This window comes from Neoarius graeffei, chromosome 12, assembly GCF_027579695.1.
Source record: "Neoarius graeffei isolate fNeoGra1 chromosome 12, fNeoGra1.pri, whole genome shotgun sequence".
In the NCBI taxonomy this organism is placed as follows: Eukaryota; Metazoa; Chordata; class Actinopteri; order Siluriformes; family Ariidae; genus Neoarius; species Neoarius graeffei.
In genome coordinates, this window is record NC_083580.1 from 9,435,793 (window position 1) to 9,557,688 (window position 121,896).

Sequence of the window (121,896 nt, forward strand, 5' to 3'; positions counted from 1 at the left end):
CAGCTATTCAATTTTATTCAAATTACATTAAGTGAAATTGTCTGTCATTTCAATTTGCCCTGTTTTATATCTCCTTTTCTTTCTTTAATTATTTTATGTTATTTTATTTACTTATTTATCTTATCACCCCTATTTTTTTCTATATTACTTATTTTTTGATTTATGCCTTTGTCATGTCTTGGAATGTCTGTCACTTTGTCTTTCACTTGTTCTTACTGTTTTGTTGTTGTATTGTCTAATCTTAAATTAAAATAAAAAAAAACTAGACTACACGCCTTATTAAGTTGTGATTTGGGGATGGACATTTGACCTCACAGTAATCTTGACCTGTGACCTTTTAACCTCAAAATCTAATCAGTTAATGTTTGTCCCCAAATGCACAAATGGTGAAAGTTTGGTGAAATTCCTTTCATTTGCCTTGGAGATATTGTGTTCACAAGATTTGCGGACAGACATTTGACCTCACAGTGACCTTGACCTTAGACCTTTTGATCTCAAAATCTAATCATTTCATCTTTGTCCCAAAGTGCACAAATGGTGAAAGTTTGGTGAAATTCCTTTCATTAGTCTTTGAGATATGGCGTTCACAAGGTTTGGGGATGGACATTTGACCTCACAGTAATCTTGACCTGTGACCTTTTATCCTCAAAATCTAATCAGTTTATGTTTGTCCCAAAGCGCACAAATGGTGAAAGTTTGGTAAAATTCCTTTCATTAGCCTTTGAGATATCGTGTTCACAAGGTTTCGGGACGGACGCACGCACGGATGCACGCACGGACAGACGGACAACCCGAAAACATAATGTCTCCTGCACCTTAAGGTGGCAGAAGCATTAAAAAAAAGGATCAAACTGGCTTGACTTGAGCTTCTTTTAGTGACGCTCCCACTCAAAGTGATTTGGCGTCCTATAAGTATTGGAACTGCTAGTTCTCGTATTGTGCCCAAGCACACACATTAAATACAAGTTTCTTTTTTCCAAAATTTAATTTTTATTTCTTTTCCAATAATAAACCTATAAATGTCATCGTAAAATTATTTATGTAGCAGTCTTCCTCTTCTTTTGGCTGCTTCTGAGCAGAGATGTCGCCACAGCGGATCTTTTGTCTCCATTGCTCCCTGTCTTCCACATCCTTCTCTACCACACCTGCCACTTTCATGTCCTCTCTTACTACATCCATGTATCTCCTCTTTGGCCTTCCTCATTTTCATTTGCCTGGCAGCTCCATCCTCAACATTCTCCTTCCAACATGCTCTGCATCTCTTCTCAGGATGTGCCCATACCATCTCAGTCTCTCCATATGTGCTGTCTCTCTGATGTGCTCATTCCTTATCCTGTCCAACCTTGTCACTCCCATCGCAAACCTTAATGTCCTCAACTCCGCCACCTCCAACTTTGCCTCCTGTCTCTTCGTTAAGGGTACGGTCTCCAGTCCATACATCACAGCTGGTCTCACTACTGTTTTATACATCTTACCTTTCACTTTTGCTGGGACTTTCCTCTCACAAATGACTCCCGAAATCCTTCTCCAACTGCTTCACCCTGCCTGCACTCTCTTTCTCACCTCACTATAGCAGCCCCCATGTTCCTGCACAGTTGACCCCAGGTACTTGAATTCATCAACTTTCTTTACATCTACTCCTTGCATCTTCACTACACTCTCATCCCCATTTTCATTGATGCACGTGTATTCTGTTTTGCTACTGCTCACCTTCATTCCCCTTTGTTCCAGTGCATACCTCCATCTCTCCAAACCCAACTCAACCTCCTTTCTACTTTTACCACATATCACAATATCATCCGCAAACATCATGTTCCATGGTGACTCTTGCCTCACTTCATCCGTCAAGCTATCCATCACTATGGCAAACAAAAAAGGACTCAAAGCAGATCCTTGATGAAGTCCCGCCTTCACCTTGAACCATTCAGTTGTTCCAACTGCACACCTCACTGCTGTTTCACTGTTCTCATACATGTCTTGCACCACTCTAATATACTTCTCATTCACTCCACTCTTTCTCATACAATACCATAACTCATCTCTTGGCACTCTACTTTATGTAGCAGTACATTTTTTAATATTAATTTCTAATTGTTTATTTCTAATTTTTTGATTAGATTAGATTAGATTAGATTAGATTAGATTAGATTAGATTAGATTAGATTAGATTAGATTAGATAGAACTTTATTGATCCCTTTGGGCGGGTTCCCTCAGGGAAATTAAAATTCCAGTAGCATCATTACAGGATAAACAGAGAATAGAAATAGAGAAAAAACGTCTAGATAAATTAAATTAAATTAGGTATTTGCATATACAAATATAAAAAAGAATAAGATGGGGGGGAAGGGCCAATGGAAGAGGTATTGCACATTATATTGCACATTATATTGTACATTGTCCTAGGGTATTAGGCAGAAAAAGAAAATTACCAGTCAAAAATAATATTTTATATAATCCTGATGCGCCGCAGGCGCGAAGACGAGCGCCGCAGGCGCGAAGTCCCTCTAGGGGGGTCTGGGGGCATGCCCCCCCCCCCTCCCCCCCCGAAAATTTTTGAAATTTAGACTTCATTTCCTGCATTCTAGGACATTTTCAGGGTGAAATGGCGTGTAATTTTTGATCAGAAATATATTTTTACTTTGTATTTTTTTCAGTTTCACTCCTGAATGTATCAGATGTATGTATGGTGTTTGATTTGGTAACAAAAGTGAAAAGAAAATAAACAACAATGAATTGTATATAATCTTTTGATCTAGTTACAGTATTGAATAAAAAAAAAACCCAACAGTATTCTATTTTACGTGGCACAAATTAAATCGCAGAATGTCTGTCACTGACTGTCATCCATAATATTTTGACCAAACTACTCAAAAATTAAAATTAACTTTGAGAGAACGGGAACTGAGTTTCTTTGGTTTACACAAAGATTACAGACGTCTAGGGGCCTGCAAGAATCGGTCTGCTGCTGCATCAAAGTCAAATTCCTGACGATCTAACTTTTCGTAGCTCTGTCTGATAAGCTGCTCCAGCCTAACTATACTTAATTTTGTTCTCAACTTGGTTTTGATCCTGTTCTGAACAGAAAAGACTCGCTCAGCCTCTGCATTGCCAACAAGCACACATATTGCCATTGACATGAGGTGAAACATGCTTGGATAGAGCCGCTGATTTGGCATGTTTGGACCTCCAAATATCTTCATCATGAGCTGAGTTGGTCTTGTAAAATGACCCTCTTCCTGCCATTCATCATCACCATCTGTTGAGAACCTGTTATGGTATACTAGTCGCTTGAAGACAAGAAATTCTCCTCTTGCCTGTCTGAGGGTCGCTATCCCAATCGATCGGACGGCGACCCCCCCCCACGTGTGTGTGTGGGGGGGGGGCGCCTCCGCGGCTGGAGGCTCGCAGGCGCCCGCTAGGCGCCTCCGTCCTCCTAAACCCAGATGCGCCTCGCGCCTCTCAAGGCTCTCTCCCCCGACCTCCCGACACGCGCCTCCCGCGTCACGCCGTGCGAACACCTCGGCCCACCCCCCGCGGACGCGCGCAGCTGCCGGTGGATCCTTCCACTCTGGCTGCCCGCGCGCGCCCCGGACCGGGACGAGACGGGGTCGCGGCCACGGGCGCGAGAGGCTCAGGCTGAGGCCGGGGGTCGGAACGACGAGAGGCGAGGGGCCGCCTGAAGGGGAGGGCCCCCTCTCCCTTTTTCGAAAACCCCATCCGAACGCGACCTCAGATCAGACGAGACGACCCGCTGAATTTAAGCATATTACTAAGCGGAGGAAAAGAAACTAACCAGGATTCCCTCAGTAGCGGCGAGCGAAGAGGGAAGCGATGAAATATTCTGATTTTTCATTTCAAGTTTTCAGTATTTTTCGTATTAAACTGTGTTTCTTACGATTTGTAAATGATGGCGGAACATAACTGGATTTATCGGATGACATGTGGGAGTATTCATGTGCGAAAATTTTCGGCATTATCGTCCGTTTCATTATCCGTCTGTGTACTTGCCCGTTGAAATCGGCAATCGCCCGTCAAATTTACGGGTGGACGGGTCTCTGCCTAATACCTTACATTGTCCAGTATTGTTTATTGTCAGGCTAGGCTACTGCTCCTTCCCGTCCTCTGTCCTCCTGTTACCCCTCCTCCCCCCCATACGAGAAAGAACAGTAAAGAACTTATAAGAATTTACCACTGTCTTAGTAGTAAATCCTTATAAATGTAAGGATAAATCCTTATAAGGATTTATAAATAAATATATATGCCATGTATGATTTACTCCTGAAAGTGGCCCATTTTGCATTTTCCTCATACAAATTTTTTATGAAAATCTAGTATGTATGAAGTGAACATTGTGCATGGTTTTTACAGATAATGTGTATGATGAATTACACCGTCTTTGTATGCTTCATGTAATGTTTGTAGTTTTAAATTATATTTTACAGTTTAAAATGTGGGGCGGCACGGTGGTGTAGTGGTTAGCGCTGTCGCCTCACAGCAAGAAGGTCCTGGGTTCGAGCCCCGGGGCCGGCGAGGGCCTTTCTGTGTGGAGTTTGCATGTTCTCCCCGTGTCCGCGTGGGTTTCCTCCGGGTGCTCCGGTTTCCCCCACAGTCCAAAGACATGCAGGTTAGGTTAACTGGTGACTCTAAATTGACTGTAGGTGTGAATGTGAGTGTGAATGGTTGTCTGTGTCTATGTGTCAGCCCTGTGATGACCTGGCGACTTGTCCAGGGTGTACCCCGCCTTTCGCCCGTAGTCAGCTGGGATGGGCTCCAGCTTGCCTGCGACCCTGTAGAAGGATAAAGCGGCTAGAGATAATGAGATGAGATGAGATGAGTTTAAAATGTGGGGCGGCACGGTGGTGTAGTGGTTAGCGCTGTCGCCTCACAGCAAGAAGGTCCTGGGTTTGAGCCCCGGGGCCGGCGAGGGCCCTTCTGTGCAGAGTTTGCATGTTCTCCCCGTGTCCGCGTGGGTTTCCTCCGGGTGCTCCGGTTTCCCCCACAGTCCAAAGACATGCAGGTTAGGTTAACTGGTGACTCTAAATTGACCGTAGGTGTGAATGTGAGTGTGAATGGTTGTCTGTGTCTATGTGTCAGCCCTGTGATGACCTGGCGACTTGTCCAGGGTGTACCCCGCCTTTCGCCCGTAGTCAGCTGGGATAGGCTCCAGCTTGCCTGCGACCCTGTAGAAGGATAAAGCGGCTAGAGATAATGAGATGAGATGAGATGAGTTTAAAATGTACATGGGGCGGCACGGTGGTGTAGTGGTTAGCGCTGTCGCCTCACAGCAAGAAGGTCCTGGGTTCGAGCCCCGTGGCCGGCGAGGGCCTTTCTGTGCGGAGTTTGCATGTTCTCCCTGTGTCCGCGTGGGTTTCCTCCGGGTGCTCCGGTTTCCCCCACAGTCCAAAGACATGCAGGTTAGGTTAACTGGTGACTCTAAATTGACCGTAGGTGTGAATGTGAGTGTGAATGGTTGTCTGTGTCTATGTGTCAGCCCTGTGATGACCTGGCGACTTGTCCAGGGTGTACCCCGCCTTTCGCCCGTAGTCAGCTGGGATAGGCTCCAGCTTGCCTGCGACCCTGTAGAAGGATAAAGCGGCTAGAGATAATGAGATGAGATGAGAAAATGTACATGCCTTTTATATGTAAATCCAACACAAACATATGTGGATTTACATATAAAAGGCATATACATTTTAAACTGTAAAATATAATTTAAAACTACAAACATTACATGAAGCATACAAAGACGATGTAATTCATCATACACATTATCTGTAAAAACCATGCACAATGTTCACTTCATACATACTAGATTTTCATAAAAAATTTGTATGAGGAAAATGCAAAATGGGCCACTTTCAGGAGTAAATCATACATGGCATATATATTTATTTATAAATCCTTATAAGGATTTATCCTTACATTTATAAGGATTTACTACTAAGACAGTGGTAAATTCTTATAAGTTCTTTACTGTTCTTTTTCGTATGGGCCCCCAGAGAGGAGTTGTACAGTCTGATGGCGTGAGGGACAAAGGAGTTTTTAAGTCTGTTAGTCCTGCACTTGGGAAGGAGCATTCTATCACTGAACAGGCTCCTCTGGTTGCTGATGACGGTGTGCAGAGGGTGACTGGCATCGTCCATGATGTTCGGTAGTTTGTCCATAGTCTTCTTCTCTGCCACCGTCACCAGAGAGTCCAGCTTCATGCCGACCACAGAGCCGGCCCGCCTGATCAGTTTGTCCAGCCTGGATGTGTCCTTCTTGGATGTGCCGCCCCCCCAGCACACCACGGTGTAAAACAGGACGCTGGCGACCACGGACTGATAGAACATCCACAGGAGTTTCCTGCAGATGTTAAAGGACCACAGCCTCCTCAGGAAGTACAGCCTGCTCTGTCCCTTCCTGTACAGGTGGTTGGTGTTGTAAGTCCAGTCCAGCTTGCTGTCCAGCCACAGCCCGAGGTACTTGTAGGAATCCACAGCCTCCACCTCGACTCCCTCGATCAATAATTTTATCATGAAAGTTTGGATATTTGATAAGCAAGTGTTTGACATTTTCTTTTACACCACAAGTTGTACATTGATTGGAGGGCTTTGGTTTAAAAAAAAAAAAGAAATTCATGTAAAAAAAAATGTATCATTAAGTAGACATTTTCCAAATCTAAGTCTTGTAATTATCCTTTGTTTGTTTCTGTTTTTGTCAGAATATGTGGTATGTGTTGTAATATTTGGTTCTAGTTGGTAGAAGAATCTACCAGTTTAAGAGTTATCCCATCTGTCTTGCCATATTGTAAAAATAACATCTTTGATATGTTTTGTGATATCAGCAGTGGTAAAAGGGTAATGAATGTCATAACAGGTTTTATTTACTGATCTTTTGGCCAATTTATCAGCCATTTCATTTCCTATAATACCCACATGAGCTGGAATCCAACAAAAAACAACCTTACCACCCATATGTTTAAACTGATACATAAGATATCGGAAATCTAATAACTCTATATCATTATCGTCCTTTTGAATTTTTTGAAGGACAGACAAGGAGTCAGAAAATATCACACTTTGAGGGAGAGATTTATCAATGAGAAGTTCCAAAGCCTTTGTAATTGCTATTAACTCAGCTCTAAAGATATTACCTTTTGAGATTTTATAATCTTTTTGAATGTTTAGACTTGGAATTACAATGCCAGATGCACAATCGAGATCTTTTTTTGAACCATCAGTAAATATATGTAAGTGTTGATTGTATTGGAGTTGAATGTGTTCTAATGCTATTGTAGCATGTAGCAACTATTATCCTCTTGTTTGGATATTTTAGGGACTAAATCTAAGTCAACTTTTGGAGCTTGAGATTCCCAGAATGGAAAAGGATCAACCAAAGGATAACAAGCTGGAACTGGGACACTGTTAACCAAATGTACAACTTTAGAGAATATAGGACGAAAGTGATCAAACTGGAAAATTTGGAAACTCTTTTCATTTATTCTGGCACTGTGAACCAGAGCTGGACAAAGTACCCAACTTCATTACTTAAGTCAAAGTTCAGATCCCACTGGTCAAATGTTACTCCGATACAAGTGAAAATTGTCCAGTCAAATTTTTACTTAAGTTAAAGTATTTGCTTTTAAAAATACTTAAGTATTAATAATACAACGCATCATTGTATTATTGCCACAATGCTTACAGAAATGTGAATTCACAAAATGAACACATGCTGTGCCATCATGGTGGTTTAACGTTAAGTTAGCTAGTCAATGAAACTCCACCTGACATGCTAGCAAACTCTTTTCAAGCTTGAAATCATCAATCAATCAAAGTCCTTCCCACGCCATGTGGTGCATAGGGTGGCACCAATCTCCGTTTCCGTAGCCCTCGGCCTCTCACATAGCTAGGGTTACAGTAGGGGGCTAGTCCTCTGGTAACTGCAAGAGTTTGACTCCCCACTGGCATCTGTATTGCAGCGTGCCTTGCCAGACGGCAGTAGGTACCATTTTTATGATGGTCTTTGGTATGACCCGACTGTGAGTAGAACTCCCAATCAAGAAACGGACACGCTAACCACTAGGCCAACTCACGGTTAGCTCAAAATCATATTGGGTAGCTAATGCTACAAGAAAAGAAAGATTTCTACATTCTGTTTATTTGGCAAAGATTATGCTAAAACATATTTCTCAAAGCACTTTAGATAAGTTAACGTTATTCATCTTAGCGTAACAACGTTTTTCTATGCTAACTAACAGTGTCCAAGTTAACTAGCTATGTGTAAATGTTAGCCGTGGACAAGACGATGGCAACTTGGCAGGCAAATCCATAGAAAGTCATTTGACTAACCAGACTGCATAGCTATTGCAACGTTATCGCTAGCTCTAAAAGCACAGACAACTTCGTTGCAAGCTTTCTCTTGGAATAAAACCTTTATATACCTCAATATGCTTCGGCAGGTTGGATGGCGAGTTTTTGTAGGCCGTGATGTGGTTCGTTTTCGGCAAACAAAGCAAACTTTTTAAACGAAATGAATCTTTATCCCTTTCAGAAAACTGAAACATGGGTTCTAGGTATGGCCATGAGTGTGTGTATTCCTCAGAAGAACCACCTCCTTCAATTTTGCCATCAACTGATTGTGTTAAAATAATGCTGCGGAGAAATAATTGAACTTGATTTTATACAGTCTATGGACATGACGTGAGCCAAGTGATTACTAACAGGCTGTCTCAGTGTCACCTGTGAAAAAAACAATCACATTTTAGAAAAGAAAAGAAAAAAGCATCCACTTTCAAAGCTACTTCATAGTAACAAGTCATAAGTTTAAAAAAAAATACTCAAGTAAAGTACAGCTACTCAAAAGTGTACTTAAGTACAGTACTCAAGTAAATGTACTTCATTACTGCCCACCTCTGCTGTGAACACACTAGGAGGACAATGACAAATTGGCTTTATTTTGGAGTCTTTTCAAGGCAGAGCTAAACTATATTTGGAAAATGTATTATCCCAAACTAACAATTATTGTTTCCCAGAATGTTCTGGAAACTTTTTTTCTGGTTCCTGAAACGTGATGAGAAATGATAAAAAATAAATCAAAGTCTGAAAGACCTAAACATGAAAGATCTAAACTTAAAAGAGCTAAACCTGAAAAATATAAATCTAAAAAGGTATAAACTTGTAAGATCCAGACTTAAAAGCTCTACATTACAGGCATTTTGCAAATGAGTGACAGACAACATACCCAGAGCATCCTGGGGAGCAATTGGGAGTTAGGTACCTTGCTCAAGGGCACTTCAGCTATTCCTGCTCGTCCAGAGAATCAAACTAGCAACCTTTTGGTCCCAAATCCTCATCTCTAACCCTTAGGCTGTGGCTTCCAAAGCCTCTGCTCTAACCATTCGGCCCAGTTCTAAACCTGAAATCTCAACCTAAGCTAGAAGGGCACTTGGTAGAGTACATATCGCCTTCATGCCACATTCTTCATCATCCTATAGTTGGCAAGGGCCATAGGTGCACCACTGATTACATTTTAACAGTCCATCACTGATGTGTTGAGGGCATTTAAACATGGTGGACCCCATCCCTCTCCAAGCTTAATCAATGGACAATTTAGAGTAGCCAGTTAACCTAACTGCATGTCTTTGGGGGAAACCAGAGCACCCAGAGGAAACCCACACAGACACAGGGAGAACATGCAAACTCCACACAGAAAGGCCCCCATCAGCTACTGGGCTTGAACCCAGAACCTTCTTGCTGTGAGGCGACAGTGCTAACCACTACACCACCATCCTGCCCCATGCCACATATTATCAACATCAAAATCAAATTATTTGAACCTAGGGCAATACTAAAGCTGTCCACCAAATTTCATCCAAATCCGTTCTTTACTGTTTGAGTTACATTGGGAACAAACAAGCAAAAAAAATCCTGGATCCACATACATATCCAGATTTGCATCAAAATCTAATCAACTGTTCCTTGGTCCATGGTTCACCTTTCCACCAAATTTCATCAAAATCTGTTCACTACTTTTTGAGTTATGTTGGGAACAAACAAACAAACAAACAGATGCAAAAACATGATGTCCTCCAACACATTTAGTGGAAGTAAAGATCTAAATTTGAAAAATCTAAACCTAAATGATATCAATGCAGCGTCCTATCTTTCAAAAATGTTACAAAAATGTTCCTGGAACGTTAATCTGTATTTTCAAAAGTAAAACGTAAAAGTTACCATTCTTTATCAGTTCATTGTCATATAATATAAAACAAAGTTGTCTTAAAGCTTCTGGAACATTTCAGGAATATGACTAAATTTGTTCACCAAAATGGTTCTCAAAAAGTGTTCTGGAATAAAACACTTGGGGCCATGTTGTTGTAGGAATATTATCAACAATAGGATGATGTGATGTGTCCTGATATGAAGTGACGGTACCGTTACCACCCCAAATAGGATTTTTTTCCCATAACAACAAGACCCAAAGTATTTTACTCTTCTTATACCACAGCAATTTGTGAACACTTTTTAATTTTGAATTGATTAAAGGTCGACAGGTTGTACATTTATCTGATACGTTTAATGTTGTGGGACATTCATAAAACAAGTTAGTTCCTGCTGTCACGTACTTTATAGCAGCTATAAACAATCACCATCACATCAGCTTCCCTTTTTCCTTGCTCTTAAAGTTAAGCCATGGAAAAAAAATTGTCATGTTCGTTAAAAAGTCCTCTGAAAACTTTCTGACTGTTGCACAGCACTGAGCACTGATACTGAAGACTCCTTCCATAAATGTTATGGAAAACATCATCATATCAACAATTATTCTTTGTTTTTTTAAATCCATGTATTATTAGCATCCGTCATACAAGTCCATGTGAATGTGATGCTGCTGAAGAATTGAACAAAACTACTGTCAGAAGTGCTGTTATAGAAAATTAATCAACAGTTCTTGACCAGTCTGAGTCTAGAATTCAAATATATGTAGTATAATGTATATTATAATATATACTTGTGTTTATTAATTAGGGAAAACACTTGAAAGCTGTTTATGAAATCCAGTTTATTGGTAAATTATTAGCTCAATAAGTGCAAGGTACTGAAAATCAAATCATTGTTTTGTGGAGTAGTATATGAAAGTATTAATGCTTGCAGCAAGAAGGTTGTTAACACACGACAGTTATACAAGGTTTCGGTATAAATATAATTTAAAAAAATAATTTTATGTGTGGGGCGGCACGGTGGTGTAGTGGTTAGCGCTGTCGCCTCACAGCAAGAAGGTCCTGGGTTTGAGCCCCGGGGCCGGCGAGGGCCTTTCTGTGTGGAGTTTGCATGTTCTCCCCGTGTCCGCGTGGGTTTCCTCCGGGTGCTCCGGTTTCCCCCACAGTCCAAAGACATGCAGGTTAGGTTAACTGGTGACTCTAAATTGACCGTAGGTGTGAATGTGAGTGTGAATGGTTGTCTGTGTCTATGTGTCAGCCCTGTGATGACCTGGCGACTTGTCCAGGGTGTACCCCGCCTTTCGCCCGTAGTCAGCTGGGATAGGCTCCAGCTTGCCTGCGACCCTGTAGAAGGATAAAGCGGCTAGAGATAATGAGATGAGATGAGAATTTTATGTGTTTACATTCTTCTCAGTCTGTGTATAGTTCCCCCCTGCTGTTGGCTCATAAACGTCACAGTGTTGTAAATGTCTCCCTTTGTTTGTTGTACTTAACAATTAAAAATATCATTATTTAATAAAGCTAGACATGTTAAACATATTGTAGTAGGTACTCACGTCACCTGTTTGGGGACTGTCATGATGTGATGTCATGGAAGAATTTAAGATTTGCAAGTCATTCATAGCCTTTCTCTGTTCAGTTTTACTCAGTTGAGATATGATTATGATATTGCTCATATTAATATCGAATTAAGAAAAGCAGAATTGTATAATTAGCCTAATTATAATAATTAGAGTATCAGCTAAATTGAATTGGTGTAAATGGAAAAAATATTACCAGGTATTCGTTTATGGTTGTTAAGCAGGAGATTGTATTGTAATTGTAATCTACTGTAAACTCGAACAATTTGTGTAATGTAACCCCCCCAACTCTGTTTGTTCTGTACAGTTATAGTACAAAAAATATATAATGCATGTTTGTAATAGGGCGGCACGGTGGTGTAGTGGTTCGCACTGTCGCCTCACAGCAAGAAGGTCCTGGGTTTGAGCCCAGCGGCCGGCGAGGGCCTTTCTGTGTGGAGTTTGCATGCCCTCTGTTTGGTTTGGGAATTTAACTGTAAAACTAAAGTCCCAAATTAATAGACTGACTCGCTCAGCACTCAAGGTGGTGGGGGTGAGGGAGCACCCCACCACTCAAGAAATATATGAGGAGTCTGTACTCAAATTGGCAGGAAAAATAATTGAAGATCCCTCTCACGTATTACACTCAGAGTTTGAGCTGTTGCCCTCTGGCAGACGATACAGAGTCCCAGTTAAAAGTAGAAAAAGGTTTTTGAATAGGTACAAATTTTCTTTCATTCCAATATCGGTGAATCTTCTGAACTCAGGCCGTTAACTGGTGTTGCTGTCCTGTAATTGGTGTGTGTGTGTGTGTGTGTGTGTGTGTGTGTGTGTGTGCATGTGTGTGTGCATGTGTATGCATGTGTGTGTGCATGTGTGTATGTAAGTTTGGAGAGGCACGTTGGATGCACCTTGGGTTTGCACTTTAGGTAGTGCACTTTATGTATTTTATGTATCTTTATGTGTTTTGTCATCATTCGTATGAAATTGTCAATGTCGTGTTGGATGTTCTGTGGCAGCTATGTGTTTGTCCAAGACAAATTTCCTTCGGGACAAATAAATATATCTTGATCTTGATCTCCCTGTGTCCACGTGGGTTTCCTCCGGGTGCTCCGGTTTCCCCCACAGTCCAAAGACATGCAGGTTAGGCTAATTGGTGGCTCTAAATTGACCATAGGTGTGAATGGTTGTCTGTGTCTATGTGTCAGCCCTGTGATGACCTGGCGACTTGTCCAGGATGTACCCCGCCTCTCGCCCATAGTCAGCTGGGATAGGCTCCAGCTTGCCTGCGACCCTGTAGAACAGGATAAAGTGGCTAGAGATAATGGATGGATGTTTGTAATAATATATAATCAAATATACTATACAATATAATTGTGCAATGCGTATACAACATAAATTCCTGCCTTTCAAAGAATCCCATTTTGCAGTGTTTGTCAGATTTATGTTACAAATGTGTTATTAGTTTTGCCCAACATGGGTGTATCAAGATGCACACAAAATTACAGATAAATAAATTACATCCTTGATAATGACTTATTAAATACGCAAAGGGGTAACACAGTGGTGTAGTGGTTCGCACTGTCGCCTCACAGCAAGAAGGTTCTGGGTTCGAGCCCAGTGGCTGACAGAGGCCTTTCTGTGTGGAGTTTTCATGTTCTCTCAGTGTCTGTGTGGCTTTCTTCCAGGTGCTCTGGTTTCCCCCACAGTCCAAAGACATGCAGGTTAGGCTAATTGGTGGCTCTAATTGACCATAGGTGTGAATGGTTGTTTGTCTCTGTGTGTCAGCCCTGTGATGATCTGGTGACTTGTCCAGGGTGTACCCCGCCTCTCACCCATAGTCAGCTAGGATAGGCTCCAGCTTGCCCACGACCCTGTACAGGATACACACACAGAGTTGCAACCAGAAGTTTACATACAATTTAGAAAAAGACACATAATTTTTTTCCCCCATGTCTCACAGTAAAATTGAGGAAACTTTTCCTGTTTTAGGTCAGTTCGGATCTCCCTTTTTTTCTTATTTGTAAAATGTCAGAATAATCAGAGAGAGACTTTCTCAGAGAATTTTTAATTACTTTCGTCAAAGTCAGAAGTTTACATACACTAAGTTGATTCTGACTTTAAACAGCTTGGAGCATTCCACATGATGTTTTGGCATTAGAAGCTTCTGATAGGCTAATTGACATCATCTGAGTTAACTGGAGGCACACCTGAGGATGTATTTTAAGTCACACCTTCAAACACAAGAGCCTGTTTGCATGATATCATGGGAAAATCAAAAGAAATCAACCAAGACATCAGGAAAAGAAATGTGGATCTTCACAAGTCTGGTTCATCCTTAGGTACAATTTCCAGATGCCTGAAGGTCCCATGTTCATCTGTTCAAACAATAATATGCAAGTGTAAACACCATGGGAGCACACAGCCATCGTATTGCTCAGAAAGGAGACGGCTTCTGTGTCCCAGAGATGAAGTGTTTTGGTGTGAAATGTGCAAATGAGCCCCAGAACAACAGCAAAATGCCTTGTAAAGATGCTGGCTGAAACCGGTAAAAGAGTATCATTATCCACGGTAAAACAAGTTCTGGACTGGCATGAGCTGAAAGGCCACTCAGTGAGGAGAAAGCCACTGCTCCAAAACTACCATAAAAAAAAGCCAGATTACAGTTTGCAGCTGCACATGGGGACAAAGGTCTTCATTTTTGGAGACATGTCTTATGGTCTGGTGAAACAAAAATTGAACTGTTTGGTCATAATGATCATCGTTATGTTTGGAGGAGAAAGGGGGAAGCTTGCAAGCCTCAGAACACCAAACTGTGAAGTATGGGGCTGGCAGCATCATGTTTTGGGGCTGCTTTGCTGCAGGAGGGACTGGTGCACTTCACAAAGCAACATCTCAAGACATCAGCCAAAAAGTTAAAGTGCATATTCTGGACCAAATTCAGGTTGTTGTTTTTTATATGAAAGTATGTCCCTTTACACACTCATCCAGAAGGGTAATTTTGCACAAGGCCATCTGTCTACAGCAGAAAAAAAAAATTAAATAACAAAACACGTCTGGAAAAATCCCAAGGGAGTCTGGAGCCAGATTCGTGATGTCACCTGCGGAAGCACCAGCAGGCTGCGAGAGCTTGCACGGTTTCAGTGCACAGCCTGTGTAGACCAAGCGATTTTGCACTGAAATATGGAATTATCACCTGAGCGCAATGTGGGAAACGATGAGTACTAATCCCATCAAGATTGGTGTTGCTACACCCTCCTATGATACATCTGTTAACCATTTTAATAATTACGTGATAACGTTGAAGAAATTTGCAGAAAACCACCAGGTCGTTTTCTCATAAACAAACCAATGCTGACGTAGGATTCAGAAGGAGGCGTCCCGCATGTGACGTCACGAAAATCAATGTTTCCTGGGAAATCCAAATGCCAAGTTTTTTCAGAGGCAGACAAATTCACCTCAAATGGCTTGATTTCAACCGAATTTTTCTGGTATTGCGCAAGGTAAAAAAAATTGCACAAAATGCAAAATGTGACAGATATTTGACCAAAGTTTAATATAAAATAGGATCTTACGCCTAAATTTACCCGTGATATGCACTTTAAAGCTTGGGCATAGATGGGTCTTCCAAATGGACAATGACCCCAAGCATACCTCTATTAGTTGCAAAGTGGCTTAAGGACAACAAAGTGAAGGTATTGGAGTGGCCATCACAAAGCTCTGACCTCAATCGTATGGAAAATTTGTGGGTGGCACTGAAAGGGCGTGTGCGAGCAAGAAGGCCCACAAATTTGACTCAGTTCCACCAGTTCTGTCAGGAGGAACGGGACAAAATTCCAGCAAGATATTGTGAGAAACTTGTGGAAGGCGACCCAAAACGCTTGATCCAACTTAAACAGTTCAAAGACAATTGTACCAAATACTAACCAAGTGCATGTAAACTTCTGACTTTGATGAAAGTAATTTAAAATTCTCCAAAAAAATTCTCTCTGATTATTCTGACATTTTACAATTTTTTTTTTTTTTTTTTTTGGGGGGGGGGGGGGAATCCTAACTGACCTAAAACAGGAAAGATTTCCTCAAGTTTACTGTCAGACATAAAGGAGGGGGGGATTTTTTAAAAAAAATCTTTTTCTAAACTGTATGTAAACTGGTTGCAACTCATATTTTGCACTTGTCTGGGGTGCAGTATGCCTCTTGTTGATTTCTAGGTCCCAGTGGTGCCACCTAGTGGTGAATCCAAACAATAGCTTCTTTCACTTATTAGAAATAATGAGGGCCATAGCTATTTTTGTATCATTCTCGTTAATGTCGACGGCAATGAACAAAAAAGTGGATTAAGGATTGTACATTATTTATGTATTTATTTAAAAAAAATTTTTTACTGTGAATTTATTATAAGTAAGTGTTTCACATATGCATGGAAATAGGATGATAATGCTGTGTAGGCTATAGAAGAGATTAATTGTCTTGTAAATAAACTACGTTTGCTTAAATTCAATTTACCAAAGCATCTAATATTTGGCTCAGTATTTAAATTTTTCTTAAAATAGTTTGTTTATTTATTTTACGATGAAATGGCTCCACCTAGTGGTAAATCCGCATAATGACTTTCAGTTCAATAAAAACATTTTTATTTATAGAAATAATCAGGTCTTTTTTTTTTTAGAAATAATTAAGTCTGCTTTTTTATTTTCATTTAATACTGAAAACTTCGCATTTCAGGCTATAAATACAACCTGATTCTGATTTATAATGATTCACCCAGGCTCGTGTTTCACCAATGAGCCACAGAAGGTTCTGAATAATCCTCCGCTGATTGGTCGAAAATCTCACAGGAGGCGTGTCCTCTAATAGGAACCAGAAAAGGGGAGGTACCCAAACCCAAGATGGCGTCCCGCGATGAAGCAGGAAATATATTTCGCTTTCAGTAATATTCACGAGTGGACAGGTTTGCCTGGAAGTTGTATGTTTGAAGAAGGCTGAAACGGATTTATTAACCACTAAAGACAAAGCAGGTACTGAAAACAAACTTGTAATGGTGTGCTGGGAGTTTGAGTCAGGGGCGGTGGCGGAGGAAGTGAAGGTGCTGCTGTAGGGTTAGTTAGCAAACCTTCTATGTAGGCCTGCACTGGGTTGTTTTTTTTTTTTTTAAGTCTACCTGTTTTGAGGTCATTTCCGCAATCTGTGCGTGGCAAGGTCTATCGAGCTGTGATTGGTCAGTAGTTCGTACTCGGGAAGGAAATGATTTTGGTTCAACCAATCCGGATGCAAGAATCGGGATTGGTCGGAATATGGGTAGTAAAATAGAACTCATAGGCCTGGACGCTAGCTAGCGAGTTTGGACTTCGGTTTTGAGTCAAAAGGCAGAAAGTCAGCTGTTGTCTCTTTTGGTCTTTGACACGGTTTTCACATTAAAAGCGACATTTTTTTGTTTACACACTTTAGTAGTTTTGTGTTAACGTTTATTTAGAGCTCAGAGTAATTGTTTACCTAAATATGTATAAAGGAACAAGTGGAACTAGCTTGGTGAGCTAACCTGTGGTGATTTTCTTTGGTCTCTTATGTCACGTAAACAAGCTGAATAATCCTAATGACTCGCTGGGTTTCCTTATCACTTTGGTTAAAGGAGAAGCTTCCTAGTAGACTGGGTGTCAATAGATGAGCATTAAAAAATTTAAATGTTGATTAACACACACCTTGAGCTTCAATTGAGTGGAATTTATAGACATTATCTACATTAGGGCTTTTTCTTTTTCAAGTTTCTACTTAACATCTGATTTCTTAAGGTGTTTAAAAAAAAAAGACTGATCCCCTTGTGATCACAGCACAGAAATGTTTCATGGATGTGACCCAATTATTCAAATATCAAACACATGAGAGAAATGTGATCCATTGTGTTTTGTTTTTTTTTTCTCCACAGACCCAAACCAGTTACTGTCTTAAAAGTTTCGAAATGTTTTGTACCATATTACCATCACAGGTTCTCATTATTCATACTAGCTTTTAAATTATTTAGTTATCATAATTAAACTTTAAAAAAAAAAAAGTGAGTAGTCTGTTAGGTGTGAAACTGTAATGGCTGTAAGTAGGGAGTTCAGACAGAAATTTGATGTATGGCCAAGAGATGTAAAAGTGAAATTAATAATCTTTGAAAAATGTTGTTGTTTTTAATTTTTTTTTTTTTTAAATCAGGCAAATCGGTCCAGTGGTTGACTTTTTTTTTTTTTTTTTTTGGACGTTTTGTGGGCAATTCCATGTAAATGTCAACCTCACCATGCAAAAATAAAGCAACATGTAATACATCAAAACCACTCCCAGAGATCACCTAGGCCTGTATTTTACAGATGTGAATAAGTTGAACCAATTTGTCACAAGAATTGTTCCCTTCGCCTTTATATGTCAGTCTTTCTTTCTTATAATGTAAAACCCAAGCTAAAATCAACTTTGATCATGTACAATTCTATATTATTGCCACAAGCCACAGAAATGTATGCTAAAATCCGCAAAACAATAGCCATCCTAAATATTATTTAAGAACTTTGATAGTTTTAGCTGATATTTAGAGAGTTTTTCAAAGGGTTATGGTGGTTAAATTGCTGATTTTCTAAACATATGCCATGTCTATTTCAGACGCGTCACATCCATAACGCTGACTTTTCCTTCCGAAACTCTGCATGAAATACAAAATATTTTAAACAAATATTTTTTAATATTCACCTTGGACCCCTCTATCAAATGGATATCTCCATTTCGACATTAGGTTTACAATTTCACAGAGTTTGATAAAAACGTACAGTCACCCAAGAAAAGTGATACTTTTTCTGTCACATCCATAACGCATCTTTTATTGGCATTTTCTGGCATGTCCTAGATGTACTATGGGAATTGTTCTTGTTCTATCACTTCTCCAGTATGGTACAGCTTTAAAATATGCAACACCTGTTTAAATACTGGGAGACAGTAAAACATGCACTGGGTCATTTGTTGCCATTTTGAGTTCAAGTGTCGCGTCCATAACGCTGGAATTGCTCAGGTTTCGGATATTGCTCTTTTCAGAGAAATGGGCCTATATGAAACAGTAGGCACTTAGCAAGGAATAATGGTGTGTTTTAAGGGGGGAAAAAGTGCTAATCTTGGGAATAAAACTATATTTTTGTTACTAAATTGCCAGATTCGACAATCTTCTGTGCCACGTTGTTTTTCCTGGCAGAATCTAGGTTTTTCTATTTATTCATTTATTTATTTTTTAATTTCTGTGCATGACCTAATGTGGCTAATTAGCATAAAATGATCTAATTTACATACATTTTGAGGATAAATGGTAATATTGATGGGTTTTCTTTTTATTTTATTGCTTGAATAATATCTGGAAGTTTGTGTGGGCCATTTGTGGGAACGTCTTTAAAGCTCATAGGTAACGGTTTTAATTTTATGCACATTTGAAACTGTTATAATTTAATTTTGGTCCCAAGAAGTAATGTTAATAAGTAATAATTAAAATAAGTTAGTGCGGATCGCGTCAAATTTCTGTTCGGCTATTTTAGTGACCACTCGGTGCGTGACATCATTTAAACCAAACAAACCACTTGAGTTGAGTCCACTTCCGTTTACTTGCATTGCTGTTCGGCTTGAGTGCAGACGTGCGTTCAGGAATTTCCAAAGAAAAAGCCCATGCCTTATTGTTGTGCAGTGAACTGTAACAATGGGACCGGTTCAGGAAGAAGTTTTTACCTTTTTCCGAGAGAGAAGAGGCAGAGAGAGTGGATTGGCTTTTTCCGGAAGAGGAGAAGAGGTAGAGCGAGTGTGTTGGCTTTTTCTGAAAAAGGAGAAGAGGCGGGGAGAGTGGATTGTGCGCTTGAAGCCAGAGGGTTTTTTTCCGGAAGAGGAGACGAGGCGGAGAGAGTAGATTGTACGCGTGAAACAAAATCAAGCAGTCAAAGAAGAAACAGAGCAGCAACGCTCAAGCAAAAAGGAGAAGATTGGAGGTAAACATTTTTGCTTGCAATTGACAAGTCAAGAATCCTGAGGGATCCTGTACAATCATTGTGGAAATGAGACAAAGGGATATTTCCTCGCTTAGAGTCGGCTATAAATAATATAATGCCGCGGATGGCAGGCTAATGTGGCCTACCGGCGCACTGTCAAGTAATCGCTACCTATATCTACTAGGGAGAGTGGTTTAATTATTCTTCAAAAGGGCTCTTATTTATTATTATGACGAAAGTAGGAATTTATCATAACTACCAGGATAAATCTTTTGGGCGCGAGTCTTGTTGAGGTCGGGGTCACCGCGATCAGAGTCGGCCGAGTTGCTGTCTGAGTCCGAGGCTGCACGGTCAAACCAGTGAACCACATTCACTGATTGCTTCGCAATGGCCATAGGTTCATACATGTATGGTTTCACTTCTCGATATTTCATTTGGAGAGTTCCTACTTCTTCAAAATCGCTATCGCTTTCAGATATTTTACACAGCCTTTCACGACCAAAGTCCATACACGTGTGCTCGGTTTGCAGGTAAACGCAGAGCTGCTCCCAGTCTGTTTGGCTTAAATGACGTCACGATGACGGGCCCCTGGTGGTGACAGTGTGCATAAGTGAGGTGTAAACAACCCTTCGGAAATTGGGCAAAACAGTATATTTTAACCATTTTATTCAATTTTAGGGTGCAAATTAAACACTAGGAAAATTGAATTCGCTTTCTGGGTCGTTCTTCTAGACAATAAAGTTGATATTCTATGTTTCACCTCCGACTGTCGCCTATGACCTTTTAAATAATCAAAATAAAAGCACCATGTTGGGCACAAGAGCTCAATCTGTCTCACCACATATGCTTGTTTTGTTCAGATCATACAACTTGCCTGGAAAATTTGTGATAAGTTCTTGGGACTTGCTGTTGGTTCATCTGTCTGGTTTGAGTATTGAACAAGCACTCGTGTGTGTGTGGTTTGAAATCTGCATACACACACATCCCCCAATGCGCTAGGGTATACCCAGTCACGTACAGAAATTTTATTATTAAATTTGGTGCAGTCGTCGATTTTAAAATTACGCAACCGCCATGTTGACTGCTGTCTGAACTCACCACTATAAGAGCACTTTTCTGTAGCTGGTGATCCCCACCACTATAGTGTAATGCCATTAAAACAATAGTATTATGATAAAAATGCCTCATATGGTTATACACCATAGGCATCTGGAGGTCTCCAAAGGACACTTTTTTTTTTTTTTTTAAATTAAATTCCACGTATAAAATTCCTCTTACAAAATTTCTGCATACAGCAACATGTAAGGCTATAACCTTGTGAGAGTGTTTACGTAAGAGGAGGAAAGTATTGTACAAGTGGACATTGCGTATACATAGGACAGCGCGAATTGTGTAACATCCAAACAAACAAAAATTTGGGGTTAGATTAAATACTAGGCTCATTCAGAATAATCAGCTTATTCTTATTAAGCCACTGAAAGGTTCACAAGATAAAAATTCATTTGTTTGATAGTACAGTAGTGCTTAAGTGATGGAGATTTTTGCCTGGAAAAATGAGGCCTAGTGAGAATTTATCAACCTTGTAGTAAAGTGGTGTGCCAATGTTTTAATTGGCCAAGCAGAAGTAAACACTCCTACCAGATAGACAAAAGTTTAATTAGCTTTGTCTTTCATTATATTTACGTGTGTATATTGATGAGTGCCATTCAGGTGTACATTTCCAAGCATGTTAACAGCACAGCTGATTTATGTTTAATGAAAAACTCACAAAGCTCTGTAAAAGGCTTTTTTTTTTTTTTTTTTCTCTCTCCATACAAAATTTTTGTGCTAATCAAATGGCGAGTCATATTTGTCTTAGTTTGTGGGTGCGTTGTGGAGCGCTTTCCTTCAAGTCATTAATAAGGTTCACAAAATTTTCATTCGGTCTGTGTATGCAGTTGAAATGAGCAATTTGTACTCGGCATTGTAGCTTGTGTATAAGTTGCAGTGACTCGGTCATGTATACGATTTGAAGCTGGTGATTCATATTAGTGAGTCTCTGTTTATGTAAGTTAACATAAACTGAGTGAAAGTATGAGGGGTTTTTAAATTTATTTATTTTTGACCAAGTAGTAGTCCTGGCGAATGATTTTTCAAGTAAATTAATTTCTCTCCAGTTTGATAAATGAGGCCCGTTGGTGACTTTTATGGTCATTTGGAGGCATGTAATGATTCAATTCACGGTATTTGGTTCATGGTTCAATTTTCCCGAGAGGGGGAAGAGTGGGTAGTTTTTTGTGTTTTTTTTTTTTTTTTTTTTTTAATTAAATGAATTTTATTACCAAATAATGCGAAATGTATTTTCCTGTTCTTTATTAACTTAAACATCCTTTTGTTAAAAAAACCCTTTTATTTCATTTTCTTAATAAGCAGCAGTAATTATTTACCCACATTTGTAAAGATTGGAGTAAAATATAATGGCATATTAACTATCAGTATCATGACTTTTTTTCATTAAAATGAAAAAAGGTAATAATAAAAAAAAGTTAAGTCTTAATGAACCTTTATGAACATTTGTACTGCCTGCATTTTCTTCTCTTTTCACATGACAGCTCTCCCATTTTAGATGTTATTAATTTCCCGGCATTTGAGCTGTATTACTTCCGCCTAGAGTGAAGTCACGTGCATCCCCACTATTGTCTGTTATTGCGCCCTCTGCTGTCTAAACAATGCAGTTATAGCTCTGGAAAGCTAGGATTATGCAGCCTGATAAGAATGGTGATTCATTAATTTGAGTCAACCTAAGTTTGTGTCATGACTTATCACATGCTGTATTGTTACATGCCAAGTCATTTGATCTGCGGTTGTGGTCTCCCCCCGATTAAATCTTGGGTTAAATCTCTGAAACTTGATTTTCATTCTGATTTTTAGGTACTCTAAATGGCTACGAGGAAGTCTGGGTCAGATCTCCACAACAATGGTGAGTTACCTAGCTCTCATTCTGTCTAATTCACTGTGAGGTTTTTCGTCCCCTACATTCTCCCCTTATGTCTTCATATCCAGGACCAGTCAGCTACCTTGATGATGTTCCTTTCAAACTCAATGAGAAGTTCCGTTGCCCAGCAAAAGTGGGTCTGCCCATTGGCTTCTGTCTGCCCGATTGTAATGCTTTGCTATCCGAGACGCAGGTTAGTTTGGCTACTACTTCTGTTACAAAATAAACGGTTGGGTATTTCACAAAACCACTGCAGTGTATTCCATTAGAGTTGATGGATAACTTGGGTCAAGTAAGTGGTTACATAATTTCCAGTGTTATTTTAGTTGTGTTGAGGTTTTTTTTTGTTTTTGTTTTGTTTTTTTAAATCAGAAACTTAACGTATCTGAGAGAAATGTTGATCTTCCTGATGGGTTTGTTTTGTTTGGACTGTCTGTGCCTTTACATCATCCCATAATTAAAAACTTAATGGTCTGTAAGCTCAGCAATGGAGTGGTGAGAAGGCAGCGTGATGGTTGATTCTTTTCCAAGAGCCTTGTATTCTGAAGTGTTTTATTCCTCTTGTACCACAGCAGTTTCTCAATGATTTACATTTTAAAATTTGTACACATTTTTATCTATTTAAACTTGTTTTGAAGTTATAACATGCAACAAAACACTTTTTTTTTTCTTTAAAGTTAATGACAAAAAAGCAAAATTCAAATTACAGCTTTACAACTGACTTATTCTTAATCTTTCGATTACGTTCATTGTCATATATTAAATATGGTTAGTTTTTTCTTTTTTTTTATCAGACATCTAGTGTTTATCAGACTAGATGTCTGATAAAAAAAAAGAAAAAACTAACCATTTACAACTGACTGTTACAAAGTGCTGACACTGGAGACTCCTTCCAGAAACATGAAATAAATGACTCCTCATTTAAAAAAAAAAAAATCTTCATAATCAACTCGTTGTGCATGATTTAGTTATTTTAAAAAGTGTTTTTACAATTAAAGCTAGACGGTCTTTCGATTTCATAAAATTGGTGAAATTTAGTTCCCTCTGAAATGTTTTTTGTGATGCATGTTTATTTCTGTAGTATCTTAAAAACAGGTGATTCTGTGGCTGGGAGGTTATTTAATTTGAGGGGATTCCTTAGCAAATGTGCATGAAATCGCTCGCTTCATGCAGTTAAGCAGACAGGAAGTCTGGTGTGCACATGCACAAGATTACCTTTTTCTTCAGCTTTTGGGTTTAACGGCAGCTGGCATTTACAATGTTGCATTACTGCCATCTACGGTATAGGTTTACCTTTGGCCAGTTACATCATTGTCACTAAACGAACAGCTGATCACACAGAGGTGCTCGCTGACCGCTGATATTTTTATTAGTTTGGTCCTGCGTTTCCTTTCCTTCGCAACATAATGTCTTCTTGCTTTCCATTACTGTAGTTGGTCTTTTACGTGCGAATGAAACACTTGTGTCCTCTGTTTTTCTCTTTGGTTTCAAATTTGTATCCCACAATGCCTTGCGCGAACAGGAAAAGCCCACCACGTGATGCATGACGTAGTATCTTGATGCAAGATACTACATCCTGCTGAAGCAAGAAAAAATAGTGGAGAATTTAGAGCCACATGGGCCTAAATTCATTAATTGTTCTAGTAAAAAAAAAAAACCAAATAAAATTGGAAGTCTGTGATTCGAATTCAGTAACTTTCAGTCCATTAGACAAAAATAATTGGGTGTCAGGGAAAATTCTTTTTATGACCTAAACTTGAAAAATCTGAAAGGCAGTCTACCTTTTAAACAAGTGTATGCTGTATTTCCCTTCCTTTATGGAAAATAGAATTCCTACAATAGCTGGATAACATTACTGTCGCTGATCATGTCCCATTGCTTCTCCAACAGTATGACTTCAGTCTAGAGAAGCGGAGTGTGCGCTGGGGGGATGACCTGGCCAAGGCACGAGCTGCTGAGACTCGGGAAGCTGAATCCCAGCAGGCGGAATCAGAAAAAGACACACAGGCTGCCTTACAGGACAGTGATGCTGGATTGGCAGGTGGAAAGAAAGCCCGTCCCGCTGAGGAGCAGGACCTCCTCCCACCGGCACTGAACCCGGTCCTGGCAGGTCTACGGCACAATGCTATCCTGACACCACTCCCGGCCCCGAGCTTCGGTCCAGCACGTCCAGCAGCCAGCAACCCTGCACCTCAGAGCCTCAATCTTGCAGACTTCGAACGGGAGGAGGATCCCTTCGACAAGCTGGAGCTGAAAACCCTGGATGACAAAGAGGAGCTCCGGAGCATCCTCCAGAGCCAGCCGCAGGCTTCAGTGTCCGTCTCGACTCCTGAAAGCACTGGTGGGGAAGACGGTACTGTACCACCTCAGCAGGCCAAAGTGGGTATCTTTCATAAACCCAACGGCCTGGTGGGACTCCTGGACTTGGAGCAGGCAGGTGTTGGTGGTGTGGCAACCTCTAGGGGACAGATTGATGCCGAACGCCCCTGTAACATTCGCTCACTGACTTTCCCCAAGCTGTCGGACCCAGGAGATTCCCCCTCAGACCCTCCCTTCGCTATATATCCAGCAGCCCCACAGCGAAGCTTACCCAATGGTACGCCACTGTCCCTGATTAGATCCACACCACAGACTAGTTCTACACTACCTGGAGAGTTACCAGGCCATGCACCAAATGGCACACCAAAGCAGGTATTGGGCAAGAATGGTCATTTCTTCTCCATATCTCTGGTATAGTTTGACTACAATCTTCAAAACTTCAGACTAGCAAATGACAAGGTGACGGGCAAGCTTTCGTTTTCGATCTATGTGCTGGGTTGTTTTACAATCAGGGTGCGCAAGCTAAAAATCACATTTAACACTTATTATCTTCAATATCAAAAGGCTTGACTAAATAAACTTGGTTGTTTATTGTAGCCCTGTGATAACTCTATTTACCATGCAAAAAAAAAATTTGGTGATAACGTTATTTTTGGTGAATGTATGGCAATATGTCATATTTAGCAAAATTACTTGTGTCATTTAGAAAAAGTGCTTTTTTGACCACAGGTAGCTCCAAAAGGGATGCACTTAAATCATTCTTTATACCATAAAACAAATATTTGGTTCCATATCATTGGAAACATAGTTAAGTTTTAAAGGATAAGGCAACTTTTGTACAAAATCACCACAAATGGATAGATAAATATATAAAGTAATCGATCATGGAATTTATAGAGAAAGAACAGACCGCATAACAGTATCTTTTAACTTTTAATAATATGGGCTTGCGCTGAGCTCAGCGAAGATGCGTTCCGCCATATTGATCTACTGCGTGACATCATGCGGCCCACCGCTGAAAAGAACTCTTCAGTGCTTCATGGTAATAAGGTAAAAAACCAGTACAATCGCTTCTTCAAAGTTTCACCAAATGGTTTTATTTATGCAACTTAAAGCTCATAATACTGTATAACTTTGGTCGAGTAAAAACACGGAGCAAAAACATGGCTGAATCCTGAATGACTCCTATTTGGATTTGTCCTACCAAGCCTACTGCGCATGCGCGAAGCGGCTCGGCTCGGTTTTCCCTTTCGGGCGCTCTCGTTTTCTGTTAGAATTTGGTAAAGAAAAAAAAAAATTATTTACCAGCTTACCGGGTCCATGAACATAAATCTGACAGCTGACAAGGTCGGGATATAAACGAATCGAATACAAGCCACCCGCCAGGACTGCTACTGTTATCACAGTGATCTGTTTGTAAACACTGTTTTCATGGGCTCAGTGACGTCACAGATCAGAGGGAGGCACATTAACGAAAGATTCTGATTGGTTTATAGTTGCCCACAATCTCAAAATGGCTGACTCCTCCAACTTTGACTCCTCTGTGTCAATTCGTGATTTCAAAGTTAAAAATATTTTTTCATGTTCGATATATAATGGAAATAATTAACGGAATTGATTACGTATATGTTTTTCTCCTATTACACACCTGGTTTTGTGGAAAAACGGCGTTACCATTTAATGTTGAATGCCAGTAAGTTTTCAGACTATTTTGATCAAATTAGTATGTAATTGTGTCAAAAAAATGTCCTCTCCGAGACAGCTAATTTTTCAATGTAAAATAACATATCTAAAATGATTATTTTCATCCTAAAATGTGGTCAAGATATTGGGACATAAATATTAGAGACAACTAACACAAAGCTTACAGCCTTGTATTTAAAAGCACTATGGAAGTAGTGGATTCTGAATTGTCAAAAATGTCCTCTCTGAGAATCACTTCATTTTGTTTCTCCCAGCCCTGCTTAAAGCTACACTTATTCTTTATCTTATAGCAGATTACACAAAACTACCATACACATGTCAAAAAATTACCTGAAATCTGTTCTTTAACTTGTCCTTCACTTAAACTGGTACAAGAACCAGTTTGAATCAATTTGAATTTTGGACCCCTGTGACACAAACTTTGTATCCTGATTGTAAAACAACCCTGCTTGAAATGGAGCAAAAAGCAACGTTTGAGTTGAAATCTTCTCGATTCTGTGCAAATTTGGTCTGGCTTACTATAATGACAAATCCAAGCACTGACTCAAACAATTCCTTGGACCAGTCCAATGTATGTGGTCCAACGTTTCTTCAGTACCCCAGTCAAGATTTTAGTTCCTACCTGCAATCCTTTTCTATTTACTGTTTGTTGGGGGGGAATTAAAGGTTCTGACTGCAAAGTTGAATTCTGGGCAAAATGTTCTATTCCTGTTGGAGTTTTGAGATGTTTCGCTACTACACACACTGCCTATCCTGTGTGTGAATGTTTTGCTGAGACTAAACGCATCCTGCATTTTACGATTCCAGAGCTCGCTGAAGCAAGTGAGCAACAATATCGCATAACCACCGCGGGGCATGTTTGACCTACTTTTAACCAAAACAAGTCAGCATAGGCAAACATGGCAGACTTGGTTGTCCCACCAGCAGAAAAGAAAAGGAAAACCTTCCTAGTGAATGCAGCTGCAAGGTTAGATAGATGTCGTTTTTCTGGACAGATAACTAAATCATTCTAGCTAGTGCTTAGCTATCTTGGCCTTAGAATGCATGGGCTCGACTCCATGGTATTGAGTATGGAGTTTTACACTTGAATGTTTTGATCTTACAGAGAAAGAAACGAAAACAGTAACAGAACATGTATTCATCTTTTGTTTCATGGATCTATTCACAAATATCGACCACAAGTTACATCCCTGCAACTCAAAACTCTCCAAGGTTGATGCGGAGTCATGATGTTTTCCGTGCGTCACCATCTTGGTGTGACCCAGTTCTATAGTTATGCTAAGCTCCTTGCGTTCAGCTGTTTCTGTAGGGCCATACTGTTTACCTCGAGGTAGGGAAACGGTCCCAAAATGGAGAAAAGCGATCCTCGGCGCATCAAAATGATCACATCTCGTCCACATGATGTTCTTGCAGGACGTAGGAAAATGCCATGTACAAGAGGAAAAAATTTCAGATGACCCTGTAGTCGGTACCTTTTTAAAAATTTAACCATGGTTTTATTTCATCATGTTCTATACATCCATGGTAAATTTGTATAGGGACATGGCAAGGAAAAAATAAAGCTTGGAAGGAAGTAGGTGTGTTCCTTGGTGCTTCTGGTGGTTAGGAGAGTTGGCTTGTTTTAGTAAGTGAATATGAAGTTGACCTTGTAAGTCAATCAGTACACTACTTAATTGGTGTGTAACTTGTTAGCTTTAGAAGCTGCTACCGTACCATGACCATTTGTAGCACCTCGAATGATTTGCCACCTGATAGCGTGAACATATTGGTTAAAGTTAATCTGTTTGCCTCTGTGTCCTCTCAGTTGAACCCTGTCCCTGCAGCTGGTCCTCCATCATACTCGGCACCTGTGGATGGAGCTCTGCTCAGTCTCTCTCCCAGCGAGCGTCAGTGTGTGGAGACTGTCGTAGGCATGGGCTACTCTTACGAAGGTGTCCTCAAAGCCATGCAGAGACAAGGGCAGAACGTCGAACAGGTCGGCTTGCGTTCAGCTTTTCCAAAGCTCCAGTAAACGCAGGAACTGATTTCATGAATGGGATTCTATTTCTGGTCTAGCATAATAAGTCAGTAGAACAAAACCTTTTTTGTTTTGCTATTGTGGCTGATTTCTAAAGGAATTATCCTCTGTTCTCAGGTGCTGGAGTATCTTTTTGTCCACAGTCGACTGTGTGAACGAGGCTTTGATGCCACAGCAGTGGAAGAGTGTTTGGAAATGTACCAGTGCTCCGAGGAAAAGGTTTGCCAGTTGTCACGCTTGTGTATAAAAGATTTAATGCTGGGGAGGGGGGAACGGTTTATTGATGTACTTGCAGTCATTTCATAGTGAGTATGTCTCATCTCATTATCTCTAGCCGCTTTATCCTGTTCTACAGGGTCGCAGGCAAGTTGGAGCCTATCCCAGCTGACTACGGGTGAAAGGCGGGGTACACCCTGGACAGGTCGCCAGGTCATCACAGGGCTGACACATAGACACAGACAACCATTCACACCTACGATCAATTTAGAGTCACCAGTTAACCTAACCTGCATGTCTTTGGACTGTGGGGGAAACCCACGCGGACACGGGGAGAACATGCAAACTCCGCACAGAAAGACCCTCGCCGGCCACGGGGCTCGAACCTGGACCTTCTTGCTGTGAGGCGACAGCGCTAACCACTACACCACCGTGCCGCCCCAGAATGTAAACTGCTCTGTGAAAAATATCAAGTGAAGGAACTACTGCTTTTTTTTTGGGGGGGGGGTGTCCAATACAAGGAACCTGAACATCTGATGAGTATCCTGATCTAACAGGTTTTGCAGACATTAAATGGATAAAGTGTGACAGGGTTTTCTTCAACTAGACCGTCAATGACTGCGTAGCTCACTCCAGTTGTGTCTAGTCCAGAAGGAACAATCTAAAGTGGGCCACTTTGCGCAATAAATGTTGCAAACTATATATAGAAGCGATATACATCCTCGGAATACCGACCTATTTGCCAGAAAGAATCCAAAACGGCGAAGAATTGACCGAGAAGAAACGATTTTTGTTGAACTGCTCACTTAAGCTAGCCGCACACTACACCGATTTTCAGTGTACCGAGCCAACTGAAGTCGCCAGTCAGTCGTAAAGACTAGTTTTCGATGGTACCGACTCATCTCACAGCTGATTCGAAAAACTAATCGGGAGCCAGACTGATCGACGAGAGTCGCTAGCAATAGCCAATCATATCTTTCGCATATAACACGTGATATTTCATGATCATGTGACTTCTATCTTTGAAAAATGGCGGAACTTTGGACTGAGCGGGAAGAGGATCAACTTGTGGAAATGTGGAGGGCCAGGCCATGCCTGTACGACGTTACGTTGCGTAGTTACAAGAATGGGGGAGAAAGCTAAGGCTCTGAATGAGAGAGCCTTGAAACTTTCTCGAGATTGTAAGTACTTCAAAGTTTGCCGTAATTACAGTCAGCTGAAAAATTACGATAAAGATTGTGACGATTGTCATGGAAACGATGTTATTACATATCATAACGATGAAGCCTAATTAAAACCACGCGCGCGCGCACATGTACGTGTGTGTGTATATATATATATATATATATATATATATATATATATATATATATATATATATATATACACACACACACACACACAATACACTGCACTCGTCAACAGTCGTGAGTTAGTCGGGGATATGTGCATGCCCTGTCATGAGTCGGCTCTGAATTGGGTCGGTTCGGTACTGCGTGGATCGGCGTAGTGTGCGGCTAGCTTAAAGTGCTGATGACACGTTTTTGACATCTTTGGCGATGTTTTATAACAAAGTAATTCCAGATTATCCATATATTAATTCACGAAGGTGCCTATTTTACAAGTTATGATAAAAAACGCGGCTATTTGGGCAAATTTGATGGGGCTGCAGCACCCAGGAGATGGAGGAGGAGCTATATGACGTCAGCGAAAGAACCTTCCTCCTATCTTACCAGTTTGTTGTTGATGCGACAGGTGTTCAGTTTATCATTATTAGTATTTTTATTAGACATATATATTAGTTATTATGCCTTCGCGTTGTGTTGCCGGCTTTTGCTCCAAACACAAAGATGGGGTAAGTTTATTCAAGTTTCCCAGAGATCCCGAGCTGCATGCGAAGTGGGTGAAGCAAGTCAGGCGCACTCGTGACAAGTGGGAGCCCTCACCAACATCCGTCCTGTGCTCTGAACACTTCGATTTGGATTGTTTTGACACCCTTCCCAGCTTAAAAGAATCTCTTGGGTGTTCAGTTCAGCACAAACGTGTGTTACTACCATCAGCAGTGCCTACACAGTGTTGCCAGATTGGGAGGTTTCCCGCCCAGTTGGGCGGTTTCAAGTGCATTTTGGTGGGTTTTGAACATATTTTGGGCTGGAAAACGTCAGCAGTATCTGTTGTCAGATACTGCTGAAGTTTTCCAGCCCAAAATATGTTCAAAATGCACTTGAAACTGCCCAACTGGGCGGGAAACCTCCCAATCTGGCAACACTGCCAGTATTCCGGAGGGGGTCTACTAGTAGCTATGCCAGATCCAAAGACAGTCCTCCTGTCAGAACATGTGTTGTGAAACGACATAAGATAAAGGTACGTAGAGCTATAGATTCTACATGATAATCATAAATGTAATCATAAAGTCGGTGTGATATCAGTCATGTATTTGCTTGTGAAAGCTTGCGGCTTTCATGTAACTGCCGCCTAGCAACGAGAGGCAAAGGGTTAAGAGGGTAGGCTATCATAGATTCTATTCGGAAGAGATCAACACAATTCTAGACTCCCAGAAGAGGAAGAGCTAGCACTAGAGAGTTCACCGGCGTTTTCATGCGCCATTTCCATTGAGTAGAACCAGAGTAGAACAGCCAGTGAACCGCAGCGTGTTCTTCCGCTGACGTCACAACATGGCCGCGAGCCACGGACCCAGTTTTCTTGCGCTGTGCAATTAAAAGTTGGATATTCGCGTAACAACAGCTTCTTTTCATGTAATTATAACAGAAATCTAACATGTTTACCATGTTGTATAGTTTATTTAAGAAATTTCATAGTCATGTTCGTGTCATCAGCCCTTTAAGGCTTAATTAGTCCATAACGTCATTGATAATTGTCTCGTCTCGTCTTCTTCCGCTTATCCAGGACCGGGTCGCGGAGGCAGCAGTCTAAGCATGGAAGCCCAAACTTCCCTTTCCCCAGACACCTTGGCCAGCTCCTCAGGAAGAACACCGAGGCGTTCCCAGGCCAGCCGAGAGACATAGTCCCTCCAGCGTGTCCTGGGTCTTCCCCGGGGCCTCCTCCCGGGGGGACATGCCTGGAACACCTCCCCAGGGAGGCGTCCAGGAGGCATCCGAAAAAGATGCCCGAGCCACCTCAGCTGGTTCCTCTCGATGTGGAGGAGCAGCGGCTCTACTCCGAGCTCCTCCCGAGTGACTGTGCTTCTCACCCTATCTCTAAGGGAGCGCCCAGCCACCCTGCGATTGATAATTGTAATTAAGCAAATCTGGGTAGAAGTTATACGCATCCGAGGTACCCCTACTTTCATGCCAGAAAGACTCAAAATCGGTGAAGTATTGAGGGAGAAGCAGCAATTACCTCATATCTTAATTATTAATTGCAGTTATGCAAATTTGGGTCAAAGCTATATGCATCCCAGGCAGACCTACCTTCCTGCCAAAAAAAGTGTAAAAATTGGTGAATTGAGAGAGAGAGAGAAGTGATTTTCGTGAAATGTGGATGATGACGGACAGCACGTGATTGCGTGAGCTCATCGCCTGTCGGCCGGATGAGCTGCTGATTAAGAAGTTGTTGGGAAATTGCTGTTGTATAAGAGGAATAAAACACTTCAGAATAAGAAAATGATACTCTTCAGGGGGGCAATAGTAGCTCTACTTTGCATCAGACCACATCACATGGCTGATTTTATGTTTCCCAAACTGTTATTCTGTTTGTTTGTTTGTTGTTTGTTTGTTTGTTTTAAAACCCAAGTGACGCTTTTCTGCGTACAGAGAGATTTGTCACAGAGTGGTACACTTGATGCTTTTGTCTTTTTGTAATTTTATGTATCTGGTAAAGTGGATGTAATGTAGCTCTTTTAAGGCCTCTGCATGCTCGTGCGACAAGGCTTTCGCAGATAGCTTTTCGCAGACACTTGTAATTTATCGCTGAGTGGGGAGTAATAAGCATGCGTGATGTTATTCACCGGCACAACGCAAAGGGGCGCGAAGTCGCTAGGAGTAGTTGGTGGGTGTGGTTAGTGGAGTGTTTATCCTCCGGTTACTTATAATGACTAGAACTGGAGTCGTATAGATGTACGTACTTCCTCAATCAACCGCTCTTCATGCTGCTCCATCTTCGCTCGTGTTTTTAAAAATGCCGGTCGTGAAAACAAAAACCGGGAAAGTAGGGAAGCGGAAGTGCGTGTACAGCGGGTAGAGTGGACCAATCAGAGTCCTCTTGTCTGCGGCGCTGTCTGCGAGGCTTCTGCGGTGGTCGCAATTTTTGGGAGGTGCGCGCAGAGCGTCTGCGAAGGTGGGGGGGGGCTACGCAGACACTGTCTGCGACACCGTCTGCAAGGACTGGGTTGTCAGCATAAATTGGCCTTTAGGGTGTTTGAGCATTTTAATTGCGTGGACTCGATATTAATCATGGTGTTTCTTTTCTCTTTCAGGCTTTGCAGTTTCTGCAGTTGATGTCTCGGTTTGGTGAGATGGGCTTTGAGAGAGATACCATTAAAGAGGTCCTTTTAGTGCACAATAATGACCAGGACAAAGCTCTGGAGGACTTAATGGCTCGTGCGGCTGCAAGCTGAACCAGAGTGGTGTCTCCTCCTTGATCTGCCCCTCCTTTACTCCTCAACACTGCGTCCACTGAGCGAGAGAGAGGGAGGGGGGGAGCAAGTGAGAGAGTAAGAGCAGCAGAGGTAGGGGTGTCGAGAGGGTGCCTGAGACTGGACAAGTGAACACGGATCCCTTAAAAAATAAAACACACACACAAAAAAACCCCATGCCCTTCAAGGCAGGGTTTGATCGGCCCATTCATCCGACCTCAGCTATGACCTTGTTCAGTGATCTTTGTGTGATTGTGGGCGAGAGGACACTGAACCGTCCTCCTTTCTCCATTGCCATAGAAACAAGCGGACGAGGGGTGGTGTCTGAGACACGGGCCTGAGAGGAGCGCAATGCGAGCGCGATTCCACAGGAAACGGACTCACCGCTACAGCGCTGCTACGTCTTTCATAAGTGATGAGAACTTAATACTCATTCATACACATGCCATGTTTGAACAGAGACCTTGAAGTGCCCTTTCTGTTCTTGCTACCGCCTGGCTTTTTTTTTTGTTGTTGTTTCTTTTTCCACCTGTCTCTGCTGTATATCATTTTAAACATGTGTTCATCTGTTGAGCTGTTTTTAACAAACAAAAACGGCTGTTTTTTTTGTTGGAGATCTGGTTTATTTGCCCTCTGCTATAGGAACTGCATTAACGCAACTAATGACCACAGTGCATTGAGAGGAAAACTGCAGCCGAACAGCTTTTACACTGGAACGGAAAGAGAAACTGGTGTGTTAATGGAAATGCAATATGTGTGTCTCAATGCTTCTTCATACAAATGACATGCAATGGCTGAAAAGGCACAAAGAAACAGATATTAATATAAATGTATTTAAATTTGTTCAAGATACACTGACACCGTCAATCTGTAATAAAGACTTGGGAATTCTTTACCAGTAGCTTGAGGATGTAACATACACTGCTGTGCTCGATCATACTGACTCATTTTTCCTTTTTTTTTTTTTGGATTGTGTTGTGTAGTTGCTTTCATGGAAAATTCCACCCTGACTGACTTTTGAATTCAGTGACATCTAAGATTTTGTTTTGTAACGAATTTCTGAATTTGATGGTCTATTTTCGCATTAGTTAATGGTTTCTTGAATAAGAATAAGGTTTAACTTCTATAGTGCCTTTCTCACACACAAAAAAAGTTCACTGCCAAAGGTCAGAATGTAACTCCAGTGGTGTCGCTGCTCCCAGTTCCACTAAAAGGCACGTGAGGGTAAATCCCACACCGCCTGCGCTGTCACCATGAACACTGCACCATGCATCCAGAAAGCGAGCACAGAAGCACAGCCGCACGGAGTGCTGGGCGTCTTTGATGTTAAAGAGAACAACGAGCTCACTGTGCTCCACAGTGAGCAGAACCCATATCACCCATAGCGAGCCCAGGCCTGAGGAAACTGACACCCAAAACTGGAGCTACACCACAACCAGTGGACAAAATATTCAAACAAACATCAAACCATACAGTTGTGCTCATAAGTTTACATACCCTGGCAGAATCTATGATTCTTTGACCATTTTTCAGAGAATATGAATGATAACACAAAAACATCTTTTCCATTCATGCTTAGTGGTTGGGTGAAACCATTTATTGTCAAACGACTTTTTTTTTCCCATCCATCCATTATCTCTAGCTGCTTTATCCTGTTCTACAGGGTCGCAGGCAAGCTGGAGCCTATCCCAGCTGACTACGGGCGAAAGGCGGGGTACACCCTGGACAAGTCGCCAGGTCATCACAGGGCTGACACATAGACACAGACAACCATTCACACTCACATTCACACCTACGCTCAATTTAGAGTCAGCAGTTAACCTAACCTGCATGTCTTTGGGCTGTGGGGGAAACCCACGCGGACACGGGGAGAACATGCAAACTCCACACAGAAAGGCCCTCGCCGGCCACGGGACTCGAACCCAGGACCTTCTTGCTGTGAGGCAACAGCGCTAACCACTACACCACCGTACCGCCCACTGTTTTTTTTTTTTCTCTTTTTAAATCATAATGACAACAGGAACTACCCAAATGACCCTGATCAAAAGTTCACATACCCTGGTGATTTTGGCCTGATAACATGCACAGAAGTTGACACAAATGGGGTTGAATGGCTACTAAAGGTAACATCCTCACCTGTGATCTGTTTGCTTGTAATCAGTGTGTGTGCATAAAAGCTGAGTGAGTTTCTGGGAGCCAGACAGACTCTCGCATCTTTCATCCAGCCACTGACGGTTCTGGATTCTGAGTCATGGGGAAAGCAAAAGAATTGTCAATGGATCTATGGGAAAAGGTAGTTGAACTGTATAAAACAGGAAAGGGATACAAAAAGATATCCAAGGAATTGATAATGCCAGTCAGCAGTGTTCAAACTGTGATTAACAAATGGAAAATCAGGGGCTCCATTAAAACCAAACCACAGTCAGGTAGACCAACAAAAATTTACGCCAAACAGCACAGAGACAAGCCTCAAAACTTCTGGAACAAGGTAATTTGGAGTGATGAGACCAAAATTGAACTTTTTGGCCACAACCATAAACGTTACATTTGGAGAGGTGTCAACAAGGCCTATGATGAAAGGAACACCATTCCTACTGTCAAGCATGGAGGTGGATCGCTGATGTTTTGGGGATGTGTGAGCTACAAAGGCACAGGAAACTTGGTCAAAGTTGAAGGAAAGATGAATGCAGCACGTTATCAGCAAATACTGGAGGCAAATTTGCACTCATCAGCCCGGAAGCTGCGCATAGGACGTACTTGGACGTTCCAACATGATAACGATCCAAAACACAAGGCCAAGTCGACCTGTCATTGGCTACAGCAGAACAAAGTGAAGGTTCTGGAGTGTCCATCTCAGTCTCCTGACCTCAATATCATTGAGCCACTCTGGGGAGATCTCAAGCGTGCAGTTCATGCAAGACAGCCCAGGAATTTACAGGAACTGGAGGCTTTTTGCCAAGAAGAATGGGCAGCTTTACCATCTGAGAAAATAAAGAGCCTCATCCACAACTACCACAAAAGACTTCAGGCTGTCATTGATGTTCGAGGGGGCAATACACGATATTAAGAACTGGGATATGTAAACTTTTGATCAGGGTCATTTGGATGTTTTTTGTCGTCGTTATGATTTAAAAATAGAAAACACAGTTGTTTATCAATAAATGGCTTCACCCAACCACTAACCATGAGTGGGGAAAAAAGTTTTTGTGTTATCATTCATATTCTCTGAAAAAAGGCCAAGAAAGCAAAAATTCTGCCAGGGTATGTAAACTTATGCGCCCAACTGTATAAACATGGAAAGAAAGAAATTACCCATAATACTTCGCGCATCAGTTTGTCCAGCGCTCTCTCATATCCTTCTCGCTACACTTGCTCAAACTTCCACTGCTTTAATTTTCACAGTAATATGACTGTTAAGCATCAAACAAACCGAGCCAAGTCTCTGCCAAAACTCAAAACAATGGTCCTATAGATAGATGGATAGATTGTATAGCATTGCATTTTAAGACTTTATTTCCAGATGTTTGCTGTCTCCATTACTACTTCACTGCAAGAAAAGAAGCTCTTTTGTTTCAGTGAACTAATAGCCGAACCTCCCCTTTATCACATGGGGTTGAGAGTGTGGTTCTCGGTGCTGTAAATGGAGATCATGTTCAAATACACAGGAGTATTATTTTAATGTTTTGTCATAATGCTTATTCATTGTTACAGCCAGTGTTTTTCGAGTATTGCTCAGCAGCTCAATGACTCCAAAACGTAGAAATAAGATTTATTGGTTGGAGTACTACGTCTTGGCATAGTGGAAGCTGATGTACTCTTAAAAACTATATTAAATCTAAGCTTGCAAATTGGCCATATAAAAAACTGAGATTTCACAGAACAACCCATTCTACTTTATATCCATTTGTAGTTACATTTAATCAAATCTAGTTAGCTGCTGTCACTAATAAATAGTCGTTCCCTCATCAGCCTCCTTTTTTTTCTCTTTTGAAGCGAAAAAATGCAGGTTATGGAGAAACCAAGAAAGTCCAAAGTCCTCTATTCTGAAGACTTTCCTGTGACAGAAAACTTCTGACTGTTACAAAGCACAGACACTGGAGACTCCTTCCATAAATGTCAAATAAATATCTCCTAACTTAAAGTTCACAATATCAAGAACAGCTGTCCAGTTGTGGTGAGCCTTAGCCCACTGTAACCTCAGCTTCCTGTTAATGACTATGAATAAAATTAATGTCTTCTGCTGTTGTAGCCCATCCTCCACAATAGGGTGCATCAGTTGCCCTCACTTTCATAAAATCTGATGCATTTTTGTTCGGGTGTTCCTTTTCACCAATAAAGACATCCTGTAAATTTTTTGACCATATTCAAAAGTTTAATGGTGGCACCATGAGGTTCATTTTTTGCCAAAAAACGCTTATTTTATGTTTTCGCGTAAGGTTTGAATCACAATGTTGGACTCCATTTATTGATTTCTTGTGACCCAGAGATCATGTTAAGAACCTTTGCAAGGGATTGAGAAGCATTAATGTGATTCATAATACATTTGTATTGTTTAAAAGTACTTGAACAATGATTCGATGAACGGCTAAAACTCAAACTGTGCTTGATAATATATTTAGAATATGTACTAAAAATGTGTATCTAAGATATTTGGTATACTCTATAAGGTGCCATAATGTTTCATGAAAAGTGATGGAAATTTTGTCATAAAAGTCATAAAATAGCAGCTTTTTCCATAACTTTGAGCTCCTGGTGCCACCATTAAACTTTTGAATTTTGTCAAAATATTTCACCCAGTGTGTTTTCTTACCAAAAGGAACATAAAAACAAAAATGCATCATGATCGGAGGAACTTTTCATTTTTAGGGGGCAACTGATGCACCCTACTCCACAAGGTTCGATGTATTGTGTGTGCCGAGATGCTTTTCTGCTCAGCATGGTTGAAAAGAGTAATTGAGTTATCACAGCCTTCCTGTCAGCTTGAAAAAAGGCTGGTTATTCTCCAATGACCTGTCTCATCAACAAAGTGTTTCTGCTCATAGAACAAAAACATCCATGGTGGATATTTGTTTGTTTGGACCATTCTGTGTAAATTTTAGAGACTGTCTTATGTGGAAGTCCCAGGAGATCATCAGTTTCTGAAATACTCAAACCAGTCCATTTGGCACCAAAAACCATGCTGCGGAGATCGCAAATTTTCCCCGTTCTGAATTTCTGATGTGAATGTTAAGTGAAACTTTTGACGTGTATCTGCATCCCCCTTCTGTTCTATAGAAATGAAGCCAAAATTCCCCTGCTATGTCAAATTTGCAGCCAGAGTTTGCGCAGTAGGGACTTTCTGCTGCTATCTGGAGCCAGAGTCTGTGCAGTAGAGAGAAGCGGCGAAGTCAGGTAGGCCCTTTTCCCAATACCAAGGTACAGCGCGTCACCAAGGCTGTCAATCACTTCATTTCCAAGTGTATCCATGCCTTCTTACGATATAGTGAAACCTTTTTTCGGCTGCTCCCATAAGGGGTCGCCACAGCAGATCTCTTCCACATATTTGATTTGGCATAGGTTTTACACCAGATGCCCTTCCTGACGCAGCCCTCCACAATCTACAACCCTGATTCCAAAAAAGTTGGGACAAAGTACAAATTGTAAATAAAAACGGAATGCAATAATTTACAAATCTCAAAAACTGATATTGTATTCACAGTAGAACATAGACAACATATCAAATGTCAAAAGTGAGACATTTTGAAATTTCATGACAGCAACACATCTCAAAAAAGTTGGGACGGGGCAATAAGAGGCTGGAAAAGTTAAAGGTACAAAAAAGGAACAGCTGGAGGACCAAATTGCAACTCATTAGGTCAATTGGCAATAGGTCATTAACATGACTGGGTATAAAAAGAGCATCTTGGAGTGGCAGCAGCTCTCAGAAGTAAAGATGGGAAGAGGATCACCAATCCCCCTAATTCTGCACCGACAAATAGTGGAGCAATATCAGAAAGAAGTTTGACAGTGTAAAATTGCAAAGAGTTTGAACATATCATCATCTAGAGTGCATAATATCATTAAAAGATTCAGAGAATCTGGAAGAATCTCTGTGCGTAAGGGTCAAGGCCGGAAAACCATACTGGGTGCCCGTGATCTTCGGGCCCTTAGACGGCACTGCATCACATACAGGCATGCTTCTGTATTGGAAATCACAAAATGGGCTCAGGAATATTTCCAGAGAACATTATCTGTGAACACAATTCACCGTGCCATCCGCCGTTGCCAGCTAAAACTCTATAGTTCAAAGAAGAAGCCGCATCTAAACACGATCCAGAAGCGCGGACGTCTTCTCTGGGCCAAGGCTCATTTAAAATGGACTGTGGCAAAGTGGAAAACTGTTCTGTGGTCAGGTGAATCAAAATTTGAAGTTCTTTATGGAAATCAGGGACGCCGTGTCATTTGGACTAAAGAAGAGAAGGACGACCCAAGTTGTTATCAGCGCTCAGTTCAGAAGCCTGCATCTCTGATGGTATGGGGTTGCATTAGTGCGTGTGGCATGGGCAGCTTACACATCTGGAAAGACATCATCAATGCTGAAAGGTATATCCAGGTTGTAGAGCAACATATGCTCCCATCCAGACGACGTCTCTTTCAGGGAAGACCTTGCATTTTCCAACATGACAATGCCAAACCACATACTGCATCAATTACAGCATCATGGCTGCGTAGAAGAAGGGTCCGGGTACTGAACTGGCCAGCCTGCAGTCCAGATCTTTCACCCATAGAAAACATTTGGCGCATCATAAAATGGAAGATACGACAAAAGAGACCTAAGACAGTTGAGCAACTAGAATCCTACATTAGACAAGAATGGGTTAACATTCCTATCCCTAAACTTGAGCAACTTGTCTCCTCAGTCCCCAGACGTTTACAGACTGTTGTAAAGAGAAAAGGGGATGTCTCACAGTGGTAAACATGGCCTTGTCCCAACTTTTTTGAGATGTGTTGTTGTCATGAAATTTAAAATCACCTAATTTTTCTCTTTAAATGATACATTTTCTCAGTTTAAGCATTTGATATGTCATCTATGTTCTATTCTGAATAAAATATGGAATTTTGAAACTTCCACATCATTGCATTCCATTTTTATTTACAATTTGTACTTTGTCCCAACTTTTTTGGAATCGGGGTTGTATCTGGGTTTGGGACTGGCATTAAGTATGCACTGTCTTGTACAGTCCCAGTGGCTGATTCTTTTACCAAATCTGCATGTCTTTGAACTGTGGGCGAAACTGGAGCACCCGGAGGAAACCCATACAGACAAAGGGAGAACATGCAAACTCCACACAGAAAGGCCCCGGAGCCTTCTTGCTGTGAGGCAACAGTGCTAACCACTACACCACCATGATCTTATGATATACAATGGAAGAAGAAGTATTTGTCACCTGCACACTCAAACACAGTGAAATTCGTCCTCTGCATTTAACCCATCTGAAGCAGTGAACACACACATGCACACACACATACCCAGAGCAGTGGGCAGCTATGCTACAGTACCTGGGGAGCAGTTGGGGCACTTCAGCCCAAGGCCGCCCCATGTTAGCCTAACCACATGTCTTTGAACTGTGGGGGAAACCGGAGCACCCAGAGGAAACCCGTACAGACACAGGGAGAACATGCAAACTCCACACAGAAAGACCCCTGTCAGCAGCCAGTGGGCTCGAACCCAGAACCTTCTTCCTGTGAGGCGACAGTGCTAACTGCCACACCACTATGCCGCACCATGCGATATAGTGAAACAGCATTAAAAAAAATAAATAAATTGCAGATATCAGTGTCATGAAAAGTAACTACTCGAATTAGACACTGTAGATGGAAAGACAGTGACTTAATCTTCAGCTCCACTATTTCATGCTTCCTCTTTTTCACTTTCAAGCTCATCCTGCACACGACCACTCGATGTTGTCTAGCTACACTCTCCCCTGCCATCACTTTACAGTCTCCAGTCTCCTTCAGGTTACCCCTTCTGCAGAGTATGTAGTCCACCTGTGTAGATCTTCCTCCACTCTTAAACGTCACTCTGCGCTGCTCTTTCTTCTCAAAGTATGTATTGACTATTGCCAAATTCATGTCGAGAGATGAGTTATGGTATTGTATGAGAAAGTGTGGAGTGAATGAGAAGTATATCAGAGTGGTGCAAGACATGTATGAGAACAGTGAAACAGCAGTGAGGTGTGCAGTTGGAACAACTGAATGGTTCAAGGTGAAGGTGGGACTTCATCAAGGATCTGCTTTGAGTCCTTTCTTGTTTGCCATAGTGATGGATAGCTTGACGGACGAAGTGAGGCAAGAGTCACCATGGAACATGATGTTTGCGGATGATATTGTGATATGTGGTGAAAGTAGAAAGGAGGCTGAACTGGGTTTGGAGAGATGGAGGGATGCATTGGAATGAAGGTGAGCAGTAGCAAAACAGAATACATGTGCATCGATGAGAATGAGGATGAGAGTGTAGTGAAGATGCAAGGAGTAGACGTAAAGAAAGTTGGTGAATTCAGGTACCTGGGGTCAACTGTGGAGGAAAATGGGGGCTGCAATGGTGAGGTGAGAAAGAAAGTGCAGGCAGGGTGGAGCAGTTGGAGAAGGATTTTGGGAGTCATTTGTGAGAGGAAAGTCCCAGCAAAAGTGAAAGGTAAGATGTATAAGACAGTAGTGAGACCAGCTGTGATGTATAGATTGAAGACCGTACCCTTAAGGAAGAGACAGGAGGCAAAGTTGGAGGTGGCGGAGTTGAGGATGTTAAGGTTTGCGATGGGAGTGACGAGGTTGGACAGGATAAGGAACGAGCACATCAGAGGGACAGCACATGTGGAGAGCTTGGGAATTAAGCTAAGAGAGATGAGACTGAGATGCAGAGCATGTTGGAAGGAGAATGTTGAGGATGGAACTGCCAGGCACACAAAAACGAGGAAGGCCAAAGAGGAGATACATGGATGTGGTGAGAGAGGACATGAAAGTGGCAGGTGTGGTAGAGAAGGATGCGGAAGACAGGGAGCAATAGAGACCCCTAATTGGGAGCAGCCAAAAGAAGAAGAAGAAGATGGAAAGACAGTAAAGATGAGAAAAGTAATGTGTACAATAGGCGATTTTGTTATTGAAGCACATGGGAGTGGGCGGTGCCACATATTATACTGTAGCCAGCCAGCAGGGGCGCTAGACCTGCCCACGTTCTACACTACAGCATAGAAGAGTCTCTCTTTCTATTATAGTCATTGTAAACACTATTTATCCAGATGTTTCTGGACAATCATCAAACCTGAATGCGCTTTTTTTTTGAACATCTCATTTCTTTCCTTTTCCTTGAGTGTTAATTTAAATGAATAAGACATGAAGCGGTTTAAAAAGATGTACAAAAGTTTGATTTTCACAAGGTATAAGGATGAAGGGGATTAATCATAACTGGCTGTTTACTGTGTATTTTTTATTTTGTTCTTTTTTGAGTCATCGTCTATTTGTTTTGTTTTTATCTTGCTCTCCATTGTGAACTTATGTGTAGACATATGGATATACATATATAATTAATTATATGATATAGTCATAGAGAATTGATATCCGAATAGTTGAAGTAATAAGTAATATACAGTGTGTGTATGTATGTATGTGCATATATTTATAAGGAAGCTAGATAATCAATTTATACTGACTAAAGAAGACTGCTTCAGCCCACTCTTTTTCGGACATGTAAACTCAAAACTGCTTAGTGCGTCCTTGTTTGTAGTTTTGATTTTGATATTATATTATTATTACCTATGGCTTATTTTCTAATTTAGTGGCTTTTTACGTGTTATTGTTGCAAATGCTGTTTTGCTTTTCTTGTTTTCTGCTTATTTATTCATTGTTTGTTTACATGTTCGAAATAAACTATCATCATCATCATACATCTACCACACTGATTAACACTGGAAATAGAGGTACGGTGTTTCTTTCCCACCCGTATTGAAAGAAATGACCCGCCTTCAACGTTTTGATTGGTTAACACATCGGCCCTTCTAGATAAACTGTCCAATCAATGCAGAGCTTATTTAAGCTCCGTGCACGTGGTTAGCCAATAGGCGGAATTTATCTGAATACGGTTGGGGGAAAAATTATTTTTATTATTATTAATATTATTATACAATAAAGACAGACAAAAATATAAGTCATTAATACAGTCGAAAGAAAAACAAAAAACGTTATCGTGAACATTTCAACCAGGGGGATTTCTAACTGAACACATTATTATTATTTTATTTTATTTTGTCGTTGGTATTTGATACGGCGCTATTGCCGCTAATAACGTTTGAATTAGAAATAAAACAATGCTGGATGTTTATGACGTAACAACGAAGGGCGGTGCGAGGAAGGAAGCACAGACAGTTCAGCCATAGCAACTCGGCTAGCTGGGGAGGCCTCGGAAGACATTAAGGTCTCCAGCAGTTGAAGAAACCTCCACGCTTTCAGCGCCGTTATATGCTCCACTTCCCGGTGTCTCCCTCCATGTGGGTGAGGGACCTGTGTGGTGTCGGACTATGGCGAGAAAAACAGTCAGCAGGAAAAGGAAGGCAGGGGAGCTCAAGGAACAACAGGTAGGTCTCGGCTAAACCGAGATGCTGGATGCAACTAGCATTAGTGTTGTTTTTATGAACTCTAACCTGGTCTAATATTAATTCACAGCTTTCTAGAGATATTTACTAGCTAAAAACACACTGCTAATACTGACCAGACCATAATAACAACAACAACGAGTTTCCTTGTACTGTTGCTAACAGCGACCGGCTAGCTGGCTAATTAGCGCTGTAGCCTTATTCAGGTTTTCTCCTTATAATTAAATAAAATGAATTCTTCTGAAGAAGTTGAAAATAAGTACATTTCAACGTAAATGACTCTGTGTAAAGCCAACAGTTTGAGTGACCCTAACGCTTATTAACCTACCTAAACTGCCGGTTATATAACCAGGCTAACACCTCTGACCCTGATTAGCTAGGCTAACGTGCTAGCATACCTGATAAGGTAGTTAATAAATAAAAGCTGCTGAGTTAACTGTAACTAGTAACCTCTAACTAGAGGTTAAAACCGCTGAGTTAGGAATAATATCTGGGTTTTATGTTGTTTGTGATGACTAACAAGGTTAGCTGTGTTTTGTGTGGATTACAGTACAGTATAAATTCAGGTGTGATGTTTTATGAATGATTTTTTTTTTTTGTGAAATGTTTTGTAAATCAGCCATCTTGACATTATCTCCCCTCATATTTAATCTGTTTATGTTAAAATATTTGTGAAGTACTTGGTGATGCTCCATTTTCCACTGGCAATCACTGTTCAGTAATACATTTAATACAAAATAAAGACCTCTGGTTGTTATGGTGAAGCTTTTCTGTAAGGAGACGTTTGTGTGACGTTTTCTGATGGTCAGTGCTTTTGTAATGGTCAGGAAGGTTTCTTCAGAATTAAAGCTGAATCGATTTGATTCATGATACTGCTAGGTTCAAAAGTGGCTTCAATTTGACGACTTCTTTCTTAACTTCTGAATCATTCTATTACGGGAATCAGAAGGAGAAAAAGAAACCTTTGTCACATGCACACTTCAAGCACAGTGAAATTCATCCTCTGCGTTTAACCCATCTGAAGCAGTGAACGCACGCACACACCCAGAGCAGCGGGCAGCCACACCAGAGGGCCCGGGGAGCTGTCAGGGGTCAGGTATCTTGCTCACGGGCTCCTCAGCCCAAGGCCACCCCACATCAACCTTACTGCATGTCTTTGGATTGTGGGGGAAACCCACGCAGACACGGGGAGAACATGCAAACTCCACACAGAAAGGCCCTTGCCAGCCGCTGGGTTCAAACCCAGAACCTTCTTGCTGTGAGGCAACCGTGCTATCAAACTGGTGACCTTTTGGTCCTAAAGCTGCTTCTTTAACCATTAGGAAATGGCTTCCCATGTCAAAAATCATTAATGATGCAAAACATTGCGCATTTTTGATATGGGAAGCCATGGCTGAATGGTTAGAGAAGCAGCTCTGGGGCCAAAAGGTTGCCAGTTCAAATCCATGGACCAGCAGGAATGGCTGAAGTGCCCTTGAGCAAGACACCTAACCCCCAACTGTAATGTCAACAGAGGTTTAATATTGTAAACAAAATGTACTACAAGTTCACTATATCTTAACTTAAAACGTTCTTCCAAAATATTTTGACTGAATAAACAAGGTGTCTGATATGGGGACTTGAAATATGAGCTCCAAAGTCGACTCAAATGGCAGATTTCTGTGGATTCTTTTTTAGGTAATGTAGATCACAGTGGTGTGGAGATAGTGGTGTTTGAAAGCCAATGATGAGCTCTGTGTAACCATTATAGCATGGTCATGTGTCCGTATAAAGTATAGATAGTTTTCACTGACGTCACGGCATTCCGGGGAACGCCCTCCAGCCACCATCTTGTGGGGCAAACAAAACGGACCATCGCCATTACCGGCTACGTTATCTTGGACGAATTTATGAAGTTATATAGTCAGTTTTCTAAAATAAAGCTCAATGTCGGCAAAATCGAGCAAACAGAAGTATATAGATACATTAGACGACATCTCACGACAACGGTATGCAGCCAAACTGGCCTTGATTGGGGGAATTGACCCCTATGAAGTGGACAAAGATGCATTTTCAAGTGACTATGCAGGGCTGCCAAAGCCTGCTCCAAAGCCTGAAACTGACTTCATCAAACTTTTTAAAGGCTGTCCGATATATACAACTTTATATATTCACAGTGCGCCTTTTGGCGGATGCCGCCTTTTTCACGGCTGAATCGCGCAGATCCGATTTTTTTTTTTTTTTTTTTTTTTAGGGGGGCGTTGGAGTATCTGATTATAATTTCAAAGTAAATTCTGTATTAAAATTTACTACATAAGCAAATCCGTTACAGTCCATGAAACAGGAAGTATAAGGATGAGAAAAAAACAGTTTAAATCGGAAAGCTGCGCACATTTGCGCAGTCCTGCACACCGCTTGGGCTGCGCAAATGTGCGCAGCTTTCCGATTTAAACTGTTTTTTTCTCATCCTTATACTTCCTGTTTCATGGACTGTAACAGATTTGCTTATTTAGTAATTTTAATACAGAATTTACTTTGAAATTATAATCAGACACTCCAACGCCCCCCCCCCCCCCCCCAAAAAAAAAAATCGGATCTGCGCGATTCAGGCGGCATCCGCCAAAAGGCACGCTGTTTGCATCCCAAACACAAATTAAATCATACAGAATAGACCTAAAATGTTTTTCAAAAATGACCCTTGCGTGAGTGAAGTGACAAGTTTCAAATAGAAACGTGACAAACGAACGATATTAAGTGTACATTACAATGTAAACGTACACTTGTGGTTCCAGTTAGGCATTCTCCAGAGATTGTTCACGTGATGTTTTGGTTTCCAAAAACAAACTTAAACACAATTGATTGTTTATTTAAACAACTTACCACTTATAAAATGATTGGAGCAGACTTTGCTGTGTTTGGAAGGCTGATAATCCTTGCGGTTGATTCTCGCAAGCCATAGATTTCTCTTTTGTATGCTGCGTTTCTTTGTTTGCTCGCCTTCGTGCTCTCGTACAGTGGGAATTCCATAAAAGCTCCGCTTGACTTCATCATCTGACCTATTACGACAGCCGTGAATACAACAGGTGTGCACCATTGCTAGCTTTAAATGGCCTGCTTGGGTTCTTTTGAAGACTTTGTACTCGCGCGTTACAATGTGTGCTCAGTCACCCGTATGGTAAGCTTGACCCGCAAGATGGCCGCCACTAGGGAATCCCCGACTCTGTGACGTCATGTGAAAACTATCTATAAGGCGTGTTAGTTGTTGCAATTCGAAGCTATCAGCTATTGATCACTTCAGAAGTGCAGGTGATTCTCACATGGAAGAACGTGATCATGTGACCAGCGTGTTCTGTACCTATATGTTAGCTTTGAGTTGTGCCGAGTTGGACCCTTATACTAAATCCAGAATTAATAGAATATCACACTTTTTTCCATGACGCACATTGTCACTTTTTTGCATCATGATGCATCAGTACACCCCTGCGATTAACTTTACAAGAGGGGCAAGTGACAATTATTTATTTATTTTTTTTAATAGCTGTAAAGCCTGGTTGGTTTATACTTCCAAGTATAAATACTGGATAAACGTGGCACACAGAGATGTTGCTACACAATTCTCTCATGAGCTTTCTGTGCCATATAACTCTGTTAGTTTCTCAGACTCGTGTCATCACTAAAGAAAATTCTTTATGATAAAACTCACATTGAACAGCGAGTATAAATGAACACAAACGAATTTTCCCCCTGTTTCGTGTTTGCTTCACACAAGATGGTATGACCATGTTGCTGGAAAATGGATTGTTTTATAGAAAACTGCAGTCATGATATGTAGTGTGTTAATTAGGCATGTAATGATACAATTAATTGATAATTCGATTCATGCTATCAGGTTCACAATTAGATTTTCCTGTGATATTCTGGAAAAAAAAATTTTTTTTTTCTCCAAAAAAATGCAACATTTATTTTCCTATTCATCAACTTAAATGTTCCTTTTGGGGCGGCACGGTGGTGTAGTGGTTAGCACTGTCGCCTCACAGCAAGAAGGTTCTGGGTTCGAGCCCAGTGGCTGACGGGGGCCATTCTGTGTGGAGGTTGCATATTCTCCCTGTGTCTGCGTGGGTTTCCTCCGGGTGCTCCGGGTTCCCCCACAGTACAGAGACTTGCAGGATAGGCTAATTGGTGGCTCTAAATTGACCACGAAAGAGTGTGAATGGTTGTTTGTCTCTGTGTCAGCCCTGCGATGATCTGGTGACTTGTCCAGGGTGTACCCCACCTCTTGCCCATAATCAGCTGGGATAGGCTCCAGCTTTCCTGTGACCCTGTAGAACAGGATAAGCGATTATGGATAATGGATGGCTGTTCCTTTTGTTAAGTTAAAAAAAAAAAAAGTTTTAATTTTCTTAAACAATATTCATCCCCATTTGTAAAGGTTGGACTAAAGTATAATTAATACCTATTAACTAATATTCGTTTTATTAAAAATGAAGATGTTAAATAGGCTTTTTATTTTAATGCTACCTGCACCTTTTATCTTCCCAGCTTGATTGGTGCCAGTCTGTGTATAAGCGTGCCCGTGTATCCTCTTCATCACGTCATGCCCAGCAGTGGTGGCAAGGCCGTCAGTCAATGGTGTCCGCCATTCGTGGACGGGAGTTTCGTCCACAGAAGCAGCACGAATGGCAGTTCCAGCGCAGCTTGCGTGGCTTCGCAGCAGGACGCATCCCCGGAATCCTCAGAGAGCGCGAGTTCTCCCTGGGCTGCCTCAACAAGGTGTTTGCCTCTCAGTGGCTCAATCAGCGTCAGGTGGTGTGCGGGACCAAGTGCAACACGGTGAGATTTGAACGTTACGATTTGCAGCACTGTGCTAATCTGGGAATGTAGTCGGTGAAACATTGAGAGTGATTTTCATTTCTGTTACTGCACTGCCTTTTTTTTTTTTTTTTTTGTCGTCTTACTTCCTGTCCTCACTTTTTAGCTCCTCCTTTTTTTTTCACATGTAGTTTCCTAAAAGTCCATATAGAATGTACAGTATATTGAAAAAGCTTCGTCCTAAATTAGTTTTTTACTACCGTTTGAAAAAAATGCTTTTCTTTCACTGCCAGAAAACGACTAGTACTGAGCACTTTCCTTTCAGTATTAGATTATGGTGATATACATGCATGCATCTTCATCCTATCTGAAAAAGCTGGATGTTGTTTATCATTCTGCTTTGAGGTTTGTAACTGGTGCTGCAGCAAGAACACATCACTGTAGTCTATATGACATGGTGCAATGGACATCACTACAGCTAAGAAGGAAATCTCACAGCCTAGTATTTATTGCAACGGCTTTAATGGGTAAACTACCTCAGTACATATACAATCTACTGACACTCTGCACTAACACTTACAGTACACGTTCATCAGTAAAACTCCTCCTTCAGTCTCCACCTACACGGACAGAACTGGGCAAATCTGCCTTTAGTTCATATGCAGCACACGAGTGGAGTACCTTACAAAATGCTTTAAATTTGGACTCCCTACCCTCCCTAAATGTCTTTAAAAATCTTTTAAACTCAGTTCTCACACAAGTGCCATTGTTTTTCATAATTTTTAACCCTTATCTTCATTTTTTATTTTTTCTTGTCCATAACATCTGGAATGTTGACATCTGGAATGTCTATGTGCTTAGTCTGTGTTTATTTTATTTTAATTTTTTGGAATGCCTGTGTGCTTGTATGTTAAAGTGCCATTCCACCATTGGATGTATTCTTTGGCATAAAATACAATATATTTTGACAACATGTATAAATGGTATCACTAGATAGAGAAATCTTTTAGCTTCAAAATGATATATCAAACATAATATACTTGTCGTTGTCAAAAAATTAATTTTGCGACCAAAGTCACCTACCCTTTTAATTTCCGCGCATGATGTCATCGACAGGTTCCCCTTCTTGTGTACCGTGTGACGTGGCACATATTATCAGCAATGGCGGATAGAACGCGATAAAAATAATACCAATAAATCTAGCTAAAACCAATAAATCTAGCTAACTGAAAGATTAACTCAAAATTTTTCGCAATTTTTTTGGCCCCCATATACGAGGAGAAATGACTCTCTCACTTTGGGGGTTTCCTGGTCTAAAAATAGACCGACACGTGGTACACAAGAAGGGGAACCTGCCGATGACATCACGTTTCACTACCGCGCGGAAATTAAAAGGGTAGGTGACTTTGGTCGCAAAATTAATATACTTGTCAAAAAATTATGTTTGATATATCATTTTGAAGCTAAAAGATTTCTCTGTCTAGTCATGTTGTCATAAAATATATATTGTATTTTATGCCAAAGAATACATCCAGTGGTGGAATGGCACTTTAATATGTGTATGCTGTCTGTGTATTGAAACTTTTTATTTGTTGCCACCTTGGCCAGGACTCCCTGGAAGAAGAGATAATGTATCTCAATGGGACATTCCTGGTAAAATAAAGGATTTTTAAAAAAAGTCACTATAAATCCCCCCCCCATTGTTCTGTTTGTTCAGTTGTTTGTGGTCGACGTGCTCACGGGCCAGATTACTAGGATCCCGATGCTGAAGGACAGAGAGGGACCGAATGGAGGCTCCCAGGGCGTGGGTGCGATGGGCAACCCAGTCTTTCAAAACCCGGGATTAGCTGGAGGACTGGATGCCCAGCAGGGCTGTGGCATCCATGCCATCGAGCTCAACCCATCACGCACCCTGCTGGCCACAGGAGGAGATAACCCGAACAGCTTGGCTGTCTATCGACTGCCCACACTCGACCCCGTCTGTGTCGGTGATGTGAGTCTGCCTTCAGTTGACCTTTTTAGTTTTACTTAAAAAAAAAAAAAATTAGCATTGTATGTTTTGTCTTTTTGATATAACCTTCACTAGAATGAGAATTATTTTTTTCTTTATTATTATTATTATTATTTTTTAGGATGGTCACAATGACTGGATATTTTCCATTGCCTGGATCAGTGACACCATGGCTGTATCAGGTAACAGGCTTTCATTCAGACTGATTATATCTGCTGAGCAGGCAGCCATTAATCCTTCATACAACAAATCTGTGAACCATGGAAAAGGAAAAACAGCAGCTATAAGCTGACCTTGGCCTTTTTTGAGTAGGAAAAAATGCTGACGTGAACTAAACAGCTCAAAAATCATCAGCTTATGGTTTTGTATCTGGTCATGATGGCTAGTCAGCTGAAACCAGTTTTTCCTCAGTGTTTAACTGTCATGTTTACGATAACTTCACTAATCTTTACTACAGCAAAAAAACAAACCCTTCTGTAATAATAAATAGAGCGCTAACTCTTCTATCAGCTGGGGCATTTGTTTACAGTTCTGGGCAGACATATTGTTTATACAACGCTGTTTCTTTTCTTGTAATTAAATGATTCGTTTGATTTTGTCTTAATTTATGGGTTGGTGATGGCTCACTTTTTTTTCTCCTTTTTACATATTACTGGCATTAATTAAAGAATTATCGAACAAAATGTTCCTGATGATATCCTTAGTCCCTGATCTAGTGAACGAGCATGAGGTGTGCTTGTTTGAGACGCCAAAGCTTCCAAACTTCTATAAAATGCTGTGGATATGGATGTCTGCTAAATGCTGTAAACATAATAAAAACAAGCAATTTATACTTGCCAGTATGTTCCATATAGAAAAGTACAGTAATCCATGCAAATTATGATTAAGTCCATCAAGTCAAAGGTTGCACACTCTGAGGTGCACAAGTAGGGCATGGAACCCCTCCCCCCTCTGAATTTACAGGATTGTGGTTGGGTTTTTTTTCCCTATGAATACCAGTTTTTTTTTTTTTTTTTTTTTGTGTAAGCGCTCTGATTTATGCATATTAATAAGTTACATGAAATCTGTTCATATCCAGCTTGATAAATTAGACCCATTGTTCAGTGTTTCAACAGGATATTAAATCCAAGTCAGGAAATTGTAACGCTTGCTCAGGATTTAACTGTTAATTGTGACTGTGTGTTAGGATGTTTTTATTTGCCTAAATACAGTGGGGCAAAAAAGTATTTAGTCAGTCACCAATTGTGCAAGTTCTCCCACTTAAGATGAGAGAGGCCTGTAATTTATGAGAGACAAAATGAGAAAAAAAAAATCCAGAAAATCACATTGTCTGATTTTTAAAGAATTTATTTGCAAATTATGGTGGAAAATAAGTATTTGGTCAATAACAAAAGTTCATCTCAATACTTTGTTATATACCCTTTGTTGGCAATGACAGAGGTCAAACGTTTTCTGTAAGTCTTCACAAGGGTTTCACACACTGTTGCTGGTATTTTGGCCCATTCCTCCATGCAGATCTCCTCTAGAGCAGTGATGTTTTGGGGCTGTCGCTGGGCAACACGGACTTTCAACTCCCTCCAAAGATTTTCTATGGGGTTGAGATCTGGAGACTGGCTAGGCCACTCCAGAACCTTGAAAGGCTTCTTACGAAGCCACTCCTTCGTTGCCCGGGCGGTGTGTTTGGGATCATTGTCATGCTGAAAGACCCAGCCACGTTTCATCTTCAATGCCCTTGCTGATGGAAGGAGGTTTTCACTCAAAATCTCACGATACATGGCCCCATTCATTCTTTCCTTTACACGGATCAGTCGTCCTGGTCCCTTTGCAGAAAAACAGCCCCAAAGCATGATGTTTCCACCCCCATGCTTCACAGTAGGTATGGTGTTCTTTGGATGCAACTCAGCATTCTTTCTCCTCCAAACACGACAAATTGAGTTTTTACCAAAAAGTTCTATTTTGGTTTCATCTGACCATATGACATTCTCCCAATCCTCTTCTGGATCATCCAAATGCTCTCTAGCAAACTTTAGATAGGCCTGGACATGTACTGGCTTAAGCAGGGGGACACATCTGGCACTGCAGGATTTGAGTCCCTGGCGGCGTAGTGTGTTACTGATGGTAGCCTTTGTTACTTTGGTCCCAGCTCTCTGCAGGTCATTCACTAGGTCCCCCCGTGTGGTTCTGGGATTTTTGCTCACTGTTCTTGTGATCATTTTGACCCCACGGGGTGAGATCTTGCATGGAGCCCCAGATCGAGGGAGATTATCAGTGGTCTTGTATGTCTTCCATTTTCAAATAATTGCTCCCACAGTTGATTTCTTCACACCAAGCTGCTTACCTATTGCAGATTCAGTCTTCCCAGCCTGGTGCAGGTCTACAATTTTGTTTCTGGTGTCCTTTGACAGCTCTTTGGTCTTGGCCATAGTGGAGTTTGGAGTGTGACTGTTTGAGGTTGTGGACAAGTGTCTTTTATACTGATAACGAGTTCAAACAGGTGCCATTAATACAGGTAACGAGTGGAGGACAGAGTAGCCTCTTAAAGAAGTTGTTACAGGTCTGTGAGAGCCAGAAATCTTGCTTGTTTGTAGGTGACCAAATACTTATTTTACTGAGGAATTTACCAATTAATTCATTAAAAATCCTACAATGTGATTTCCTGGATTCTTTCCCCCCATTCTGTCTCTCATAGTTGAAGTGTACCTATGATGAAAATTACAGGCCTCTCTCATCTTTTTAAGTGGGAGAACTTGCACAATTGGTGGCTGACTGAATGCTTTTTTTGCCCCACTGTATATGCTATTTAAAAAAAAAAATACGGTCTGTTTTCTAACTGATTTTCCTCACAGTGAATGATTATACACCTGAACTGATTTATGCTTGACGGAGAGAGACTCTCTGCCGCAGTTAGAAACAAAGCTTTAAATGCAGTTTTGTCCCTTTTGATTCTTCAGGGATTAGAATATTTAAAAATGCAGCGACTCGTGATTCGTTTACATATAAAAGAGAAGCATTTCAGTTAAGGAAAATCTGAAGTGGGTTTTTCTTAAACCACATGAAGCATTTTCTCAGGCAACAACACGTTCTTCTTTGACGTTCCGTGACGCACTCCGTGTTGTCGATTTACCGCATAAAGCTTTTCTCGTTGGTGTATTTTGTGTTAGGTTCCCGGGATGGCTCCATGGGTCTTTGGGAGGTCTCTGAAGAGGTGCTAAGTCTGGCAGAGAAACAGCAGGCTGAGGAAGGGGTCCCCAGCTATGCCCACATCTCCCACCGTGCCCTTAAAGACATCCCTAAGGAGTACACGCACCCGCATAACTGCAAAGTGCGTGCCCTAGCCTTCAACAACAGCCATAAGGTCAGTCTCTGTCCTCATCGCTTCTACTTGATGGAAAAATTGTGCAAATTTTATGTATTAACCATTTTTCTTTCAGGAGCTGGGTGCTGTTTCTCTAGATGGCTATTTTCATCTATGGAAGGCGGAGGACAACCTGTGTAAGGTAGAGAGTTCTTCCTTCTGCAGCACAGCCCTCTTCTACATTTATTCCTGTAAATCTTATCTCTCCTGTTCTTGGTTCTCAGGAGCTCTCCACAAAGCTTCCTTACTGCAAGGAGAACGTGTGCCTGGCATATGGACTGGACTGGTCTGTGTATGCGGTCGGCTCCCAGGCTCACGTGTCCTTCCTTGATCCTCGTCAGTCTTCCCAGAACATAAAGTCTGTGAGCTCCAGAGAACGTGGCAGTGGTATGTCCCACAATCGTACTTTGTTATTCACGTTTTTTTTTTTTTTAAATAAACGTTTTTGTAGTCACTAAATCCTGTGTCTATATATATTACGTGAACAGGAATTCGCTCTGTCAGCTTCTATGAGCACATTGTGACAGTCGGCACAGGCCAAGGCTCCCTGCTCTTCTATGACATCAGGGCTCAACGCTTCCTTGAGGGTCCATCCAGTTCACCCGGCGGGTACCGGAAGACCCCTGCAGATGGCATCCTCAAGCTCACCACAGGGAGAGGCTGGCTGGTACAGAGCTCATTGTATTATAATCTTGTATGTATGTTTGTAGACACAGGTTTACATTCATTCTATCATGGGCACAAATCTGGGTATGGTGACATGCCATGGCTGTTCTTGCCTTCTAGGAGGATCTTCTCAGCATTACATGACTCAGAGCAGAGAGCATGTTTTCCAAGACTAATTAGATCACGGAAAATTTTATATTCATTTTATAGCTTTTTATATTTCAGTTTTTCATATTACCCTAAGTAGTGATTAAATAATATTGGCTGGCATTGTGTGGGATATCAATATATTCCATTCAGCAAGTATAATATTGAACTCTTCTTCGACTCACTCATGCTAGCTGAATGGAATCTATCTGATATGCCACAAAAAAAGCCTATTATTATTATAATACATTCCTTTCGGGTGTTCAGCGCATCTTTCTCTTTCAAAATTCTCTCAGCGTCTTCTGTATTTAATGAAGCGAACCTGGCGGCCATGTTTGTTCACAAATTGTCCCAGTCGCTCGCTAGCACGGAAGTTTTACGTCTCCGACATGTAACGTCATGTCTTGACAACCATGCAATATCATAAACTATATTCAACGCTCATTCTTCATTGGGTAGAGTGACGTAATACACGTAGGATAAGCGATACGCTAACAATATTGCATGTTATCAAACCAAATGAATGAAGCTTGTGAGAAGGGAATAGAACATGTTTTTATTCCATTGAAAGTGTCCTGTATGTATAATAATTAACAATATTAGACCAACAATTAGTATTTAGAACATAATTTAAAATGCTAAAATGCATGTCTGAAGTTTTGCAGAAGGAAAAAAAAAATCATATCTTACCCTGTCCATCTCTTTCCGTGTTTCTGTCTCTTTCTGTCTCGAGGCTGATTTATACTTGTCGTATCTACGCTGACACTCGCTCAAGGTGAAGCGTTTATGCTTGCACATACAGTAAGATGTGCGTCTCTTCTAGGAGGTGCTATCACATAAAACAAACAGGAATTTACTGCTTTTACGCATAGAAAAGCGGAACATGAGTTCTCTTTCACCGTGATGCATGGTTGGATTTCTGGACAGATGCACATCGGGCTACAGTATAGGGTACACGGCTACACTGTACCCTCTAGCGTAGATTTGATGCAGAAATGTACACTGGTCTTACTTGTCTGTGTCTTCTTTTTTTTTTCCTCACAGTCTGTCAGTTTGTCTTGTTTTTGTTTCCTAATTTGCCTTTTTTCCTCTTTGGCCTCGTTCACACCTAGTATTAATATGTGCCTTGGGTGATCGGATCACAAGCAGACAGCCGAGACCCATGGCCATTCACACCTGGCATTACAAACAAATCTCCAGTGATCACTTGTGATCAGATTTCATACACCGTTTCCAGTGGAGAAAGGCTGAAACGTGTGTTTGTTTTCAGGCAGAAATGTCCCATGAATCATCTCGTGTACCTTTTTTATGGACTGTTTCAAACATCTTAAATGTGTGGTCTGCTAAGGAAGCTCATAAATGAATGTGAGATGAAACCAGGAAAAGTAGCTGCCTTTGTCTGTGCTGTTATAGTGTTGGCTTTATTCATTAGTCTAACAGCAGAAAGCTCTACCATTTGAGATTTTTTTTTTTTTGTTCCCCCCCCCCCGAAGTCTCGCAATGGTTGCGTATTTGCCGTCTAGTCAATTAGTTGGGCGTCTTGCTGTCCAGGAAGCATCAAGATGTGTTCGTGTTCAGGCTCTAAATGTAATGTGGTCATATGCATCCTCAGACCATCTCCAAATTATTTTTTTATTTTTATTTTTTGAGGGATCAGAATCACAATGCATTTTCAAGGCTTGCAATGTAGTCACCGAGGACACATGTTAATGCCAGGTGAGAACAGGGCCACAGTCTGTCCTGTTCTTGATCGCTCTCTTTTGGGGGTTGGGTTCTGTCTCTCCTCACTTTTTAACACGAGAACAAACCGATGGAATCTAAGATCACATCTGGTAGTCCCAAGTTCTTGGCTCACAGAATTGGTCTTAAGAAACCTGCTGAACTGTAATCAAGGAACAATAACTCGAACGAGTCATTTCATTCGAGAAGGATTAAATTAAGCAGCTTAGATATGCGAAATAAGCCTGACCCTGAATGATTCTTTCTGATTAAGGCATTCTGAGAGTTCAGAATCTGTAACTGATCCTGATTCGAGATATCAAGAATGGGTTTTGAAGCCTACCGGACATTTTAGGATCAAGGTCATAAACAAATATTGTCCATTTCTTTGTGTCCTAGAATCATGACGAAACGTGGAGAAGCTACTTTTCGGATATCAGCTCCTTTCCCAATGCCGTCTACACACACTGCTATGATGACTCTGGAACCAAGCTGTTTGTGGCTGGAGGACCTCTCTGCTCTGGGCTACATGGAAATTACGCAGGGCTCTGGAGCTAGCTTTCTTGTCGTCCCTGTTAAGCATCACTACACAGACTGGTCATCATTGCAGCTCTCTGTCTTCATCTGTTTTATTTCTGATTTCATTGGATTCAGAACGTCAAGCTTTTTTTTTTTTTTTGGTTAAATATTGTGTAGTAGTAAAAATTGTCGTCTGCCTTTTTTCTTGGTTCCTCATTTATTTTGTGTGTGGCGATGCAGAGTTTTGAGCAGCAGCGAGGCCTGTGTTCAGACTTGGTCCTCAGTCGGAGACTCGCCTCAGAACTCTGACAAAATGTAAAGATATTAAACTATTTAACAGCCTTTCCAGGATCTCGGCTGTTCGCTTGGTTTGTACCGTTTTTGTTTTGCAGCATTTTCCTGTAACATGTCTCGAAGATTGGAGGCTTGGAGAAAGTCTGTTATTTTAGAATGGACTATTTAATGAACCCAGTGATCGGCCGTGCTCTTGCTTGCAGTGGACTGAAGTACATAGAGCAAACAAAAAAAGACTGGTAGCAGAACTTAGTTTTATTGTGCCATATTATGCCATGATGATTGCAGACAGACTAAAGCTCAGAGATGATGTCTGAAGGAAATACGAACATTGCCATCGATGGATGTTTTCTCTGATAGTAGATGAAGTTTTTTTTTTTTTTGTAAGACTAACGCACACATCACATTGGTAATGCTGTTGTTTTTCTTTCAGCAGCTTTAATTTATTTCCTGCCCTCATATGTCATTAGCGCTTGTGCTGCTGATGTACAATCATTTTTTCGTTAGCAGTGTTGCTTCTGAGCTCCAGTCAGGGGAAGACGATTCCGCTTTTCTTCCTCTCTTTTTGAGCAGAGGCAGGGCAGTAGTCCCTTACATCGTTGCCTTTCCTGAGTCTTTCTGTGAAAGACTTTTGCGAGTCGACTTTTCTTTTTAAACATGAAACCTTCATGGATCATTGCAAAGGGGGGGAAAAAAAATTAGAGCAAATAGAACAGATTGTGGTTAAGACCCTATATTAAACAAATAACCATCACTTTTAAAATGTATTTTATATATGTGTGTACACATTTGGAAATCTTATAGAGAGAGAATACATTTTATGTGTGTGTGTGTGTGTGTGTGTTTGGATTAACGGTCTTTATTTTGGTGGTGCCCTCTTTTTTTATACACACTACCTGAGTGTTTTTACAACTTGCAGAGTCTGGGGGAAAAAATGTGAAACAAAGTCGACCAATTCAAGAAAATGTTTCAAGTGAGAATGAATGAATAAAAGTCTATTGATGTATTTTTCTTCCATGTTTGAGTCTGACTTGTCTTTATTTATGCACACAGAGCTACTTTTTTTAATTTATTTTTAATTAGAGCAGATTAGCATAAAGGGGAATATAAAGGTTGAGGAGTAGCCGTGCACGCCACGACCGCGCCGTGAACGCGCTCAGCGCAGTTCAGCAATGCGCGTGCACGCCACACTGTACCGTTATGCGGCTGCGCGCAGCGCGTGCACTTTCTTTCTTTCATGTTTGTTTACTCAGACTTGTGTTACTTAACACTTCTTGAGAACATCATTTGTAAATAGATGTATTTTGAAGGTTTGGAGAATATTAGTGCTTGTACATGAACAGTTCATCATGATCATGTAGGATGGGTGAAATTTTATGAATTTAAAGCTTCAGTACTGTGCTATATATATTTATTGACAGTGTATAATATCTTCTACATTCCCTGACCTAAAACAGCTGACATGCGTTCAAATACACCATTGTTTACTTCCCAAACTTCATCTATTAATCTGTCAAACCCACGATGGTGTCGTTTTTAACTGATCATAATCCGAGTGTGTGTGTGTGGGGTTATTTTAACCATGCACTGTATTTATGGACGATAAAGAGCATTACTCGATCTAATGTATACTGTATACTGGTTTTGTATTGTTTTCTGGCAAGCTGTGCGCGTGCCCGTGGCGCTGTTGTTCTGCGGCGGCCGCGCGCCTGGTTGTGTCACGTGACCGTGTCTGCTTGCTGCTGGGCTGAGGGAAGCGTGTTAGCAGGTAATAATATATTTATAGCTTAACAAAATATAAAACAAATCTCAGAAACGTTTCAGAAAAGTGACTGTTAGGCGTGTGGGTATATGTCAGTGATGACGTGTTGACTGGGATGTTTCTTGTGTTGTTCAGTGTGTAAAGGAATTAATAATGGGAAATATTTGTGTGTATTTTGTGTGTGTGTGTATGCAGCTTCTTCACCGTTCACGTTAGCATGTTCCCGGCAAAAGTGCTAGCATCGTCTCCGGCTGTTCGGTGTGTGTGGGGCCATTTTCTGAATAATACCACTGACGGGCCTGTAACAGTCTGGCTCTGTATTTTATTTCCTTCTTCGCTTAATTAACGACCAGTTAAATAAATTAAAATTTTGGTTGTGTATTTACGACCTAGCCAGCTGGCTTAACTTCACCTCGTTAGCTAGCTCGCTAAACCCTTAACAATCGAAGCGAACCGAAAAGGAAATCAGACTTGGCTAACTAGCTAGCTAGCAAGCAGGACCGAGTTAGCACTTAGCCATCCTGGACACAAAGGACTCCAGCTAGCTTTAGCTTCTTAGCTGACATTGCTAACGTTGTTTACATTTCACATGAAACGTACTCATACACAACATTTAAAAAAATAATAATAATTAACGAAGCATTTCCAATGTGTCAACTCTGTGAGTCGACTCGGAATTGAATTGTTAATAATGAGTTAGCCTGATGACTCGGTTCTTTCGAAATGTTTCAACATGGAATAATAAACTCCATCCTTTGTTTGAATTGAATCGTGACTCGCTTCCCCTTTCGTTTGCTTGTTTTATGTTACGTAATCCAAGCTCTATATAATCCTTTCTATAAATATGACTTATTTACGTCAAAGAAAAGAATCAGTTTAAGTAGGCTCTAAGAAAGTGTTGAGGAATACATCTCCGTGGGCCCACTGAGTTAACAAAGCTACTTCTGACTTTTTGACAGATGAGACTTTTTTCCCCCCACTTTACTTTTGACAGAAATCAGAGGCTTTTCTAGTCAAAATGTCATTAATGCATCTAACAGGTTTATTCTCAGTGAATACTCAGAGACATGAGGTTAACTAAACTTCCACTCAAGCTGAGGATGTTAGTTAAACTTTTCTAAGGGTGAAGATCCAGTATGTATGTGTGTATTTTATTTAATTTTTTAAAAATACAATACCAATATTAGGCTCTTAATAACCCAAACCAATTTCACACAAGAGTCTCTCACTGAGTTAAAAATGGCTTAAAGTGTATATCTTGGACCAATTTCGTGTTTTTTTTTATATGAAAGTGTGTCCCTTTACACACTCATCCAGAAGGTTAATTTTGCACAAGGCCACCTGTCTACAGCAGAAAAAAATAAAATAACAAAATCCCAAGGGAGTCTGGAGCCAGATTCGTGACGTTACGTGCGGATCCGCCAGCAGGCTGCGAGAGCTTGCATGGATTCAGTGCAGTCTGTGTAGACCAAATTTAGCAGCTAGCGATTTTGCATTGAAATATGGAATTGTGGGCGGTTAGTGGTTAGTGTTGTCGCCTCACAGTAAGAAGGTCCGGGTTTGAGCCCCATGGCCGACGAGGGCCTTTCTGTGCGGAGTTTGCATGTTCTCCCCGTGTCCGCGTGGGTTTCCTCCAGGTGCTCCGGTTTCCCCCACAGTCCAAAGACATCCAGGTTAGGTTAACTGGTGACTCCAAATTGACCGTAGGTGTGAATGTGAATGGTTGTCTGTGTCTATGTGTCAGCCCTGTGATGACCTGGCGACTTGTCCAGGGTGTACCCCGCCTTTCGCCCGTAGTCAGCTGGGATAGGCTCCAGCTTGCCTGCGACCCTGTAGAACAGGATAAAGCGGCTAGAGATAATGAGATGAGATATGGAATTGTCGCCCGAGCTTCTAAACCCATGGATTCATGTATCACTGCTCATCTATCTATTGTTACATAAATCATATTTTTTCTAATTACTATTATGTATTTATATATTTATTCATTTAGAAGAGTACTGGCTACTGTAGGAGAAAGATTTCATTAGGTACACACATGGAATCAGCTAAGCAGGGTTCTATATACATTTAATGTGTTTGACAGGTCCCAAGATCTCAAGCCCTGACACGCATATCCCTTGATACATGTGAAGTAAGTGTATTATCGCCCAGCGCTTTCGTGTTGTTTACTTTTGTGTGTGTCAATAAATAACATTATCCGTGTGCCACACAAACACAGGAACACCTAATTTAGAGTATAGTCTCTCTTATTTCTTACCCTGGCAACAGTCCACTTGTGAATTACCGATTTTCTTGGTCTTTTTCTCGGCTCGGCTTTTTCCGGGTGCCTCGCACGAAGTGCTCCCATTTCTCTGTTGTTGTCCGGTCTTTTGGAAAATGATGAGTACTAATCCCATCATGATTGGTGTTGCTACACCTTCCTACGATACATCTGTTAACCTTTTTAATAATTACATGATAATGTTGAAGAAATTTGCAGAAAACCACCAGGTCGTATTCTCATAAACAAACCAACGCTGACATGGGATTCAGAAGGAGGCGTCCCGCGTGTGACGTCACAAAAATCAGTGTTTGCCGGGAAATCCAAATGCCAAGTTTTTTCAGAGGCAGACGAATTCGCCTCAAATGGCTTGATTTCAACTGAATTTTTCTGGTATTGCGCAAGGTAAAAAAAATTGCACAAAATGTGACAGATATTTGACCAAAGTTTAATATAAAATAAGAGAATTACATTGATCTTGCTCATAAATATACCCAAGATGTGCACTTTAGGGATAAACAAAGTCTTTCGGGAAAGTTGTGAATTATGTTCATCGCAAATTGTCAATTTCTGTCTCATATGTTCATGACATGACATGAAGTATGTCCGATGGTTTTGGGAAAGCCCCTCAAATCCGGTCCAGTACTGATCCAGGTTTTCACCTTGGTATCGGACACGTACTTTGTACTTTGAGATCGGCTGTAAGAGCCTGAGCGATATAGGATTTGGAAGACTTTTATATTGGCTTTACTCAAATATCAAAATCGGTCATCATATACTGTCTGATGATCTTTTTTTTTCTTCAGAAACACAAAACAAATTTTTTCTTTAACATTTTGTTTTGTGTAGCTATTTCAAAGTCCTCACCAAGACAACATGACATACCGTAGTTTAGTACTTTGAACAAAAGTACAAGAAAATATATTAAAATTGTGATGAGTCATGTGTATAAAAGTACTATTTAAGATGAGATGTGATGGGGGATATTTATTATCATTTAAGTATTTTATTTTAAGGTTAAGTTTTTGGGTTTTTTTAAGGTTAAGGTTTTTTTCACATGACAGCACAGTTCATCTCAATCTTGGGCTAATCTGCTTGGGTTAGCTGATTGTTGTGTTTGTGGCATCCCAAACATGTTACCAGTAGTGGAGTTGCAGTGTTCCCTTTAGTGGACAAACTACGCAAGAACAACACTCATAACAGTTGAAGGAGCCATCTTCCTGTCTCTCTGTTTCTTTTTTGTCGTTTATTGTCCGTTATAAACGCTGATACAATACCAATTTATCTGCAGTCGGCTCATGACAGTCGATAATATCGGCACGCCGATTTATCTCTTAGGCTCTAATCAGCTGTGTGAATTTCTTCTGTTACGCCTTTAATGATTATAAACTGAATTTTATAAGTTACTTACTTAACGATGTATTTGAATACCACGACACTGTTCTAATTCTTGATTCTGATTGATCTGTAGGTGATACTTTTTTTTTAATATAAACACAACTCTGACAGTAGTTCCAGCTGTAATTCAAATCACAGGTTTATATTAATGCACTTTTTCTAATATGTTATCATTTCTATAATAAAAGTGAATAATTAAGGAAGAACAAAATGTGTTGATCAAGAAAACATATCAGTAATATGCTGACATTTGTTTAGCATTTATGGAAGCATTATTATGTCTTATTAACTTGAGAAGAGAGGGGGAAAAAGAGAGGCTGGAGACTCAGTGTGGTTAAAAGTGGTTAAAAAGCATGACCTGTCATTCAGTAGCCTAATAAATTTTAAAAAAATGTGCTCGCATGCAAATTCCTTTGGTATGAGAGGGTTAAAGGATGTGCGGTTATTGGAAAATGATCAAATTCCGGGTGGTAACAGTACCTTCATATGACGTGACACCCATTTATCAATGGTTGTTGATTTTCCTTTCCGTACCTAACAGCACGCCCTGAAGTGTTTTATTGCTTATTTATTATACTCACTCGAATTCTGAGGGTTAAACGCTTCACAATGGAGTTGCAGTACATCCTGTAAGCCTCCATACAACAATACAACAGGCTTTTCATTAGAGAGTCTGGAGTCTGGTAACCGCACCTTTGACTGCAGAAGGACATTATTATATGAAATAATGTGCTGCTTGAACATTAAAGGGGAGAATGCATGATCATAAATTGTCGAAATGTTGGACATAAATTGATGAGCGAAATCACGAAGAGATATTTACCATCCTCTTGCATGTTCTAATGTGACTTTTTCCAGCCTTGGGCCTAATTCTTGATGCATTTGAGAAAAATGACATGACATTAAGCACCATTTATTAAAATGCCTATTAAAGCATTAGACTCTTCTATAAATAGTGCATTAAATCCGAGGTTCCCAAACAACCCCATATGGATGTGATGTGTAATATGAGACTCCTGTAGCATTTGAATATTTTGTTATGTCAGCCACATAAGTGACTAAAAAAAACAAAGGAATATTTCTTGCACTGACTTCCAGTCTTTTGAGAGGTGTTGTGTTCTAGGAAAATAATTCATGGGCTGACGCAAGGCACTCGCTTTACTTGGCATATAATTTTGCGTGCATATGCAGAAGCCCCGTGGTTATTCACACACTCGCTGACATTCACTAAACAGCACAGCTGTGAAACGTCCCTGTCCGTCAGGTTTCCGAGTCAAACCGTAAAATGTTTAGCAGTTCGATGCACACTGACCAGCTCCGTCTCTCTTAAAACTTTCCGCTGTCTTCTTGATTGCCGTTACGAACCACGTCTCAAATAAAACAAACCGACCTTATATTTAAAAGTACATTCAACAAACCTTTCGTTAGGTTTCAAGGTGACGTGAGGAGAGGTTTTTAAAATTCTAACACTAAGGATTATAGGAAACTTGGTTAGTGTTAGTACTCAGTAATGGGCTGGAATAGTAGGCTGTTTGAGTTGATGCTAGTTTGTGTACTGGAGGTAGATGGATGGGGAAGTGTGTCAAATTTTTTTGCTGACGTACACTAGTGCAGCACATCGGGAGAGTGAAACAGACTCAAATAAGATTAATTACTTTAAGAGGTGGTGTCAAGTCAAAGTCCCTCTCACACTGGAATCTGGTCACGCCGGTGGTGTAAGAGGAATAAAATACTTTGTGACGTTTGGTTATTGGAAAATCAACTTTGGCACAGTAGTGCCATCAGAACTGAACAGTCGTTGATTGTTTTTCTGTAACAGCGCATCATGAAGTGTTTTATTCTCTATGTTTATTCAAGTTATTAGCTTTACATCAATCAGCGTTTCAAATATGTGATTATAAAATGCAAATTTAAAACTGAAATTATTAGCTACACTGAATAGGCATAGGGTGAGCCAAGGTTCGAACACTGAATAATACAGTCAGTCAGGGCTTTGAACCGGTTCAAGGAACGAAAACCGGGAACTTTTTCTATTTCACATGGAACAGAAACGAAACCAGAAACTTTATTATTTTTTATGTTCCGGAACAGAAACACTTATTAAAAATAATGGTAACCGGTTAATACCGGTTTTTATTTCGTTCCTCAAAGTTTCCGTAGCCTACAAATAAAAAAGTCATTCTTCTCCTGCGCAAATTTCTATGACCCGCTGGGGTTCACTTCCTGTGTGACGTTCGCTGACTGAGGCTACGTTTACATTAGACCGTATCTGTCTCGTTTTCTTCGCGGATGCACTGGCCGTTTACATTAAACCGCCTGGAAACGCCGGGAAACGGGAATCCGCCAGCGTCCACGTATTCAATCCAGATTGTGTCAGCTCCGGTGCTGTGTAAACATTCAGAATACGCGGATACGCTGTGCTGAGCTCTAGCTGGCGTCTCATTGGACAACGTCACTGTGACATCCACCTTCCTGATTTGCTGGCGTTGGTCATGTGACTCGACTGCTGAAAAACAGCGCGGACTTCTGCCTTGTATCACCTTTCATTAAAGAGTATAAAAGTATGAAAATACTGCAAATACTGATGCAAATACTGCCCATTGTGTACTTATGATTGTCTTTAGGCTTGCCATCCTTCCACTTGCAAGTAGTAAGTGATGTGCGCTGGGATCACACACACAGCGGCTCAGTCCCGAATCGTGGCTTGTGCACTTCACTCGCGCGCTGTGTGAGCTGCGCAGGGCCGGAGTGCGCACCCTCCAGAGGGCACTCGCTGTTCAGGGCGGAGTGATTTGGAGTGCAGGATGCCTGCAGAGCCGAGCGTATCCGTGTATTGGCGTTGCTATGTGCACGCAAATCGTGTATTGGTGTTGCTGTGTGCACACTAATCGTTTTAAAAACGTTAATCTGATGATCCGCTGATACGGTCTAATGTAAACATGGGCTGAATGTAGAGAGCGGGAGGGTGGACTACTATCACGTCTCCACATCTTAAATAATGCCGCTTTTCCACTACAAACGCGGCTGAGCCGTGCCGTGCTGAGTTGGGCTGAGTCGAGCTGAGCGGGGCTGTTGGAGTTGCATTTCGACTACCACCGCGCTGAACCGTGCTGGCTGGAAGTGGGTGGACACATTGGGTGGAGTTAGTGAAAGTGGGTGGACGTCACGTGATGTCGTTAAGCGGCGCAAACAGTGACATCAGTGATCTTTTAAGCGGTAGTCTCACGACCCGGATAGTAAACAATAAACATGGAGGACATGGAGTCGTTAGTGTTGCTGGTCTTGGTTCTGTGGCTTGTTGTCACCGACAACGCCAACAGATACTGGCAAGAGCGTGTAGATGAGGCGAGGCGCATAAGGCTCCAGAAATTCTCGTAATTCTTCTTCTTCTGGGTTTACGGTGTTTACAGATCCCAGCGTGCTCGCGGGGCGTGTGTGGGCATGTGAGGACACTCCTCCTCACCAATCAGTGCACAGGGAAGTGTCTGCTCACGCCCCCAGCCTCACTCAGCTCGGTTTGGCTCGCTTCAGCCCCACTCCAAAACCGTGCGAGTTTTGGGTGCTAAGCAGGGCTGAAGCGAGCTGAGTCGCGCTGTTTTGAGATAGTCGAAACGCGAGCCGTGTCGGGCTGAAGTGAGCTGAAGCGAGCTGAAGTGAGCTGAAAAAGGGTAGTGGAAAAGGGCCATAAGAGGTAAATATTGCAGTCTATTGTTATTCAAAAACGTCAATTTCAAACACGATATCAATATATTTGTCCACGTTAATGAGAGGCTCGCGAACATTAAATGACGTTAACCTCTGTTAGCCTATCAATGCATAGGGCCTGACTAGCCTTTGGTAACACACTAAACAAATTATCTTTCATGTTTGGCACTTTTTCTGTTTGTGTAGATGGGAAGACATACTGAGAATCCAAATCGCCAACATTTGAAATAATAATTGTTTTGAATTATTTCTTGTCTTATTTAATGAAGGTTGTAATAGAATTAGCCTACATTTGGCTTAAGCTGGATGAGACAGAGACATAATTTTATAGCCATTTGTTAAACAGCTGACAGGGAATGTAATTAACCGTTCCGGGAACGAAATTTTTTTGTTCTAACTGGTTCGGGAACGTCTATTTAATGGTGGAACCCAAAACCGGAAACGTTAAAATTCCGTTTCTGTTCGGAACGAACCAATAGGAAAAAATTCTGGTTCAAAGCCCTGCAGTCAGTGCAAAGTCTTGTAACTATTTTAGACTTTTTCTCTGAATATTTGTGGTGTCTGTTGATCATGTCTGTCTTGTTAACAAATAACTGGCAATTCTCCTTTTTAATAAAGTAGTCCTATTTCTGAAAGGACAAACAAAGAAAGTGAATGCATGTTTCATTAAAGGAGAAAAGGGAAAAAAAAAAATTTTTGACCACCTCAGCAACTCCCCTTGCCCTTGGGTGAGTTTTGGGTCAACAAGTTTTGTGTTTTGCTCTTTGTGCAAGGGAGTGTGTTGAAATTCTTAGCCGTGGTAATCACAAATATATTACAGATGTCATGGATAGAGATTGTGGAGCAGAGTATTACTTAAACTCTCCTTCCAGATGTGCTCATGCTCTTAGGGAGTGGCTGTATGGTATGTTATTATAGTGTGTGCGCTATTTATTAGGACTACATTTATGATCTAAATGGACGTGTCCTTTGGCTGCAGTTGAAGCGAACCAATTTGTAGGATAGCGTAGTATGTAAGTGTAACCACTTCTTTTTGCGTTTTCTTTTCCAGATTTTCTATTTTGTACATACATTCTTTTGTATATACTGTATATGATGACCTCGCTGGGCGGCGACCGAGCCCGGGGCACTCGGGAGAAAGTGCTGCCCACATCCGCACAGACCACCCAGCCACAGAAACAGCTTCAGGTACACACCAAGCACGCGTGTTGATACATTAACACACACTGCGTGTAATTTGTCTTTGCTTTCAACATGTACATCAGGCTAGGCTTAATCATTTACTTTAATACAAGTCGGTGAGTAAGAATTAAATACAAATAACCACAAGAGTCTAGGTTTATGAACAGACATGGTCACAAACTTGGTTTTCGCTGTCATTTCTTAATTTTTGTTCTTGCTGTGGCGGCGTGTGTTTTTCTTTTTCAGGCTACAGCCGAACAGATCCGACTTGCCCAGATGATTTACGATAAGAATGATGCAGATTTCGAAGATAAAGTCAACCAGGTGAGACCCAGGTTCATCTTTAAACCTTCATTCATCACATCAATCGCAGAAAGTTGTGTGCAGCTTTTTTACATTACATTACATTAATGGCATTTAGCAGACGCTCTTATCCAGAGCAACGTACAGCATATCCAGAGCAGCCTGAGGAGCAGTTGGGGGTTCGGTGCTTGCTCAAGGGCGCTTCAGCCATTCCTGATGGTCCAGGGAATCGAACTGGCAACCTTTTGGTCCCAAAGCTGCTTCTCTAACCTTTAATAACCATTAGGCCATGGCTTCCCCATGTTTATAAACATGTGCACAGTTAGCATTTTAAAATACTACCATTGTATGCTTTGTAGCTCATGGAGGTGACGGGGAAGAACCAGGATGAGTGCATGGTCGCTCTTCATGACTGTAATGAGGATGTCAACAGAGCCATCAACTTCCTGTTGGAGGGGACCTCTGACACCGTAAGAACACACACACACTGGTTTTAAGGGTTATTTTCGAGGATTAAGTTATACTATATAATCAAAAATCTATGGGTGCCTGACCATCACACTTGTATGTGGTTCTTCCCCAAACTGTTGCTGCAAAGTTGGAAGCACACCGTTGTATACTATATACAGTTTCTCTTCACTGGAACTGAGGAATCCAAGCACGTTCCAGCATAACAAGGCTCTTGTGTACAAAGCAAGCTCCATGAAGACATGGTTTGTCAAAGTTGGAGTCAAAGAACTCGAGTTTCTTGCACAGCGCTCTGACCTAAACCCCACTCAACACTTTTGGGATGAACTAGAACACCAGTTGAGCCCCAGACCTCCTTGCCTGACATCAGTACATGACCTCATTAATGCTCTTGTGGCTGAAAGAGCAAATCCCCACAGCCATGCTCCAAAATCTAGTAGAAAGCCTTCACAGAAGAGTAACGGTGATTTATAATAACAGCAAAGACTTAAATTTGGAATAGAATTTTCAGAAGGTACAAGGTCAGGCATCTACAAACTTTTGGCAATATAGTGTCGGTAGATATTAAAGAATAAAAAACTGTCTTCTATTTTTGTAATTAGGAATACTCAGAACTTCCTGGTCTCAGAAGTAATATCAGATTGCCTGTACAAATAATTTTTGTTAGGTTGATGTTTCCGAGATTAACATTATGTGCGTAACAGACCCAGTGAATGTTTGTTTGATTTCTGGAAAATCTCTAAAATAGAAACCGGGTCATTTCTGTGAGCTGATCTGTGGGTAATCCTGGGTCAGAACAGGGTTGTACCTGCACCACAGTCTCAAAACATGAACTGCTTAATGTCATGTCGTTTACAATTACAGATCACGTTCATTCCTTAGTAGCGACTCGCTCCTTTTAGTAAATGTGCGACATTCAAATATTTCTTCAGGTGCTTTCACGTATACAGAGTTTAGTCCATTTGAATCGAGCCATGGCGTGTTATCCTTTTTTAGGCCGGTGAGAACACAGCAATCAACCTCGGACAAAAAACAAGCAATTTGAGAGCATCTGAGCAAGGTGGTTGGTCTGCGTCCAGATGAACTCTAGGGCAGTGAGAAAGCAATTCGACTCTCAATCAAACGAACTGCAGGAAGTGACCCAAAACATACCATGTATTTTTGTTGCAGTGTTTTTGTAGATGCAAAGTTCTAAACTATGCTGCAAGACACAAACTGAGCTGAAGGACACGCAGAACATAGCACTACAGAAATGTGAAGTATTCTGGATATTTAGACCAACAAACAAACACTGGACGTGATACATATTATGTTTTAATCTAGTTATTTATGTAACTATTTAATTGTTTGTTTTACACCAACTCCACGTTCTTTGTGTTCCGGTCATTTTTGTGATTTGTGTACACTTGGCAAATGTTTATTTTTTTATTAAATTAAAAATTGGCTCATTTAATTATATACAAGCGAACCAAAACTATTAATTTCGCTCTGATTTGGCTTCATAGGTATGAACTGACTAATTGATTTGCACGACTAGCTGAATATTCTTGCCACTTTATCACAGACTTGCACCTGTTTTAGTTTGCAACATGTTATTTACGTCAGAGTATCAAACAGAATTTATAGAAGTTATTCGACACAACTTTGACATATCGCAGCATGTGTCGGTATATTTGTCTTTACTGATGAATCTTTTAAAGGTTGTCTCTGCACTCTTCTAGACCTCTTGGGAGACAGTGGGCAAGAAGAAAAGCCTGGGAAAGGACGGCATTTCCTCAGAGAGCAAGGAGAACAAGGAGAATCGAGAGAAGAAAGGCGAGAAGGAGAGCAGCAAGGCTCGTGGAGGAGCAAACCGGAGAGGAAAGGGGGCCGGTCGTAATCGGCCGGGTAAGAGAAGCTGAGGGTTCTTAGACGTTTCATAGATGTTGCTGTTATTCTATGGACTAAACTGTTGGGTATATGTTTTGGGAATGGACTTACCTCAAGTCACAATAATAACTGATCAAAGTAGTGCATGAATAGCAGGATTCCGTGTTTGTTGAAGAATTATTCAATTAAACATTGGCCAGAGACTTACAGGTGGTTTATTTTGTGGAGGGTACAAATACAGTAAACTATGTAAAGAGTCATGGTTGCCCCTTTTCCACCAAATCAGTTCCAGGGCTGGTTTGGGGCCAGTGCTTAGTTTGGAACCGGGTTTTCTGTTTCCACTGAAAAAGAACTGGTTCTGGGACCAGAAAAAACGGTTCCAGGCTAGCACCAACTCTTTGCTGGGCCAGAGGAAAGAACCGCTTACGTCAGCAGGGGGGCGGAGTTGTTAAGACCAACAACAATAGCAAGACCGCCAAAGCCGACATAACACCGGCTAACGTTAGCTCATGACAAAGGCTAACATAACCATCTCACATTCAGTGTAAGTAAGAGTCAAAACGTTATTAGGTTATTACCTGTCTCCTAGAATGTAATCGCTGTCCACTCAAAACCTGTCGATCAACACAAACATATTGGATCTGCCGTTTTCTGATCCCAATGAAGCACCGTAAAGCCAGAAGCAGCAGCTGTACAAACTTGAAGTCATCCATTATTGTTGTTGTTCAGGGTTCCCGTGGGGTTTTAAAAGGTAGTTAATTAAAATAGGCTAAATTATGGCCAGTAAAAGGTAGTAAACGTAATCTGATGTGGTAGTAAATTTTTTTGACCCCCATCCAACTGGGCCTATGTGTTTTCTAATTCGTTTAATTAACCTGCATGCCATAATATCCATAAATTACTACATTTGGGCGAATTTATTTTTATGTATCGAGGAGGACCGCAGTGAGGAGTTGGTGGCGCATGCGCATTGAATTCCAATAACGGTCGAATCCAGTATAAATTTATACCAGAGATTGTTTAGTACGAGACTGACTTTGTTTATACGGCTCTAGTCGAATCTATCTGGTGACCCAACTGGCGACATCTGCACGAGAATTAAACAATGGGGAAATGCAAATTTTCAGACCTCTGGCTGGAGGAACCTGATTTTAAAGACTGGCTAAAGGTGGTAGATGGCAATCAGCGAGAGGCGTTCTGCATAGTGTGCAAGAAAACTATTAGCATTACCTGGATGGGAGTGAAGGCTATTAGGTCCCACATGGAATCGAATATCCACCAGGGAAGGATGTGTGGACAAAATAGACAGCTACCGTTGTCGTTGTTTTGCCGAGGCACTTCTGCGACTACTACGGTCACAACGCCCTCAATCTCGCCTGCTCCGATAAACCCTGAATCCACCGTTGGTAATACTACCGCCATGGCTACCACCAGCCTTTCAGGACATCAGACGGTCATAACTGGCACTAACTCGCTTGAGGCTGAGGTACTGTGGTGTTTGGATTTGGCGGTGAAACACCACTCCTTCAGTTCTAACGAAGGCATCGGAGATCTGTTTCGGAGGATGTTCCCGGACTCCCAGATCGCCAAATCATTTGCTTTGGCCAGTGACAAAACCAGGTACATGATTAAATTTGGCATTGCCCCTTATTTTAAGAGGCACCTGGTCGAGGCAATAACTAACGCCGGACCTTTTGTAATTATGTTTGACGAGAGCATGAACCAAACGTCCAAGAAAAAACAAATGGACATCCACGTTCGGTTTTTGGAGGATGGTTGTGTACAGTCGAGGTACTTCGGCTCACAATTCCTGGGGCATGGACGAGCTGACGACCTGTTGCATCACATCAAAGTAAACTTATACGTTGCTGTTACATACGCGACACTGCTTGCATCTAAACATGTTAGCGATTGTTTGATTATTTTATCCAATTAGCCTTCGTACTGTTTAATGAACTGTGGTGAAATACAGCTGTTTTTTTCACATGCTTTGAACCACTGGGGCTCGAACAAAGATGAGTCAGCCAATATAGGGATTTCTGTGGGCTAACGGTAACAAAGTTCATACCACTAAAACATACCGGTATGTGCATACATGGCGTTTAAACTCGTTATTATATGTTTCATGTAGTTTGCTGTTGCTATCTCTGTGTTGTGCGTTGGGAGAGGGATGCTATCACATTGTGAACGCTATGCTTCGATCAAACTAGGCCTATATAGTGACCGACGATGTAAGCATAACAAAACGGCGAAGAAGCTAGACGACGTAAAATTAAACTCTGAAATTATATTAGTTGCTAATGCCATCTCGTGTCCTGTCCTCGATTTATTTAAAGGCTTGATTGAGGCGACTGAATCGCAGACAGGAGTGTGCGACTCGCGACGTTTTTTTCTGTCCTCCGACCTCTGCTGGGCAAATTGTAGTTTATATTGGATACTAGCGTGTTCTCCCGGAGGTCAAGCGAAGCAATCCCCTATTTTCCCCCACAACAACGGCATTCTAATTATTTCCGCGCTTTTGGTCCTTCTACTGTGTTTCAACACTCAAATCTCTGGTTACGCTCCTATCGTATCCAAGAGAGCCCAGCCTGAGCTGCCTTCCTTATTGTCAAGTTTTAGTGAAAAAATCGAGCAATCACTAAATCAGTTTGGTCACTACTCATCTGTGATTCGAGAGAACAGCTATCAGACATGTAGAGGGCTGTGTTATCGCCATCAAATAAAATGTTGACACGAGACAATATTGAACGCTGTTTGATCATTCACAGGATAGCACATTCACTTGGACTAACACATACACTCAAAGATTACCTTGTTAAATTGTGAGAAAATGTCCAAATCCAAATTGTCGCTGTGGTAGTAAAAAAAATTGTGAAGGTAGTAAAAAGGTAGTAAATTCAACATAAAATATCTGTAGGAACCCTGTTGTTGTTGCTGCTGCTTCTTCTCCGTGTTGTTGTTGCTTCGATGTTTGCGCCAAGGTTTATGCAAACGCAGTGACGTAACTGACGTATACAGTGACGTAATGACGTGGCTCCCCTTAGCACCCCGAGCTATGGAAAAGCAAGCTGGCTCGCAAGTTGAACGAGTTGTGCACCAGCACTGGCCCCGAACCAGCTTTGGAACTGATTTGGTGGAAAAGGGGTATCCGTCCGACCGCCCCCCCCCCCCCAAAAAAAACAAAACATTTGTCTAAATGCCAAATGCACATCCCTTTAATGTTTGAAACCAAGAAATTTGCTTAACAACTCTTCATATTGATTTTGCATATGTATAATTTATATATGAAGATTTTTTTTTCTCTCTCTGCACATGTAAATTTGTGGTCGTCAGTAAGGGTTGAGGAGAATGGAGTGGATTCTGCACCGGTGGAGAAAGGTTCTGACCGTGGGCGTAGGGGGAAAGGACGAGGTACGCAAATGCAAACATGGGCACGTACTCACTTTGTAGTGTTTCAAATAGTTTGTTAATGATTACATGTGTGCATGCACGTGTATGTGCAGTGTCTGGAGGCAGAGGGAGAGGCCGTGCCCCAGGGGCAAGTAGGTTCACAGCACAGGGAATGGGGTCAGTACTCTATGTGCACGCATCGACTGGCCTTTCACGGTTTTGTAGTCTCCATTTAAGAGTTTCTTTTCATCGCAATCTTTTTTTTTTTTTTTTAATGTTCAATCTGCAGGACCTTTAACCCAGCTGACTACACTATGGATAGTAGCACGACCAACTCGCATGCTGACGTCTGGGAATCGGGGACCAACGATGCCACAGATGGCACAGGTAAGAGAGACAAGCACTTAAACACCCCCACTTTTACTTTAGTGGCAGGATCTAGCTCATAGTTTGCAGAGGATTTCACCCTTTGCTTTCTATATCATGGCTCTACAGTGGCATGGCGCAACACTCTGGAAGACTGGGCAGCTGAAGACTGGACTGAGGATGTGAGTGTAGGTCAAGCCATCTATTACCATAGCTATTTATTTTTAACATATGATATTTTAAGAGTTGACAACCAGTAGCTCATGATTTACGTTTTGTCCTTTTCAGCTCTCGGAGACCAAGGTGTTCACTTCGTCGTGTGCACCTCCAGCTGAGAATCATATCACACCTGGCCAAAGGTGACAAATACACATGACTTTACACGTTATAACCAGTCAATGCAACTTTTGCTGTAATTAGATTGCTCCTGTACCAATGGTGGCTGCTGAGCAGTTATGTTTTTGTTTTGTCTTGTGCAGTCTGGACCTGACATCTCTGCTGCAGAAGCCTGCTGGCAGGGAGGAGTTGGAGAATCTGAAGCCAGCCTCGTCTCAAGGGCTTGGCCACAGCCTCGTCTTCACCAACTCCCACCACCAGCCCACACGCAACGGAGGCGCCACCACCGGCACTACCAGCTATGCACATGCCACCCTGGTGAGGCATTGGAAACAAGAAAGAGGGTGGTTCAAATTGGTGCCAAGTACCACAGACAAGAACTTTTATTAAACAGCAACTTTAAACTCACTTACCTGAATGTTTGAGATGCATCAAAATGTCCTTATGATGAAGCGTTAAAATTATTGCCCACGATTAATGCGTAAAGTGCAGATCTGGTAGATGGACTGAAAAACTGAACAGAATTATTTGGCATATAGTAATATTTTTTAATTTTTATTTTTAACTCTAATTAATAGTATTGTTGCAATGAAAGTGTCCTAAGATTTCTTTTGCCCTTGGTCCTATTTATGTCTCTAGTCCTCAGTTCTGGGTTCTGGATTTGGGGAGCTGGGCGGTCCTAAGCTGGGACAGACCGCTGGACAACAGATACTGGAGCAGCTGAAGGGACCAGGTCTTGGGCAGCTTACCTCCCAGCCTCCTAGCTCGGGAGACAACTGTGCCCCTGTAGGGGGACTGGGGGGTACAGGGATGCCTGTTCCCTCTTCATCCTGGGATATTAAACCTCCTGGAACACAGAGCTGTGCCTCACTGCCCTCCCAATTCAGTCGTGAGTTTAGTTCACATCATTTTCAAACCAGTAGAACAGCGGTCTATTATTTATGCCACCGTTAATGTTCATTTCCATTTAAACAACTAGGAAATAGTTGATTCTCTGTACTGTGTGTCTTCTAGGGGAGTTTAAGATGCAACCAGAGCCTTCGTTGGTGCTAAGTCAGCTGAGCCAGCGGCAGCAGAATTCTCTGAATAACACGGGTTCTCTACCACTGGCAAGGCAGCCCAGTCCTCCACCGCAGAATGGCCCGGTGGCTAACCAGGCTCCACTGGAGGCCTTCTCCAAAGCACCAGAGCCTTCTCAAACCCACGTGGCCCCTACACAGGCTGCAGACTCGCAGGTCAACAGCACACAGCACCGGCAGATTAAGACACAGAAACGAAGGATAGCTCCCACATCCAAGGTGAGGATGTTTTGTCACTCCTTTGTGCTTTCATCAACAGGATTTTAAAAATGTTGTGCAGTAATGAGGAGAACATTTCAGAAATATTTTTTGTGTGGTTTTACATTAAGGCCACACCAATTCAATTAGTTGGTTCTCGGAATCGCCGCTTGAAGAAAATGCAAAATGAAAAAAAAAATCGAAATCAAACTCCCGCCAACAGAAAAGGTCACGTGACGTCGAAAACCAATCAAATCACCCCTTTCACTTTCGATAAAGACTTATGGAAGAAACATGCCTGTGGAGGGGAGTCCTGCAAAGCCTGTGTTTGTGATTGTTAGGATATTCAGCGTAGGGATCGACCGATATGTTTTTTTCAGGGCCGATACCGATTATTATGGAATTGGGATGCCGATAACCGATAAATGTAAACATTATAATTCACATGAAATTAAACATAGCACACACTGACACAGACCTTCATATCCATGAAATGTATGTTTAATTGTAAAATTGAACATGAAATTTTGTGCAGGGCCAGGATAGAGAAAGTGAGAACGGAGTGTTAAAAGCTCTGGTTAAAAGGAGCGGCTGCTCCTTTAAGAGTCTGTTCAGAGAACGGAAGTCGGAGTGAGGGGGCGGCCGCGGCTCTGCTCCTTTAAGAGTATATCGCTTTCCGAATCAGAAGCGCTAGCGAGGAGAATCACTTGCGCAAGAATTATAAATACTAGTGCAGTACATTACAGCGCAATGTGAAGTAGCATAAGAACATTTAAGTCAAGAGTTTAATTGATGTATTTCGTTCATTACCGTTTATCCAGGCAAGGCAAGTTTATTTATATAGCACATTTCATACACAGTGGCAGTTCAATGTGCTTAGAACAGTAAAAAATAGAAAATAAAATTACATAAAATAATTGGGGAAGAAAAATAATAAGAATTAAACAATAGTAGAAATTAAATTAATAAAATGAAATAAAGTTAATCAGCCTCGAGATTAATTATTATTATGGGTTTAACTCATAAAGCGCGCTCTTCCCGTGGCTCTTCCATGAGGATCACCAAAAATCGTCCCGCAGACAAAATCTACGAGGGTAAAGCGCGCTCTTCCCGTGGCTCTTCCACGAGGATCACCAAAAATCGTCCCGCAGACACAATCTACGAGGATCACCAAATAAAATCGTCCCGCAGACAAAATCTACGAGGATCACCAAAAATCATCCCGCAGACAAAATCTACGAGGATCACAGTAACAAAGAATTAAAGTAAAAGTAAAATCATTAAAATCCAAGATTAAAAAGAAATTAAAATAAAGTAAAATCATTAAAATCAAAATTAAAAGAAATTATGTTAAAGGAAATTAATTACTTAGGTAAAAATTAATCAAGTGAAAGCATCTGAAAACAGCTTTGTCTTGAGCCTGGATTTAAAACTAACAACAGTAGGAGCATTTTTGATATCATCTGGAAGTTGGTTCCAAAGCTTAGCAGCATAGCAACTAAAGGCTGCTTCACCACACTTCGTTTTGACAGCTGGTATTACTAGCAAGTTTTTCTCCTGTGATCTTAGAGACCTAGTTGGTGCATATAATTGAAACATATCCAGTAGGTAGCTGGGTCCCATCCCATTTAATGTTTTAAATAGAAGAAGTAGTGCTTTAAAGTCAATTCTATAGCTCACTGGGAGCCAGTGCAGAGACCTTAGGATTGGAGTGATATGGACTACCCTTTTTGTTCTTGTAAGAACCCTTGCTGCTGCATTTTGGATTAGTTGAAGCTCTTTGATGGTCTTTTTTGGAAGACCTGTGAAAAGGCTATTGCAGTAATCAACCCTACTGGAGATGAAAGCATGAATAAGTTTTTCTAGATCATGTTTTGACATGAGACCCCTGAGTTTAGAAATGTTTTTTAGGTGATAGAATGCAGACTTGTGGAAGCAAGTGTGCATCCACGACACAATTAATTACTGAGCCCACAACAAGCGTCCTGACAAACTCCCTACAGTATTACGTAGCCTACTAGCACCATATCACACCTGCCTTGTTTAAATGTTCAAACAGCGCTTTATAAAGTTACCTAACATATACAAGTGCAATGCGCTTTCTGAGCACGAGTCACGTCATGAAGTTTACTCATCACCATAACAAATAGCCAGTAGGCTTGCGCTAGCCTACAGAACACAAACACTACGTTTTATTTCGTCTTCCCTTGACCACCTCTCTGTATGGCTGTCATTCTACTGTTCAAGTAGAACTACTGACACATTCACAACGTTTCCAGACGGGGATTTAAAAATGACTGCAGCTTACGTTATGCTGGGGACTGCTTACTATGGACAACATTACATGTAGTTTCAGCGAGACTAGTTGGTTGTAGGCTAATTCAAGAGCTTCCTTCCGTAAGCTAAGTTTGCCTGGCTACACAGATGCAATTGGACAATTTTAACGAGTAGTAGATGAAGAATGTAAACATATAATGATGTTGTCTTTTTGCAACTTGTGTGTTTGTGACTTATTGCGGCAAAAGCAGCGTGTCCTTACCTTGAAGTGGGATCTGCTTCTGCCCGAGTGCCCATACGGCCGCCTTGAAACAGTTCACAGTGTTTAGCTACGCGTGTTGATTGGCTGTATCCCTTGTGCCGCTTCTGCCCGAGTGCCCGTACGGCCGCCTTGAAACAGTTCACAGCGTTTAGCTACACGTGTCGATTGGCTATATCTCTTGTGCCAAACAAATCAGATGTTGTGGTGGGCGGGACCGTGTTCTTGAACTCAGAGAGGCGAGTGCAGGAAAGGACGTGCAGTGACAGTCGCGTTAGGAACGAAATGGCTGCAAAAAGGCATGTTATCGGTATATCGGTGGAAATTATGGCTGATACCGATAACCCTAAAAATGCAGAATATCGGCCCGATATATCGGCCAGGCCGATTATCGGTTGACCCCTAATTCAGCGAACAGAAGCGTAAAATCTTTGACAGGTGTGTTGAAATTCTGTTTACTGGTTTGCCTGTATTGTTTGGTCTATTTCCACCGCTAATTTTACCATCGGAGCATTTTTTAAATTTTATTTTTATTTCGCCCGCTCGCTTCATATTTTTCCTGAAAAAATCAGAGAACCAACTCATTAAATTGGTGTGGCCTAAACAAGTGCACTTTATCGCTCTGAGAACTGTGTACATCATTGTTCTTGCCTCCTCTCTGGAGAATACAGTCCTGTGGATTGAATTCATATATTTATGAAGAACTTACAAAAATAGAAAATAATAGTACTGCACTGTTGATGTAAAAGAAAATATTGGCTGTGTACAGATTCCGTCCACTGCGGTGGAGATGCCTGGCTCGGCAGACGTATCTGGGCTCAATGTGCAATTTGGCGCTCTGGATTTTGGCTCCGAGTCGGCGTTGCCAGACTTCAGGCAGACTGAGAACTGCAACAGTGAAGCTACGCGAGAAGCCGCCGTGCCCGTTCCTCAGACTCAAAGCAGCCTCTACTCCAAACCTATCAGGTCAGTTAGGAGACGTGCATTTTTTTTTTCTACCGTATATTTCAAAAGCATAACCCTAGATTTATTTTGTTTGTATAACCCATTTAATTGGTGGACATAATCCAAATGTTTAAATCTGAACTCGTCATAAAATCTCCTTCTACAGAACCCAAATCAGTTAGTGTTAAAATGCCATTTTGCTAGTTTTATTAAAACTCTCTCTCTCTCTCTCTCTCTCTCTCTCTCTCTGAGTATACTTTGTGGACCCTTGGAGCTCCATATACATCAACCAGAGTGTTTAAAAGTCTACTGTATAATCTAATCTATAAGCATCATGAATTGAATATAGCACACTGAATGATCCTGTATATACATTGATGACAGTATTGCTTATTCTTCCCACCAGTGAATCTCTGGCCAGTCCTGTCCCATTGCTGCTGCCTCTGGCCTCCTCTGACAGCATCTACCCGCCTCCCTCTGTGCCTCTACCCAGTCTCACTTCCTCCCTTACCACTCCCAGTGCTGCCTCAGTGCCCACCTCTACCTCCTCCTCATCCTCCTCCTCGTCTTCCTCTTCGTCTTCATCGGTGGCATCCTCAGCTGGGAACAGCTTTGACTGTGGAGTGGCTCCTCACTCACGACTGACCTTCTCCCAGAGCAAGGAGTCCTCTGGACCTGTGACAGTAAGTGAGAGTGTCTGATTCCAGTTAGCTGTGCAGTAGATAATGCCACCAGTTATGTGCAATCATTACTGAGGACTCCTTGGATTCTTTTAGATAAAAATTGACACTGTTTTTGGGTTCTCCTTGAACAGAATGGTTTTAGTGGTGTAAGGACCTCTGCTGCTCTCGATTGTAAGTGGGTTTTCTTTGACCTGTACTTTGCTTTGGATGTGATGTTTGTTCGTTTTTTTTCCCCTGCATCAGCACACCATAAACATTTTATTCTTCTCTTCTGCTTATAGCCACATCGAGTTCCTCCACTCCAAAGCCAGAGTCTCCGTCTTTAGGCAGTAGCACCAGTGTTGCACCTTCTGCACCGTTGTCTCTGTTGCCCCCTTCAGTTACACCCCACAGCTCAACTCTGTCCAGTCTGGCACCTGAACTGCCTTCTGCAACCCTCCCATCTCTCAGCAGGTGAACTTGTTTATCTTTCTTGCGTCTTCTCGAGGACGCCGTGTCAAAATGGAAGCGCGAGTGACACATTGCTTCTGTTTGTCCCCCTGTGTTTTTCCCTAGTAGCCATGTGAGCAGTGGCCATTCTGCAGTATCAGCCCTCAGCACCAGCTCTTCACTAACTGTGAGCCTGATGACAGTAAAACGCGCACACAGCCTGTTGTCACAACCTTAAGAATACTTGCATACTATTCATGTTACATCATAACTCCACATCAAGCCATTATTGCAGTTTAAAAAAAAAAAGGAGTCTTGCTAAGAAAAGACTGTAATACCAACTACATCCTGCATCAACACCTTCCACAACATTCACTGTGGTATAAGAAACACCGTAGGGAGTGCTGTAATAGGAAATTCATCAACTTCTGCTTTGCATCAGGCCAAATCACCACCCTGTTATTGATTATTTTCCTATAACAGCACTCACTTTTGTTTTATTTCTTACATATTGAAGATAAAATGCAAAGCTATGACGTTCATTGACTTTTCCGCTACAACACTGTTTATCAGTTTTGGTCTGGCTCGTCATAACATTTTGTTCTCTGCCATATGAACTCAGTTCCTCAGCTGTTATGCTGACATCCCCATGCGTCTTGTTTATACCTACAGTACACTAACGTGGACAGTGTAAATTCTCTGGCTGCGTCGTCAGTGGCATTCTCGTCCACGTCAGTCTCGGCTCTTTCCAGTAACAGTGTGAGCAGCGGAGGGAACAGCAGTCTGCACTCAGCAGCTCTTGGGCTCAGTGGAAATGGAACCACCGCACCCTCAGCCATCAGAACCGCACCCCTGCTTTCTTCTTCTACTGGTCTGACTTCACATGCATTAGTCGAGCTTTAGTTAGAAGATTTAGTGAGAGGCAACTGTGCGCTAGCTGAATAAGTTGTCATGTTGAGAGGTTTTCCTGCACTGCATCCATTCTTCTTTCATGGTTTTCTCTGTTGTGTTACAGGAAAAGCCCCCCCTAACTTGTCCCAGGGGGTTCCTCCGCTGCTACACAACCAGTATATCATGGGGCCTGGAGGTCTCCTGCCTGCATATCCGGTAACCGTTATAGGCTTCTTATTTAAAAAAAAAAAAAAAACACACTTCCTGTACACTGTATAATGCCTGGCTGTTTTATGTATTATTTTGTTGATCCTGTATTGGTATTAATATGTGCCATACTATCATTGGAGTTCTATCACATGTGGAATGTTATGTAGAAAAGTGATTAAGTGTAATGCAATGAGCTTTAATGTCCTACAGCAAATCTATGGCTATGAAGACCTTCACATGCTGCAGTCCAGGCTACCAATGGTGAGTCCATACCCATCTTGTTCAGCATTGTGGTGAGAGTGAAACCTGATTTACTAAGAGGAATAGCTTCCTGCTGGAAAACTTTTTAGTACTTTTCCACAGAGGGTGCAGCATGAGTTGACCCACAATCCTCCACATTGTTATTATTTTCCACCTCCAAGCAACCTGTGCCCTACTTAAGTACCTGTGCTGAATGTACTTACCCAGGTACTACAGTTGTGTGATATACTGTGACATGAACGAATGTCATCTTGGATATGAATGTCATGGCACTATTTGGGCTTTTTAGTAATTTCTTTGAACTGTTCTTTTTCTGTGGCAGAATGTACAGCATACATCTTTAATAAAAAATAGAATTTGGTGCAGAAGTTTTAATTTTCTTTGGGTTTTCTGAAATCAACACAGGGTCAAAAATGTACGTACAGCACACCTAATATTTGGGTAAAATGTCTCTTCGCAAGATTCACCTTGACCAAATGTTTTTGTTTACCATGAACAAGCTTCTGGCAGAATTCTGGTTGGATATTTTATGACTCTTCATGGTAGAATTGGTAGAGTTCAATTAATTTTTTTTTCTCTCTCTTGGCATGGGTTTGACTTATAAGCACGGTTCGTATATTTTCAATAGGGTTGAAGTCAGGACTTGTTTTAAGCTTAATGTTAGCCTGCTTTATCCTCCACAACCAGCTCTGATGCGTGTTTGGGTTCATTGTCCTGTTGTAAGTCCCAAGTCGTATTCAAGTTTCTGATGGTTTATGCTGAAGAATTCTGAGGTAGTCCTCCTTCTTCATTTTTCCATCCACTTTGTGCAATGAACCAGTTCCACTGGCAGCAAAACAGCCTCAGAGCATGATGATCCTACCACCACCACCAGCTGGTACAGTGTCCCTACATGGTGGTCATTGTGGCCAAACAACTCAATTTTTGTCTCATCTGACCATACAGCTATCCTCCAGAAGGCTTTTTCTTTGTCCATGTGGTCAGCTTCAAATTTTAGTTAAGCCTGAAGGTGTCAATTTTGGAGCAGGGGGTTATTTCTTGGATAGCAGCCTCTTAGTCCATGGTGATCTGAACTGTAGACAGTGATCCATCAGCTTCCAGTTCATGGCAGGGCTGTGCCGTGGTGGTTCCCAGGTGGTTCCTGACCATCCAAACCAATTTCCTTTCAGCTGAGGGTGACAGTTTGGGTTTTCTTGAAGCAAAATGGCTTGGCAAAGTGACTACACCTCACAATAACTTGCATGCAGTTGTTTGAACGGATCTTGAAATTTGCAATTGTTTAGAAATTGCTCCAAGAGACATTCTGGGGTTGTGTATATCTGCGATCCTCTTTCTCAGATCTGCACTGAGCTCCTTGGACTTTCCCATTTTACTGTGTGCTGGTCAATCCAGTGGGTGCTGTAAACAAACCCTTTTTATGAAGGCACAGAGAAGCTACCAGCTGTAGTCAATCATGATCACCAACAGGAAGTTAAGAGGCCTTGGCAAGATAAGAGACATGTAAATTTTTGACCCTGTATGTATAATTTTGACCTTGTGTTGATTTCAGAAAACCCAAAGAAAATTAAAACTTGTGCACCAAATCCTAGTGGTTTTTTTTTTAATTAAAGATGTATGCTGTACAATCTGCCACAGAAAAAGAACAGTTCAAAGAAATTAGTGAAAGCCCAAATATTGCCATGACATTCATATCCAAGATGACATTCATGTCACTGTATGTAAACTTCTGACCATAACGGTATGTGAGCCAGGGTGGAGCTAAAATAAGGAAAATCACTGATTGATAGTCATGTGACAAGACATCCTAGTTAATGAAACGGACTTGAATTCCTTCAAAAAATGTATCACTTCACAAATCCTTTTCTGGTGGATTTAAGAGGTCTGCAGTTTTATGGTTCCGATTCCGTTTTATTCACCCACAGTGATGCTGTCTTATCAATATGGCTCTGTGTTACGTTTCTTCCCTGTGATCCAAATAAAATCAGCCTTTTTCTAGTTAGGACAAATCCCAAATTCACTGTTTGTGCACTACATTGGATGCAAAATATAATTCCATGATTCGAAAAAAAAAAGTGTTTAAAGATACCTTACACCTGAGATTCAGCCCCAAGTTTTGCACTCGGACTCTTCTGTAATTTCAGTAAAGATTGAAGTATTGGCACACTTGGCTGTAAACAAGGTTATGGATGGCACTGGGTTCACATTTGTTGCTGTTCAGAGGAGAAGTACTCTTATTATTTCTTTATGATGGTGTGTATAGGGTAGTACCAGTCAAATGATTTGAACTCCTAGTCCAAAGGATTTCTAGGGATAGGGACTGCTATTTTCTACATTTGTTATTTATAATGGTGTATTCACATTTCTAGTAATGAGTCCTAGAGGTTATAAAAGATATAATTCCAGCTTCTCGTGGATTCAAAGTTGCTTACACACAAATGGCATCTGGTATGAATTCTAGGTTGGAATCAAAGTTTGAGTATAAGCTTCTAGATCAAAATGTCTTGCAAATGATGTAATATATAGATTTAGGCACTGCCTAAAAGTAGAGCTCCCATCTGTTTCTTGGTTGTAGAATTTTCTTGCATCATAGCCAGCCTCTTTTGTTTTATTTCTTTACCGGCTAACACTGGACACTAGGCGGTGTGTATGACTGGTAATTACTAACACTGACCACTAGGCGGTGTTTAGGACTGGTAATTACTAATACTGGCCACTAGGCGGTGTGTATGACTGGTAATTACTAATACTGGCCACTAGGCGGTGTGTATGTCTGGTAATTACTAACACTGGCCACTAGGTGGTGTGTATGACTGGTAATTACTAACACTGACCACTAGGCAGAGTGTCTGACTGGCAGTTACCAACACTGGCGACTAGGTGGTGTGTATGACTGGTAATTACTAAAACTGGCCACTAGGCGGTGTTTAGGACTGGTAATTACTAAAACTGGCCACTAGGTGGTGTGTATGACTGGTAATTACTAACACTGACCACTAGGCAGAGTGTCTGACTGGCAGTTACCAACACTGGCGACTAGGTGGTGTGTATGACTGGTAATTACTAAAACTGGCCACTAGGCGGTGTGTATGTTTGGTAATTACTAATACTGGCCACTTGGCGGTGTTTAGGACTGGTAATTACTAAAACTGGCCATTAGGCGGTGTGTATGACTGGTAGTTACTAACACTGGCCACTAGGCAGTGTGTATGACTGGTAATTACTCACACTGGCCACTAGGCGGTGTGTATGACTGGTAATTACTCACACTGGCCACTAGGTGGTACATGTGACTGGTAATTACTAACACTGGCCACTAGGCGGTGTGTATGACTGGTAATTACTAACACTGGCCACTAGGCGGTGTTTATGACTGGTAATTATTAAAACTGGCCACTAGGTGGTACATGTGACTGGTAATTACTAACACTGGCCACTAGGCGGTATTTATGACTGGTAATTACTAAAACTGGCCACTAGGTGGTACATGTGACTGGTAATTACTAACACTGGCCACTAGGCGGTGTGTATGACTGGTAATTACTAACACTGGTATGGTGGCAGGCACGCACAGGACCGGAAACCATCAGAAAACAACTTGATGGGTTTCTTTACGTATCCACACACTGTGCCTATGGGGCTCCACTCAAATGGTGGTAGTATTAGGTATACTGTATGTCAAAACTCATGACAGGTACTCTGTCTTATCAAAGTCGTGTGTTTTTTGTCTTTTCAACTTGTGTGAGTTTTGTGTCTGGTTTAATCATTCCACCATTATCATGCTCCACATCTTGCAGGATTACTATGGCATCACATTCCCAGGACCCACTGCAACACTGTCTAGCAGAGATGGGAGCCTAGCCAATAATCCTTACTCAGGTAGCCCAGTGTCCTCCAGCTCAGCGCCATTTGTCCTTATTCTGAAGAGTTTTTACAAGCTGTTTTTGCCATACTTTGGCTATGCATATATTACATTGATTTAGAAAATGAGTGTTACACGTGCTTACACAAGATCACTCATTCCCGTAAAGGTGAAGTGACTAAGTTTGGCAGGGGCGACTCCACCTCACCGGCACCCCCTACTACCTTGTCAGCAGCTCATGCTCCCCAGGCAGCTCAGCCCCCACAGGCACAGAGCCAAGGCCAGAGCCAGCCTCAGCCGCAGGCCCACCACAGCACCCAGCAGGCCTTCCTCAACCCAGCTCTGCCGCCTGGTTACAGCTACACAGGCTTGCCCTACTACCCAGGTGTGCCTGGCATGCCCAGCGCCTTCCAGTACGGCCCCACTATGTTCGTACCTCCTGCTTCTGCTAAGCAGCACAGCATGGGCCTGAGCAACCCCTCCACACCATTCCAGCAGCCCAGTGGTTACAGCCAGCACACCTTTAGCTCAGGTGAGTCATTGAAGTGTACAATGTCAGAATCGCTGACATTTTATGTGCCTTGAAATTAATGCGTTTTACATATTTGTGTAATTCATGTTTAGGGTACGATGACCTGACACAAGGCCCAGCGGGAGCAGAATACAGTAAAGGGTACAACAACAGCTCTCAGACACAGGCCAAATCTGCTTCTGGCCCAGGAAAAGGTGGTAAAAGACACATATGAGTTTAGAGTTTTACATAACATCTGCATGATTTGAAATATTAATATTCTACATTGCATCTCCAAAGGTGTCTCTGTGACATCCAGTAACTCTGGCGTGCCTGACATCAGCGGAACTGTTTACAACAAGACTCAGGTAGTGACCACAGCTGTGACATCATCACACATCATGTGTTTGGTTTGATATCCTTGAGGAAATTGAAGAATGTGTAATTAAATTACCTTATAGAATTTGTGTTTTTTTTTCTCTCTCTCTCTCTTCTGCTTGCAGTCCTTTGATAAACAGGGTTTCCATGCTGGCACACCACCTCCCTTCAACCTGCCCTCGGCTCTAGGGGGTACAGGACCTCTGAACCCCGGCGGTGCCCCTGGTTACGCTCCAGCTCAGTTCCTGCATATCTTGCCTGCTCACCAGCAGCCCCACTCTCAGCTGCTGCACCACCACCTCACCCAGGATGGACAGGTCAGTCAGAAACGCAGAAACACGCAGCCGAAACATGGTTTATCTGCCCGAGTCGGATAATTATTGGAGTGTGTGTACGTGGAAGCACTTCTTTAGGTAGAGATGAGTTGAAATGAAGGTTAAATCCCACTGGCACCACTATGAGAAAGTATTCTAGGAAACACAGTAACTGTAGAGAAAACCGATTAACAAAGAATTAAACTTCTCATTGCAGGATTTAAAACCTCAGAAAAATTAATTTGCAACTCCTTTAAAGCTGAGACCTTGTAATTGATTTGATTTTCTATGTAACTTTTGTTTACATAAGTCATGTTCCGTACACGACCTTGCAGGTGCTCAGATGAAGTAGCACAGTTATTTGGAAGAGTTCGAACACTGACATCGCTGTACTGTGTAAGCTGCAGTAGGACTCGATGAATAGAAAGTAAAAGAGTGGAGAATGTTCAGATGCAGGATAATTAAATGGTCTGTCTGTGTGCGCGCGCATGCACAGGGTGGGCCGAATCAGAGGAACCAGAGCAGCAGCATGCAGCAGAAGACCCAAGTCAACAAATCCAGCTACGGCAGCTCTCCCTACTGGGGCAATTAAATAGCGTGAGAGCCCTTTGGCTATCTCATGCACACCAAGTTACTGGTCCACTTTTATCAGAGCAGAGGAAGTCTCTGCAGTGGCAAGCTAAACACACATTTGCATATACACACACACACTACCATCTCCCATCCCCTAGTTCTCATCCACCCCTTTTCAAAGTTTTGGCTGTTGTATGTAAAATATATTTATGTATGTATTTATACAGTATATATGTATTGGTAGAATATGAAATGTGGTTTACGGCATTTTTTTTTTGCTTTGAAGGACCGTTTCTGTTCATTTCAAGAGAGGATTATGATACAAGGATGAGAACTAAGTACTAAATGGAAGGTGCATATTACTTGAACACAACCCAACTTCATGACAATGTGGGAGATTTCTTTTTTTTTTGTATACATACATGAACTTGTCAATGGTGTACATTATTGCTAAGCATCATTTGATGGTGAAGCCTTTTTTTTAAACTTTTTGTATTGTACCCATGCACCTCATCGACCTGTGAATTATTTTAAATCAAGGGAGCTTTTAAGTTCAGTGCTCAACTTGATTTTCATGTCCCCTTCCAAGTGTGAATCCCTCCTTTATCTTATTTGGCTTAAACATGGTTTGGAATCCAAGCATCATTTTAACATTAATTTTACCCTTGTCGTCAAAATAAAATATCTGACCAGGTCTTGTGTTACTAAGTTGAACTTTTTTTTTTGTGGTAGGCTTTAAGTGGATTTTTGATAATCTCTTACACACTAAAGGCCTCTGCATGCTCTTGCGACAAGGCTTTCGCAGACAGCTTTTTGCAGACAGTTGTAATTTATCGTTGAGTGGGGAGTAATAGGCGTGCGCGATGTTATTCACCGCTACAACGCAAGGGGGCGTGAAGTCGCTAGGAGTAGTTGGTGGGTGTGGTTAGTGGAGTGTTTATCCTCCAGTTACTTATAATGACTAGAACTGGAGTCGTGTAGATGTACGCACTTCCTCGATCAACCACTCTTCGTGCTGCTCCATCTTCGCTCGTGTTTTTAAAAATGGCGTTAGTGAAAACAAACCAAACCAGGAAAGTGGAAGTGTGTGTACAGCGGATGTAGAGTGGACTAATCAGAGCCCTCTTGTCTGTGAGGCTTCTGCGGTGGTCACAATTTTGGGGAGGTGCGTGCAGAGCATCTGCGAAGATGGGGGGGCTACGCAGACGCTATCTGCGGCGCCGTCTGCGAGGACTGCGTTGTCAGCATAAATTGGCCTTAACATGTAGGAGCAAATAAAATTCGATGCCAATGATGTGGACAGGGATACTGCTGCCATACTCATTTGAATTAACATCCTGTGCCATTTCAACCATCTTTTAAGATTACTTATCCTGTAAAGAACAGTAAGATTCTCCATGATCGCAGGATGACTTAAGAGTAATCCTATGATTAAACAAACTTTATATTCTATTTAGAATCAGCATGATCCAGGCTTGCATAAACATGAGCTATGGTAGGAAGAACACTATTTGTAGCTGTTCCAGGGAATTCGCATCATCTAGCGGCTTTTCACCTTGCATCATAGCAGTACTCAGAGAGACGGGAAATAAACTGTCCAAAATAGCATTAAAACTGCCTCAACCAACAGTAAAGACCTTTTGTATGAACAAATATTTCAGGTGTGGAAAACTGTACAGGTTTTATTCATCTAAAAATGATACACAAGGCCATTAAACACTGGTGATTCAAAGAGCTGCAGTGGTCTTTACACTCAGACCAACAAAAAGCAAGATGGATTTCTATAACTGAAGGCTCTGAGCATGCATTTTCATTATGGACCGTTTACTGATGCCTTTTTTTGTTAGAATACAGATTATTCACAGAAAGCATGGACAATACAACACTTACATGAGCAGTGCACTACTGAAATGGGCAGACTGATTCGTACTCGAGGGACAGCACTCACTCAAATGCACACAGTCTTAAAGTTGGGGGGGATTAAGAAGCAAAATATTTTGCAGTACAGTCTGGACAGGAGTTCTCATCTCTCCTCCCCCCATTTAAAAAAAAAAAAAGCCACTGATCATTAAAGGTTGGATCCTTATTCATCTGCTGCCTTTTTCTTTTTCTTCTTTTTCTTTTCAGTCTGCTCAGGAGCCGCATCTGCTTCCTCCTTCACCTCGGGCTCAGGTGTGACAGGCTTGCTCTTTCGTTTCTTTTTCTTTTTCAGAGAAGCTTCCTCTTCCACACCGTTTGTCATCACCTCTTCTTCTTCCTCCTTCACATCCACCTCTTCTTCCTCCTTAACTTCCTTCTTTTTCTTCTTCTTCTTGACGGTCACCTCAGCTTCTCCGTTTTCCTTCAGATTGACAAACCATACACGTTAGAAACAAACCCAGAACACTACCACCAATTTCATTTCCTCCTAAAAAGACTGTCCTGCTCGCTTCAGTGATCAAACCCACTGTGAGAAGCCTGTCAATGGTTCGGAGCAGCTTTTCTCTGGCATGGCCTTTGTAGAGACAGTACCAAGTTAAGATCCTGCCTCTAGTCTAGCCATGCGTTCCGAGTGTACAGTAGAAACAATGCACTTACTTGCGTCTCGGCATCTCTGTCAGATTTGATCTTCTTGGCTTCAACCACTTCGTCTTCTCCCTCGACTGCGGACAGAGCTTCCAGTTTTCTCTTCTCGCGCTTCTTTTTCTTCTTCTCTTTCTTCTCAAGTTTGCGCTTGATCTCTGCAGCCACTTCACCAGCCTGTTGCAAAGAAAAAATAAATTATGTATTCTGACAAAAAACAAACAAACAAAAAAACTTTTAAGTTAAGGCTTTAGAAATGTTCAGTGCTGTATCAGGCTCATTAAATCAGTTTTTCGCCTCCACGTCAGTCAGGGTAAAAGAGTCATCATTCACAGCAGAGAATCACAAAAAGCCCAACTGCGAACTAACCTGAGCCACCGCCTCTTTCATGACATCCAGGTTCTTCCTTGGCGTCTCACCGGTCTCGTAAAACGCTAGCCGTTCTTCCACCTGGTCTCTCAGTTTATCTCCGAACACACTAGTAGGAACCTCTGGAATGATGGATTTAAGAGTTTGCAATAGACTGCGCCAAGTACATACAATTGTATTTGACTTGCTGCATTTGCTCAGTTTAATTTCTCAACATCCACTCCTAACAGAGTGGGATACTGTTGACGAAAAATAATGACATCATAGCAAGTCCAGGTTAAAAAACAGTGATGGGCGTGAAAAATTACTAACAACTAACTGATCAAATAGTATTCGCATGAGGCTTCATAACCCAAAACATGCCAATACTTTTTACTGCAACCATCAGTGACAGGAACATTAAAATACATGACACTTTCTGCACCCTGTAAGCTCATATTTAAATACCATGTTTATAAAATCTGCTGCTTAGATTTTATTTGGGTTTAAAAAAAAAAAAAAAAAAAAAATTTGCTCTTGCTATTAATGTTCTATAACAGCAGCTCTAACGCAAGCCAATTTTTTTTTTTTAAGCCTCAGGACTCTTCCCTTTAGGGCAGGAGTGGGCAATTATTTTTTCCATGGGGCCACATGAGAACAGAAAATTTTGTGGAGGGCCGGACCAAAAGGCTGAACTAAATTCTGCATAATATTAATTGTATTTCTTTATATAAAGCAGTAAATAACATTGTTTTTACAAGCTGCTAAGACTGGTAAGAGTATGGAAAAAACGAGGTTGCCTTACAAAAAAATGTCATTTATTCAGTCAAATTTCCCAAAACAATGGTTAACAAAACGTGAACGTTTGTACCATTTTTTTTCAGTCACATTCACCCCAAAACACAATAAAGACATCACAATATTGTCTTTCTACTCCAAATATCAAACAAGATACATCATATTATAATAATGATGCCGTGTCGATTCGGTGTAGGTATCAGATCTACAGATCGGCTCAGGCGCTTGCTAGTGACGTCACGCTATGTGATTGGCTGGACCGTTTGAAGGATGACGTACAAGTTTGTGGTTGGTCTGGACAAATTACGGAAGTAGTTATCGCGGGATTAGGTTTCGTGGGATTTCATGTCATGTTCATGTCGCGTGCATTGCGTTTTTGTTGAACACAACTTAAAAATAAAAGCAATGCACATTCAGTCCATGCATGAGGTAAAATTAGAAAATACGTTTATTTTGTAATTTCTAATTAACCTTACGCGGGCCGGTCAGAATGAACCAAAGGGCCGGATGCGGCCCGCGGGCCGTAAAATGCCCAGGTCTGCTTTAGGGCAAACTTTCTGTTCAGATCTCTCACAAAGCTGCATTTTAATTTTGTCTTGACTTCAAGAGAGGGAAAAGGGTCATTGGTGAGGGGACGATTGGATTTATTATGGATGTAGCATGCTTTTTTTTTAATGTAACTATAGGCAAAGTAACTTTTATGCAATATAACAGAACACATGCTGATATTAGAAGTTAATAAGTTTCGGAGGTGATAATGGTAAGTCAACTTCGAGACAGGCCGAGCATTATTTCTTCTGATCGGAAAACCAAACACCTGCATCAGACTGTGTATTAACAATCAATACCAAATTCCTAAAATACCCATCACTAATTATTACCGCCATGAAAGAGTGAGTCTCACCAGCGAAGCAGTCGATCCGAGAGGCGATGGTGCACTTATTAGCGAGGTAACGGGAGATGCGGCCCTTGTTTTTGGCAGCCGCGCGGCCAATGAAGGTGGAGTGGAAAATCAGACCGTACTTTGGGGTGTTTCCTCTCGTCTTCAGTGCCCTATATTTAGGGAACAAGTTATAACCCACTACACATTGAAACAGTGCGAAATGAACCACCATTTGAGACGCCGCAGCCACACGGACACTAACTCTACTGTAACTACCTCTCAGAGCCCTGGGCGGCTGCTCAGACTGGGGGGGTTAGCATAGGAGAGTGGGATCACGTTTAGTGTGTTCATGCACACTCAAATCAACCACTGCGGCTTTGCCCCTGCCCTGCCATCACAGCAGCCGCCTGAAACCCCAGCAGGGACGGGGAGCCCCAGTACCTGAACAGGGCCTTCTCTGCTCCGAGGATCTGCACTGTAGAGGCCGGATACTTGGCCAGGTTAGTCAGGCTTCCAGCGTGGGAGATGAGACGAGCGCCAACCTGAAGGTGAAGATCACAAGGAAGTGCATTAAGAACAAGTTGAGAGGAGGAGTCAATTTTACACAAGTTTTCCAATACATATTGGAATTGTGCACTGGAGTGACGAGGCTAATCTAGCTAGCAAGAAAGAAAGAGACTGAAAATTGGACACTGGCTTTTCCTTTCAGCAAAATTAAACCCATCAACTGAGGAAAAACAGGTTTCATTAGCTACCGACACCTCACAGATTCTCAGTGTGCACCGTTTGAGAGTTATTTCTTAGCTATGTTAGCATTCTCTCCAACGCAACACTAAAACCTTGGCTGACTGACCACATTAGGAAAAGTCTTCAAGAATTTCTCTAGTAACTTAGTGACCGTAACAACGCACCACTTCACCGATGAGGGCTGCCAGATTGGGGGCCACCTGAGACATTTTGGAGCGCAGGTACTCCTGCAGCTCCTGTCTGTAAGCCGTGAGGGACACGACTCTGTTGGAGAAACTCTCGATGTTGATCAAGTCGATGGGGGAGATGTCCATTCCTGCGAGGAAGAAACAAAAACCCATAATCATCTCAGCCACGTTTCTAATCTTAATCATCAATGATATCCTAAAGCTACTCAGATGTTCAGCAAAATGATAAACTGTCATCACATGGATTCAGTGGATTGACAGATTATAGTAAACACATCACGACTTGAGTGGGATGAAGAGCCTAAATAAAACAAAGACGCATGCATCTCACCCATAGACGAGCGGGACGCTTCCAGGATCGCCTGGGCTTTAGCGCTGTCCATTGTGATCTCCTCCAGAGGCTCCAAGCTCTCCTCGCTCAACTCCTTCCTGTTCCCGATAAACTTGGCCAGCTTGCAGTATGTAGCGTTGTCGCTTACTATCTTGATCAGCTCAGGAAAGTGGTAGCCATACCACTCACTGAACACAAAAACAAGAAGGGGTGGGGGTGGTTGTTTAAAACGAATCGAGCTGATCACCCCATAGACAGAGATTTAGCAAGAAATCCAAACCAGGCTGGTTGTCTCCGCTCTCAGGTGGTGATCTGCCTCTCTGGCAGACTGAACACGCCCAAGAACGGCGTTTGGTATCCCTCCTCTTCCTATACAGCCAGCGCTATAAGGGACGCTGTCTGTGGTAAGCGTTGGGAGGTTGCCAAATCACACAACACCGCAATGCACACACAGGTTCCATGTTGTATCAGTAAAATCTGTTAACATGCAAAAAACTTGATGGCTGAATTGATCCAGTTTTGGTTACAAGGAATTAAATCTCAAGATGAAAGAAAAAAAAAAATCAGAGTCACGAAGGTCAATCAGATTTCTTTTAAAATACAGGAGATTATACCTCAGGACCGAAGCACAACCATTAATTTGAAAGGAACTAAACTAATTTACCATGTAGCAGAATTGTGTTGAACATTTTCATGCATTTTTTTAAAAACGTGCCATCTATATTTGTTATGCATTCAGAACCGGTGGTTTACACAACCTATTAAATAAACTTAACTGCCAGCAATCAAGACAATTGCATGTAAACATTTCCTGTACCATGGAAGGAAAGCAAGCCACGTTTCATTTACGCTACATTCACACTGCAAGGCTTAATGCTCAACTCCGATTTTTTTGTGAGGTCGTTCACATTAACAAATATATGCGACTTGTATGTGATCCTCAGTATGAACGAAAAGCGACCTAAAAGTGTTCCGCATGCGCATTGCAGGATACGACGACGTCACACGCAGTGAGCATGGCCAGTAAAACCGAAGTAAAACGGAAGTAAAACCGCCCGGTTGCGGTATGACCCATCCAATCTAGCTTGAATAGCTGCATCCCCCCAAATGGAAATCAGCTCCCTAACCTCTGCGTCCTTCCATTGAGAAGATTCAGAACCTTCACAGCCCGAAGCGTCCCTCGCATTGATGTCATGCGCAGGGGCGCAGATACGTTTTTTGAACTGGGGGGGGGGAGAGACGACAAAGCTGCCAGCAAACCAACCCCAACATGCCTGTCAAACTTGTTGTGGGTTACCATAGCAACCAAGCTCGAGCTCGCAACCTGTGCAGTCTGCGCAGCTCAACCAACCGAATATCAGTCTTTGTTTTATGTGAGTTGTTGCAACTATGTATACACTGCTGTGCACCTCAATAAACCGAATGGTAATTAGTCTTTTGATTTTTCCGTGAGGTTTGCCTTATGCAAAGAAAGACAGCATAGACGGTTTTTCCTCCCTATAAGTGGGGGGACCGAACGAGGTGAATTTAAATCTGGGTGGGACGAGTCCCACCCTCTATCTGCGCCCGTGATTATGCGCCATGTTGTTGTAACTTTTTTTTGAGAGACCCGCCGCCTACTTCAGCGCAGAATAGTGACGTTTGTGGCTTGTTGATGACGTGTAAGTCGGATGAATGTGACCTGGCGGTTCAGACTGAAGTCGCATATGAAAAGATCGGATAGGAATCGGAATTAGGACCACATATCCAAACGGCCTGGGTCGGATTTGAAAAAAAAAAAATCGGATCTGTGTTGTTCATAGTGTCAATAAAAGATCGGATACAGGTCACATATGGGCGAAAAATCAGATGTGAGTCACTTCAGCTTGCAGTGTGAACGTAGCCTTAGTTTAAACTTAAATATTAGGCCGCTGTTGAGATTTAGCTTAAAGCAGTTAGTACCCAAGCTCACACACCAAACAAACAGAGACAACCACCCGAGCCCTGGATTAGTTCACCAGCATGACGCCACCATTCAGACTAACTCGCATACCGAACACGCATGGAGAATGTGTTGATGTCCTTGTCCAGCTGATCGAGCAGGGCGATGGACTGGATGATCATGTTGTCAGCTCTATTGACGTTGAACTTGACCTTAGCCCGTGAGTAACTGTGACCCAGACCGAGCTGTGCTTTGGACGCAGCCTGAGCCGTGAGGCCCTTGACTAGAGCGTGAAAGTGCAAACGGACACCTGAGGACAGAAAAGACATCAGCACCAAACCAAGACATTGAAGAAGTTGTTTTTTCATAGTGTACAGCCAACTGTTCAGTTTTTCAGTATTACACATCAGACATCAGTGGATCTAAACACATCACTACAGAGGCAGATCTGCGACGATGCTATTAGGTTCACATTAACTCAACAAACCTCTGAGGATCTCCGCCACCACCCCTCCGGTCTGGATGGACATGTCCAGCTCCTCCTGCAGAGCTGCTCCGATCTTGCCATCAGCCACCCCTAACACTGCCTTCTTTTTGCCTCCTGAAGGCAAATTAGTCTCCAAAAACAGCTTAAGATCAGCATGGACGACTCCTACGAATATAATAAAGACATCAACAGTTAGCCAAGCTCTTCTACTCAAGTTGCTTTCAGTGTACATTTTTGCTCAGGTGTTCAGTTTCATGGAATGCTGTCAGCACAATGATTCAGTGGATTGACAGATTATTGATTCATCACAACATCTGAGTCCTGAATGATCCTGAAAACTCAAGCCAATAAGGACTCACCTTCTGAAATGGCATTTATGTTTTCCAGGGCGGCCTGAGCAGACTTAAAGGGGAAGAAAGCTGCCAATTTCACCACGCTACTGAATTTCCCGATGTTCAGGACGCTTTCCTCTACCTGAGCAGAAAACGGCTTGGTATTAACAAGACGCATGACTGGAAATTAAAATAAAAGGGGAACTGAAGTCATTTTTAAACTCGCTTTATTTCTTAATTAACTTTATTCGATTACGTTTTCGGTTTTATTAACCGTATATCGTGGCTCGTATTGGCATATCATACTTATTGGCCTTTTTGATTTTTAACCACGTTGAATGTAGTTTGTATGGTCCATGGCAGGCGTTGCTTATCTGCACAATCTTCACAAGACTTCAAACATGAAGTGTCAGCACCGCCATTTTGAAAACTGTTTACACAGCGGCCAGATCGTCATATCATTCCAACTTAGATTAATTTCGAGATTTGCCAGCTTCATCAGTGATGGAGATTATTCCATATGATTTCGAACCAATGTGGAGTAGAGCGGAGTTGGAAAGACGACAGGATAACGACGAGTCCATCATGCTGGTACTTACATCATTACTGTCGCACAATTAAAGCGTGCCCGATCAGGCAGCTGGTGGGTTTTCAAAATAAATACATGCGTGTATTTTTTTGCAAAAAATCCATATTATACTGAGCACATTTCCCACAATCCTCACTAAGGGTTCGGACAGCGCTACAAAATGGTGTCCCTACTACAGCGAGCAGGGAGCGATTTCGGACACAAGGAAAGCTTCCGGCTTGATTACATCAGCATCTGAAAGAGGGCGCGTGCATCTTTTGACAACGTTGGCAGATGTTGGTCACTTTGATTTCCGCTGTACGTTTTACTTCCGTCCTACAAATTCTCGCACAGGTCTCAGCGAATCTCGTTTACGGCCACTGCTTTGACATATGGACTGATATTACGTAGCGTATTTCAAAACACTCATAACTTACTATAGCAGTGACAAAATAGCTGTCAGAAATGCATTCCTACATTTTATAAAATGAGATAAACAGAATTTATGATAAAACATTTGCCTTCAGTTCCCCTTTAAAGTGCATATCCTGGACCAGTTTCGTGTTTTTTTAATATGAAAGTATGTCCCTTTACACACTCATCCAGAAGGGTAATTTTCCACAAGGCCATCCGCCTACAGCAGAAAAAAACTAAAACTTGTCTGGAAAAATCCCAAGGGAGTCTGGAGCCAGATTCGTGACGTCATGTGTGGATCCGCCAGCAGGCTGAGAGCTTGCATAGGTTCAGTGCACAGTCTGTGTAGACCAAGTTTAGCAGCGAACGAGTTTGCATTGAAATATGGAATTGTCGCCCAAGCTTCTAAACCCATGGATTCATGTATCAATGCTCATCTATCTATTGTTACATAAATCATTTTTTCAAATTACTATTATGTATTTATATATTTCTTCATTTAGAAGAGTACTGGCTACTGTAGGAGAAAGATTTCATAAGCTACACACATGGAATCGGCTAAGCAGGGTTCTATATACATTTAATGTGTTTGACAGGTCCCAAGATCTCAAGCCCTGACACGCAGATCCCTTGATACATGTGAAGTAAGTGTATTATCGCCCAGCGCTTTTGTGTTGTTTATTTTTGTGTGTGTCAATAAATAACATTATCCGTGTGCCACACAAACACAGGAACACCTAATTTAGAGTCTCTCATTTCTTACCCTGGCAACAGTCAACTTGTGAATCACTGATTTTCTTGGTCTTTTTCTCGGCTCTGTTTTGGTCCTCGGCTTTTTCTGGGTGCCTCGCACGAAGCGCTCCCATTTCTCTCTCATTGTCCGGTCTTTTGGAAAACGATGAGTACTAATCCCATCAAGACGGGTGTTGCTACACCCTCCTACGATACAGCTGTTAACCATTTTAATAATTACATGATAATGAAATTTGCAGAAAACCACCAGGTCGTATTCTCAAACAAACCAGTGCTGACATGGGATTCAGAAGGAGGCGTCCCGCACATGTCACAAAAATCAACGTTTGCTGGAAAATCCAAATGCCAAGTTTTTTCAGAGGCAGACCAATTCGCCTCAAATGGCTTGATTTCAACTGAATTTTTCTGGTATTGCGCAAGGTAAAAAAAAAAAAAAAAAAAAAATTGCACAAAATACAAAATGGGACAGACATTTGACCAAAATTTAATATAAAATAAGAGAATTACATTGATCTTGCTCATAAATATACCCAAGATGTGCACTTTAAGGATGAACGAAGTCTTTTGGGAAAGTCGTGAATTATGTTCATCGCAAATTAATTGTCAATTTCCGTCTCATGTTCATGACATGAAGTATGTCAGATGGTTTTGGGAAAGTCACTCAAATCCGGTCCAGTACTAATCCAGGTTTTCACCTTGGTACCGGACACGTACTTTGAGATCGGCTGTAAGAGCCTGAGCGATATAGGATTTGGAAGACTTAGAAGAAAAGAAGAAACCTTTGTCACATGCACACTTCAAGCACAGTGAAGTTCATCCTCTGCATTTAACCCATCTGAAGCAGTGAACACACACACACAGCTAGAGCAGTGGACAGCCACACCAGAGCACCCAGGGAGCAGTAAGGGGTTAAGTACTTTGCTCAAGGACACTTCAACCTAACTGCATGTCTTTGGATTGGGGGGAAACCGGAGCACCCGGAGGAAACCCATGCAAACTCCACACAGAAGGCGCTCACCGGCCGCTGGATTTGAACCCAGGACCTTCTTGCTGTGAGGCCACCATGCCATCCGATATATTGGCTTTTTAAATACTCAAATATCAAAATCAGTCGTCATCATATACTGTCTGATGGGTTTTTTTCTTCAGAAACAATTTTTTCTTGAGCATTTGTTTTGTGTAGCTATTTCAAAGTCCTCACCAAGACAACATGACAGTTTAGTACTCTGAACAAAAGTACAACAAAATGTATTAAAATTATGATGAGTCATGTGTATAAAAATACATCCAGGCTTATTTACGATAAGATGGGGGATATTTATTATCGCTTAAGTATTTTATTTTAAGATTAAGTTGTTTTTTTTGAGGCAGACGAATTCACCTCAAATGGCTTGATTTCAACTTAATTTTTCTAGTATTGCGCAAGGTAAAAAAATTGTGCAAAATGTGACAGATATTTGACCAAAGTTTAATATAAAATAGGAGAATTACATTGATCTTGCTCCTGAATTTACCTATGAGATGCACTTTTAATCATGGGTGCTGTGACTGACCTGAGGCAGCAGCATGCCGATCTCCTCCACCTCCCTCACGGCGAACAGCGCATATCCGGCGGCGTGCTCAAACAACACGCGTAGCAGCACCTACAGAGAGGAGACATGAAATCAAAATCTCAAACGTTCTGCACGGTTCTGACTGCAGAAATGTTTACAAACCGCATCAGTGACTTCCACTCCCTTAACGAAGAGACAGGAGGCAAAGTTGGAGGTGGCGGAGTTGAGGATGTTAAGGTTTGCAATGGGAGGTTGGACAGGATAAGGAACGAGCACATCAGAAGGACAGCACATGTGGAGAGCTTGGGAATTAAGCTAAGAGAGATGAGACCGAGATGGTACGGGCACATCCTGAGAAGAGATGCAGAGCATGTTGGAAGGAGAATGTTGAGGACGGAGCTGCCAGGCAAACGAAAATGAGGAAAACCAAAGAGGAGATACATGGATGTGGTGAGAGAGGACATGAAAGTGGTAGAGAAGGATGGGGAAGACAGGGAGCAATGGAGACGAAAGATCCGCTGTGGCGACCCCTAATCAGGAGCGGCCATAAGATAATGATCAGCGACTTCCACAGGAAGTTCCACGTGGTGTCACCGCCAAACCGATCCCCAGCGTTAAAATCATCAGTACAGCGTGCAAAACTTATTTTCTCCACAGTGTACATGAAATAAAGTCTGATCCTGGCGCACAAGCAATCTAAAACGATTTATTTAACTTCGTCCTGAACAAAAAAGGTCCTGATTAGCTCTAGAGCTGAAACCAGACCACGTGTTTCTCCTGCAGCGCTACACATGCACGCCTGGCTAAGCCCTTTTTTTTTTAACTACCAAAGCCGACGATTAAACACCACAGGCCACAAAAAAATTAGCAGAAACCAAAGATTAAAATAAATAAGTGTATTTAACAGAAGATAACGGTTTCCAGGTGATAAAACAGAGTCAACCAGGAAGAGGCCTCACACACTAGGCTTGGACTACAGAACTTATTTTCATACACAGAAAATAAACAAGACATTACTATAAAAGTACGTACATGAAAAACATTTTTAAATTATTATAATTAGTAGTAGTAGTAATATTTTACGTAACACGAAAACACACAGCGCGACATTAAAACCAAAACAGGCCTAAACTAGACTTAGCTAACTAGCCTGCTATGCTAACTAGCTAAACTTACTGCATACAAATCAACTTAAAACAGCAGTTATGTCTAACCAATGCGAGTTAAACATCACTATTAGTAGATTTAAAGCTTATATGAATGTTTTTTGTGCGATAAAACGTTTATTTTTACACAAACAAATGCCGTCTCACCATGTTGAGGTTGTTCCGGTGCGCCACGCGCTCTCTCTGACTCTCTAACTCCAACAGAAAAGAAACTCTACTCACTCGCTCGTGCACGCTAACCTGTACAAACTCTCGCGATATGACAATACACACCGTGATTAGGCTCTTTTCAGTGAATCAGATGAATCGACTCAGCTCACTGACTCTTTCGGCTCATTTAAAAGCTTTTTTTTTTACCCTCAAAGCTGTTCAAAGTCGTTAATCTTGCATGTCTTTCTTATCTACATTCCGATTAACTGTATAACATTAGCTTGTAATGTCTTTAATATAAAATGCTTTAAATTAAATAAAACAAAACCATCACGTCGTTTCAGATATGTAAGTCGGCTCCCTATGTTCTTCGCCTAAAAAAAAAGAGTCGACTCTTTCGCGAACCATACTTCAGTAGTGGTGACGTCAGAGCTCAGGTTGCACCTCCTCGCGCTGACTCTGGGTGTCGCCATTTTCTTGCTATTTCGTTGCTTATTTGAACGCTTGAACACTCTGAGGTCTTGGGCCTGTCAGACACTCTGTGGCAGTCTGATAAACCTTGACATTTTTAAGTATTTCATCTAACTAAAAACATCCATGCAAAAGTCACACACATGGTTATATTCTGGACACCCTCAGCAATAATAATATGAGAGTAAAGTGAATGTAATGAAGTTTGTTTTTATTTAAATTAAGTGCAAACACGGGGCGGCACGGTGGTGTAGTGGTTAGCGCAGTCGCCTCACAGCAAGAAGGTCCTGGGTTCGAGCCCCGGGGCCAGCGAGGGCCTTTCTGTGTGGAGTTTGCATGTTCTCCCCGTGTCCGTGTGGGTTTCCTCCGGGTGCTCCGGTTTCCCCCACAGTCCAAAGACATGCAGGTTAGGTTAACTGGTGACTCTAAATTGACCGTAGGTGTGAATGTAAGTGTGAATGGTTGTCTGTGTCTATGTTGCCCCTTTTCCACCAAAGCAGTTCCAGGGCTGGTTCGGGGCCAGTGCTTAGTTTGGAACCGGGTTTTCTGTTTCCACTGACAAAGAACTGGCTCTGGGGCCAGAAAAACCGGTTCCAGGCTAGCACCAACTCTCTGCTGGGCCAGAGGAAAGAACCGCTTACGTCAGCGGGGGGGCGGAGTTGTTAAGACCAACAACAATAACAAGACCGCGAAAGATTGCCATTTTTAAGTGACAAGAAGCAGCAGCTGTACAAACGCGAAGTCATCCATTATTATTCTTGTTGTTGCTGCTGCTTCTTCCGTGTTGTTTTTGCTTCGATATTCGCGCCAAGGTTTATGCAAACGTAACGACTTAACTGACGTATACAACGATGTAACTGACGTATACAGCGACGTAATGACGTGGCTTCCCTTAGCACCGTGAGCTATGGAAAAGCAAACTGGTTCTCAGCTGGCTCGCAAGTTGAACAAGTTGTGAACCAGCCCTGGAACTGATTTGGTGGAAAAGGGGTATGTGTCAGCCCTGTGATGACCTGGCGACTTGTCCAGGGTGTACCCCGCCTTTCGCCCGTAGTCAGCTGGGATAAGCTCCAGCTTGCCTGCGACCCTGTAGAACAGGATAAAGCGGCTAGAGATAATGAGATGAATGAGAAGTGCAAACACTACCTTACAAAAAACTATTTTCAGAGTCTTCAAACCTTGTAAAAAAACCCACAACACTATAAATATATCTGCACAAGACTTCTGAAGTCTGAACCTTGTAAACATAGGTGTTGGCTACATAAAAGTAAGAACAGCATTTAGAAATGTTATGTAGTTTCAATACTAATTGTAGAAACTTCAGACTACCTTTGTTTTCTCCAAAGCCAGTTGCCCTTTCAAATGAATATTGATGAGGTAGGTGTAATTCACCTGTAATACCGCCCTTCCGCAGCACGGTGGTGTAGTGGTTAGCACTGTCGCCTCACAGCAAGAAGGTTCCGGATTTGAACCCAGCAGCGGAGTGTGGAGTTTGCATGTTCTCCCCGTGTCTGCGTGGGTTTCCTCCGGGTGCTCCGGTTTCCCCCAAAGACATGCAGTTAGGTTAACATGGGGCAGCCTTGGGCTGAAGTGCCCTTGAGCAAGGTACCGAACCCCTGACTGCTCCCCAGGCACTCTAGTGTGGCTGCCCACTGCTCTGGGTGTGTGTTCACTGCTTCAGATGGGTTAAATGCAGAGGATGAATTTCACTGTGCTTGAAGTGTGCATGTGACAAATAAAGGTTTCTTCTTCTTCCCTGCCCCCACTCCTCTCTGCTTGGAAAGTTACTACAAAGAAAAGAAGCCCTAAAAGCCAAAGCTACATTTCACAATCTTATGCATAGACTTATGCACGGACTATAATAAATCTAAAGTTAGCAATGAAGATAAACTATGACTATGCAGGGCATGTTGACTTAGGTAACTAATTACTGTAAATCATTCATTGGCCCCTCAGTCTCGGGAGCCCATACGGGTAGCGTCCTTGGAGTGTTGTCTTTCTCTGGGTTTCTGGCATCATCTGCTGTGACTGAGCAGGCTGATGCATGAGTTGCATTTCCTCTTGCAGTTGGTGCAGACGTACTGGGATGTCTGTGTTGCTGGGGTTGCTGCTGCACTCTTCTGTCTCACTCGTTTCTCTGCAGCTTGCTGGCCTCTCCTCACATCGGCGTCTGCTATGCCCTTTCGTACAAGCTGTCTCCAGGTTCCTCGGTCCTCGGCCTGTGCTTCCCAGCTATCAGGAGGAATGCTGCATGCCTTGAGGTCCCTCTTACACACATCCTTGTAGTGGAGTGAGGGGCGGCAGACTCTTCTGGTGCCGGTGGCCAGCTGTCCGTACAGGATGTCCTTTGGTATCCTCCCATCCTCCATACGCCGGATGTGTCCCAGCCATCGAAGGTGGCGCTGGCTCAGAAGGGAGTATATGCTGGGGATGTTTGCGCGCTGCAGGATCACCCTGTGTGGGACGTGGTCTTGCCAGCTGATTCTCAAGATGTGCCTGAGGCACCACGTGTGGAAGGAGTTGAGCTGGCGTTCTTGCCTCATGTAGGTGCTCCAGGTCTCACTTCCATATAGCAGGGTGCTGAGAATGCAGGCCTGGTAGACGTGGATCTTGGTGTGTTCTGTCAGCGTGTTGTTTTCCCACACTCTCTTCGTTAGCCAAGCCATGATAGTGTTCACCTTTCCGAGCCGTTTGTCCAGTTCTACGTCCAGTGAGAGAGTATTGCTGATGGTCGACCCCAGGTATGTGAAGTTGTTGACTGCTTCCAGGGTGATGCCGTCAATTTTGATGGAAGGGTTAGTAGGTGTATCCTATGCGCTGACGTTGGTCTTTTCCAGGCTGATGGTGAGCCCCAGTAAATCAGTGAAACATAGTTTGGCAACAGAAAATGTTTTCAAAACTTGACGAAAATAACACAGCACATTTCGATCAACTAGTCCTTTCTCTTCAAAGATCACCTCCTATCCTAACAACCCACTAACCATCTAACATGCACTCTCTTCTTCTTACTCTATGATTTCCTACGTTTTACTGTAGCTTGATTGTTTTTCTCAATTGTAAGTCGCTTTGGATAAAAGTGTCTGCAACAACCGCTAGTGAGACATCTTCCTTGCATTGGCCATTCCTCAAAGTTTCTAAAGTCGTGTGGATGTAGCCTGAGCCCATGTTTACATTAGACCGTATCAGCGGATCATCAGATTAACGTTTTTAAAACGATTAGTGTGCACACAGCAACACCAATACACGATTTGCGTGCACATAGCAACGCCAATACACAGATACGCTCGGCTCCGCAGGCATCCTGCGCTCCAAATCACTCCGCCCTGAACAGCGAGTGCCCTCTGGAGGGTGCGCACTCCGGCCCTGCGCAGCTCACACAGCGCGCGAGTGAAGTGCACAAGCCACGATTCGGGACTGAGCCGCTGTGTGTGTGATCCCAGCGCATATCACTTACTACTTGCAAGTGGAAGGATGGCAAGCCTAAAGACAATCATAACTACACAATGGGCAGTATTTGCATCAGTATTTGCAGTATTTTCATACTTTTATACTCTTTAATGAAAGGTGATACAAGGCGGGCGGCACGGTGGTGTAGTGGTTAGCGCTGTCGCCTCACAGCAAGAAGGTCCGGGTTCGAGCCCCGTGGCCAGCGAGGGCCTTTCTGTGTGGAGTTTGCATGTTCTCCCCGTGTCCGCGTGGGTTTCCTCCGGGTGCTCCGGTTTCCCCCACAGTCCAAAGACATGCAGGTTAGGTTAACTGGTGACTTTAAATTGACCATAGGTGTGAATGTGAGTGTGAATGGTTGTCTGTGTCTATGTGTCAGCCCTGTGATGACCTGGCGACTTGTCCAGGGTGTACCCCGCCTTTCGCCCGTAGTCAGCTGGGATAGGCTCCAGCTTGCCTGCGACCCTGTAGAAGGATAAAGCGGCTAGAGATAATGAGATGAGATGAGATACAAGGCGGAAGTCCGCGCCGTTTTTCAGTAGTCGCGTCACATGACCAACGCCAGCAAATCAGGGAGGTGGATGTCACAGTGACGTTGTCCAATGAGACGCCAGCTAGAGCTCAGCACAGCGTATCCGCGTATTCTGAATGTTTACACGGCACCGGACCAGACACGATCTGGATTGAATACATGGACGCTGGCGGATTCCCGTTTCCCGGCGTTTCCAGGCGGTTTAATGTAAACGGACAGTGCATCCGCGAAGAAAACGAGACAGATACGGTCTAATGTAAACGTAGCCCGAGTTGGTTTCCCTTGCTACACAATGAGCGAATGACGACACTGATGTTCCATGCACTTAACATGTGAATAGCTGATGGGTGTGTCGTTAAGAGGTTGTTGCTGGCTGAAGTACTGAAATTTGTAAGATTTGTTTTTATTCTCTTTATAAAGTGATTTTATATAAAATGCAAAAACTGTTCAAGGTCACAAAATTCTTTAAACAGTATAATTCTCTATTTTACCTTTATGAATAGCATTACTTCACACAATACATAAGCTGCAATTTAAAAAAAACATTCCCACAATCCTTCATTCAGTGTAATGAAAGTGGCCTTTAATCAACACATCCATAACTACAAATACCGAAAAGAATTGCTAAATAAATCACATAGTATTGTTTAACACAAGTAGGTTGTACGTAATGATGAGTATATGATTATTGGAAATCAGAAAATATAACACATCCAAAGTTTCTATAAATTGCACGAAGTGTAAATAAGTACAGTGTTTTATTTGTTGAAATTCTTTTTTAGGAAATACAGTTTATAAACAGTATTAATTTCATTCCTATACACTAAATAAAACAGTACACCAGGGGTTACTAAAGTAGGAGTCATGACCCCATGTGGGGTCGCTTGATTTACAAATGGGGTCACAAGAGAAACTCAGAATCTCCTCTTTTTTGTTTCATTCATTTTTTATTTTTATTTTTTACAAATTATGAGATGAGACAAATTATGATTAGAAATGTTGACGATGGATTTTTGCTTGCTAATATTTTGTTGTTCGAAGTCACATTCAGATAAGCTGCATTTAAATTATTAAGATATATGTTACTGTCGTCTTTTTTCACTATTCGAATCCTGACTGACGCTGCAGTAGCGTAGTTTAGGATTAAAAATGAAGAAATTTCCCTGTCTGTCTTCCTCCACTAAACAAACTACTTCTGTGTCTCAAATCACATACTTATGCACAATTCTAGACTGTTATTGAGTACTAATACTAACTGTTTTTTGTATTACAGTTAGTGTTTGAATGTTAAAAATCTTCCCTTTCACCTTAAAGTGCGTATCACGGGTAAATTCAGGAGCAAGATCAATGTAATTCTCCTATTTTATGTTAAACTTTGGTCAAATATCTGTCACATTTTGCATTTTGTGCAATTTTTTTACCTTGCGCAATACCAGAAAAATTCAGTTGAAATCAAGCCATTTGAGGTGAATTGGTCCGCCTCTGAAAAAAACTTGGCATTTCGATTTCCCGGCAAACACTGATTTTTGTGACGTCACACGCGGGACACCTCCTTCTGAATCCCATGTCAGCGCTGGTTTGTTTATGAGAAAACAACCTGGTAGTTTTCTGCAAATTTCTTCAACGTTATCACGTAATTATTAAAATGGTTAACAGATGTATCGTAGGAGGGTGTAGCAACACCAATCTTAATGGGATTAGTAGTCATCGATTTCCAAAAGACCAGACAATGAGAGAGAAATGGGAGCGCTTCGTGCGAGGCACCCGGAAAAAGCCAAGGACCAAGCAGAGCTGAGAAAAAGACCAAGAAAATCAGCGATTCACAAGCTGACTGTTGCCAGGGTAAGAAATAAGGGAGACTATACTCTAAATTAGGTGTTCCTGTGTTTGTGTGGTACACGGATAATGCTATTTATTGACACACACAAAAGTAAACAACACGAAAGCGCTGGGCGATAATACACTTACTTCACATGTATCAAGGGATATGTGTGTCAGAGCTTGAGATCTTGGGACCTGTCAAACACATTAAATGTATATACAACCCTGCTTAGGCGGCACGGTGGTGTAGTGGTTAGCGCTGTTGCCTCACAGCAAGAAGGTCCTGGGTTCGAGCCCCGGGGCCGGCGAGGGCCTTTCTGTGTGGAGTTTGCATGTTCTCCCCGTGTCCGCGTGGGTTTCCTCCGGGTGCTCCGGTTTCCCCCACAGTCCAAAGACATGCAGGTTAGGTTAACTGGTGACTCTAAATTGACCGTAGGTGTGAATGTGAGTGTGAATGGTTGTCTGTGTCTATGTGTCAGCCCTGTGATGACCTGGCGACTTGTCCAGGGTGTACCCCGCCTTTCGCCCGTAGTCAGCTGGGATAGGCTCCAGCTTGCCTGCGACCCTGTAGAAGGATAAAGCGGCTAGAGATAATGAGATGAGATGAGATGAATAGTAATTAGAAAAAAAATGATTTATGTAACAATAGATACAGTGGTGCTTGAAAGTTTGTGAACCCTTTAGAATTTTGTATATTTCTGCATAAATATGACCTAAAACATCATCAGATTTTCACACAAGTCCTAAAAGTAGATAAAGAGAAGCCAGTTAAACAAATGAGACAAAAATATTATACTTGGTCATTTATTTATCGAGGAAAATGATCCAATATTACATATCTGTGAGTGGCAAAAGTATGTGAACCTTTGCTTTCAGTATCTGGTGTGACCCCCTTGTACAGCAATAACTGCAAGTAAATGTTTCTGGTAACTGTTGATCAGTCCTGCACACCGGCTTGGAGGAATTTTAGCCCATTCCTCCATACAGAACAGCTTCAACTCTGGGATGTTGGTGGGTTTCCTCACATGAACCGCTCGCTTCAGGTCCTTCCACAACATTTCGATTGGATTAAGGTCAGGACTTTGACTTGGCCATTCCAAAACATTAACTGTATTCTTCTTTAACCATTCTTTTGTAAAACGACTTGTGTGCTTAGGGTCGTTGTCTTGCTGCATGACCCACCTTCTCTTGAGATACAGTTCATGGACAGATGTCCTGACATTTTCCTTTAGAGTTCGCTGGTATAATTCAGAATTCATTGTTCCATCAATGATGGCAAGCCGTCCTGGCCCAGATGCAGCAAAACAGGCCAAAACCATGATACTGCCATCACCATGTTTCACAGTTGGGATAAGGTTCTTATGCTGGAATGCAGTGTTTTCCTTTCTCCAAACATAACGCTTCTCATTTAAACCAAAAAGTTCTATTTTGGTCTCATCCGGCCACAAAACATTTTTCCAATTGCCTTCTGGCTTGTCCACGTGATCTTTAGCAAACTGCATATGGGCAGCAATGTTCTTTTTGGAGAGCAGTGGCTTTCTCCTTGCAACCCTGCCATGCACACCATTGTTGTTCAGTGTTCTCCTGATGGTGGACTCATGAACATTGACATTAGCCAGTGTGAGAGAGGCCTTCAGTTGCTTAGAAGTTACCTTGGGGTCCTTGTGACCTTGCCGACTATTACCCGCCTTGCTCTTGGAGTGATCTTTGTTGGTCGAGCACTCCTGGGGAAGGTAACAGTGGTCTCGAATGTCCTCCATTTGTACACAATCTGTCTGACTGTGGATTGGTGGAGTCCAAACTCTTTAGAGATGGTTTTGTACCCTTTTCCAGCCTGATGAGCATCAACAATGCTTTTTCTGAGGTCCTCAGAAATCTCCATTGTTCCTGCCACGATACACTTCCACAAACATATATGTTGTGAAGATCAGACTTTGATAGATCCCTGTTCTTTAAATAAAACAGGGTGCCCACTCACACCTGATTGTCATCCCATTGATTGAAAACACCTGACTCTAATTTCACCTTCAAAGTAACTGCTAATCCAAGAGGTTCACATACTTTTGCCACTCACATATATGTAATATTGGATCATTTCCTCAATAAATAAACAATCAAGTATCATATTTTTGTCTCATTTGTTTAACTGGGTTCTCTTTATCTACTTTTAGGACTTGTGTGAAAATCTGATGATGTTTTAGGTCATATTTATGCAGAAATATAGAAAATTCTAAAGGGTTCACAAACTTTCAAGCACCACTGCAGATGAGCACTGATACATGAATCCATGGGTTTAGAAACTCAGGCGACAATTCCATATTTCAATGCAAATTGCTAGCTGCTAAACTTGGTCTACACAGACTGTGCACTGAACCCATACAAGCTCTCGCAGCCTGCTGGCGGATCCACACGTGACGTCACAAATCTGGCTCCAGACTCCCTTGGGATTTTTCCAAATGCGTTTTGTTATTTTATTTTTTTCTGTTGTAGACAGATGGCCTTGTGCAAAATTACCCTTCTGGATGAGTGTGTAAAGGGACATACTTTCATATAAAAAAAAATGAAATTGGTCCAGGATATGCACTTTAATGTTTGAAAGGTCTGTCTAGATTAGTAAATACTTTTGAATGTAGGTTCAGAGTTTCCAATTTATGACAACAGTCATGAACAAATGAAGTTGTAAGAGAAGTGGAGCATGTTAAACATTTTACATTTCCTTGCATTATACCTTAGAAAATCACACTCATTCCTAGTGTAATTACAGTGATTTGCTATTTTTATGGTCAAAGTCAGGAGGCATTTCAAGGCTTTTGAAAGCTGTAAATATTTTGGTTACAGTAAAATTTTCAATTTGTTGAAGAAAAAAAACTTTCATTTGTGTGGTTCTCTCTCAATAGAATGGACTTCCTCGAAAAGCACATCTGGACCAAGCTTCTGAATGTTTCTCACATTCAAAATGAAGTCCCTTGAAATTTCTTGTCTCTTCAATTCTTGTCGAAGCTGACAAAAATGTGAAATATTTATATAAATCCCCCAAATACTGTACAACTCTTTTAAAAACTCTTGTAAAAATGTCCATCAAATTAATAATTTATTTAGCATTTAATAATAATAATAATAATAATAATAATAATAATAATAAAAGGTGCTATGTGTAAAAAATGTACCAAAATTATCAACAGAATGTGAAGAAATAAGTTTTGATGTTATATCAGAGACGTCTATTGTGTTGCAGAGATATCCACTGAAGTTAGAATGCTAACCAGCTAGCCCTGAGACAGGATGGACCATCCATCTCATAATCCCACTTTGTACCTCAGGGGGCGATAGTGAGTCACTGTAGCATCCAGTCTGCCCTCAGTCCAAAATGAGTAGAAAATATGTCACGTATGCACGTGATGTCAGCGTATGCTGAAGTCTTTGTGATTAGACTGACTGAGTGGCAGAAAGAACTGAATTTCATTGTTGGCTTTGAGTCATGAATACACAAAAATGCCACAAAATATGTTACAAAAACCACATCTAAAAAGAGAGAGAGAGAGCTGTTGGTGATTGACTGTACAGATTCAACAAGAAATCGGAGTTAGCTTTTTACAGACTGCCAAAAGCTAGAGAAAAGAGCAACAAATGGATTATTGAAATTTGCAGAAACAACTCGAATCCCAGCAATGAAAGATAGATTTGTGGTTGCCGTTTTGTGTGTCAGATATGTTGGATTTTTGGGGATGGAACTTCGGAGAGAGAAAAAAAACGGACCCAACAGGGAGAAATTGCAGGGTCTAGCAATGCTATTTGGGCAAACTAAGCACAACAACAGCCAAAGACTGGATTGCAGCCCTCTATGTATTTCCTTCACTCACTCACATATCGAGACACTGACTGAGCGCATATACTTTGCATGAGTTTAAATGTAACAAATCCTTAGAAGATCATGAACAGTTCTGCAGTGGCTGTGTGGAAGATCTGCTAAGAATAATTCACAAGCTGTCAAAATGCAAGAGCACAGTCTCTCAGATGTAAGATGACACTCTTCTTTCTGGTCCAATTATTAAGCCAAACAAAATACAAAACTTTCAGAAATATTCAGCTATGTGATTATTTTATTGAGTCATCGACAGTGGGTTTGATGAGTTGCATTATTAATTTAAAAATAATTACATTTTGCACTCCTGTGCATTTCTTTCTTTCTTTCTTTCTTTCTTTCTTTCTTTCTTTCTTTCTTTCTTTCTTTCTTTCCATTTGTTTCTTACATCGGGGTGGATACCCCTACTTTCTGGTGATATACTGCCCCCTATTTATTTGTAATGTGGAGTATGAATTCAGCAGGTGACCAATTCTTACACATAGCACCTTTAATGTTTAGGAACATTGAATAAGCATCTGTCTGTTTCAGAAAGAAAAGTTTACTCACTTTCATCAAAACCAATCTTTTGATCTCTGGATAGAAGAGATTTCCATTAGCTTTGATTTTAACTTGCAGTCTCATCATAGCACCTGCAAAAAAAATGTCTTGCATCATAATGAATAAAGCAAACACACGGACATATGCTTTCCATTTGCAAGTTTACGTGCACAAGTATAGATAGTTTTCACATGACGTCACAGAGTCGAGGATTCTCTGGTGGCGGCCATCTTGGAGGGCTAGCTTACCGTACAGGTCACTGAGCACACATTGTAGCGCGCGAGTTACATTCATTTATATATTATTTACATTTATAGTTACATTACTACTATTTAAAGCTAGCAATGGTGCACACCTGTTGTATTCACGGCTGTCGTAATAGGTCAGATGATGAAGTCAAGTGGAGCTTTTATGGAATTCCCACTGTATGGGAGCACGAAGGCAGCAAACAAACTCAACATACAAAGGAGAAATCTATGGCTTGCAAGAATAAACCGCAAGGATTATCAGCCTTCCAAACACAGCAAAGTCTGCTCCGATCATTTTATAAGTGGTAAGTTGTTTAAATAAACAATCAATTGTGTTTAAGTTTGTTTTTGGAAACCAAAACATCATGTGAACAATCTCTGGAGAATGCCTAACTGGAACCGCAAGTGTACGTTTACATTGTAATGTACACTTAATATCGCTCGTTTATCACGTTTCTATTTGAAACTTGTCACTTCACTCACGCAAGGGTCATTTTTGAAAAACATTTTAGGTCTATTCTGTATGATTTGATTTGTGTTTGGGATGCAAACAGCGCGCCTTGCAGATCCGGGTTTTTTTTAGGGGGGCGTTGGAGTGTCCGATTATAATTTCAAAGTAAATTCTGTATTAAAATTACTAAATAACCCCTGCACACCCGAGCGGTGTGCAGGACTGCGCAAATGTGCGCAGCTTCCCGATTTAAACTGTTTTTTTCTCATCCTTATACTTCCTGTTTCAATGACTGTAACGGATTTGCTTATTTAGTAATTTTAATACAGAATTTACTTTGAAATTATAATCAGACACTCCAACGCCCCCCTAAAAAAAACCCGGATCTGCGCGATTCAGGCGGCATCCGCCAAAAGGCGCGCTGTGAATATATAAAGTTGTATATATCAGACAGCCTTTAAAGTTTGATGAAGTCAGTTTCAGACTTTGGAGCAGGCTTTGGCAGTTTCAGGCTTTGGCAGCCCTGCATAGTCACTTGCATCTTTGTCCACTTCGTAGGGGTCAATTCCCCCAATCAAGGCCAGTTTGCCTGCATACCATTGTCGTGAGATGTCGTCTAATGTATCTATATACTTCTGTTTGCTTGATTTTGCCGACATTGATCTTTATTTTAGAAAAACGACTATATAACTTCATAAATTCGTCCGAGATAACGTAGCCGGTAGTGGCGATGGTCCGTTTTGTTTGCCCTCCAAGATGGCAGCTGGGGGGCGTTCCCTGGAATGCCGTGACGTCAGTGAAAACTATCTATACACATTTTTGTGCAAGTTAAAACCTAAAATATAGCCACAAACGGTGATCATCGGGGTCCAAGTTGGCTCACAGAAGTTGCAAATAACAGTAAAATTAGAAGTGGTTTGACAGCTTCAACAGGAGAAATGTAAATGTCTCATCTCATCTCATTATCTCTAGCCGCTTTATCCTGTTCTACAGGGTCGCAGGCAAGCTGGAGCCTATCCTAGCTGACTACGGGCGAAAGGCGGGGTACACCCTGGACAAGTCGCCAGGTCATCACAGGGCTGACACATAGACACAGACAACCATTCACACTCACATTCACACCTACGGTCAATTTAGAGTCACCAGTTAACCTAACCTGCATGTCTTTGGACTGTGGGGGAAACCGGAGCACCCGGAGGAAACCCACGCGGACATGGGGAGAACATGCAAACTCCGCACAGAAAGGCCCTCGCCGGCCACGGGGCTGGAATCCGGACCTTCTTGCTCTGAGGCGACAGCGCTAACCACTACACCACCGTGCCGCCCCAAATGTAAATGTAAAGATGTAAAAAAAAAAATAGTCAAGTAGACTACGCAAAGTGAACTTGTAGAGAATAAGTGATTTTTGAGACACATGATGGATGTGGGGTGGCACGGTGGTGTAGTGGTTAGCGCTGTCGCCTCACAGCAAGAAGGTCCGGGTTTGAGCCCCGTGGCCGGCGAGGGCCTTTCTGTGAGGAGTTTGCATGTTCTCCCCATGTCCGCGTGGGTTTCCTCCGGGTGCTCCGGTTTCCCCCACAGTCCAAAGACATGCAGGTTAGGTTAACTGGTGACTCTAAATTGACCGTAGGTGTGAATGTGAATGGTTGTCTGTGTCTATGTGTCAGCCCTGTGATGACCTGGCGACTTGTCCAGGGTGTACCCCGCCTTTCGCCCGTAGTCAGCTGGGATAGGCTCCAGCTTGCCTGCGACCCTGTAGAAGGATAAAGCGGCTTGAGATAATGAGATGAGATGAGATCTTCTATGTGCCATTAGGAATGAGCTTATAAAATGTCATTAAGCTTGATGATTCATACAAGCATACATTGACTGCTGAATTTTGATTGCTCTTTGACAGCCATTTTGCTGAGTTCATCTTTCCGCCCTTTGTGTGAAATTGAAATGGAAGGAAATTTTAGGGGGAGAGATTGGTGGTTATAGGCTCATTGGATTTGGGAAATGATAACTTATGAGAGGAAAGAAGAAGTTTTATTCTAACCCATGTGGTTGCTGAGATATGACCCAAAACATAAACGTTCTTATTACAGTACCACCTTGTGGCTGATTTGTTTCATATTTGGTGCATACCTTGTAAGTGCCATTATGAATGAGCACATGTCATGGCATTCACAATGTCAGATATTGGCTGCTGAAATTTGATTGGCTGTTTGTTGGCCATTTTGGTGAGTCAGCCAATTAGCACTTTAGTGAATATAGGCAAATAGGGCCAAGTAAAAGTACACTAACTTTTTGAAATAGTTTCTGCTGCTCAGATACTTTTACGAAAGAAGCGGCTTTAGTGCTTGGACCCCTGATTTTCCAAATGGAAAAGTGTCTCCATTTGGAAAATCATATGTTTAAAAATCTGGTTCTTGAAACTTAATATCTTGAAACATGTACTATTAATTCTACTATAAGACAGGATTATGAATATCTCTATTAAGGTTTACAAGCAATTACATATACTGTTTTAACTCACCTGTGTTGAAAGCTGTCAGGGAAAAAAGAAGACAGGGTTAGAATTATAAAACACTTGGAACTCATGGAACATCTGGAAACATTAGTATTGTAAACTCACATTGGTTTGTTTCATTTAGTGGCCAATAGATTTAGTAACCAAAAGACTATTCTTCATACTATCCAGAAAGGAAATAAACTCACTGGTGTAGCAGATGAAAGGAAAACTGGTAAAGCAGTTTTCATATGTCCAGTGGCCAGAAAGATCCATAGCTGCGCAGCGCTGATTTCGGTGAACTTTAATGAAATACTCTGTAATCGTTTCAAACCATTCTCCTTTTTCTGGTCTCCAATATGTAAAACTCAAGTTGCTCTGATCGGACCATAATTGGCTCCTATACAGACCGATCCATACCTCAGAGCCATTTGTGACACTGAGTATCTGCTGAAGTTCAGTCTCATTCCTCACACTGGCCAGGTCTGTGTGATTTGCTCGACAGAATTTCTGAGCTTCTTCCCAAGTCATTTTGTAATAAATCCCCACATATAAATTCTTTGAACCTGAAATTGAGAGCATTGTCAAAGTTAGAGTTTCCTATCGACAATCGCTGTATCACCATTAATATTTAAGTCCAGATCAGCTACAGTAACAGGTTAGAACCACTACACAAATGTTCCAACGTACTGACAGAACATACCATTCTTACTATTATAGCAAACAAATGCCTTTATAGTAGTACAAGGCTGATCAAACCATTCCCCTGTTGGGCTCATGGACACACACAGCTCTTGTCCATTGAAGTTATCAGGTTGCTGGTACCATCCTCTGAACTCTCTTTCCCCTTCCTGGTAGTAAGCATCATCATCCAGAGACCATCTCCAGCTGTCCAGATCATCATACAGTCCAATCCAGGCTAAACCTGAGTAGCTGTCATTTACTGTGTTAAGGAGTGTGCTCATGTCCTCCATGTTATCAATGGTAGCCAGGTCAGTGTACTTCTCTCTGCAGTATCTCTGCGCTTCAGTCCAGGTCTTCTTCTGATTAATTAGATAATATTGACGAGAGGATGTTGATTTTGATGTTGTTGCTTAAGAAAGCCAACATAAATATTAGTTATAATGTTTGTTCATTTGATTTTAATTTTAATAGATTATTAAAAAATAGATAGTGGCCATTCATTAGGTATAAATAATAGTAAAGAATGTATATTAGTGCTTGGCACAGACACTGTACAGATGTAGAAATGGTCACAAATCTACTTACTAATGTAACAGAGGAATGGCAAAACTTGACTGCAGTTTTCATCCGTCCATTTCCCGGAATCATTAAATGCCACAGCAGTACAGGATTCATTCTGTCTGTAATTATCTGGTTGTCCAGGTTTCCAGTTTCTGAAAGAGGAGTTGCTTTTGTCTGACCAAGACCTGGTTCTGTACAGGCCGATCCATACAGTATTGTATCCAGAATCATAAGGAGAAAATAATGATCCAATTTTCTGGTTCTCCGTGTCATTCCTCACACTGGTCAGATCTGTATAATGCTCTCTGCAGTAACTCTGAGCTTCAGTCCAGTTCATGTTCTGAGTAACCAGGACATATCTTTCACTGGCATTCGCCTTACCTAAAAGAGACAGACGCAATATGTATTATTCTGTCCATAGTCACTGGATATGAGCAATTGCATGCTCTGATTGGCTACTCTACTACTAGGATATCAGCTCATATACTGAGAAAAACAAAATGGCGGAGCGTGTTGCTGAACCAACCGAGGATGAAATAAAAACCCTACTTGAAAACAAAACCCCCCAAAATACAAAAAAGCAACAAAATATGGAATAAAAGTATTTGATGGGAAGAATGTATCTTTTTTATTTTTGAAGAATTATTATTTAGCATTTTTCACAAATTGCTACTGTTATTTCGCCAGTTTGTTTACATTCTAAGCGGAAATGATTTTGTCGGACATTCTGTATGAAGTTTTGATTTATCAAATTTGCAAAAAATAAAAATGCTCCGTTTCTCAAAATCCAGTGAATGTGGATATAATAAAACAGTTATTCCACTCAATCTCGTCATACATGATTTATAGCCAACTCGGTGCTACGCACCTCATCAGTTATCAGGTCATGTACGACTCGATTTTGTGGAATAACTGTTAAATATGTAATGTGTAACATTTTATGAAGAAAACTGTACTTGTTCAGGTAAAGTGTATTATACATATTTGTTTCTAAAGGTATTTTGTTTTGTGATATTTTCATTTAGCATGTATAACTGCTCTGCTCACCATCAAAGCAAATGAATGGATGCATATTAGAGCAAGAGGTCTCTGTCCATAGTTCAGAATAAGTTACAAAGGTTACACATAATTCGTTTTCGTTCCAGTTCATCGGCTTCTGTATATACCAGTTTCTAAAGCTTCTCTCTCCCTCTTTGTAGAAAGAATCATCATTCAGAGACCATTTCCAGCTGTTCAGATCATTATACAGTCCAATCCAGCTTCTCCTGCTGTTCCAGATCTCTGTTTCCAGTATATCATCACCAGCTAAACTCTCCTTATTGTTATTAACAATCCAGGCTGAACCTAAGTAGCTGCCAGTTACTGTGTTAAGGAGTGAGCTCATGTCCTCTATGGTATCAATGGTAGCCAGATCAGTGTACTTCTCTCTGCAGTATCTCTGTGCTTCAGCCCAGGTCTTCTTCTCATTAATGAAGTGATACTGACGAGGGAGACAGACGGCGAGGCTGAAAAACCCTATGAAAGACATAATAACAGTTTTGCATGTTGAACATAACTTGAATTATTCTATCCACATTCACTGGATATGAGCAATCGCACGCTCTGATTGGCTACTCTACTACTAGGCTATCAGCTCATATACCATGAGTAGAGAAAAACAAAATGGCAGAGTGTGTTGCTGAACCAACCAAGGATGAAATAAAAACTCTACTCGAAAACAACCCCCCCCAAAAAAAAAATACAAAAAATGCAACAAAATATGGAATAAAAGTATCTGATGGTAAGAATATATCTTTTTAAAATTTTTCAGGAATTATTATTACAGCATTTTTCACAAATTGCTCCTGTCATTTCGCCGGTTTGTTTACATTCTAAGTAGAACTGATTTTGTTGGATGTTTTGTATAAAGTTTTTATTTATCGAATTTGCAAAAAATAAAAATGCTCCGTTTCTTAAAATCCAGTGAATGTGGATAGAATAAAACAGTTATTCCACTCAATCTCTTTGTACATGGCTTATAGCCAACTCGGTGTTATGCGCCTCATCAGCTATCAGCTCATGTATGACTCAATTTCATGGAATAACTGTCAATTATATTACCAGTGAGGCCCTAAAACTTAAAAATAAAGAGCATCAATTTATGTGAATACAATCCGATAAATTGCAGATGTATAATTAGTAGTGCATTTTGAGAGTGATTTTCAGAAAATACCTGTGTGAATGATATTTGCAAAATACCATGAGGAAACGACACTAAAAAAAAGGTTTTGCTTGTGCTAATTGTTCACAATCGCCATGGGTGAATCACTTGAATCAGCCAGTCAATAAGCTTAAGCTGTTTTGACTCCAAAAGATTGTGTAAAGCTTGATGATTCATGTTCAATCAAAATCATGGGAGTGTCATCTGAATATATTCTTCAGTAGAAGGGATAAATCTCAAGGAATATCTGACTTTTTGTACAAATGAGTTACAAATATCACAGATTTGCTTGAAATTGAACAATGACCAAGAAATCACACAATCCTGAATACTGAATATTTAAGATTTTGAACATTTCCTTTTCTTTTCTTTTTAATCTTTTGACTGTTCTTTAAAATTTCTGTTTATTAAAAAAAACTGTATGGAATGTGGGACTTCACTGGGAAGGAAGTGTTTTCTAGGGATGTACGAGAAGAATGCATTTATAACCCCCCGATAATTATATCATCTCTCTGCCTCAACATGAGGTGAAAATACGAATTTAATTGCATTTAATCTAAACATTAAAGTAACCTTAAATTTAGTAGTGTATTTAAGTTACTTTTAAGAACAGCCCTTAAATTTAGCAGTAAATTTCAGTACCTTTACTCAACTTTTTAAATTCATTAAATATACTAGTAACTTTAAGACCCTTTGTTGGTATTCTTAAAAGTAGTAGTGACTTTAAGTACATTTAAATGTTAAATGTAGTAACTTTAAGTGACATCTTAAATGTTCTTCTGAACAGCATTTTGTTATTTTTAAGAAGTCATGGAACGTCACTTAAAGTTATACTATAAGGATTCTTAAAGTTCTAAGTAAATACACTGAAATTTAGCATTTCGTAAACTTCTAGGATACGTTAAAGATATCTTAAAGCTGTTAATTTGCCTAGTGCTAGCATTGAGCTTTAACATGGTAATATTAAGTCATTTTGACGTATTTTTATGTAATTTTGAGAACTTTAAATGAAAGACAAAAGTATCTCTTCAAATGTCCAAAGCATGTTTGTGCAAATTTGGTCCTATAAATTTGCACACACACATTGTTCTCGCAACACTTTTTGTAGTAAATCATAATGTAGGTGATAAATTAATCTATACACCACCCTGTAAGTAGAAATACCTCAAAGAACCAAATTGGATCAAAGCAAACGTAAAATGGACAGGCATATTGAAAGACACGAGTAAATAAGCTTACATTTTTGTTACTGAAGTTATTAAGTTTGCAAGTTTTTTTTGTACAAGTAAAATTCTTCTTCTTCTATTCAAAGTTCAAATAATGTTCTAATATGGTACTGTGTACAATCTTTATCAATAACTTTTAAAACTTTCTTATATACAACACAACACAGAAAAATATACAACTCACCTAAGAGCAGCAAAAGATGAAACATGGTTCCTGCTATAATATTAGATAAAGTCCAATTAAAATTATGCATTCCATGAATTATACAGGTGAATCTGCGAAAATTATTCAATTGCTAAAATCATATTCATTTTGGTGATGGTACAGAAATGTAAGTCTTGTATTCAAATACTTTACCTAATAAATCTCTTGCCTCCTATTTGAACCATTCTACCAACAAATTTTTTCCTACCAAGAATAAATATGAATTCTGAACAATAGGATTAATAGCATGTGGGAGGGGCTTGGTGAGATGTAGTAAGACCGGTTATTGCATTCAGCCTCATGGAAATCACAGTGTCAGTTAACATAAAACTAACCATGACATACTAGTATTAAGGTGGAAAATACCTGACATTTGATAAAAAAATCTGATAATTGTAATCAGTCTTTTGGCACATACTGGATTTATATTTACTATGGTTGTCCAAACCTTCAGGTACCTCCTTTGCTGGATAGCAGATGACATAATGCCAGTCTGTTTTCCTGGATCATTATTTTGTCTCAGGATGGTATAATAGTTTGTATTATTACCCACCCAACACATAAGCAATGACTTTATACCAACTGGTCCATCATAACAAGCTTCAAGTCTGAAAGTGTGATTTAGTAATTCTCGAACACTATAGGAATAGCAGAATGTATGCTTAACGTCAAAGTACAGTGGATATAAAAAGTCTACCCCTGTAAAAAAAAGAAAAGAAACCAAGATAAATCCTATCAAACCTTTTTCCACCTTTAGGGCGGCATATTGGTGTAGTGGTTAGCACTGTCGCCTCACAGCAAGAAGGTTCTGGGTTTGAGCCCAGTGGCCGACGGCGGCCTTTCTGTGTGAAGTTTCTCCCTGTGTCTGTGTGGGTTTCCTCCGGGTGCTCTGGTTTCCCCCACAGTTCAAAGACATGCAGTTAGGTTAACATGGGGTGGCCTTGGGCTGAAGTGCCCTTGAGCAAGGCACCTAACCCCTAACTGCTCCCCGGGCACTGTAGTATGGTTGCCCACTGCTCTGGGTACGTGTGTGTACTCACTTGTGCGTGTGTTCACTGCTTCAGATGGGTTAAATGCAAATGATGAACTTCACTGTGCTTGAGTGTGCATGTGACAAATAAAGGCTTCTTCTTCTTCTATAAAAGTTTCTTCTAGTGCGATATCGCAACCAACACCATTCATGTGAAAAAAAGAAAAAGAAATAGAAACAATTCAAGTCATTCCACAGGTCTTTGATAAGAATTAAATCTGAGTTGTGACTGAGCCATTCTAAAATGATGATCTTCTTCTGAAGACATTCCTTTCTTGACTTGAAGTTGTGCTTTGAATTGTTTTCATGCTGGAAGGTGAATTTGTTCTTCATTTTCAGCTGTCTAAAAGAGGCATGCAGTTTTGTGCGAATAAAAATGGTATTTGTAGAGATCAATAATTCTCTCTGTCTTGACTAGAATCCCAGCCCTAGTTGAAGAGAAGAAGACCTATAGCATGATACTGCCACCACCATGCTTCACCACCTTTTAGAATTCTCCTAAAAAATTCTACCTTGGTCTTATCAGACCACAGTGCATCAAGCCACATAGTTTGAGGTGATTTAAGTGTTTTGTTTTTCTCATGAGAAAGGGCTTCCATCACCTTACTCCATATCCCATGGAGTTTTAAGAATACAGAAAATTATCATCGCATGCAGGAAGTGACTAGCACTTGCCAGATATTCCTGCAGTTTACTCCTTTAATATTGTTTTAGGGCTCTTGGCAAGTTTACTTCTTGTGCATTTCATCCAGCATGTTCTTCATAATGTCACTTTTTGAAGATGGTGTTCTTCAGTGTTCCATAATACATCTAATATTTTCGAAATAGTTTTGTAGCCCTCTCCTGATTCTGAGCACATGCCCTATTATAAAAGGGTGTGCAAACTTGTGCAATCAAGTTTTTGTTTTCTCCTTTTCTCTAGAACATTCTATTGTTTTTCACGTGATTTTGTTGGTTGTTATATCACATTAAAGGTGGGAAAAAAACAGACATGATTTATCTTGGTTTAAATTTTTATTAATTTAAACCAGCGATTTTAACAGGGGTGTGTAAACTTTTTTTAATATCCGTTGTACAATAATATGCGTTGCCCGTAGTTCCACCTACATAAAGTTTTGGCTTTGTTTGTGCCTCACCCAAGTGCATCAGCCACTAATTTGCTCTGCCCAACCATTATTTTCATGTCAAGGCAGGTATCCTGAAAAATATGATTGATTATAATAACGTCTCCCGGTGGTTTCCTCTAAGTGTAGTCGGACTGGTTAGCCTTAGTGTAGAGGATTACTATGATGTAACAGCAATCTATGACATTTATTTATTCAAGCT

At 41.4% G+C, this 121,896-nt stretch overlaps 5 protein-coding genes and 1 non-coding gene across 10 annotated transcripts; 3 read left to right on the top strand and 3 right to left on the bottom strand.

Annotated features, from left to right (window-relative positions):
• The first annotated feature begins 16,636 nt into the window (after positions 1-16,636).
• Positions 16,637-34,471, top strand: ubap1 (ubiquitin associated protein 1). Its single transcript, XM_060935493.1, has 7 exons — positions 16,637-16,776; positions 22,657-22,705; positions 22,789-22,913; positions 24,611-25,411; positions 28,548-28,718; positions 28,878-28,979; positions 33,412-34,471. The coding sequence occupies exons 2-7, from the start codon at positions 22,666-22,668 to the stop codon at positions 33,550-33,552; spliced, it is 1,380 nt and encodes a 459-aa protein (XP_060791476.1). The 5' UTR covers positions 16,637-16,776; positions 22,657-22,665; the 3' UTR covers positions 33,553-34,471.
• A 9,480-nt stretch (positions 34,472-43,951) lies between these two features.
• Positions 43,952-58,690, top strand: dcaf12 (DDB1 and CUL4 associated factor 12). The gene is made up of 9 exons (XM_060934988.1): positions 43,952-44,177; positions 48,714-49,004; positions 50,701-50,976; positions 51,116-51,176; positions 54,156-54,349; positions 54,426-54,491; positions 54,574-54,736; positions 54,838-55,016; positions 57,281-58,690. The coding sequence occupies exons 1-9, from the start codon at positions 44,121-44,123 to the stop codon at positions 57,437-57,439; spliced, it is 1,446 nt and encodes a 481-aa protein (XP_060790971.1). The 5' UTR covers positions 43,952-44,120; the 3' UTR covers positions 57,440-58,690.
• A 747-nt stretch (positions 58,691-59,437) lies between these two features.
• ubap2a (ubiquitin associated protein 2a) lies at positions 59,438-88,297 on the top strand. 3 transcript variants are annotated; one of them, XM_060935496.1, is made up of 28 exons: positions 59,438-59,462; positions 61,543-61,590; positions 67,874-68,010; positions 68,251-68,328; positions 68,667-68,777; positions 70,497-70,662; positions 73,978-74,055; positions 74,148-74,211; positions 74,324-74,421; positions 74,530-74,582; positions 74,689-74,759; positions 74,880-75,054; positions 75,376-75,625; positions 75,751-76,034; positions 79,319-79,515; positions 79,901-80,177; positions 80,309-80,348; positions 80,459-80,630; positions 80,733-80,793; positions 81,279-81,477; positions 81,622-81,713; positions 81,918-81,968; positions 85,763-85,844; positions 85,997-86,359; positions 86,452-86,553; positions 86,639-86,706; positions 86,842-87,033; positions 87,527-88,297. In XM_060935496.1, the coding sequence occupies exons 3-28, from the start codon at positions 67,915-67,917 to the stop codon at positions 87,620-87,622; spliced, it is 3,516 nt and encodes a 1,171-aa protein (XP_060791479.1). In that variant the 5' UTR covers positions 59,438-59,462; positions 61,543-61,590; positions 67,874-67,914; the 3' UTR covers positions 87,623-88,297. The 3 variants fall into 3 exon arrangements, with proteins under 3 accessions (XP_060791479.1, XP_060791477.1, XP_060791478.1); XM_060935494.1 differs by having other exon boundaries at positions 59,439-59,462; positions 74,530-74,588; XM_060935495.1 differs by having other exon boundaries at positions 59,439-59,462; positions 74,530-74,588; positions 80,736-80,793.
• Positions 88,298-89,258: 961 nt separating this feature from the next.
• Positions 89,259-100,888, bottom strand: nop56 (NOP56 ribonucleoprotein homolog). 2 transcript variants are annotated; one of them, XM_060935497.1, is made up of 12 exons: positions 100,802-100,888; positions 99,489-99,578; positions 96,228-96,342; positions 95,869-96,033; positions 95,493-95,691; positions 93,461-93,648; positions 93,106-93,257; positions 92,636-92,736; positions 92,216-92,364; positions 90,535-90,656; positions 90,181-90,342; positions 89,259-89,944 (listed from the first exon to the last, which is right to left on the bottom strand). In XM_060935497.1, exons 1-12 carry the CDS (start codon positions 100,802-100,804, stop codon positions 89,687-89,689), a joined length of 1,704 nt encoding a protein of 567 aa, XP_060791480.1. In that variant the 5' UTR covers positions 100,805-100,888; the 3' UTR covers positions 89,259-89,686. The 2 variants fall into 2 exon arrangements, with proteins under 2 accessions (XP_060791480.1, XP_060791481.1); XM_060935498.1 differs by lacking the exons at positions 96,228-96,342; positions 100,802-100,888 and having other exon boundaries at positions 99,489-99,579.
• On the bottom strand, positions 90,434-90,499 carry LOC132895806 (small nucleolar RNA SNORD57). Its single transcript, XR_009655840.1, has one exon. It is a non-coding gene; the product is annotated as a small nucleolar RNA SNORD57 (small nucleolar RNA).
• An 8,754-nt stretch (positions 100,889-109,642) lies between the features above and the next one.
• Positions 109,643-119,763, bottom strand: LOC132895189 (macrophage mannose receptor 1-like). 2 transcript variants are annotated; one of them, XM_060935501.1, is made up of 9 exons: positions 119,694-119,763; positions 119,520-119,552; positions 116,957-117,424; positions 115,934-116,290; positions 115,368-115,757; positions 114,874-115,230; positions 114,692-114,703; positions 111,484-111,566; positions 109,643-110,072 (listed from the first exon to the last, which is right to left on the bottom strand). In XM_060935501.1, exons 2-9 carry the CDS (start codon positions 119,542-119,544, stop codon positions 109,944-109,946), a joined length of 1,821 nt encoding a protein of 606 aa, XP_060791484.1. In that variant the 5' UTR covers positions 119,545-119,552; positions 119,694-119,763; the 3' UTR covers positions 109,643-109,943. The 2 variants fall into 2 exon arrangements, with proteins under 2 accessions (XP_060791484.1, XP_060791485.1); XM_060935502.1 differs by having other exon boundaries at positions 119,520-119,549; positions 119,694-119,734.
• Between the last annotated feature and the right edge of the window lie 2,133 nt (positions 119,764-121,896).

What these genes read in the sequence shown, in the direction of transcription:
- LOC132895189 (XM_060935501.1), bottom strand. Translation starts at nt 119,544, where the DNA reads ATGTTTCATCTTTTGCTGCTCTTAG. An exon ending in TCATCTTTTGCTGCTCTTAG is followed by an intron (nt 117,425 to 119,519) that starts GTGAGTTGTATA and finishes TGTCTTTCATAG; the next exon opens with GGTTTTTCAGCCTCGCCGTC. An exon ending in TTGCTATAATAGTAAGAATG is followed by an intron (nt 115,231 to 115,367) that starts GTATGTTCTGTC and finishes TCTCAATTTCAG; the next exon opens with GTTCAAAGAATTTATATGTG.
- ubap1 (XM_060935493.1), top strand. Translation starts at nt 22,666, where the DNA reads ATGGCTACGAGGAAGTCTGGGTCAGATCTCCACAACAATG. An exon ending in CTTTGCTATCCGAGACGCAG is followed by an intron (nt 22,914 to 24,610) that starts GTTAGTTTGGCT and finishes CTTCTCCAACAG; the next exon opens with TATGACTTCAGTCTAGAGAA. An exon ending in ACCAGTGCTCCGAGGAAAAG is followed by an intron (nt 28,980 to 33,411) that starts GTTTGCCAGTTG and finishes TTTCTCTTTCAG; the next exon opens with GCTTTGCAGTTTCTGCAGTT.
- ubap2a (XM_060935494.1), top strand. Translation starts at nt 67,915, where the DNA reads ATGATGACCTCGCTGGGCGGCGACCGAGCCCGGGGCACTCGGGAGAAA. An exon ending in CATATCACACCTGGCCAAAG is followed by an intron (nt 74,760 to 74,879) that starts GTGACAAATACA and finishes TGTCTTGTGCAG; the next exon opens with TCTGGACCTGACATCTCTGC. An exon ending in CTCTACTCCAAACCTATCAG is followed by an intron (nt 79,516 to 79,900) that starts GTCAGTTAGGAG and finishes TCTTCCCACCAG; the next exon opens with TGAATCTCTGGCCAGTCCTG.
- dcaf12 (XM_060934988.1), top strand. Translation starts at nt 44,121, where the DNA reads ATGGCGAGAAAAACAGTCAGCAGGAAAAGGAAGGCAGGGGAGCTCAAG. An exon ending in GGGAGCTCAAGGAACAACAG is followed by an intron (nt 44,178 to 48,713) that starts GTAGGTCTCGGC and finishes TTATCTTCCCAG; the next exon opens with CTTGATTGGTGCCAGTCTGT. An exon ending in CCTTCAACAACAGCCATAAG is followed by an intron (nt 54,350 to 54,425) that starts GTCAGTCTCTGT and finishes TTTTTCTTTCAG; the next exon opens with GAGCTGGGTGCTGTTTCTCT.
- nop56 (XM_060935497.1), bottom strand. An exon ending in GGTGGCGGAGATCCTCAGAG is followed by an intron (nt 95,692 to 95,868) that starts GTTTGTTGAGTT and finishes TTCTGTCCTCAG; the next exon opens with GTGTCCGTTTGCACTTTCAC. An exon ending in ACAGAGATGCCGAGACGCAA is followed by an intron (nt 89,945 to 90,180) that starts GTAAGTGCATTG and finishes GTCAATCTGAAG; the next exon opens with GAAAACGGAGAAGCTGAGGT.